The sequence below is a fragment of the Platichthys flesus genome, chromosome 1 (assembly GCF_949316205.1).
Source record: "Platichthys flesus chromosome 1, fPlaFle2.1, whole genome shotgun sequence".
Classification (NCBI taxonomy): domain Eukaryota; kingdom Metazoa; phylum Chordata; class Actinopteri; order Pleuronectiformes; family Pleuronectidae; genus Platichthys; species Platichthys flesus.
The window spans coordinates 7,075,827-7,192,951 of NC_084945.1; the positions used below are offsets into that span (position 1 = coordinate 7,075,827).

At 43.1% G+C, this 117,125-nt stretch overlaps 6 protein-coding genes across 11 annotated transcripts; 4 read left to right on the forward strand and 2 right to left on the reverse strand.

The window, feature by feature from the left end:
• Positions 1-10,985: 10,985 nt before the first annotated feature.
• Positions 10,986-45,843, forward strand: dmxl2 (Dmx-like 2). Of its 4 annotated transcripts, XM_062408912.1 has the most exons (56): positions 10,986-11,416; positions 17,324-17,449; positions 17,700-17,771; positions 17,893-17,971; positions 18,182-18,326; positions 19,239-19,305; positions 19,409-19,581; positions 20,050-20,230; positions 20,326-20,506; positions 20,717-20,935; positions 21,022-21,293; positions 21,965-22,234; positions 22,346-22,575; positions 22,691-22,896; positions 22,990-23,111; positions 23,407-23,496; positions 23,578-23,686; positions 23,794-23,913; positions 24,088-24,315; positions 24,437-24,723; positions 25,258-25,430; positions 25,522-26,173; positions 26,376-26,705; positions 26,790-26,909; positions 27,249-27,384; positions 28,456-28,566; positions 28,684-28,853; positions 29,238-29,335; positions 29,429-29,594; positions 30,092-30,356; positions 30,508-30,704; positions 30,834-31,241; positions 31,401-31,583; positions 31,676-31,972; positions 32,077-32,268; positions 32,370-32,446; positions 32,768-32,898; positions 33,415-33,660; positions 33,983-34,168; positions 34,472-34,555; positions 36,443-36,633; positions 36,766-36,899; positions 36,988-37,073; positions 37,578-37,779; positions 37,971-38,088; positions 39,073-39,138; positions 39,914-40,000; positions 40,280-40,401; positions 40,515-40,653; positions 41,408-41,468; positions 41,664-41,791; positions 42,140-42,217; positions 42,374-42,465; positions 42,560-42,612; positions 42,714-42,931; positions 43,817-45,843. In XM_062408912.1, the coding sequence occupies exons 1-56, from the start codon at positions 11,330-11,332 to the stop codon at positions 44,024-44,026; spliced, it is 9,471 nt and encodes a 3,156-aa protein (XP_062264896.1). In that variant the 5' UTR covers positions 10,986-11,329; the 3' UTR covers positions 44,027-45,843. The 4 variants fall into 4 exon arrangements, with proteins under 4 accessions (XP_062264896.1, XP_062264813.1, XP_062264655.1 ...); XM_062408829.1 differs by lacking the exon at positions 34,472-34,555; XM_062408671.1 differs by lacking the exons at positions 33,983-34,168; positions 34,472-34,555 and having other exon boundaries at positions 22,694-22,896.
• On the reverse strand, positions 45,836-50,871 carry gldn (gliomedin). The gene is made up of 10 exons (XM_062409030.1): positions 50,050-50,871; positions 49,281-49,332; positions 49,168-49,185; positions 48,944-49,042; positions 48,338-48,439; positions 48,112-48,246; positions 47,373-47,456; positions 47,150-47,275; positions 46,895-47,045; positions 45,836-46,796 (listed from the first exon to the last, which is right to left on the reverse strand). The coding sequence occupies exons 1-10, from the start codon at positions 50,614-50,616 to the stop codon at positions 46,331-46,333; spliced, it is 1,800 nt and encodes a 599-aa protein (XP_062265014.1). The 5' UTR covers positions 50,617-50,871; the 3' UTR covers positions 45,836-46,330.
• A 4,593-nt stretch (positions 50,872-55,464) lies between these two features.
• On the forward strand, positions 55,465-58,188 carry LOC133971682 (aromatase). Its single transcript, XM_062409085.1, has 9 exons — positions 55,465-55,660; positions 55,754-55,904; positions 55,997-56,151; positions 56,242-56,406; positions 56,531-56,645; positions 56,753-56,864; positions 56,976-57,138; positions 57,350-57,591; positions 57,916-58,188. The coding sequence occupies exons 1-9, from the start codon at positions 55,465-55,467 to the stop codon at positions 58,186-58,188; spliced, it is 1,572 nt and encodes a 523-aa protein (XP_062265069.1).
• A 7,935-nt stretch (positions 58,189-66,123) lies between these two features.
• Positions 66,124-83,493, forward strand: tnfaip8l3 (tumor necrosis factor, alpha-induced protein 8-like 3). The gene is made up of 2 exons (XM_062409097.1): positions 66,124-66,485; positions 82,347-83,493. The coding sequence occupies exons 1-2, from the start codon at positions 66,440-66,442 to the stop codon at positions 82,907-82,909; spliced, it is 609 nt and encodes a 202-aa protein (XP_062265081.1). The 5' UTR covers positions 66,124-66,439; the 3' UTR covers positions 82,910-83,493.
• Positions 83,494-90,399: 6,906 nt separating this feature from the next.
• On the forward strand, positions 90,400-103,873 carry scg3 (secretogranin III). 3 transcript variants are annotated; one of them, XM_062409170.1, is made up of 12 exons: positions 90,400-90,728; positions 91,418-91,470; positions 91,642-91,684; positions 91,869-92,096; positions 93,313-93,455; positions 93,795-93,953; positions 94,031-94,265; positions 94,597-94,713; positions 98,074-98,154; positions 98,658-98,768; positions 99,690-99,779; positions 103,012-103,873. In XM_062409170.1, the coding sequence occupies exons 1-12, from the start codon at positions 90,626-90,628 to the stop codon at positions 103,128-103,130; spliced, it is 1,482 nt and encodes a 493-aa protein (XP_062265154.1). In that variant the 5' UTR covers positions 90,400-90,625; the 3' UTR covers positions 103,131-103,873. The 3 variants fall into 3 exon arrangements, with proteins under 3 accessions (XP_062265154.1, XP_062265315.1, XP_062265232.1); XM_062409331.1 differs by having other exon boundaries at positions 91,869-92,084; positions 93,316-93,455; XM_062409248.1 differs by having other exon boundaries at positions 90,401-90,728; positions 91,869-92,084.
• An 88-nt stretch (positions 103,874-103,961) lies between these two features.
• Positions 103,962-109,750, reverse strand: lysmd2 (LysM, putative peptidoglycan-binding, domain containing 2). The gene is made up of 3 exons (XM_062409457.1): positions 109,266-109,750; positions 107,609-107,946; positions 103,962-104,703 (listed from the first exon to the last, which is right to left on the reverse strand). Exons 1-3 carry the CDS (start codon positions 109,512-109,514, stop codon positions 104,652-104,654), a joined length of 639 nt encoding a protein of 212 aa, XP_062265441.1. The 5' UTR covers positions 109,515-109,750; the 3' UTR covers positions 103,962-104,651.
• Positions 109,751-117,125: the final 7,375 nt, after the last annotated feature.

A 117,125-nucleotide genomic window follows, 5' to 3' on the forward strand; every position in this document is an offset into this window, starting at 1 on the left:
TGTTTTATTTTCTCCATCTTTCGCTGATTAACTCACCACTTTGAAATTAGTTTGTCTCACTGAGTAGGAAAAAGTCCCAAAATGAAATGAATGGCTATGAACTCTCTTATTATGTTTACTGGTACCATAAATGTTTTAGGGAAATTTCAAATATAAGAATTAGTCAACCCTAAAATAGCACTGCCACTGCCAGGCTTCTTTTCTTTTCCTAGACTCTACTGCCCCCTAATGCGGGTAGAGGGACATGTTTTGATCACAATGTATGGAGGGTCAATGTAGAATTGAAAGTTTTATTAATAAAAGCAACAATTTAAAAACAATAACACTTCTATCATGAGTAATTTAAAAATACTAAATACTTTTATCTAAAAAAAAAATCCTTTCCCCAAAAACTTTTCAAATTAAGAGCTAGATAAGTTAGGCAAAATGTCATAATACAACTGTTTCTAAACGGGTACACAAAAAACAACAATCTGAGAACGACAGGATCTCAGCACCGCTCGCTGAGTGAGCTCACTTCATACCGACCACAGCCAGGGGACATAGCGTGACTCTGCCTGGTGTTTGCCACGCAGCAGTCCCACGGATTACAAAGTGTCACGGTCAATGAATACAGAGATAATGAGGGATGAGTGACACACAACTGGTGTGTTTTTTTTGAAAGAAATATTGATCGCCTTGTTGCATTGGGATTCAATTTAGTTCAGCGCTTAATTACACTTCAAAAATCATAGAACCCATAAACAAGACGTGAAAGACATGAAAACGTTCTTCAAGTCTAAAATCTTGTTATTGAATTTTGAAAACTTTATGCTCTAAGGTTTACCTGGATTTGCTTGTTCCCCATCCTTTAAATAATTTTAGTTTATAAGGTTTAATTTAGGTGCACCACATTTGGACAGACTGTGTCGGGAAGTAAAAGGAAGTAAATATGTCATATGTTTTGATCTTTTTTCTATTTGTGTTTTTTCTATTTTGGTTTCTGTATTTGTTATCCTCTCTGCCAAGGAGATCATGTTTCTATCTGCATTTGTGCGTTTGTTTGTAAACAGTATAACTGGAAACTGGATTACTACGAAACTGGAAGGATGTGGTTTTTGTTCGGGGAAGAACCCGTGAATTGTTGGGGGCTGATCCAGGAGATTTTGTTTTTTCACTTTCTTTAATATTGCGAGCATTGTTCAACATTCTTGTAGATTTCTCAAAGAATAATTCATGTATATTGATGGAAATAAAATTAGCCTGTTTAGAGGTTTGATGTGTTCGTTCATAGCCTGCCTTAGACAAACACACTGACTAACTAAGGAATAAATACATGAAATAAGCATTTAACATTTAACATCAAGATTGATCAGAAAATGAGGTGCAGAGTAAAAAAAGAAAAGAATCAAAGCGATCTCTGCACACGTGACTGAATCTCATCCTCGCCCGTGTTAAATGGCTCCTGTTTGAACAGGTAACAAATAGCCTTCACCATTTCTCCACCTCATAGACCTGCTGCCTTTTATTGTCTCCCCAGCTCAGATAAGGAGTCTATTATGAGCTTCCCTTTAACTTTACAAGAATGCCGTATGACCATCATCAAACTCAAGGTCTTTCAAAGTGCTATGGCTTTACACACTCTCCCTTTCTCTCTCTCTTACACACACACACACTCATCAGTCAGGGAGCGATCCTATAGTCCCTTCTCTCTTTAGAGACATCTTATCAGGCCTGATGGTTCAGATTAATGATCAGCCAGAGCAGAAAGACACACACAGACAGAGCCATTTACAACTGGGCACTTTTAAATCAGGCGCCATTCAAACACACCATCTATTATTGCGATCCCCTTTCTCTCACATCGAATCTCCATTAGAAAAAAAAAAGCCCCTTTCAATTCTGAATACGTTCTCTAACACTAAAGATCTTTCTGCCTTTCACTCATTGTATCACTTTGGGATCAAAAAGAATAAATCTGAGTATTATCCTTCTGTTAAATCTGAGACAAAAGTATTAAATCTGAAAATGTTCCTCTTCTTCTTCTCCATTCACAGCTTTTCTTGTTTTCACAAGTGAGCAAACACTTTTATCTCGGGGGCTGCATTCCTGATCTCACAGTTTGTTGTCTTTTATTTGTCCATATCATGATTTAATTCTGATTATCGCACTGTGGGTTGTTGAACCGGCAGATCTGTGTAAACTGGGGCATGGGGGGGGCAGAGCTCGGCAGCAGCAATGGCACCGTGTGGTATAATCATTTCCTCCTGCTCTATAGGCTCCTGCATTCCTGGGGTTTACCCGTCTGCCCAGGCAGGCCAGACACACACATGAGCAAGCACATGCACACACTCAGCTACAGTAAACACACTCAGATATTCATGCACTTTATCTAGACAACTTTACTCATGTCAACAAGAATACATTTCACAGACGTAGACACACACACAGAGATATATTCCGAAAACACAGTACAAGTATTGCTCCTGATATTAGTCAGTTTTGAAGATACTCACATCCCATATGTTTGTTCAAACACCACAACAACACAAAGAAGGCACCTGATCAACTAGATCTGCGTCTTATACACTTCATATCACACCAGTGCTGAAACAGGCCCTTCTGTGAAATGTCCCTGGTCAACAGTGCCCTCTTCTGGCAAACGTTGGTACCGGGTTTCTCCTCTAGCATCACACACTGAGAATGACATCACACACACCAGAACACTATGGAATATCAAGTACTACATCTATTTGCATTGCAATGTAAAACTCTTGAATCTCATTTGTCATCATAGATTGAGTTGCTGATGATGCACCCAACACATTCAGGTTGATACTGTATTTTCACGAGGTGTTTTCAATTTCTATCATGTGTAGATTTATTTATACAAAGACTAAATCTTCTGTTTGTCTAAATCTAAGGATCAAATGCAGCACAGTTAGTATGACATTCCACTGCCTGACAATGGTGCATCGTCAGGGGGTTGTCGGACTCATAGTATTTAAAATCGTATAAATAATTCTGTTGCACAAACTATAGTGATGCAATTTCTTTTGAATCAAATAAAATCATGTTAGAATGAGCTAAAACAGGTTTAATTTATACCAAGTTGTGTTTATTAAAGAGTTAAAGTAGAAAGAGTTACAGCAAACAACTGGACAAAGGTAACTAACCTAAACCAAGAGAGTGCAGATGAACCCTCCTCATTTATGTACATGTGATTATAACTGATCATTACCTCCAAAGCCAAAATAATGAAGTTGGTCTCTCTGTTGGCCTCTAGTGGTTGACTGCAGAAAAACCCTCATGCTATAAGTGCTGAAACTCAAATATGATCAAATAAAGGTTTCAACATTTGCTTTATTAAGACGCAAGACAAAGTTTTGTTTTCTAAATGTTGTTCTTTAAAACTTAGTTTTGTCAGCTGAAATTGTCAGGATTTTAAGTACACACTTAACAACAAATTTAATAAATATAACATAAATGTGGTTCAGCAGTAGAGTTTCTGTTTGAGAATCCTTGCTCCACCTTCTCCAGCCTTTGACCCTGTGGTGCAAACTCAGTTTAAATGACTGATCTCACAGTCGCTTGTTCTGTTATTGTCAACACTACTTAACGAGTGTCCGTCACTAATTTCCAGCTCAAGTCCAGTCAAGTCAATGTTTGTTCATGTGGCTTATTTTATAGCCATAACACTGTTGACAAAAGTGCTGAAGAGACTCAAAATATACTAAACAGAAAATATATTTAATTTAAACATGTTCCTCAATGTTTTACCTGAACTACATTCCTGATAGATTAATGTGAAGTGTATTCCTCATTGGAGAAAGTAGGCCACGATAACACAGTGAGTACCTGCTGGAGTTCGGTGAAGCATAAATTAATGAAACAGATGTTTGAAAAAAAGGAGAAAAAACATGCAAATTTAATAGATCTGTGTGCACCAGTGAATGACGTAACATGGGTGCTTTGCTTTCTGTAACATGCTCTCTCCTCTTGCTCCTTCAGAGGCTTATCACTGTGTGCTGCTGTGGCTCAGGTGGGAGAGCGGGTTTGATTCGAGTCCCAGCTTGTCTAGTTTGCATACCGAGGTGTCCTTGGGCAAGACACTGAACCCCAAGTGGCTCATGCGCCTGCAGTTTGTAAACACTGTGAAGAGCTGTGTATATGTTTGTGTGAATTGTAAAGCACTTTGAGTGGTTGTTAAGACTAGAAAAGATAAACAACAGTTCATGGATTGCTTGTTATTACCTTGCCTAAAACAGGATGACAAGACACCGTTATTCAGGAAAAGAATAAGTATAAAAAAGAAAGAAAGAGTTGCAGCTTCATTAACAAAACTAAACAAATAAACCATTCTGAAGCTTTCTCCAAGATTTAGAAATAAAGGTAGTCAGCCTATTAGCATTTAAACTACACAATCAATCCCTTCTGTCATCATCAGTGCACCAAAGCATTTCTTGTAAGATAGATATTCCTAACTCATTGTAATAAGAGCAACACAGTAGAAAATGTGTCATTCTCAACCTGTTGTATTCAGGGATGTTTTACATCAACCAACTTCATGGGCCAGAGGAGGAATTCATATTCTCAGCTGTACGACTGAAAACCTTTGACTTCTTAAATCTGCTGGAACTCAAGATTCGGTGCCGTGAGTGGGCTTGATTTGAATACAGGTTCATCATTTTGGTTTTTCTTATCCTGTTCTGAGGAACTTCCTAATAATTGTGTTTAAGCTGCATGATAGATAATATCTATTCATATGTGGTTATGAATTTTTCAACAAAAACAGCTTGACGCTCTGAAGTCCAGGGAGAGTTGTGTGATTTCCTCCAAATAAAAACCTTCTTATTGAGCCTGTTTTTAGATTTATCAACCAAACAATTCCACAGTCTCATCATCTCACATTTAATCTTATTGATCCAACTCATATCACCCTGAAGAGGCCAAAGTAGGAGCAAACGTATAAAGGCCTCAAACAGCATGCAGCTCTGCTCTGTGTCGACTCTATTGAATATAAATATGTATGTATAATTCAGTCTGTTTACCATTTACCTTCTGTGACAATGATTAAGTAACCTGTTGCAACTCGTAACATTCTCTCTCTCTCTCTCTCTCTCTCTCTCTCTCTCTCTCTCTCTCTCTCTCTCTCTATCTCTCTCCCACTCTTTCTGTGTTTTTGTGTGATTTCAGTGCCACCTTAGAAATCTGCTCACACTCACCATCTGGTCCTCTCCTCGTTTCTCCATCTTGCACATTGCCTAAAATAACTCATATTCACGTCTGATTGTGTTTTCACGACAGTGTGTCACACATATGCACAGCTACACACGTTGTGAGCACAGGCGCTAGGTAGAAATAGAACGGGTTTGCAGGCAGTCGAAAAATGAAGGAGCTGGAGAAACACAATAACGCTCACTGAGGTGGAGATGGAAAAACTGTAATCCTGTAATGGTACCAAAGGGATAGAGCAGACTAACACTACACAAACACAAATGCACCCATGTGATCACCCACACACACATTCACACAAAATTAAATTGTATTATTGAGCACAGGGACTGAACTGGAAGGGATTCTGAACCAAACACACTCACACACTCACACATACATCAGCAGTGACAGGGAATCATCCCTGAAACAACTGCAGGTGTAAGAGATTCATCATTTAGCCCAAGGCTGGACCGGACAGGAAAGAAGGCGAGACAGATGGAGGAGTTTAACCACAGTGAGAGAGGCTGACCTTCTTCAGAGAGGGGAGAAGAGGGGAAGGCGACAAGAGTGCAGAGAGAGGAGGGGAAGAAGGGACAGTGTCAAAGACGGAGACGACGCTCTGGAATAGCTGTCATCAATCTTCTGTATCTCTGCAGACGCAGAAATCTCGGCGAGTGTGAGCGGCACTGCAGCGTGTGCGAGCCAGAGATAGAGGAGGGAGGGGAAATAGAAAGAGAGAACAGATTAGACTTATTGTACTGCATAATAGTGAGGCAGGTGCGCGAGGTTTAAAAAAAGAATCACACCGAAATCAAATAATGCAGAGGGAGAAATGACTGAGGCGGAAAGGGAGAGAAGCTGTAATCATGTTCAATCACTGCGATAAAGCACTGATAAATGAAAATACAAATAAACCTTTCAAACTGCAGGTGGGTGTCATCTTTTCTGCAGGAAAGTTAAAACATTTGTATTTGTCCATAAAAAGGCCCTAAAGCAGACAGGCTGTTGCGTATTTTAATTAACTATTAATGAATTAATCAACCAAGCTTCTATATGAAAGCTAATCACATAAACCTGTTGTATTATTATTATTATCAAGAAATCACAAATAATTTCATAAATGTGATAATGAAACTTTCAAGGTGCAATTGATAGCAGAGATTAAAATACTACAAATGATGGATTAAAACCAAAACAAAGATGTTATTACAGGTATTGTTACACTACTGAGTAGCTTAACAAATGTGTTAATTTAACTGCAGACACACATTGACATTATTAAACCTTGTATTGTGCCAGCACTCTTGAAACCACTCACAGTATGTATAAGGAATCGTAGGTTAAGGGTTCTCTACAATTTCCCAGTCAGGGTAGCGATACACAAGGAACACAAAGTGCTATATCACACAACAACAGCAAACATATCTAATAATAGGATGCTTTGGAAGTGCCTGAACAAATGTGACTTCTTTTTTTTTTTCAGCGAGAAAACGCTAACACCTGCAGTGCTTTAGAGTTCCAGAAAAGATTGTTTGAACCCTATTCTGCTCTCAAGGGGTATAAGCCATAGACAGTCCATGCCGGTATAAGCAATGAGGGGCGGCAAGCACTGGAGCAACGTGAGTCATATAGTTTCATAAGAGATTCTCTCTGCAACAGAGCGAAAGGAAGGTAAGTGATATAAACATGACATTTAGGGGTTCCTGTTACAGACTGTAATCATCATGTAGATAGATAGATAGATAGATAGATAGATAGATAGATAGATAGATAGATAGATAGATAGATAGATAGATAGATAGATAGATAGATAGATAGATACATAGATACATAGATAGATAGATAGATAGATAGATAGATAGATAGATAGATAGATAGATAGATAGATAGATAGATAGATAGATAGATAGATAGATAGATAGATAGATAGATAGATAGATAGAAAGATAGATAGATAGACCAACTACTCTCCAACTAGTGTCCTTCCAGCGTTTAAAGCAACACTGGGTCACTTTTACTGAGCAGCAGTGCCCTCTGCAGCCACACTTGGAGACTGTTTCTGTTTCTTCTAATTAACTGTTTGTTGTGTAAAGCAAAATAAAAGCCAGTCAATGTGTTAACCTGAGTTCTGGCTGTGTCGTCTTGATAACTCAACTGTCAACACCAATCGACAGTGGATGTTACCCATGATCCCCGTCTTCCTGAACCAGAAGAGCTACTGCTCTAACAAAAAAGCCAAACTCTGTTTAGAATTCTTCATATTTTAATATCAGAGATAAAACGCTGGTTTTTAATGTCCATTTGTTCAAAGTGAGGATTTGGATTATAAACCAGTGAGCTGCTGTTTAAAGGTAAAACAGTTGCATAGTGTTTCTTTTTCAAAGGGCTTTAACCCTACACCAGAGTGTAAGGGTGATCTCTGTTGCTCAGAAGATTTATTGTGGTTGTGTTTTCTAACCGTGCTGTTTAGCTGAATCTGAATTGGACTTATGGACTGAAAAGACAGGCTTGTAAGAATTTTGTGTTACATGCAGCTGCTTAGAATAAACTGAGCCTTTTATTGATGTAAACAAACTTATACCACCATCACTAAGCTTTACTCTAGTAACTTAGTGGTTGTAAGGTCAGTCCCCGTAATAGATGTCTAATAAGATGTTAAATTTCAATTCTGTGCTGATGGTCTTGGGGACTATTTAATATTATATTGTGAATTGTAAAGTAAATTTTTTACTTATTCATACATCTTAGTTATTAGTGCGATCAATTCACCAAGCAAGGAGCCATCAGTAGTTTGATTTGTTACTGAATACAACCAGGCCGATGAAGCTAGAGACACGGAGGGGTACTTGCAGAATGAGACCAGAGGCATGTGCCACACATCTGTTCGTGAATAGGCTTGAATGGCTGAACACTTGTCTGGCCGTTTTCTGAGCCTGCTTCCAAATCCCCCCCCCCCCCCCTCTTGTTCTGTGTCCTTCAGGGTCTTTAGAAATCTCCTCACTAGCGCCTGGATAAGTGTTCACAGCCGATCACACACATATCTTGTTTTCCTTTGGAATCTAGGCTGCATGTACTTCTTAATTACTTGCATCAGATTGTGTTGAGGTTTGGTTTAATCTACTAGACTGAAATAGCTGGTGTTGTTTTGAAGAACAAAAAGGAACCGGTGAATTTTATTTATTCTGAAAAATACCAAACATTTTGATTACATTGGCCATGTCTCCCAGGAATTATAAAAGAACTTCGCCCTTGGATGAAGATGGGTTAGAAACCCAGTTGTCAGTGTTGTTGTGTAGAAAGAAGAAAATCTTCTGGCTTGTAACACCTCAATATATATCTATGAATATGGAATTGAAATACATTTTTAAAAAATTGAGATTCCCTTTCTTCATTTAATATGAGGACACAAAATACCACCATGCTCAACCTTTATGTTTCTCTGTATATCCGCTTTGCTTTGACACCTAAAGAAGGCATTCGTACTGTAAATATCGCTGTGTCACGATTCAGTGTATTTCAACCCTATGCATTGATTTATTTAATTCGGACTGTAGAAAAAGTCCCATTACATTTTGGTCCTGGGGAGCAGACTGCCGCGTACCTCAGGGCCACACTGGAGCTCCCTCCAGCCAGCAGCCATCCATGAAATGAGAAAATCTATAATGCATTTAATTCTGTTCACTGTAGATCAAGGCTATGTCTCCCAATGGCAGCGCAGGGACTGGTACAACACTAGATCAACCTCATTCCAACCCTACTGCAATATCCAAAGGTACAGTCACTGTTATCCACATGGTGTTGTGCACCATCTCTGCCTCTCTCTCACACTTGTGAGAGCATTTGCACTGTTGTCTTCACAGGTTATGCTGTATCAGTTGCATCCCTATGTACATCTTTGTATACTCTGTTCTCTTTGCAATTACTTCCCCCCATTTGGCCCATTGCACCTCCGATAGAGACATATACGTCTTAATCAAAAGTGGATCTCATCCATCGCCTCAAGAATATTCAGCATGAACAGGAACAAATGCATAAACATGCTCAGACTCAAGCACAAAACCTTTCCTTCTATTTCCCCTCAGGCTGATAAAAAGGGTCAGCGCATTATAGCTCGATCATCTTTATTTCTTATAGCCAGAGTGAGGTGCTTCAAGGTAGCTTCAGCTGGGAGGGATGCACTCACAGTCTTACTCAGATGCCCTCACAGCGGACTGCCCTTTGAAATTAGCCACAGACAAAGAAACAGAAACAGGCAGATTTTCTGGCAGAAAATTCACTAGCCCTCACTTTACCTGGTTATCTGTATCCCAACTTGGTTCATACTCATCTGGGAGGTTGCATGTGTGTTTGTGTGTGTGCTTGTAAGAGATAGATACATTTTCTGACCATTTTGCTATATACAGTACTCATTGTGGCCGGATTTAGTTGTAACAGCTGTATAGTCTGACACATAATAATAGTATTCAGTAAATGCTAAATGGACAGACTCGATGTTACACATGCTACACGATGACTGTGCCAGGCCATTGACACTGTTTATGTGTATGTGTCACATTCTCTCTGGGCGACTGCCTCCCAGTATTCTGCTGTGCCGTCCTGTGTGTCACGTTGGCTTGAAGGCAGGTCGAGCCTGATGATGTCAGTGGGCCTTGAATAACTAGGCTAACGCAACGTTGGTTGGGTTGCGTATCCCTACCATGGATCCCTATCAGTCCGCTCATCAATTATCTAGAACAACAAAGGAGAGTGTGACAATGGCTATATCTAAGAATGGGTACGAGAGAGAAACATTGGTATGGTGATGGGCTTCATTAAATCTCATCAGGAACAGTAAATAAGTAGATGAGGGACAATGGCAAATACAATGAACCACAGGTTTAGTTCTCACTCACTGTACTAAGTAGTAAAATATAGAGGACATGTCCCAGTAAATTGCATCTTATGGTGTCATATGGTGTCTCCTGATACTATGACAGATGAGCATTGAGATGGCAGGACACTTGCCCATGACATTTGAAAGAATATAATTGCAATTGTTAATTTTTAATGTTGAATATTGCACATTAAAACCATAAAAATATTAAACACAAGGCATGGTTATTTCTCAGGCAGTATTTTGTGCATGGATAAAATGTATATATATATATATTCGGGAAGTTGAAACTTAAAAAGGAGGCCAATGCAAAACCCCACATATTAAAATAAATGACTTTTTTTATTTCTTTACTTTAATATAGTTCAATTTATTTCACACATCATAAATACAAAAAAACATGAGTGGGGGGAAGTAGTGACTTATATGAAAACTACACCAGAATATACTGAAAAATAAGCACAACACAAAACTACAAAATCTTCAATACAGGTTATATATTAGTATAAAAGAGGAAATGGTGAGTGGCAGCTTTTCAGTGTCGTTTTAGGTTTATAGTTTTACTTATTGGTGAAATGATGAGAACACCAGTTAATGTTTTCACTCAGACCAACATTGAATGAACTGTAGAACTGGCACACTGTAAACGTAGACAACACACTACTAGAGCGGGTGTGCCGTGTCCCAGAAAGAAGTCAGGTGACTCTCTGATTTATGTTTTCACTCGTTCTTACTAAAAAAACAAAACCAAGTGCAATATTTGTTTGCTTTTATTCCCACAAACGAGGCACCGAGTGGAATCCATAGGGGGGCCGCTTCCCGATCTATGTGACGCCGATCTACATCTATTCTGTCGTGCCTGGGAGAAACCGTCGTGAACGCGCATGTCAGGCTCGCTGCAGAGATCCTCCGCGGATCCCACGACTGGTCGCGGGCATGATGTTGACAGCGTGCGGCTCGCTTTCACGCGACTAAATCGATGTCAGTTCCGGGACGAGATCACATGAATCAGGGGGTTTGAGCACCGAGTCCCCGTCCCCCTGCTTGACCCTCTTATCCGCCCGTGGAGGAGCAGGACGACTCCGCCAGGGCCGAGGACGACGTTGAACGCAACCGATGGAATCCCCAGCCGCTGCCAGACGGAGAAACCGAAAGGGTGGACTCGTTATCAATAATTAAAAGAAGAAGAAGGAAGAAGGAGAGAGGAGAAGAAGGAGAAGAAGAAGAGGCACCGTCCTGCTGCTGAACTACTCGGGGAAGATGCATCTGCACCAGGTGCTGACGGGAGCCGTGAACCCGGGAGACTGCTGCTACTCGGTGGGCAGCGTGAACGACGTCCCCTTCACGGTGAGGCTTTATATTCCCCTGTCAACCCGCTCGGGAGGAGTCCCAGCCCGGCAGAGCTAGCCGGGCAGCTAGCCGCGTTAGCTCGTCTTGTATATATCGGCTGGCTTAGCGAGCTGTAAGCTAGCCGGGTGGTGTGCTAGCCCCCAAAAAAACTGCCGCAAACGACGGGTCGAGCCCACTCGGGAGGCGTCCACACCCCCCCCACAAGCAAACCCCTCCAAGCGGGTGTAACCGCAATGAGCTAATTCCCTGTAACGCCGTATTATGATGAACAGTGAGCGCTAGCCACTCAAATGACCTTTAGCTGCATCTCGTAACGTAAGAATTACCGCAAGGGAATCCCTTTGCGCAGCGATAACGCCGATGATCGCGACGTGTATGCACGCGCTAATGCACTTGCACACTACAGGTGATCGTGCACGGGGGTGTGTGTGTGTGTGGGGGGGGGGGGGGGGGGTTGGCATGGATGTGACAGTTGCACGACTGCATGCGGTTTCACTGTGGATGCGGGACTAGCTAAGCGTGCTAACATTTGGCGTTAAATCCCCCTCACGGATCATTAGCTCGCTGTCAGTCCAGCATCAGCTGCGCCAGCCGTGACGTAGAGAGCCATATATGGACACACGGGCTGGAGGGCTGAGTGGCAGTGTTGTGGTGCTGAAGGTACTAAACGTGCACATGCGTCCCGCCATCTGTCGGTGCAGCATAATAAACTTTACAGTTTGCTTCACCCAGTCTGTTTGTGCTGGAGAGATACATCAGTAGCGCAGCATTCATGTATTTGCACGCATCACACATTGTACGCCAAACCAAAGTGTCTGTCTGTTATTTGTGGACATCTTTGGCTTGTTTGTGCGTAGTCTTTGTCTGTGTGAGCTCTGGCTTCTTCCCAACTTCTCTCTTTGTGCCTCAAGATGACAGCGTCCTGATATGCAGTCAATCTCTTGGGATGGCACGTAGGGAAAAGGTGCACAAGAGTTTTTATTCCTATAGGTTGGCGATTATAGTTCACTGACAAATTCAAATTTAACCATTATCTACCCACCACTACGCCGATGGAGGGTTGAGTGAAGTGTTTGAGTCCACAAAGCAGCGTCGCAGCAAAATCCAATCCAATTGAAGGAAATGGTGACTCCTTCTTCAAACGTACAAAAACAACGTACAAAAACATAAAATGCCCCGACCCCCAACTATCCCTTTTAAAGTAGAGAGTGTAGTGGTTATTCAGCTCTTGTACTGAGAGCAGATGATTAATGATAATGACTGTATTGAGAGCTGGATGATCTTTCATATCACCCCACAGGGACCAGCCCCCCTCACAAGCCATCACTATGTTGTCTTCTACCTGAGTGGTTTAATATTGTGTTGTCATCTTGACAAGTCCTTTAGGGGGGGATCGCAGATTATTAACCACAGTGTTTAATATGACAGAGCAATATTTTCTAGTATTCACCTGAAGCTTAGGGGTTTCTCGTTTCTTGAAGGTGCAAAATATGGTGCTTCAAGTCTTAACTTGTAAAATCAGAAGAGATAAGTCTTTAAGTTCAACACCCAGATGTGGAGCAGAAACAACGCGACTGCATCAGTCAAACTGAGCAGCTATGGTACAGGCTACCATTCACACATGGTAAGAACATTCAGTCTTATGGCTGCCTAATCTGGGCCTGGTCTGTTCCGACTGCTTATCAGTGAGTTGTCTGTCTTATTTTTAAACATTTATTTTCATTTTGATCAGAATCCGACACCCCCCACACACCTCCTTACTTCCAGAATCCCTCAGTCCTTTAAAATGTATAGAGGTCGACTAACAGTGGATTTTAAAGGCTGATATGATCGTTTGGAGGATAAATCATCAGAGAAGTGAATTTCCTCTTTCTCAGTTTGTGTTATCATGCATGACGTGTTTACCTTTAGCAGTAGGCTGGCCCAAGTTCTTTGGCATATTACCTTTTTATTAATTGCATTGTTGGAATATATTGAATTTACGATTAATTGTTTATAAAACATTTGTAATTAGCCAAATTGATTAATTGGTCAACCTGTAGAATATAGAGCATTCATTTCTTGTCCTGTTCGTTTCTGTCAAAACTACAGAGTGGGGATGTCACCCACTGTCCTGTCACTGACCCCAGATCCAGGCAGTTTGAATGTAACCAGGCGGGCTCTGTACCTGAGGTTATAACTGCTCAGCAGCACAGGACAGAGCTGGTGGTGGAGCTGAAGCCTTGCACGTTACCAGAGGGCCCCGGTTTCTGTGCCTGGTGTTTTCTATCTGTGTCTGAGAGGGTATTTGAAGAACAGTAGACATCACGTCCAATGCAGTTACACTCACACTGACCCCTAGGGCTCTTAGGCCAGACCCTGACACACACACACAGCTAATCTACGGCATCTCCATGCTATTTGCTTGTGTGTTACGTGGCTTCTGCAACATGTAGTATGGATGATGAACTGTGAAATACTGCCCTTTTGTTGCCAGTCCAATTGGGTGGGGGGGGTATAGTTTTGTGTTGTTGAATAATAGAATAATAGACAAAACTGAGTAGGATGTGAAGGGACATTATGGCACGAAGTAGGAAGAGATCTGTTCATTATTTAGGCAAAAGAAAATGTTCTTCTTTTTCATAATTGCTTATTTCTATTTCAGATTTTTGATTGTTGAAGATGGCACGTGTTTTGTCAATTAAATGACAAAAATGACCGAAACGATACTGTCCACATTGTGTTTTCATGGTTAGAAAGACAGTTGTTCTGCTTATCTACCTTTTGACATGTTCAGGTTCCTACAAACAGCCTGTGGGGCTGATATGCAGAGTTGCAGATGTGCGATCTGCTAAGAATAGCACAGAGGGAGAATACATACTTCCACTAAGTCTGCAAGGGTGTGTTCTCTAAATTGAATTATTCTAATACATTTGGATCTTGATCTACATTAGAATACAGATATTGTCAGATAATACAGAAAAGTGATGCCAATTAGCTGGAGATGGATTTGCAGTGTACTCAAATATTGTCTAGGAATATTGTTTCTGTATATTGTGCCAGTATGAATTTTGTCCTTCGCATTAAACGTGTTATCATTGTCCTGCAACAAGTGGACATTTGCATGTGCAGTGGTTACATTTGCAAATGCAATCAGTAATGGCTGTTTATACTTTAATACTTACGTATTTGTCCACCAATTTCCAAATATGGCATCAGGTCACCAGTGAATATGCTTTTTATAGATTATCAATTATGCACCAAATTTCAAAATGAGAGGAAATCTGGAGGAAATTCATGAAACAACTGCTATCTCTCGCAGTGCCAGACCCTACTCCAGTAGCTTTATTCCTTTATTTGTGATATGTAAAGATACACATTGTTTGAAGCTCTACAAAGAGACTGGATGCAGCCTGTCTATCGGTCTACATTGTTTTAAGTTGGATATGTTATGACCATCAGACAGAACAGAGAAACATGGAAGCCGGGCCTGGTGTGGCTGTTCATGTCTGCTGCTTCACTGCAGTCATGCTGCAGAGAATAACAGAGCCCATATATTCTGGTTATAGAGACAGTGAGATCAAAGTACAAGTCTGTGCTATGGGTTTTTCAGCAATAATAAATAAAGGTTATTACAGGTCAGAACTAACCAATATTTGCAGCTAAGGGTTTTTACAACAGCTCAAAACAAGCACAATCATGGAAATGGTACATATGGCAGCAGCTGTGACTGTTATTTGACCACATGATTGCGTTAGGCAAGTGGCGTTTGATGGAGTCAATGCAGAAGTGAGCTCTCTCACTTCCTCTCATCTGCTTTCATTCCCACTGCACCAGACTGCATTGGCTGCTTTCTATCAAAATGTATTTACCATGAAAAACTGCCACACCCCAGCGTCATGGCGTTTACCATAATGCAAATAGTATTTCAGATTAACAAGCAAGATGTGAACTGATTTCTGTAGCTGTCATCAGTATTATAGTTGTGTCACGTAGAAAAGGAGTCTTTCTACGTTGGCTTTTGAAAGAAAGACAAAGGGGCTTCCCAGAGATAGTCACTCGTATTATTCATATCATCTGTCTATACTGTATTTCATGATAAATTCAATGAAAATATAAAATATATCTCAGATAATGATAAAAAACATTATTTAAATAGATATTGTCAAAAATTTTACAAAATAACACCATTACATTACATTGTTTTTCTGCTCTTCGTGGGTGCAGTGGCTGTGTTGTGGGGGTGATGTGTTGCAGAGAGGTTTGTCCAAAGGGAGCAACATTCTTGTTGTAAGCAGCTTGTATGACTGCTTTGAGGTTACACTCCTTTATCTTAGCTACAGATACTTGGGTATAGATCTAAGTGCACTCATTGAAAGAAGAAGAAGATCCTTGTGTCGGCCATTTGCTGAGTCGAATAAATACCCTGACAGCGAGCTGAACATTACATTAATTAGAAGAGGTGTCCAGCAGCCGGCAGTTTCTTCATTTTGTTTATTTGAAGTGCTGCTTTTGATTGGATTAAGTTTCTAGTTGACTAATAGCATACGTTTTTTATCTTTCAGCATATGAATATATCATGATTAAGAAGTGTTGTTTTGTGTACATTATGGAGATGAGGAAAACAAAATAAAAAACAATGATGTAGACTGAAAGAAAAATACTTTGCTGATGAAACCTTAATGACATTTTATACCTCACGGTTTGTGCATGCAAGTCTTCCATATAGATTAGGTTGTGTCCATGTTTTAACATGATGCTGTGTATCCTTATTCTGCTGGTACTACTAATAATTAATTGTATTGTCATCCCTTAGTACCTTGTGTGTGTTTGTGTGTTGATCTGTGGATAAAGAAAGAAATACAGGACACACACAATCTCAATCCTTAAGAACCGGGCAATTATGTTGGATCATTCACTTTGAGGCAGATACACTCTAGCTTATCAGCTGGCTCAAGATCTGACCAGGTCCAAATTACAAAGAGAGAAGTATGGACCCACACATTCTCTTACATATGTGTATGTGAGAGAGAGGGAGAGAGATATAGAGAGGGAGAGAGGGAGAGAGGTGCAGAGCAGTCCGAGACTCTGCGTGACGGTGACCAGTTTTAATTCCAGCTGTAATGTGCACATTGTGCAGAAGCAAATGCTGTAATAAAGAAGCACAGACCACATCTCCCTCAAGCCCCTCCCACTTGTATCTCTCAAATTCAACATCATTGCATGTGAAGCCTAATCCTATGACAGCCCTCACCATAACTTAAGCCCCACCTGTCACTTCATATTATAATACTGGCCGTAATGCTGTCCTGTTGTGTGTGACCCAGTGGTTACCGGCCTCTCCTCCTGTTCTCGTGAATAATGAAAGATGCCTGGCGTCACACTGAATGTACTGTTGCTTCCAGGCCAGCTTGCCTGTCTCCCAGGTGCTGCTGTCATTGCTGCTGTTCTGCACATGGTTGGCTGCTAGAAGCCGGCCGCCCTCGTATCACTTTACCTTCCCGCCCAGAATCCAAATCTTAAAGCAAGTCTGCCTATTGAGTGTGGAGAATAAACACGTCCTGCATGTTATTTCTTAATTGCACAAGAGCATATTTATTTTTTTCAAGTACTGGGTTTGTAAGCTTTTTATTCTATGATATATTCTTTGGTGTTCATGCTACCACCACAACCTGCCAACTCTGTAGTGGCTTGTCCTCCAGGAATATCTTGCTCTGCTAATGCAATATTCATACTGTGCAATTAAGTGCTATTATGCTCTGCTTTCAGTTATTTATATTCCATTATATTGTACAACCAATTTATAAGCATTCACAATAGTATTTTGCAGTGATATTTAACATGCATGAGTTTCAGCTGTTTGATGTAATTTGTCTTTTGTGGCTCAATCTGATTCAGTTTTTGCTCATGTGTCATTTCTTTCAGGCCTATGGCTCCGGTTGCGATGTAGTGATCTTGGCCAGTGACTTTGAGTGTGTGCAGATTATCCCTGGAGCTCAGAATGGAAACATACAGGTGGGCTGCGTGGAGTGCTCCCACCAGCTTGGCAGGGTAAGTGTTGACTGCACCCTCCCACTCTTAGATTTCATGTTTCCATGTGGCCAGGAAGCGTGATCAGTTATGCTTTTCATAACGAAGGGCATTTAGGCCCACGTTCACTCCTGTCTTGTATGGCCATGCTCTCCTCTCTCTGCTGTCCTGATTTCCTGCACCACTCACCCCTCTCCTATGGGAATGACTGTGCAGAAGCACTGATGGGGTGAGTAATGTTGTGATGATGAACACATCTATTTATTTTTAGATCGCTGCGTCCTATGGAAACACAGTCTGCATCTTTGAACCTCTTTCCACCAACCAAAACAAACGGCATAAGGTGAGCATGAGTGTCAGTATTCTAGACATGCTGTATGTGGAGGTTTAAATCAATACCCAGTGAGTGTAATCACACTGCCAGTAACATTGCATGGGTTGTGTTGCTCTTCTGTCGCTAACAGCAGCTTAACTATCAGTGGCAAAAGACAGGACAGTTCTTCCTCGATGCCATCACCTACAACCTGGCCTGGGACCCACAAGGTACGCTCGTGCTTTCTATGTTCACTGACTGTCCGACTAAATCAATCCCGGCTACGCACAGCTCCTACTCACAGCTCCCACTCACAGGCCTCTTCGGTTTGTCTGGGATGACGTGTGTTATGTAAGAGTCCCGGTGTGCATGTGGCTCTCTGTACTGTAGTATTCGGTGTGGGACATGAGGTGTGTAAGGTAATGCTTTTGTGTCCTCAGGGAACCGTATCCTAGCAGCAACCGAGCGGCTCCAACTGTGGGCTCCTCCGCTGGCAGATGTCCTGATAGAGGAGGAAGATGGGCAGTTGAATGAGGACAAGCCCCACCCTGTCCTTAATGACTGGAACTGTGTCTGGCAGTGCAAGTACGTTTTTGCTTTTGTGCATACTGGAAAAGCATCCGACACAGTTGCCATGTAAATAAAGCCCTTGCGGCTTCACAGTTATGTACATCAGATCAGAATCGAATCCTAAGAGCCCAGTCCTGTTACACAGAGGAAGCTTTAGAGAAGATGGTCACTTTGTGATGTCTGTCAAGCATTGATATCCTGACAACTAGCTAACCAGGAAATAGATTAGACCTGTGTGTCTTCATTGTTTTCATTCCTTCCTCTCTCAACTCTCGCTCTTTGTCTTGTAAATAAGAAGTTAGAAAAAGCTTTCTGTCACCAGGTGTGTCAGAGGATTTTAGAATTTTTTTTGAAAAATTGCTCATCCTTGAAAATATTTATTATATATATATTTATTTTTTTATTTAAATTTTGAATTTTTGAGGAAACAATACGTTCTGTTCACTGCTTTTTCACTTTGGCTTGTTGAAAGTGAAAGAGGAACAGAAAGTTTCTGTCTTTCTCTGAAAGCTAACTTCACCTTTTGTCCTTATGCTATACAGAGTTAATCTCTTTCCTGTGCACACAAATGTCATCTTAAATTTTTCTTCTTGAAGCTTGTAGAATTGCTAAATTTGACTAATAACAACCTATAGATTGTAACTGATTATCCAAACACATCTGCACACAGCCTGACAAGCAAGGTGTGTATGTATTATTGTGAGCCATTCTTTTGAGTCTGTGTCCTGTGCTTTAACCTGTGTAAACAGACATGTGATACCTGACTGATAATTGCCAACTGATGACACATGTTCATGCTCAGGAAAGCACCTAGAATGGGGAAATGCTCTCTTGGAAATTTACAAGCTGTCACGCACAAAGTAACAGAGTTTCTTTTGGAGAAGTGAATATAGCTGCTATATTGGTTAATGCTTTTGTTTCTCTCAGAACTGCTGCATCTGTTCACATTGCAAAGTGGTCTCCTGATGGCGAGTATATTGCAACAGTTGGGAAGGTATGATTCACGTTACAAGCTTTCTGAACATTTATTTTAGGGTAACGCCTTTGTTGATGTTTGCATATAATGTATGCTCACTCATATCTGTTTGCACATGCAGGATGACTGTTTACTTAAGGTCTGGTATCCCACCACGGGCTGGCGATCTGCTGTTGTGGTCCACGACCCCTTCGATAAAAAGCCTCCTCCTGTCAACTTCTCCTTTGTTTACCTGGCGCATCCTCGCTCGGTCACTGGTATGTCCTGGAGGAAGACCAGCAAGTTCATGCCCAAGTAAGAAAAGAGGCGGCCAGCAACTCCCTTTAGTACGAGCTTGTTGTAATCTTAAACATGACATTGTTTTTGACTGAGTCATGTGTTAATGAAGTGTTAGTGAGGCCTGTTTCTAATAAGAAGACATACATTTGTATTCAGCGCAGCCATAAAGACAATTAAATCAGTTAGTCCACCCTGGTTATGTACTCTCATGAGAATCTGGAGCTGTTAAATTTCATTCCTCCCACCTGCACTCCCACTTTACACTTGTTTTTCTTTCTAGTGTATAATTAATAATGTCCACAGTGAGGATTTATGTATTCATTGTTTTTTGATGGTGTAGATACCAGTGATATATATATGTTTAGAATTACAATGACTTACATTTTTTCTATAATATAAATGGTTTATTTCCATAATATGCAGTAATGTATTTTAGGGTACGTCGTTACTGATCGTTAAATTGTTTGTTTTCTCCTGCTCTAGGGGATCAGTGTGCAATGTGCTGCTGACGTCCTGCGAGGATGGTGTGTGTAGAATGTGGTCAGAGACCCTGCTTCCAGAAGACACCCTGCTCGGGGGACAGATCTCCGAGAACTCGCACTCCTTCAGCTCCAGCCTACCAGGCTTGGCAGGCAATAAAGACAAGATCCAGCATGCTTTAGAGGTGCACTTACTTTGATCATGGAAGGAAATATAGTAAATATACTAAATCTGATCAGAAATACTAAAAACCTGTGTTCATGTGCTTTGCTTGATTAGTCAATCCACCATCTGAAGCACCTGCGCCGCGGTCGACGACGGTCCTCTGCCCTGGTGGCACATAGTGAGCTGCTGCCCTCTCAGCTCGGCACGCAGGACACTCACACTCACCGCCACATCGCTCATCACGCCAATGCCCTGTGTCACTTTCACATCTCAGCCAGTATTAACCCCAACACAGGTACGACGTCTTGGTTGGAACTTACTCCAAAGCATGTGTGTGTTTCTTCACCATACATCCATACATATTGATCATCTATGGTTGCTCTATAAGGTCTTTAATAATATTGTTTTGTAGTAATGATTATCAATGTCCAAATTAATGATGCAGCAGAAATAGCTTCTTATCCATAAATCTTTTCCTCCTCCTACCTCCCTCTTCCTCCATCAGATATCCCAGCAGTGCTGGCCGACTCGGCAGTGTTCAACCCAGACGATGGCTCCGGTGGCGGCGGCTTCGTGGTTCACTGGCTCAACAATAAGGACCTTAGCTTCACCACTTCCATGGACCTCTTTATGCTGCAGCTCCGTAAGCTCTCTGAACAGCAGATGGACCAAACTACTGAGGATCCCCTGGACCCTGAGGGATCCCATTTGAAGTTTGACTTTGGTAGGTCCCTCAACCAGGCCAACACTCATTTATTAAACACATTTCTACAATACAATAATAATAATATGATTTTTTTTTTATTCTAGACCTAGACGACATGTCTGATAAAGCCTCCTCAGAACAAGGCGAAGATGTTGAGCCAGGTGAGCAGGGAAGCACCAAGGCGTCCTCCCCGGGATCCAGCTCCAGTATGCCTTTACCCTCCATGTTGCTAGAGAGGAAGATGGAGACTTTGATCACAGAGTGGAACAAGAGCCCAGACATGCTGTTCACCATACACCCTACCGATGGATCTTTCCTGGTTTGGCATGTAAAGTACTTGGACGAATTCAATCAGGGCATCTTCAGACAGGTTCAGGTGAGCGCAAAAATCTGAAAACTTCTTTACACCCTGCGTAAAGATTCTCTACGTTCATACACACAGTGGCAGTACTGTAGCCAAATATAAGGTGAGGTAGCACTTCTCAAGCCATATGTAAGACTTATAGATAAAGGTTTAACTGGCAGAATGTGACTCCTGTGATACAGTCACTCCACCTACAGTTGTAAGTTGTGTTACAGAATTAAGCATCTTCACTCACAGCCAACCGACCTATGGCTGAGGACAGGCAATGGCTGCGGAGCTCACTTTAACGAGACAAAAGACCATTTTAAATTTAGCCTGTAATAAAGTTGTTCACAGAATTACCATCAATTAACGACAGGCGATATTAGCTACCGCAGTCGATGTAAGTCATCATCTTTGGAAAGCGACAACTGGCAAAATCTAGCTTCTACTAGAATGTTTTGTACATGTTGTGATCCTCACTGATGAAAAAGCAGGAGGAGAGATAACGACTTCATTTATTTTGCCAACCTCAGGCTGAACTCACAAGTCGCTCACTAGGGCGTCCTAATCATTTTCCAGACCGTAGATCCGGGCTCTGAAAAGGACTCTATAGGTCTATACAGGTCTCTTTAGGTCTGACAGGCTGCAGAGAACATCTGTCTGTTCCTTATGGTTTTCATTTCCTCCAACTCTCCCACCAGGTGTCCTTCTCTTCCCGTATTCCAGTGGCATTTCCTACAGGCGATGCCAACTCGCTGAGTAAAAACATCCTGATGTACGCGTGCACTTGGACTGAGGGTGACAGTGCCGGGGCAGCGGACCAGGGGAGGATGGTTCAACGTGTCGCCCACTCTGCATCAGTGTCGGCCGGCCTGGGTTCACAGTCCCTGGCTAACACTCTCAACCCTCGCCCTGGCATCAGCCCCGCTGTCATGATGGTCTCCAAGCATGTTGATGGATCTCTCAACCAGGTAAAGGATTGTTAGAAACAAAGTTTGACTTTTCGTAATGTAATGTTTTTATAACAAGTTGTTCAAAAAACCTTGTATTTCTGTAACGTTCTTGGCGCCTTCTCTCTGCAGTGGGCAGTGACATTTGCAGAGTGCTCTGCCTTCTCAAACGTATTGACTGTATCTCATAAATTCCGGTACTGTGGCCACCGCTTTCATCTGAACGACCAAGCCTGCCACACAGTGCTGCCACTGCTGCTGACCTCCTCCCATCATAACGCCCTGCTCACGCCTCCCTCAGCACCTGGCAGCCTGGAGGGAGAGCAGCCTCCTACCTTTCCCATACCAAAGGGACTTCCCAGGTAAAGAATAGAGAGGAAGAAACGGCAGATAAACTTCTAGCTTGTGTCTGTTTGTGTTATGAGTACATAGCTGAAATGCCACAGATGAGTTCTGATTGTTTTTCTTGTGCATCAGTAGGAAGCAGCTTCGTAATGCAGCTACAAGGACCTTCCATGACCCTAACGCTATCTACAGTGAGCTGATCCTGTGGAGGGTGGATCATATTGGACCCCTGTCCTGCACTGGAGGTGTCTCCGAACTGGCCCGAATCAACTCCCTTCACACCTCTGCTTTCAGCAATGTTGCTTGGCTACCCACACTCGTACCCAGCTCTGTGCTCGGTAAACACATTTATTTTTAATATACCAAACTGTAATAAATACATTCATTTGCACTGCTGGACTTTCCAACAAACTTTGTGTTGTGTCGCTCAGGAACTTACTGTAACAGTGCCAGCGCCTGCTTTGTGGCATCAGATGGCAAAAATCTACGTCTCTATCAAGCGGTGGTGGATGCCAGAAAATTACTGGATGAGCTGTCAGATCCTGAAACGTCTGTGAGTGCACACACAAAAATCATGCTTTGCTCATTTGGATGTGGAATCTCTGTTCTTTGATTTTAATGCACCTGGGTGTTTAAGTCTCACACTCTAAGCCTTGAAATTAAATATCACAGGCGACCATGAATGGAGTCCAAATTGTGTTCATGGCAACCTTCAAATTATAATGTAACCGCATCATTCACAGATACTAAGTTGTTGAGGCTGGCGTTCCAATATCTAAGAGCTTTTAATACATTTATTACACTGTCTTTATTTATTTATGCTATGAATATTATATCCCCATATTTAGAAACTGGTGGGCGAAGTGTTCAACATTGTCAGCCAGCAGTCCACTGCCAGACCTGGGTGTATCATAGAGTTGGAGGTCATCACAAACCAGGTAAGGAGCTGCTTTGTTTTTAAATCCTGAAACCCTCTGATCAGCTGAGATAGTAACCTGTTGATGTCCATGTGAAACCAGTGTGGCGCCAGCACCCAGCTGCTGCATGTCTTCCAAGAGGACTTCATTCTAGGTTACAAGCCGCAGAAAGAGCCAGAAGCATTTGCACCGACCTTTCCATCTGGCGACGGTATAGAACACTATTAAATTTAAACTCTTTGTACATTTGTTTCGTGATGTGATTTCAAACCTGATTGTCCTCATAAGTAGCTAATATTGTGATTTAACTATATCCAGATTATCAACCTCCCCCATTCTCTGAGAAGTTCTTTCTGGTGATGATAGAGAAGGATCTCAACAGGAACTCTGTCCTGCAGATGTGGCACCTGCACCTGAAATCTGTGCAGGCCTGTATGGGTGAGTGGAGGTTAAACATATCTGAGCAGTTATTACCACTCTTACATTTTCAGAATGCTCCTAAATGTGAAAACTGCCTTTCAAATGAGAAAATAAACTTTTTTTTTAAATCTATATCCATCTGCTTCCAATGGGTGTAGATACACTATAATGATCCTGTCTCTCTGTGTCCAGATGAACCAAGCCCAGATTATAGCTCCCACAGTCAACTAATGGTTCCCAATCAATCCCTGAATGCCGACTCGTCTCCTGAGACCTCTCCTATCAGACCCCTGCCACGGTCATCCTCCACTGCCAACCTGCAGTCAGCCAGCAAACTCATCCTCAGCTCCAAGCTGGTGTACAGCAAGCGACTCGACCTGCCCCACGGCGTGGAGGTTACCAGGGCTACCCCCTCTGCAGGTCGGGATAGGCACACATACTATTAGAGGCATAAGTCGCCAATTTAAACAAATGGTCAAAAATATTTCCACATTTATTTTAAACGTGTTTCTGTTTTTGTTCTGCCTCCTCTTTCTGCCAGGTCACCTCAGCTCCTCCTCTATCTACCCTGTGTGTCTGGCTCCGTACCTGATTGTTACAGCCTGCTCAGATTCTCGCGTGCGGTTCTGGCACTGTGCTGTGGAGGGCGATGACGGCTATAGTGAGAATGAGCATGACAACAGGGCGTACCGCTGGGAGCCCTGGGCCCTGATGAATGAGGAGGATGATAACAACAGTGCTGTGTGTGTGTCGGGGCGGCCTGTAGCTGTGTCCTGCTCCTACATCGGCCGGGTGGCAGTGGCCTTTAAACAGCCAAGACAAGGACAGGTAGGAAATTACAGTTTATTTCTTTAATGGTGTTTTCTTTGATTTGTATGGCAATCACCATGAGGTGTAAAATTTTGCAATAAAAATGTAAATTCTGTGAATTAATACCATTTGGCTCTGTAGTCTTTACCCTGCACAAATGGATAAAAATGCCATACATCAGCATACAAATGTATATTTATGTAAAGCAGAGTGTTGAGGGGAAGTACTTGATTACATAAACACATGCATTATGCATATGATACATTGCAGCTTGTTGAGAATCTGTATAAACAGTCATTGGACTTAAGTGAAACAGAAGTGATAAAACCGGACTATCTGATCATCTAATTCCATTGCATTACGTATTTGAATCATGGAGCTGGATTGGAATGAGCTGAGTCGAGGTTTATGCAGAGCACCCTGGCTTGTGTCTGGGTTTACCACAGGGCGCTAATGATTTATTTTTATGAGCTGGTGTTTCGTGGTTGACTACTGGTTGTGACCTTTTCTAAGAGATGACATGTGTGAAGTAAACACTCCTCTTGTCCTCAGCTTCAGGGCTCCGCAAAAGACTTCTCTATGCATGTCTCCATTTACGAGTGCGAGTCCACCGGTGGATCTGAGTGGGTTTTAGAGCAAACTCTTCACCTGGATGAGTTCACAAGGAGCTCGTCAACCCTGGATCCCAGAGTCAGTGTGGACTCCAACCTGTTTGTCTACAGCAGGTCAGGATGACTAGTGTTTATATTATATATTGATTATGTATAAATATTTTTAAATATTTTATAATGGTAATAATGATGTTTTCCACACCAGGTCCGACCTGTACATGACCAGAGACCATAGCTCCCCCAACATAAAGCACTATGTTCATCTGGACTGGCTGTCGAAGGAGGATGGATCTCACATCCTCACGGTGGGGGTTGGATCCAACATTCTCATGTATGGCCGTATTTCTGGCATGGTTAACGAGCAGACTTACAGCAAGGAGGGAGTGGCTGTCATTACCCTGCCTCTAGGGGGCAGTATCAAACAGGGAATCCGCTCACGCTGGATCCTGCTTCGGTCTGTGGACCTCCTGTCCTCAGTGGATGGCACACCATCTCTGCCCGTCTCCCTGTCCTGGGTAAGGGACGGCATCCTAGTTGTGGGCATGGATTGTGAGATGCATGTGTATGCCCAGTGGCATCAGGACAAGAAGCCTGGTGAGGGAGACGAGGGCAACCTCTCATCGGCCGACATTGCTGGAGGTCAAACCACCGGTTCCTCCTCAGTCTTTGAAGGGAGAACCAGGTCCAAGAGTGTGTTTGAAGGAAACACTGCAGTGGACGAGGCTCTTCGTGCACCGGCTGGACTTCAGGAGGGGGGACTGTTTGAGGCTGCCCACTCCTTATCTCCAACTCTACCCCAGTACCATCCAACACAGCTGCTAGAACTCATGGATCTGGGCAAGGTTCGCCGTGCCAAGGTGAGTTTTCCTGTGACTACCAATCAGTAATATGCCAAGTGTAGAGGGTAATAGTAAAGTGAAGTCTAATCTGAAGTAGAATAACCAAAAGAGACAGATGCCGACAAAAACTCTTGTGTTTGATGTTGGACATGTGGTGATCTAGCTCATCTAATCTACATTGTTGTATACACTGTATAACCAATTGCTGCTCTATATATAGGCCATCCTTGCTCACCTGGTTAAGTGCATTGCCGGGGAAGTTGCTGTGGTGAGGGATGTGGAGGCCGGTGAGGGCGGGGCCAGGAGACATCTGTCACGAACCATCAGTGTGACCGGCAGCACAGCGAAAGACACCATTGTTGCAGGCCGTGACGGAGGCAGGGACTACACCGAGATTAACTCCATCCCTCCACTGCCCCTTTACGCCCTCATGCTGGCTGATCTAGACACCTCCTATAAGGGAGCGGAAGAGGCTGCTAAGGGAGCCAAAGTGGGGGATGGCGATGGAGGGCAGACGTCCACAGAGGACCAGTATGCTGACCTCTTCGGGGTTGGTAGTTGAGCCAACTTGGTTTTTGTTTGTCAATGGTCTAGTTCACTGCTACTTATAACTAATGTTCTATTGTGTTATCAGGTGCAAGCGGTCACCACAGATGACTTTGTAAACTTTGCCTCAGAAAAACCAGATAAGAAGTCCAGAGTTATTAACCTCTCTCAATATGGACCCACCTACTTTGGACCAGAACACGCCCAGGTATCACTTTACAGTTTCACTCTTCTGGCCTATCATTGATAAGACCCTAAAATATACATTGATTTTCGTTTTATAAATATATAAAAGTAAATAAATAGAATGGAAGAAAGAGAATAATGATGGTGTTATACAAAATAATAACCATATAACAAGTTGTTAACAATGCTGTGGTATTCTTGAGTTTTTAATTTCTGAAAGGACAGTAATCGGGAGGAAACAGTAAAAGTAATGATCATGTAGTGATTAAAGATACATGTAATGGCTCACATTGTAAAATCCATCAGTCTCTATCATTGTGTAACTTTAGGCCTTACTTACAATTGTCCTTTGTGTGTCCAGGTATTGTCCAGTCACCTCATGCACTCCAGCCTACCGGGGCTGACCAGACTCGAGCAGATGTTCCTGGTGGCCTTGGCTGACACTGTTGCAACCACCAGTGCTGAGGTCACGAGTTCCACTGATCAGCAGTACACAGGTCAGTGTAGATGGTTGCGTGTTAGAATCAGGTCAAACCACAGTGAATACACTCTTCCCTATATTGTCTCAAGGCATTGAAATAAGTTTTAATGATCAGCATTTTCTTTATCTTTTGTTATGTCTGACGCTAGATCCTCTTTTCGGTTCTCTCTGAATTACACATCAAAGTATGAAGTTAGCTGATCACGTTCCCTGATTCCCACAGTGTGTTCTTAAAAAAAACAAAACATGGGTGACAGTCACCTATGGCAATTTAAGTTTGTACATTTTGTTGTGACATCAATTTATTCAAGTTTTTTTATGTAAATAGCTAGATAGGTTTATTTTCATAATCCATTGAAATGTCTGATCTGAGAGAGCCAGTGGGTGGAGGAGGGTGGAGTAGGGTCTGTTATATATGTCGGTGCTTTCATGTATGAGAATCCTCCTCAGCGAAGTCTCCTCCAGTGAGACACTGACCTGTGTCTCTCATCTGCCAGGGCTTTTACTTTTGTGGATGAATTAGGTGTCACCTTGTTTTGTATGTACAGAAAGATACAAGATGCAACCATACCTGCTGAATAGGCTGTAATTGGGCGAGTTTACATGCTCTAATGTCCACCAGTCTGTTTCCCTTTGTTTGAGATAATATTGTATTAAAGTTGACGAGAGGTTATAGACAAAAAGAAAAACTCAGCATAATTTTTCTTGATTGTGTGTTCCTGGACATGGTTCATCTCCAGCCATCAAACCTTCATTAACATAAACAGCAGTGCTTAGGCGGTTCCTCTTTAACTGCATATAAACAAGACTCTGCACGTTTTCCCATTATCCTTGTCTTTTTTTTTTTCTTCAAATTTTCCATCTTATTTTATTTAGTCTTTTGAGAGGTAGACATTAGCAGGTTGTTCCAGGGCTAAGTAAGCACAGGGGGGGTAAGAAGGTTCAGGGACAAGAGACACAGGATTCAATGAACTCAAGTGATACTTGGGTTGTACAGGTCTGTGCTTTCTGGCTGACATTTAATTGTGTTCTCTGTGGACCACCATTGACAAAGCTGACAGTTCCCCCTGGTTGTGTGTTTGTATAGGTGGTGAGGCTCTGGACGAGTGTGGGCTGAGGTTCATGCTGGCCATGCGTCTCCATACCTGCCTGCTCACCTCTCTGCCCCCTTTGTACCGCATGCAGCTGCTCCACCAGGGTAAAGCTCGCTGCTCACTGTACTGCTGGTTTGACACATAAATGAAAAATATGAAATATAGATTTCTGAACTTCAGATATCTCAATTTCCCTTCACCTGTGTCTGTCATCATGCCAGGTCTATCAACGTGTCACTTTGCATGGGCCTTCCACTCCGAAGCGGAAGAGGAGCTGCTCAACATGATCCCGGCCATGCAGAGAGGAGACCCACAGTGGTCTGAGCTCAGAGCTGTTGGAGTGGGTTGGTGGATACGCAACATCAACACCCTGCGGAAAATGGTGGAAAAGGTATCGAAACAAATTCACATTTATTCATACAAGGTTCACGCAAAAACACGCACCAAATTAGCATGTCTTGACAAATAAATTAAAGCAGAGGATTCAGATCAGTTGTTCCTGTCATTTGAACTGCTCTTGCTGTTCTACCTGCACTGTCTGCAAAATTCAAAGTCAGTGATACATTTATTGTATCCGCAGACATTTGCTATTCTCTCTTTTAAGTTCATCATATTCATTTCCAAAAGTGAACATTTAGAATTAGTGGGAAGCAGCTGAGAAGCTGATATCGGAAGATCTCTACTCGATTCTTATTTTGTCTTTGAAGTGCAATTAAATTTATTTGATCCAATAACGGAAATGACTGATTCAGTTACGCTGTTTGTGTGTAATCAGATCGGTAAAGCTGCCTTCCAGAGACACAATGACCCTTTAGATGCTGCTCTGTTCTACTTGGCCACGAAGAAGAAAGCTGTCCTGTGGGGGCTCTTCAGGTGCGACTTTGAATGAGTAATAGCGTTAAATCCCAACGAAGGCTCTAACAGAAAAATGATGGGATTCTGAACTGTGTGGTTTTCTTCTCTCAGGTCTCAGCACGACGAGAAGATGACTCAGTTCTTCAAAAACAACTTCACTGAAGATCGCTGGCGAAAGGCCGCCCTGAAAAATGCTTTCTCATTGCTGGGAAAGCAGCGCTTTGAACAGGCTGCTGCTTTCTTTCTACTGGCTGGATCCCTCAAAGACGCCATAGAGGTGGGAACAACAAACACTCACACACTTTAATAACACACAAGATACACAAACATAAATGATTTCTCTGTGCTCCAACACTAAATTTTCAGTTCACTTAGAGCGTAAACAACATGAAATAGAATATCGATTGATGGTCAGGTTCGTCTGAGTGAGAGTGAGATGACTACATCAATAACAGCAGTTATCCGTTGTTTAGAGAGCTGAATATTCCGCAGCCTTTATATCAAATGAGAGAAGTCTGAATCACACTGATAAGATGCATGAAAAGCCTTCACAGATTTCCTTGGCCTATGGTTTCTATACCACCGAGTCAAAATAGGTAGATAACCTTAAAACAATAGAAGTATGAATCTTGTTTGCTTCAATTCCATGTATTGTGTTGGTTAAAGTAAAAAATACTATGTTAAAATATGTTAGATTCTTAAACAAGAACCCTAATTACATTTCTTTTACAATCTGCAGTTTTAATCCAGTCTCACTTCTCTTCTGTTGTGCAGGTGCTGATGGAGAAAATGGACGATCTCCAGTTAGCCATGATAGTAGCCAGGTTGTATGAGGCCGACTTTGAGAACTCACCCACTTGCCAGGGCCTCCTGTATGAGAAAGTCATGGGCTGTAACAAAGATGGAAGTGGTTACCACTGCTCCAGGCTGCACCCGGACCCATTCCTCCGCAGCATAGCCTACTGGATTATGAAGGATTACACTCGAGCCCTGGACACACTGCTGGAGCGAATCCCCAAAGAGGATGATGAGAACCCTGGTCAGTTGCTTGTAGGCATTTGAGTTGGTATTACATGATGAGAGGATTAGGACCAGATCCACTGAAACCTGGCTGCTGTGTTTATTATTGTTTTGCAATTCTTAAAGACTTTTCCTCCTTGGTCTCCCTCTTCTTCACTTCTCTGTGTTAGATGAGACGGTGAAATCTTGCAACCCTGTGGTGTTTAGTTTCTATAACTACCTGAGGACACACCCACTGATAATCCGTCGCCACCTTGCCGAGGCCACAGCGACAACTGTGGGCGTCACCACAGAGAAGAGCAGCGCGGATGAGATCAACCTCATAGAGCGCAAACTGTTCTTCACTACAGCCAATGCACACTTCAAGGTGGGCTCATCAGTGATATTACAATTGGTTTCAATCAAATTCATCTGATAAAGTCAAGACCATTTTATCTACCTCTCTGCACTTGTTCCTGCCTGATTGAGGCTTTAATCATATCTAAATCTTCTGTAGGTGGGCTGCCCAGTTCTGGCTCTGGAAGTGCTATCCAAGATCCCCAAAGTTACCAAGAGATCGGGCTCCTCGCCTCTCAGCAAAGCTTCATCCAAGGGCAACTTATACTCAACCCAACCCCTGGAAAATGGCACCCAGGGCAGTTTGGACTGGAGCACACCAGGATTCCCTGCCCCTGCCTGGGGAGGAAATGATAGTGGGGGAGGATTGGACTGGAGCCAGCCTCTGGTCAAGGTGGATGACAACGACCTGAAGCTGGACTGGGAAGATGACAAGAGAGATGATGATGAAGATGATGATGATGATGATGATGGTGGCGGTCTGACAATGAAGAAACCAGAGTCTGAGTCCAAAGCAGACAGGGGTTCAGAGAGTGGAAGGCCCAAACTGAAGAGAGCAGACTCACAGGTAGGAACATTGCAAATATCTATATTTTAAATCTGCCCTGAAATGAAAGAATCTATTGCAAAGTCCATTCTACCCAAAGTACGTCTCCCTTCGACCCCTTATGGACTTGAATTGAAGCCATTTAAATGCTTAACTGTAACACCCTCTCTCATACTTCAGGGTGAGTCGGAGGTGGATGTCATTGCAGAGCAGCTGAAGTTCCGTGCCTGTCTGAAAATCCTCATGACAGAGCTGCGTACACTGGCCACAGGTTTCGAGGTGGACGGGGGAAAGCTACGTTTCCAACTCTACAATTGGCTGGAGAAGGAAATAGCAGGCATGCATATGATCTGCAACTACAAGGTAGACTTTGACAATATTGCATGTAATCTGTAGTTATTAAAAGTGAGTGACTCGTCCTGGTTGACCATCTTCCACAAATATCTTTAACAAAGGTGGAGGGACAGGAGGACGATGCAGAGGTGGAGCGGTGGGGAGAGCGCACGGCGTCAGTGGACATATCAGAAGAAGCCATGGAGCAGACGGAGGCCGGGGCCTACGAGCGCCACCAGATGGAGCGACGTCGTCTTCAGGCCAAGCAGCAGCACTCTGAGAGGCGTAAGGCGTGGCTGAGGAAGAACCAGGCCCTGCTGAGGGTGTTTCTGTCCTACTGCAGCCTCCATGGGGCCAAGGGAGGAGGAGTCACTTCTGTTCGTATGGAGCTTCTGTTCCTTCTGCAGGAGAGCCAGCAGGTACACATGCAATCAAAGATATAGATGTACACACACATCTAGTTCATGCAAAAGTATTTCTAGTCTGCAAAATCCAATCTCCCCTCTCCTGTCTCACTCTGTAGGAGACCACAGTGAAACAGCTCCAGTCTCCTCTGCCCCTGCCGACTACACTGCCTCTTCTGTCAGCTTCCATCGCTCCCACCAAGACGGTCATAGCGAATCCCGTTCTCCACCTCAGCAACCACATCCACGACATTCTCCACACCGTCAGCCTGTTGGACGGCCCGCCACATCCTGACATAATGGATGATCGGGTCAGAACTCTCATTTATATTTAGAGACACGAGATTTCTGCAGTCATGTGATGTCATTCCTTCAGAATAATAATAATAAAACGTCTGTTTCTCACCCTCAGATCAGCGCTCTACACACACTAGCAGCTTCTCTGTCTGCTTGCATCTACCAAGCATTGTGTGACAGCCACAGCTACAGGTAACTGTGTCTCAGCAGAAAGATTTGATTCACATGCCTTAAAACTAAAATGTTTTACTGCACTGTAGATGCTTTTTTGGTAGCTCAAGGGACATCCTCGTGGCGTTTTTTTCTGCGAGACGGCATTTTGTTAATTAAAGTTTTTGTTTGCTGAGCTTATCTAAAAAACAGCCTGACTCCAGCACTGAAAAGAGAAATGTATTTGTCTTCTTATTTCATTCTAGTAAAGAAAACTATCTAACTCATCACATTTCCCAAAATGTTCAATTAGTTCTGTGTGTTTGAGACTCTTGACTGACAGTACTCTTGTTGTCTTTGCAGCACTCAGACAGAGGCCAGCCAGTTTACAGGGATGGTGTACCAGGGCCTGTTGCTCAGTGAGAGGAAAAGGCTTCGCACAGAAAGCATCGAGGAACATGTAACGCCCAACTCCGCTCCTGCACAATGGCCAGGTAACAAGGCCTCTGCTTTACCAACCACGGGAATTCTTCTGGTCAAATCGAGTTATATTCTATAGTTATGGCAGAAAGTATAACAAAAGAGAAACAACTCTGCTGCTTGCTTTCGGTGCAATTCTCTCAAGAAATAGTTTTAAAGAGGTTGAAACTAAGTTCAGCACAAGTTCATATTCCCGAGTCCTCACAGGGAGCAAAGATGTACGGGTGAGCATCGGAGACATGATTGAGAGGATAAAAGGCAGAGTCTGAGGAAGAGTAGAGCAAAGCAGGCAGTCTGTGTTTATACAGAGAGGCAGATGGTGTTCTATAATAGGAGCTTCATGGCCTCTGGGAAGGAAACGGAAAGGCAGAGACAGATCACGCCATCCTGCAAATGTTGTATAAATGAATTTTGTATTGTGCAGAGATAGTGTTTTTGTTTTTCTAAATTTCATGTATTCTGCAAATTTCTGATCAATCTATGGTACAAATTCCCTTTTGTGTGTCTGTATGCGTGTCCTCTCTCTGCAGGTGTGTCGTCCCTGATTTCTCTGTTGACGTCTGCCAGGGAGGAGGGCCAGCCAAGGCTCAACGTGCTGCTGTGTGAAGCAGTCGTGGCTGTTTATCTCGCGCTGCTCATTCATGGCCTGGGTACTCACAGCAGCAATGAACTCTTCCGCCTGGCGGCACATCCCCTCAACAACCGCATGTGGGCCGCTGTCTTTGGAGGAGGGGCCAAACTCATTATTAAGCCAAAGAGGATTGAGGCCCCACCAGGTAAAACGCTGACTATATTTAGTTGTTGATTATTTATATCTTTCTTACCATCACGTCATTGTCTTTAGTCTTCTCCACGATCTACATTATCTGTCCTTATCCCTTTTATTCTGCTCTCCCTGTTGTTTTCTACTACCCCATTTTGATGGCTTTCTACCGCCTGACTTATCTCTGATCACACACATCTGAGGCAATGCTTCCATCCCTCTGGGTCTCTCTACATACTAACCCAGTTTCCACCCAGTCCTGTCCTGATGATGCTCCTAAGATGCTGCTGCTGTGTAGTTTCCTGTGTTAGTTTGCCCTCTGCCCTATGTCTCAGTGCCAGCTGATTTTGAGGCAGCCAGGCCAGAGGAGTCTCAAGACGAGACAGGAAGACCTGGGCAGAGCAGCCTCACCCCAAACCCCACTCCCATCCCCACAGAAACCAAGCGCCCCATGCGACCCCCTCCTGCCCTTTCGAGGGTGGAGGGGTTGGGCACTGTGGCACCAGCAACTAAGGCCAGCTGTGAGTAACTGGGCTGGTGGATTGCAGTGCTGGTTTGCAGGATTGCCGTGCATGGTAATTGTACAGGTTTGCATTGTTGCAAATGCTTGACCGAGACCTCTCTCCTTTGTGCAGCTGCTACTGAATGCCCATTACAAACAACAAAGCCCACTAGTGCTATGAAGACAGTCACCTGTGTTCAGTGTTAAAAGGCAACAGCTGTGTTTGCGCGCGCGTGCGTTTGTGTGCGTGTACTGCATTGCATGTCTTTGTTGTAATGTCCCCTTCTGCGCATCTCATTGTCATTTCTGCTGACCACCGAAGCAACTGCTGGGCCTAGCCAGGATTGTTCAGAGGCGAAGGCTGAGCCACCGTCTCAGACTAAGTGTGAATCTGAGACTAAAGCAGGTACCCCTTGAGAAGTTGTTACATTAGATCTGTTTTCTCCAGGTTGTAGGTTCCATTTAATATATATATATATATATATATATATATAGGATGTGAATCAGAAGTTTGCGGTAGAGGTGATAGTAGAGATGTTCTGATATCAATCCTTTAAAGTTTATGAGTTTCAGCCAGATAAAACTGCAATTTCCTTTTGGCAGGAATCATATTTTCTTCCCTGCTCCAAAACAACAGTTTCGCTGTAGCCGTCACTGTAAAGTATTGTTTTTTAGAGCAGCAATGAAAAAGTGATTTCCGGCAGTGCAACATTAACCAGAGCTAGTGTCATCAATTCGGAAATATTTTACGCTGCAAAGTTTAACCAGCAAAACGGGGAGGTGCACCGTATGCAAGTAGTGCTGCACTTAAACAGCTATTTAAAGCAAGTAACTGTTGTATATTTCTTTATTCATTTATTTAGGTTATTTTTCAGTTACGACTTTCAAACTAGATAATAAAAGATAGAAGACAGAAAGCTTCATTGTCATTGTTCAGGATACAATGAGATTAAAACTTGAAGAGGTTCTATGTTGTTCATTTTTTTAAGTAAGTATTTGTTTTAACCTGAGTCAGGCCATACAATGATGAGCAATCGTCACTTTATACAGTGATAGTATCGTGCAGCTGTTAAAATGTGATATATAAGTTGTTATTTTTCCAATTGGCCTCATATCAGATCAGTATTTGGTATCAACAGATACGTCAAATCCAGGTATTGGACTCAGTCTAGTAAAAGGAGAATGGTATCGGAACATCTCTAGTAGTAACCATATTATAGACTGATGGTAGCTTGTGTGTCTCTTGGTTCTGCTGTTTGTCAGATTTGTAGATTTGTAGAAGGTTTCCTGAGAAGCTCTGCTGTTTATTGAACTTGACACTGTTCATCCATATTCATTAGGCCCAAGCTATCTGCGCTCATATTGTATCTCGTGTGGGAGGGAGATATGAGTTGGCATTTAGGCTCTATATCACTGTAGAGACAGAGATAGTTCTTAGCCAAGCCAAGAGCCTTTTGAAGAGCTGGATGAGAGGAGGAGGGTTGAGGTCTTAAATGCCAGCCTGTTGATAGGAGTCCCTTTGCCAGATGTTAAGACTCTGCCCTTTTAAGCACTGCTGAGAACGTACATGCATGTAACAAAAAAGAAAGCCCTACACAAATGTTAACACACTGCCTCCCTGTCACGTTCAAATTGAAACAACCATTTTTAAACACAATAAATGTGTTACATTTACCCGTCTCATCATGTTTGCCTCCTTCCAGGGCTGTGGATACAAAAAAAAAATGCTTAGCACTCAACTGCTTAACAAATTCACCATTGTCTGATGTGTTCGCTGTGTGTATTTTGTGCAAGGCACTACATCAAATAGGTACTGATTCAATAATGTAATGGTCTTGTACGTGTGTGTCTAACTGCACTGTCCACTCTGGTTTGTGTCTTGTTTTGTCTGGTGCGATGCCAGAGATAGTCACCCAGGATAATGGTTCAGGTTTGTGCACAGCCTAGTGTGTCTTGCCCTGTGCCTCCATCCAAAGTGTTTGCACATTCGTTTATCTGCTTTTTTCCAAATGTGTTGATTTTCTTTCATGTGCTACGATTAATTAAAGTCAGATAACTCAAAGTTAAAGGCACCACATTTAAGGTGGGAAGATATTTGTATTTACACTTAATCTACAGTGTACTGTGCTCTGGGTGTGGATGCACCTCACTTCCTGCTGATCTGTTTCCTGACCTTCCTAAAGTGACGCAGAGTCTCTGCTCATCCTCAGCATTCGTGTTCTGCAGACTGACCTTATCAGAGTTAACTGGGTTTGAAAGGGCCTCCTCTTCATTCTTCTCCTCCTCCATCCAGCGGCTCTCCCTCAGCCCCAAGCAGAGGACTCGGACCGGTACAGGCGCAGGTTCAACATGAGGATGCTCGTTCCTGGTCGCCCCGTAAAGGAGACGCCGGTCAACCCACCCCCAGTGCCCGTAGAGAGACCCGCCTACAGGGAGAAGTTCATCCCCCCCGAGCTGAGCATGTGGGACTACTTTGTGGCCAAAGTAAAGAACTGAATGCATCCTACACTCTGTGGAATCAATTGATGATAACTGTTCATGGTCTTCAGGCTTCCTCTCTCACTCCCTGCCTTTTTAATTAGATTTTCTCCTCCATCATTACTTTCTCCCTCTCAGCCTTTCCTGCCGCTGTCAGACAGCAACGCTCTGTGTGACTCAGATGAAAGCGGCGCAGAGGAGGACGAAGATGATGATGACTGCTTCCTTTCTGACACACAGATAACGGAGCACTCCGACCCCAACTCCTACAGGTACAACCGTTGTTATTTTCATGAATATCCAGCTTTGGAACCTGTGCTTCAGAGTTTAACTTTAAGCCTGTCTGTGTGCGGTGCATAGCTGGTCCCTGATCCGCCTGGTCATGGTGAAGCTGGCTCATCACAATGTCAAGAACTTCCTCCCTCTCACCGGCCTCGACTTCACAGGTACCACTCAGCTCAGCTTTGATACTGAGCAGCTCCTTGAATTCGATAGAAAATAAAATTTAGTCTTTGTAATATATATTGTTGATAAGAACAATTGAGCCAATTTATTGGCTTGTTATTAAAAATCAGCAAATATGAGCCATTGACAGACATATCGGTATTGTTTTTTTTCAACCATTATTTTTTTAGAATAACCATTGTTGGAAAAAAATCCTTTCTGGTTCCATGTATGTTAAATAATTGGTTAGTTTTCTGGATTTAAGTTTTATGTATTTGGTAGTATAAATATATGTAAATATTAAGCCTCAATTACATTTCTTTGTCATAACAGCATCTGATGAAACTTAATTTTTACGATTTTTACTCCCTGTTATCGTATCGGCATCAGCCCCCAATAGAATCTATAGCCTATGAGCTGTAATACATATACATAAATGAACTATTAATTGGTGTTGCTGTTGACTGTATACAGTATATCTATATGAATATGTTCTTATGTCACAGACCTGCCAGTCACTTCCCCTCTAAGCAACGCTGTGCTGAAGACTTTAGAGCACTGGGAGCAGCTTCTGCAGGAGCGAATGAACAAGTTTGACGGCCCGCCTCCCAACTACATCAACACTTACCCTACTGACCTCAGCGCAGGAGGTGGCCCTGCCATTCTCCGACACAAGGCCATGCTGGAGCCAGACAACACACCATTCAAGTGAGACATGCTCGTAGATTCATATTGAGAGAACCATATACCTAATTCTAAAATACACACATCAGGCACTAGGGCTGGACGATTAAAAACATTAATAACACAACATCTTAATTTCATTTGACGTTATTACTCTTACTCCAGTACTTCTCATCATGTGATCAACATATTTCCGTCTGTATCTTTTCTGTCAGGACGAAGAACCACCAGTCGTTTCCAGCGCGACGTCTTTGGCACTTCCTGGTCAAACAGGAAGTTCTTCAGGATACTTTGATCCGTTACATCTTTACTAAAAAAAGGAAGCAGTGTGAGGTCAGTGGCCCACATTCATACAAATATATCTGCCGGTTTTCTTTCCCCAACGTCAGTGTTCATCAGCTTAGATGAGTAAACCATTGGGTTATTTAACAGTCATATTTACACCTGAGTTATTATTCATACATTTGTTTATTTTTGATCACTTCCACTAACACAGTTACTGTATTGGTCCAAGTAAAAGACTATATTCTGTTGAAAATAACATTTTACAAAGCAAGTCTGTCTCCTATAAAAACAAGAAGCTTTTGCTGGCAAACATTATTCCCACTGATTGTGATTAATGAGAAACATAAAGTCTTCAAATGAAGAAATATAATATCAGAATGTCGTGTTAGGAGATCAGGCAAGGATAATCTTTCCACTAAAGACATTTGTGTACGTCTTTGTATAAATTGAATAATTTGTATGAAATGTGTGTTTAAAAAGGAGACAATTACATTTTAATAATATCTTTGGGCCTATACAGTATATGATTTCAGTTTAATTTCCCTCCTTGTTGCACAGCATGTCTATAGTAGGTGACCCAGAGGAATGGAGAGCAGAAACCTCTATTATTCACATCTGTGTTGTTGATATTTGTATTATTGTCATAATCATTGCTTTGACTCCTGAGACATATTTATTCAAGAACAGGACTCCTCTCTGCCATCTCTGATGTCTGGAGCTATTTATTACTATGTAATTGCTTTAGTGACAGACTGATGCTGTGTCTGTCCGTCCAATATTAGAATAAACCTCGTCAGACAACTTTGGATTTAACTGTAGCTGTTGTCTCTCCATTCATCCAGCTCCATGCTGATGAGATCAATCCAGATCATTTATTTACATTTTATCACCAAGTTTACATCAGAGATCTTGTCAATGTTTTTCATTTTTTGTTTCCCTCCATGTTTTATTTTTCTGTGTTTGTGCATGTGTTGTGTGTCGTGCTGTGTTGGTGTGGTGTGTGTCTATATTGCCTCTGTGTGTGTTGTGTAGTCTGTAGAGAACCATACGGACCATATAAGCCCAAACTGCATAGCAGGAGCTAGCCGTCCCTATAAGGTAGTATCATTCACTGTACCAGCCCTGGCCCTGTCTGTCTGTCTGGAAGAGTCACTGTAAAGACAAGCTTGAAGGAGCAAGAGCATCAAACTTAAAGAAATAATAAGTGTGCACCAGCCGGACGCGGCTCAGGCTTTCAGGTTATAATTAGAGGCAGCACCGCACTGGGTGAAGCTCTTGATGTCTCCTCTCCAGCTTGGACTGAAAGTGATTGTATCTGGCATAAAGTCTATTCAAGGCGCTGACGCTTAGATCTAACGTCTGATCTTTCCCTGTCACTGGGACACTTTTAGCATCCACTCACACAACCTCCCATTCGATTCCCTCCAAAGTAACACACATCTCCCAGTGTTTCTCACTCCTTTCTCCTTTCTAGCTGGACTGTTTCTGGTGGACTGAAAAATACAAAATGAGAGAGAGTACATACAATAAACCTACTAACCTGCATGCACACTGTCGGGGCTGTGTGAGTCTTGTTAATCACTGTAGGAAACAAAAATCAATTGTCAAGTTTGATTATACTTCTCTATATGTGACTATCTCTGATCGCTCCTCTCCCCTTTCAATGTGCCTGTACTTTACACTTCTTTCATTTCAAGGGGGAGACTTGATGGCCAAAAGCAAGTGACGTATCTTGCGGCCCTGCTCCTAATAGAAGGACATGATTTAACATGAGCAGTACTAATGAGGAAAGGGCTTCTGGGCATTGATTATTCAAAGCAGATAAGATGTTTTTTCTTAAACCTGGATGTTTCTTTTTTCTTTGCTTCTCCAGGTGGAGGCAGATCTGGGGTACCCAGGAGGCAAAGCTAAAATCATTCACAAGGAGTCTGATATCATCATGGCCTTTGCCATCAACAAGGTGAGTTGTGTTTGACTTGAAAATAATGGGAAACTCTTTATTCTTAAATCCTTTTTAAAAATGTATTTCCTGGGACATTTCCTGGAAACACCTCTGTAAATTGGTACAAAGTAAAGGTTAAAGAGAAAGTACCAAATTACATAATCTATTCCAGGAACTTCCATCTGAATATACAAATGCATATCAGTTCTTTTGTAGGAACTCAAATGATAAATGATGACACTAAAGTCCACCTCTAATCTCTCTTATCTGTCCCCCCCCCTCACCGTCCTCTCCCAGGCTAACTCCAATGAGATTGTGTTGGCCTCCACTCATGATGTGCAGGAGGTGGACGTGTCCACTCTTGTTGCTGTCCAGCCTTTCACCTGGATAGGAGAGGACTTTGATAAGGAGTCCCGCAGGTCAGACTCTGGACATTTATCTTTTCAACTAATAATCATAAGAAAGGAAACTCTCTTCACCTCTGTATAAATGACCTCTACCTGACAGGCTATGATTGTGTTTTCTGCTGCAGCTCTGACGACGGTGACCATCGTTCCTCTCACACCAACATTTCCCAGGCCAGCTCGGTCCCTTTTGCCCCCCCACAGATGCAGGTCTCTGCATCTATGCCGTGGCTCGGCAGTGGACAGACCAGCATGGGAGCCAGTGTGGTACGAGCTCACTCACTGCAAATTGATAGATACAGTAGATAAGCACAAAATCCCAGATATTGAACCTGGATGTAATGGGGATGCAGTTGTTAGTAACTGCCACCAGGGGGAAACTCAGCTCTGTATGCAGCAGAGTACCTGTGGTATGACTTCAGCATTTAACTTCCTTACATTGTGGTCCACTATAGGGGCATTAGTTTTAAATAAACACCCAATAGTTCTGAATGTAAACTCTAAAGGGAGCCTCTGATTCAGGTTAAGAATGATTTCTCTCTGCGCTCTGGAACATTTCTCAAAGAAGTGTTTATTTTTAATTCTTATCATTGTTGAGCCAAACTGAAACACGACGACTAAACAGCTGTACTGCTGAGTCTATGGTGGCTGATACAGGGAGGAGGCGGGTTTTCCCCCCGGCAGAGATGGATGCACATGAACACAGATAGCAGCAGCTCTCACAGGCGACTACCCAAGGTACAGATTTGCGTCACACGTTGATGCAGCCAGGGTTCTTCATGTCCCAGCCGTGTTGATAAATGCTGAGTGTGATACACGATGGGAGTCATTCAGTTCACTATGAAGGGAGGATTCTTGGACGAGCACTGAAAGATCTCAGACGTTTGATGCCAAGATTGAAAGTCGGGGGAATCATCACTCTACCTATAGTGTTTTTGCAGTCTAGTGTAACTTTGAATGCAGCTTTTGAGAATATTGAAATAAAATGTGTTTTATGTGAATTTTTTATTGTGTTTTTCAGATTATGAAGAGGAATTTAAACAATGTAAAGAGGATGACGTCTCACCCCATATATCAGTATTGTAAGTGCCTTCATTGAACTCTGAATCACCGATATAGAACTGAGCTTTTATATGAAGTTTCTTTATACATTTCTACTTATCTTCCTCTCATCTATGTTGTTATGTTGTTCTTTTGTCTCCCTCCCTCTTGTAAACCCTGTATCTGTGTGTATCTGTATCTGTGTGTCTCTGTGTGTGTGTGTTTTTGTGTGTCAGACATGACGGGTGCTCAGGATGGCAGTGTCAGAATGTTTGAATGGAACCGACCTCAGCAGCTTATCTGCTTCAGACAAGCAGGCAACGCCAGAGTCACCCGGCTCTATTTCAACTCCCAGGGCAATAAGGTAGATGCCCACTCACACACAACACACACACACTTTATCTTGGTGTGAACATTTATTGACATGTTGTATTCCCATCCCTTTAACCTAACAGAAGCCCTCACAACGAAATGCGTAACCCAAACATAATTCTACCCCTAACCGTAAACCCAAGTCTTAACCCTCAAGCAGCACTTTGAAATCCCAGGACCAGCCAAAATGTCCCCACTTTCCCAAAGTGTCCTCACTCCATTAGGTCTAATTATCAGACTGGTCTTCACAAGGAGAGAACTACAAGCACACACACACTGTAATGTCTATGTTTAGTCTATTTGGCGTGATAGCTCTGATTGTTCTGTGTTATTCCTGCAGTGTGGAGTCGCGGATGGAGAGGGCTTCCTCAGTCTCTGGCAGGTCAACCAGACATCGTCCAACCCCAAACCCTACCTGGTGAGTTCACCTCCCAACTCCCAGCCCCGTCACCTCTGTGTCACCAGCACACACACACACACACACAAGCACACACACACGCACACACACTTTCTCCTCTTCATTCTTGTAAGTGAATGTGCCCTCTCTTTTCCCTCATCCCGTTCCTACCCATAGAGTTGGCAGTGCCACACTAAGACCTGCGGTGATTTTGCCTTCATCACGTCCTCCAGCCTCATCGCCACAGCCGGCCAGTCCAACGATAACAGGTCTGTACTGGAGCACACCACTGTTAGTCCAGCACCACTCCTCTTTCTGTTAGTGTACACTGACACAATCTATCCTTGGTTTATTTGCCCACAGAAATGTTTGCCTGTGGGATACTCTGATTTCACCTAGCAATACCATGGTCCACGGTAAGACATCCCAAGTCCTTCAGTCAGTCCTGCTTCAATGATTTTCCCTCTGCAGTTGTTTGGTGATTCACTTTCACATTTCTCCCCACCCACCTCTTCAGCGTTCCCCTGCCATGAGAACGGGGCCACTGTGCTGCAGTACGCTCCGAAGCAGCAGCTGCTGATCACTGGAGGCAGAAAGGGCTTTGTGTGCGTGTTCGACATCCGCCAGAGGCAGCTGCTCCACACTTTCCAGGCCCATGACTCAGCCATCAAGGCCCTCGCACTGGATGCCTTCGAGGACTTCTTCGTCACGGGCTCCGCAGAGGGCAACATGAAGGTGACGCCGGCTCTGTCACTGACCTGACAGCCATACATTCACTTTAACCTAGATGGTGTACTGAGGATCAATGTCTTATTGGAGACAATGAACTACTTGATAAGATCAGAATAACACCTTTTGTATCCACATGTTTCTTTAGTATCAGCTTCAATGAAATGTACAGATTAGGGCTTCAAATTTATGTGGGTCATATTTTTTAGGAACAAAATGTGAGTTACCAAGGTGAAATGGAAGTGGATCTATTATAGTGAATACAAATTGCAAATAATAATCATCAATAAGTATTTTATTTATAGTTGATTGGTTGATAACATATCAGTAGACTGTGAAAAATACCCACCAAAAAACTTCTTTGAGCTTGAAACTCTTTTATACAGATTAAATTAGTGTTGTGTAACATTTTATATTGGATTAACATGTTGCGCAAGTTAAATAAATAGAGCTCCTTAAGTCCCAAATGGTTATATTTATTCATCTTGTGTGTAAAAGCTATTAACTTGTTCATCATGATGAATATTTTGGGTGAACAAGTTTATTTACTAATATTCATAAGCTTCGTCAACAACCACTGTGATGGAGAGAGTTCAGCAAATCAAGTTTTAATTTCTCTTTGGAATCTCATAGATTGAAATTCTTGCTGCATAATAAAAAACCTACCCCTGTGGTTTTAGTGCATAAGCAATTTATGTTTTTACTTTGCAGATATAATGTTGTTCCAAATGCAGATAATTATCTTGTTTGTATAAGATAAAAAAAAAATTATTATACCACAGCATTCAAAATGAATTAGGGACTTGACAATTGTAATGAGGCTCCACAAAGAGATAAAGCAAAAACATTTTTAACATCAGTTCTGTCTGTTCTTGTGCTCTCTGCCTCCAGGTGTGGAAAATAGCCGGCCACGGGCTCATGCACTCTTTCAGCAGCGAGCACGCCAAGCAGTCCATCTTCCGCAACATCGGCGCCGGCGTGATGCAGGTGGAGACGCGGCCCGGCAATCGCATCTTCACCTGTGGAGCGGACGGAACCCTGAAGATGAGGGTCCTCCCCGACCGCTACAACATCCCCAGCAGCCTGGTCGACGTCCTGTAACGCCCACTTCCACTTTCCAGGGTCCAAAGACAAAAAGGGACAGAAAGACAAAACACCAAAAGCTTATGTAACACTCACTAGGCATTAGTAGTATAACGGATGGGGGACAACTTAGTCAGAAGACCGCCACGCTTTTGGCTTCTTCCCGAGTGTGCAGTGTTCACGGGTTTCCCGCCGATGTAAATCAAACCCAGAGTGAGAAACGGAGCTGCAAATATTCATCCCCCCCCTCCAAAGGCTGAAAGCAAAGTTACAAGCAGAAGTTATCATACTTGATTTTAAAGCTAGATTTATTGTAATTTTATTGAAGAATCTCTACTCTTAGAGTGTGTCCATAGGGAAGCTATGCATGTCCTGTTCTCGTGACGCGGTGCAATCACAGGTCTATTGATAGTGCTCTGTAAAAGTGCTCAAGCAAAACTTTTAAAAGTGTGTAACTGTTGTCATTTTGTGCCCACAGCTGAAATCTCTTAGCATCTACTGTAACCAGCACTGTGGTTTGTTATTAAGTCGGTGGTTTCCAGTGTGAATCGAGTTGTTGGAATCTGCATTTTGTTTCAATGGTTTTTACCCCCCCGCCCTTTGCCCCAGCCTTTTTACCCGGCTTCTCTCGGCCCTTATGGAAGAGTTGATGGTTCATTGCTCCTGTAGTGACACCCCACCCCTACCCCCCCCCCTGCTGGCTGCCCATCACTCCCTCTGGCCTCTCCCGGCGTGGGCTCGAACCCGGCCCGGTCCCGGAGCGTGTGTTTCACTCTGCTGTGTCCGCCATCGTCACGCCTGCCCGCTCACCTGCCCTCAAATGCCTGTTTGTGTGGCGAACGTCACTGCTAGAACATTCCTGTTTGGAAGATGATGTGTTTTACTCCTGTGACTGTGATTTTCAATGTTTCCATCTGTCTGGTCCAAACCTGAACCCCCCCACCCCCCCCCCCCCCCCCCCCCTACAGAGCTGAAACACAAAGGTTCACTTCTAGTTTGCACAAGATGATTCTTTTTATTTTTTATCATTTTAATTTATTTATATGTTTGTGTTTGTTTGTTTTTGTTTGTTTGTTTGGCCATTCCTTCGTCAAACTATTTAACTTATTGCCTTTTATTTTAGGAATGTAAGGGGTTTACCGTATCGGACTGGGAGAAGTGCAACACAGTCGACTGTGTGTAAGTGTGTGTGTTACCTCGCTAGTTGTTTTTACTGTTTCGTCCATAAGAACTAGATATTTGCACTCGAAATTCCGGACACACTAAAAGTTTATTTCCAATAAATAGGTTAATGAAGAAGAACCTGTTATATACAAATGAATGTCTTGCTTCATTTGGCCTAGTGGTAAAATGTTTGAAATAGTTTTAATATATAAACAATATAAATAAATATATATATATAAATGATCTTAAACATATATATATATATATATAAATATAATCACGACGGCTTGTACAAACATTAAAGCATTTCTTTATTTTTGTTTCCGTTCGTATCATACCAGCTGGATTAGTTGTAACTTTTGTTAAGTGTATGTATGGTATTTATTAAAGAGATTTGTGTTTCTCTCCCTCTCTCTGCCCACTATGTGTACTGTATGTATCGTTTGTGTTTTACCAATGGTCCTACTGGTGTCCGATGCATGTGTGTATGTATGTTTGTACGTATGTTTGTATGTATGTGTGCGTGTGTGTGTACATGTAATGATGCAAAACAAGCCAGTATCATGGGTAGATACTTACTAGGGCACTTGAGCCTGAAGGTTTGAGAGAGAACAGGTCATGGTCAGAGTTTTACCTTTGTAAAGTGAATAAATTCTTTTTATTTCATCAGGGTGATTTGACACTTGTTTCCTTTTTAATTTTCTGCCGAGTGGAAGAAGTCCCGGGGGGGGGGGGGGAGGGGGGTGCAACATGTTCATCTGTATAAAAATACATAAAAGATCACTGCCATGCTAATACACTAAATAGAGTAACAGCTAACTACACGGACGAGCACAAGTTAATTATAAGTTAAATTTGTATGAACAGTTTGAAACAAAACGATAAAAAAAAGTTTCACACTGTTATTTACTCCAAAATCCCACATGTACATTACAAATAGGATATAAATACAGTAAACAGTATTTATTTGTTGACGGTGCCATAATGATTATCGATCAAACTGATTTCATTGAGTGAAACAGATTTTGAACATGTGACAGGAGGACAGAGATGAGACTGATGTGGTTGCTTCTCTTACAAAAAACCTAAATATGAGCGGCTTCTAAAGACGGAGTGAACACTTGGTTGTCGACAGGCTGACGTGCACGTTGCAGTTTTTCACTCATCCGAGATGAAGTGCACCACGTAGAGCCTGACGTAGCCCTGGTCCCACACGTACAGGTGTCTGTCCTTCGGGCTGTACGAGAGCATCGCCAGCACTCCGCCCGGAGGCCTCAGGTCAAAGGTCATGTTGACCGGCTTCCCCTTCAGCAGGTCAAAAGCAAACGAGACCCTGGCGTCCTTGGTGTCGGTGACGTACAGGACCCCGCAGGCGATGAAGGCGTTGCCGGCCTTGGTGCGAGGGTAGGTGGTGTTGATGTAGGTGGTGACGGAGAAGGTCTTCTCGTCCAGCTGGCCCACCATGATGCTCTCGTCCGTGCTGGAGGCGAAGATCAGCCACAGGCCGTTCTCGTCCGCCGCCAGTTTGAAGTAGGTCTTGGAGTTGAGCAGCAGGTAGGCCAGGTTGTGGTGCAAGGCGTTGTCTATGGCGAGCGTGTGAAGCCTCTTGGTGTGAAGGTCAAATCTGTGAACCAGAAGGCTAATTGTAAACCAGGGAAAGAGGGAAAGACTAGACACAATAGCAGAGCGTCTAACTCAGCACCACACCGTGTCTCAGTTTACCTGCCGATGCTGGAAGTGCCAGCAATGTGATAATAGAAGGATCCGTTGTGAACTGTGTGGCCGCAGCCCTGGTAGAACTTCCTGACATCAACAGGCTCACTGGTGTCGCTCTGGAAGGAGGCGATGCTCTCGTACTCCTTCACCACGCGCCCTGGGCAAGAACACGCACCAGGTTAAACACTATGACAGGTTATACTCTTGTTTCCCTGTTTGCTTGAGCAGCCTCTGTTTCAATGCTCTTGGTCATCAACCTACCTGAAAAGTGCTCTGCCACCCATATTCGCTCATCGTTCTCCTGAGCCGTGTCTTTCATCCAGGTGCCGAAGGTGGTCTCCATCTTTGTCACGTTCCTGGGGTTGATCAGAGACTTGATCAGACACTCTGAGGAGAAACAAAACAACCGGCTCAGATGTTTATATCTCCACCACACAGTAGTTATCCATGTTGTACATGTAGCCAGATTTCTCTGAACACACACCATTCCTCTTCGGGGGTTCCTCCTGTCGTTTCCCAGCCTCCTTCGCTGCAGAAGCTCCATCGTTTGGAATTGCGTGTAACAGCCCTGTTGGAAGCAGTTTGTTATTATTGTGTTACTAAGTATTTACACATTTACTTTTGGTGTTGATCAAGGACCATTTTTCACTTTTCTTTAACACTGTGAGGCATTTTTGTTGAATTAAGTTACATTACATTATTACATTACATGTCATTTAGCTGACGCTTTTGTCCAAAGCGACTTACAATTAGTACACTCAACATTCATGAGGGGCCATTTAGGGGTTCAGTATCTTGCCAAGGACACTTAGGCATGCAGATGGGAGAGAGTGGGGTTTGAACCAGCAACCTTCTTGCTGGAGAACCATCACTCTAACCACTAGGCCACACCACCCCAAGTTCTCGGTAAAGTTCTCGGTAAAGTTCTCGGATAATAACTCAGGGATCTTGATCAACGGAAAGTATAAAGAGGACAAATACTTATGAGTGTGTACAATTTGGAGCAGATCCAAATTTATATCCTGACCTAGTCAGCTAACATGTGGGTTCATGAGGGGACGGTTTGGACTTGGCAATCCACTGTCGTTCTGGCTCTAGGATTGTTCAGCCTTGGCAGAGATACTGAGTTTCATAGAAATGATCATAGGGAAATTCCATCTTATGTCTAAGATAGGGGTTTAAAAGCCCAAGGTTTCATTATCTTTTTTTCACTGGCCTCTCACCCAGGGTGTGAGCTGCCTGCAGGTGGGCTCTGTGATGCCTTATCCTGGATGGCCCTTGAGGTCCAGGAGGTCCAGCAGGGCCCACTGGCCCAGGAGACCCTGGAGGACCAGGAGGACCAGGAGGACCAGGAGGACCTGAACAGAGGGAAGTGGACAACGTCTCAACCATCTGACTACAAGCATAGATTCATCATGAAGATATCACAGTCGACAGAAGTCTACTCACCCTCAATAATTACGTCATTGGACGGTTGTCCCTGCTCTCCAGGCGGACCAGACTCTCCTCGCTCTCCTTTCTCACCTGGCTCTCCTGTCTCACCTGGTGGGCCTGTGGAGGACATGTTGTAAAACAGCTCAGAGAGAGAGAGACAGTGCATTCACAACCTCATCTCACTGTTCCCCATCGCTATCAACATGAATGAGTCCATTGACTTGCTGGGGTGAATCACTGTCGGCTGAGGAGGAGAACAGAGCGAGGTGGGAGAGTACAGGGAGATCCAGTTCATTCAGCTGAGGCCCAAAACCACAAAGATGCATAATATTAGAGGAGAATGTGAGAGAACAGCAGTTTGGAGCTTTTCATTCATTCAGAAAGTTTCCTCTCAGCAAAAGTATGATCAACAGATAGATCAGGAAACTGTGTGGATGTCTGAGTATGATTTGTTATACTCAGTTATTATTTTATATTTGAACCCATGGCTTCTCTCAAGCCTTTTACTGGTACTACCACATTGTACCAGTCGCTCTTCACTTTAAGTGGCCAACATTGCCTTAGGCATTTCAAAAAAAGGATGTCGAGTTAGAGCAGAATAGAGCTTCACTTTTTGTTTACCTTTTTTCCCTCTTTTCCCATCAGCCCCGGGCTGTCCATTCAGTCCTGGCATGCCATCAGTGCCATTGTGGCCTGGCAAACCGTCTGTACCAGGCAAACCTACAGAAACACAGAAAAGATCCTCACCAGGGGATGAATGGAAAAACATATTCGGCAGAGATATGGGTCACTAAACCACAAAGGAGACAAACTGCCTTTATTAGATGTGGATCCAGTTCACTCACCAGGGGGTCCTGGGGGTCCTGCAACGAGAAGTAATGACGATGTCAGGAGAATGAGAAGGGATATTTTGGACGTGAGTAAAGTTTGAAATTTTTCAAATATAAGTGAAACATACCGGCTATACAGACGCCTTTGGTGCTGTTGCATATGTCGATCAACAATTTGATCTTAAGAGAAAGAGAAAACATTAAAACACAATTAAAACACTGTGACGCACAGAATGTTTAACAAACCATGAGAACCTGCAGCAAACATGAACTCTTCTAGGTTATGTAGTAGTGCATCACGATAAAAAGTGTACTTTCCTTGCTGACTTTTTAATCTGTAACAATGAATCCCGTTTAATTAACTTCACCTACAAAGTTACTTATAATTGTGGTTGTCAAATACATCCTGTGAAGTGGAACTTATGATATTTTGTCTCTGAAATGCAGTGGAACTGAAGTACAAACAAATACTACTTGCTCTTCACAATACAGGAGTAAAATTACTTATTCATTTTAAAAGTATAATTCTTAAAATAGTCTAATTATTAACTACATTGAATTATAGCAGTTATTAAGGAATATGCACCATGTGATCAAAGTGAAAACTGAAACAATTGAGGCCCTAAAACTAACTCGGGCCCCTCTACAACCCAGAGCCTTGAGATGATGTGCCCCCCTAATGTCCCTCACTTCAGTTTGTATTGTCTAATAGTGCAAACCAAGAAAACACATTCACGTGGAACCTTCAGTCTTGATGATGGTCCTGGGACCACTACCCATTTTAACCAGTAGGTGATTCTGCATCAGTCATCACTGTACACAGTTGTACCTACAGTATTGAAATGTATCTGCCTCCTCTCCCTCATTAACAATGTACCAGCAGGTGCCTCATCTCACCGGCACCATGGAGTAAGTCATCATCATCATCATGTCGTCCTGCACATGGGCCTTGTGGTAACTCTGGCTGTGTCGGTGCTTGTGCTTCAGCTCATCCTTCATCTTCTTCTCTGCCTCCTCTCCCACCTCCTGGCTGACCTCCTGGCTGACCTCCTGCGTATCGAGCACCTGTTCCTCCTCCTGCCGAACCTCCTGCTGATGCTCCTTCTCCAGCTCCTTCTCCAGCTCCTTCTCCAGCTCCTCGCTCCTCTTGTTCCTGGAGTACTGGTACTGTGGATGTTGCCCCGGGTTCGCCCTCAGCCCGGCCGCTCCCCTGGGTACCTCCTGGAGGAACTCCACCACCGAGCTCTGCTCCACCTCCACCAGCCTCGCCTCCGTCTGCTCCAGCCTGGCATCCTGCTGATTCTGCCGCACCAGCAGCACCAGCAGGCCCACAGAGTTCATCAGCGCCACAATGCACGTCCCATACAGCACCAGCCGCTGAAGCAGGGTCATGCTCGGTGTCGGGATCCACATGGTCACCTCTTCACCTCCTCTTTTCTGGGGGTCACCTGGAAGCCTCAGCATTCACAGGGGAACACAAGTCCAGTACAGCAGTGAATGTAAAAAGCACAGATCTCAAACTGCAGAGATGAAGCTTTTTCACCTCGTGCCAACAAAACTCAAACCAAAACTCAAACTCAAACTCAAACTCAAACCAAACCAATTAAAGATGCACTAATCCGACAGGAAGGAGTTCAGATGAAAGTCCAGGTCCCGTCCAAATCATTTGAAAGCTCCAAATCGGGTCCAGTCAGCTGCGTTGTGTGAGCTCCACCCGGGTGGTCGATCTGAAGGCAGACTGGAACATACACTGCTTGTTGTGTTGTTCACCAAGTGGACGAGGGGTTTTGTGTACGTGTGTGTGTGTGTGTGTGTGTGTGCGTGCATTCAGACCAGTAATGTAGGAGTGGGCATTACACAATCTTCTGAGCTTGTCTGGGAAGAAACCCCCGCCTGTTCAGTCACCTGATTTATATTCATCCCAACCCATTCTACTGCACCGCCGTGGGCAGACGGCACGCACACACACACACACACACACATATACACACACACACACACACACACATTTACAGACAAAACACTCAAACGCACGCATTGCTCCTGACAGACTGTCTGGCAGAAGATGTATATTTATATTCTAGGAGTATAGTACTTATATTTTCCATGAATATTCTTACTACAAACCCAAATTTTGACTGAAAAGAAAACCCATGCCATCAGAGTCCATCACCGTCATTTCTTCGTTCCACATCTTCATGTCGTCTCTTCTCCACCTCCTCCCTCCATGTCCCCCTGATGCGCTGCTTTCTCCCTGTGTCACATCTTCACAGCTTCCATTCACCAAATGTAACAACGACCCATTTCCATTGCTTTGAATCTGATTTCAATCTGTGGTTAAACTGACAAAATGTCAGTTTAACCACAGATTGGCAAAATGTCAGTTTAGCATGAAACATGATGGCAGCATTTGAAGCAGTCTTCACTGTGAAAGGCTGTAATTTACTTTTTGGACTTGTATGCGTAGCTGAGTGTTTTTTCTGTAACTACCCAAGACAGTAAATTGGCCTGTCTGTTGACAGTGCTGGACTCATGTAGCTGACCCACATGCCATTGTAGCAAGGCCATGCCCCATATAACAAACACACACACACACGCACACACACACAAACACACACACACTAAGAGATTTGTGCTGCTAGCCTTTTAAAACTTTGCATTGACTCCATTCATGGTGGACAGCCGAGCCAAAACCTTAACCTCAAAGGGATAGTTCACCCAAAAATGAAAACTTCACTCATTATGTTCTCACCTCCATGCTGATGGAGGGGTGGGTGAAGTGCTGGAGTCCACAAAACACTTTTAGAGTTTCAGGGGTAAAGAGTGATCGTAACCCCTCGACACTTCACCCACTCCTCCATCGGTATAGTGGTGTGTAGGTAATGAGTAAACTTTCATGTTTAAGTGAACTATCCCTTTAAAGTAGAGCAGTGCAGTGGTTCATCAGCTCTTTTACTGAGAGATGATGATGAAGGATAATTACTTAATTGAGAACTGAATGATCTTTCATATCATCCCACAGGGGAAACCCCTCACAAGCCATCACTATGCTTCTCTTCTACTTAAGTGGTTTAATTTTGCGTTGGAGGCATATTGTGTTTGTTTCCTGTTGTTTTTTTTACGTTTGAAGAAGTGGTCGCCAGTTAATTTAATTATATTGGATTTGGCTACAAAGCAGTTTACCCCTGAAACTCCAGAAGTGTTTTGTGGTCTCAAACATTTCACCCACTCCTCCATCAGCATGATGGTGAGTAGATAATCATTGAAGTTTCCTTTTGGGGTGAAGTATCCTTTTAACCCAATCACAACTCACATCATATCAACCATACCAACCTAACTTTAACCAGGACCTTAAAAATAAAGTTTTACCCCATTAAAACCAGTCCATGGTCCTCATGAGTTCTACTGGTCCTTACAGGTTCAGTGTTGTGTTGGAAAAAGATGTAACAAAAATGATTACACACATAAACACAGACATTCCAGCTCTGGTCAAAAGAGCTCCCGACCTGAATCTCTAGCAGTAATATTGTCATGTCTGGTTTCCTTCACCACTCTTACCTCTTCCTGCCTCTGCATGTGTGTGTGTCAGTGTGTGTGTGTGTGTGTGTGTGTGTGCTCCTGCCTGAGGCTGTAGGTCACTGAGGGCTCTGACAGCTTGAATTGCTCCAGCAGATGTGTGCATGTGTACTTACACACAGTCCTATAGAGCTTGAGGTCGTTCCTTTGTTGCCTCTCACTCACAGAGCTGCGAGCGAGTGAGAAGCAGGGAATTGACCCACAATGACGTTAAAAGCTGATTTCATATCTGGACACTTGAATGTTTGGAAAGCTGCGATCGTTCCGACCCAATAAAATGAATCATGCTGTGGGAATATGTCAACACGTGCACATTTTCTTCGCCCCCTCTCCTGCAGACCTCTCTCTGGATGTGTTTCCTCCTCCCTGGGGCGCAGCTGCTTTGAAAGAGGCCTTATCTCTCTGGGGCTGAGGGGTCCGAGTCCGTCCTGCTGCTCCGGGCCAAGGACAGAAAGATGACCTGGTGTCCTACAGACCTAATCCTCCCATCCACCTCCTCTTCCTGTGAGACAAAGTTCAGCTCGGCTTCTCATTGCACTGTTAGAATAAAGAATAAAAAAATCACTAAAGCCCTAAACTGGCCACGTTAAAGAAAACAGCAGAAAGCAAATAAATTCACTAATTGTAGAAATATATATATTTAACGTCACAAAATAATCTGAATTGAATTCAATACAATAAGAAATAGATACTCCTGATCAAAGGCACAGATCTCTCCAGTTAAACTATGAAGGATGAGTTCAAAAGAGCAGTGAACAAAGAGTGGAGCTGCACTGTCGTCTGAAGTCACAATATCTGTCGTGATCATATGTATTTGCCAATTGTGAATTCACATCCACTCTCTTTATGCACGTCATCCCTCCGTGTCTCCATCCTGTGTCAACTGTTCATTTCCCGACTCACACTCACACACCCTGAAGATGCTTGAGGATTGTTCCCTGTTGTATAAACATGATGAAGTAAAAAAACGGAAAAGTAACAGAGGAGTCATAGATTGTCCTCAGACTTCATACATGTCCTGACATTTATTGGCTTTCTGTCGCTCTTGTTTGTTCACTTTCTGAACAAATCCCTACACATGTGGTGGAGACAAAGATGTGGTTGACCACAACACAGAGGCCAGACACAAGGTTACATTAACTGCAGAACATGGAGGGGGGGTTCTGCGCTATCATGCAGAACAATCTGGGTCTAATAAGCCATCGCACAGGGCATCGTTCTCCAGGCAGCGCCTCGGCACACAGTCGGCTGTTTGAACCGTCTCACATTCCTGCACTGGGGTGTGGGCGGTGAGTGGATTCACAGAGTTCTTTAGTCAGAGCGAGCAAATGGAACAAAGGCCTGAACGAAGCCAGAGAGCGTGGCGCTTGTCAGAAACGGGAAATAAATAAAGCAATAAAAATGTATTTATTTAATTTAATTTAAATTAAATTAAATACTCCAGTATGGACTTAAACATTATGCAGAAATAAAAGACAAGGGGCACACACTTCATTAAATGCTAAAACAACAATAGATAGTTACTCAAAAGTTATATAATATTGACTAAATGTAAACACAAATACAATAAACATTGTCATTGTTATATATTTGAGACACAATATATAGTTGTTTCATTTATTCATATATATATATATACATCACATTACAAGTAAATATATGTTAAAAATTCACATAACAATGTTTGTTACTCACAGGTTTCATAGTAGATACAAATGTAAACAAAGAGAGCAGAAAAACACAACAAAGGAACAAAAGAGCAAAACAATACTATATCAAGTGAAAGGACACAATTGGAACATGGTGGTGTTAGAGATTATAAGTCTGGACAGAAAACCAGAATAGAATCTGTAAAATACCACGTTTTATTTTGATGTGGTATCTGCCAGTAAAATCTCAAATGAAATGACATATGTATAACTTTAAATCAAGGAAAATCAACCCCCCCAAAAAGAAAATCTAACGATATAACCACCTGGCTTTAGTATAGAACTCAAGAGTCATTATTGAGAAAGTATACGGTTTTACACACACAGCTTATGTCGCAGTGAACATCTTTAATATGGATCACAGCTCTGCTTCTCCATCTACTGGCAGTCTAACGGAGGAATCTGAGGGTAATTATAAATACTATCAATACTATGAGAATTCAAAAGCCGAGGAAAAAGTATTAAAGTATAGTTAAAGTATTAAATTATAAAAAAAACTTTATTAAACATTTAAAAAATGCAGCTTTCTTGGCTCTTTCTCCCCTTTGTAGAAAAAAACTGAGAGAAACCTCGTCTTAACCTGCGGACAGAAATTGATTGAAAGTGTAATTTTGCCAGACTGATAACTGAACAATAACACAAACAATAACCCAGATTCCATCTCAGAGCCCAGGTGGCCGTCCTCAGCGTTTCATACCAGATCCTTTTGATGTTCAGAGGAGTGACGCTTGCTTCTCATCATCGAAACGTCAAATACACAACATCGTGGAAACTCGTTCCAGCGGCGCATCACAACTTACCCACGGAACAAAGTCCTGTTCGCTCAAGGGCGCTGGCACCGCTCCAGGCCCTCAAGGTCACAAGTGTAATGTTTACCATTTCCCTGCAGTGTTGTGGCGTTTGCATTACCCTGACCTGGCCTGCAACCAGCTCCCACTGCTTATAAAGAGGAAGGGACTGGTGGGGCAGCTTTCATCACGTTTGTGCAGTCGTGTGCGGGTTGTTTTTTAAAATTTCAAGTCTTCCTATGGACCGGATGCCTGCTTGTGACCTGGCGATGAGTCCGGTAGGTCTGGGGGCCATACTGGGGGCCCTGTTCTCCAAGTCCCCAAACGCCACCGCGGTGGGAACCCCGGGCGTCTCGGTGGCCACCAGGACCCTGATCCTGCTGGTGTGTGTGTTGCTGGTCGCCTGGAGCCACACGGACAGGAGAACCGTGCCAGGTGGGTCCTCTACTCGCGTCTGAGCCTCGACACTTCACAGTCTCTTTACTTGTGCCCGTGCTGAAGTGTATTTACTGTCAATCGCTACGACAGGTCCAGCTTTCTGTCTGGGTCTGGGGCCACTTCTCTCATACGTGAGGTTCATGTGGACGGGGATAGGCACAGCCAGCAACTACTACAACAAGAAGTATGGGGACATTGTCAGAGTTTGGATCGATGGAGAGGAGACACTCGTCCTCAGCAGGTTTGTCCTTAATGCTTAAGTATATTCTAGGTTTATTTCTCATGCTAATTCACAATCTGTGGGTGATTCATTCTTGTTATTTTCACTACAAGGGCATCAGCCATTCACCACGTGCTGAAGAACGGACATTACACGTCACGCTTTGGGAGCAAGCAGGGACTGAGCTGCCTCGGCATGTATGAGAGAGGCATCATCTTCAACAACAACGTGTCCCTGTGGAAAGAGATACGCACCCATTTCAGCAGAGGTAACGTTCTACCACCTTCAGACACATCCACAGGTCCCGAGGTATTCAGGATCTGAGTATTAAAGTCCAGGAACTGTGTTTCTGTCTCAGCTCTGACAGGTCCAGGTTTGCAGAAGACGGTGGAGGTCTGCGTCTCCTCCACACAGACTCACCTGGACGACCTGGACAGTTTGTCCCATGTGGACGTCCTCAGCTTGCTGCGCTGCACCGTGGTGGACATCTCCAACAGACTCTTCCTGGATGTGCCCGTCAATGGTGAGCAGGCAGGGATGGTTCATTCTGAAGATGCTGCAAACACACGGGGACTGAGGCAGTTTTAGTTCATCTGCTTGGTTCATCTGTGTTGTGTATTTGATGCATCTGTGAACTCTGTGTGCAGAGAAAGAGCTGCTGGTGAAGATTCTGAAGTATTTTGACACGTGGCAAACCGTGTTGATCAAACCAGACGTGTACTTCAAGCTGGACTGGATCCACCAGAGGCACAAGGCGGCAGTGTGAGTCCACGTTCTCACTTAATTTATTCATTATTATTCATTATTCTCCAGCTGTTTGTAAGTTATTTTTCTCTCCAGCTAAATATAATATGTCTGTTATCTCACAGCAAGGAGCTGCATGATGCCATTGGGGACCTGGTGGAGCAGAAGAGGAGAGACGTGGAGCAGGCAGAGAAACTGGACAACATCAACTTCACCACAGGCCTCATATTTGCACAGGTCAGTCCGAGAATCTTGTCTCTGCCATTTCTTTGGTCAAACCGATGAAGTCCCTGATTCCTTCTTTGAGCCCTTCCACCCCGACTTCTGCTCACATCCACGTGTCCTCAGAACCACGGCGAGCTGTCTGCGGAGAACGTGGTGCAGTGCGTGCTGGAGATGGTGATCGCGGCGCCCGACACTCTGTCGGTCAGCCTCTTCTTCATGCTGCTGCTGCTCAAGCAGAATCCAGATGTGGAGCTGCAGCTGCTGCGAGAGATCGACACTGTAGTGGGTGAGGAGCTTAAAGACACAGAAACTACATACATGCAGATTTAAGAATTGTGGAGCCACAAAAAAATCCCATATCCTTGTTTGTTTGGTAGTTTTTCCTCTTGTTGAGGGTTGAGAACAGAGGGTGACCTTGTACAGACCTAAACCCTATGACGCAAATTCTGATCTGTGAATATGGGATAGATTGATATCTTCTCCCCGTCTGGTTCCAGGTGAGAGGCAGCTGCAGAACGGCGACCTGCAGAAGCTGCAGGTGCTGGAGAGCTTCATCAACGAGTGTCTGCGATTCCACCCGGTGGTGGACTTCACCATGCGGCAGGCCCTGTGCGATGACGTCATCGAGGGCTACAGGGTACCGAAGGGCACGAACATCATCCTCAACACGGGACACATGCACCGCACCGAGTTCTTCTGCAAACCGGATGAGTTCCGCCTGAGCAACTTTGAGAAAAATGTAAGTAGAGGTTTATTTTTTAAATAAATTGAAGGTGAATAAACTTACTTTTATAATAAGAGTCTATTTTCCTAGCTGGTGTGAGGTGGGCGTGGTCTGGTGAAGAAAATCTATGTTATCTTTCAATGGGGCTACTGTCAATAAAATCTAATGAAATGACACCTACACAGTCGTAATGAGGCAGATAAGCTGAGACGTTCAGCCTTGTAATAGTTAATACATAAATCGAGTCATAAGAACTTGTGTTACAGACTAAAAACTGTTTTCAGGGTGTCTCATCTGTCCTCTGTCTCCCCCACTTCCTCCCCCCCCGTCCTCCTCCAGGCTCCTCGGCGTTACTTCCAGCCGTTCGGTTCAGGCCCTCGCTCCTGCGTTGGCAAACACATCGCCATGGTGATGATCAAATCCATGCTGGTGACATTGCTCTCCCAGTACTCTGTGTGCCCCCACAAGGGCCTGACCCTGGACTGCCTCCCACAGACCAACAACCTGTCCCAGCAGCCTGTGGAGCAGGAGCCTGAGGCCCCACAGCTCAGCATGAGCTTCTTACCCAGACAGAGAGGAAGCTGGCGAACGCTCCCCGACTCCGACCTCTAGCTCCTCCTGCACATTCACACATACACTGTACATATATATATATATGATCTACAAGGCTTCATCTAGGTTATTGACTGTAAAAAGCTAACTTTTATAATTGTATATGTGTTAAACTTGTATTGTTACTGGAACTAATATGCCTTATGTGAAAAGTTTAGATTAATACTGGATTAAATGTAAATTACTTTGCCAATATTAGGTATCGTTTTCTCATTTTTTTATACATACAGTACTTCATCACGTGAAAATAATTGGGGAATTTTCCAAGTAGGATATTGACATGTTTATAAATCACCAACAGACCTCCTCAACCCAACTGTTTTGATTGTTTTATGTCTGGACTGTTTGTCATTTTTAATTCCTTCTTCATTTTAGACACATTCATATTGTAAGTGCTTTGTGGAGTTTTAGCTAGAATGCTTTAGAGTTTTTTGTTTGAAAGTTTCTATATGAATAAAGTGTCTTTTCATCATTGGAGGACAGTAGTTTATTAAGTGATGTAGAAAGCAGAACAAACACCGACATGAAAAACAACAGACAAATATAAACAATAACAAAAATACACATTATATTTGATGGAGAGAGTGAAAAATAAGCATCAAAGAATTGGCCAGGGGAGGGCGCTACAACCCATAACATAAGAGGTCTCATCATCAGCATCACCTTACAATAAACCCACTGATCTGTTCAGTACAGATTCAATTGCTCTGCCTGAGGGCAAACCGGATTTTCATCTCACTCACAGACACTTTGTTTTGCTTCCACTCAACCACTGGGGCCCCTCAGAGGTTGACGGTTAAAAACCACAGACGCTCCGTGCAAACATGTTAGTTTGAGAAACAGAGACAGAGGTTCCCGGGAAGAGGACGAACATATTGAGTCCGAAAAAGGTTTTCAGTTGTGCGGTGCAGTTTCTCCAGAAATGTCAGACGTCAGCTTTCAATCAGTGATGCAAGAAAGAGAAATGTCCAGAATAAACAGTCTCCATTTCCCCGACTAAGTGCTGGGTGGGCGAATCAACGAGGGCAAATCAATGAGCATTTCACCGGCTCAGCAACAAGTCTACCCAGTGTGTGTGTGTTTGTGTGCGTGTGTATGTGTGTGCTTGTGTGTGTGTGTGTGCTGGTCTTTCTATAGTTATGAGAGCCAATCTTGGTGCAATACCATCAATCTGAGGACATTATGTACCTCATAGATTCAAAGGCTTGTTTGAGGATTAGGATTTAGTTGTGATGGTTAAGGTTAAGGGACCTGGGAATATATTATGTCAAAAGTGTCCTCACAACTATAGCAAGAGAAGTGTGTTTGTTTGTGTAAACAATATTCAAATTTTATCAGGTAAGTAGCATTTTGTTTTGTGTTTGTGTGTTTACAAGTACAGATGCCTTTATGAGGACCATTTAGAACCTACAACCTACTTAGTGAGAACATTTTGGGACATTTTGTCCGGTTCTCACTTTATTTATTTTAATGGGCTGTTTCAGGGTTATGACTTTGTTTTAGGGTTAGGGTGAGGCATTTAGTTTGGATGGTTAAGGTTAGGGTAGGAGGTAGAAGTACAAACATTTGTGTGTGTGTTTGCTGTGAGTGTGTGTCTCAGGCTGTTCTGTCTTTACGGGTGTCCCTGGATAAGGCTGATGAATCATCATATTCTCATTAACCTCGTTCCTCAGTCGTCCATCCAGACGGAGATCTTCTCATGTACACCACAGACTGAAGGGGCCACTGGAAGCACTTTGTCAGAGGGATCCAGTGAATTTACCAGGGAAGCATTCTTCTTCTTCTTCTTCCCATAAATCTCATGTGTGTAAAGCTTCAAGCCACAAATGAGTTAAGAGACATGAAGTTATTTAGAATGGATGAAAATAGAGCAAAAACAGAACATGTCCAGTAAATAACTCCTTGTTGCTCTTTTCTCAATTTGTTTCTTCCACGACCACAAGCTTCTGTGTTTTCCAGCTCATAAAGTTGAGTCAGTCCTGAGCGGAGGTCAACAAAAGGCTGAACTGCCGGTTGTTGTCAGGTCACATGTTTTAACAGTGTGTATTATAACACTTGATATGAACCACAGTAGCTTCAGGGTGAAGGAGGCTTTAATTATCCCTTCCTTACATAAGGGGCCCTATACTGTCAATCACCATCAATATCTATCTGTGTCACACTGGGATCCATCCACCCATCCATCCATGACAGGTCCCCAACAGGCTGCAGTATAGGTGCCCTCCTCCATGTTAACAGACAGGACACGGACCAATCACAGGACTTTGGCTGGTGACGTTTGTTCAAATGGGATATTTTAGCTTCATCAGAATCAGGTTTAATTGGCCAAGTAAGTTGTACAAACTAGGAATTTGACATGGTGAAGTGGCTCTCTATGTTCTTACATAGAATACACATAACAACACAAAACAAAACAAACAAGTCGATTGTCTAAGAAAAAGAAAGAAATGAAGTGCAGGGATTAGTATAGTATAGTGGGATGCAATGGAGACTTGACCATCTTCTAACAGTCTATGGTTTCATCTGTTTGGTCTGCACCAAAGTTTCATGGCAAACTAACTATTAGTTGGAGATGTTGACGATGTGATAATTTGCTTCTGGACCAGGTTAGTGGAGCGATCGACCAACAGACTGACGCTGCCATCATCCCTGCAGCCTCGAGGAGGATGAGGGGGAAATAAAAAGTGCTTACAAAGCTCAAAAGTTTTCCTGTGTGTCTTCACAGTTTATAAAAGCATCAGAAAGTTATGGAGAGCTCCAGTGGACAGAAGACATACCGAGCCAATGTGATTCCTCTGGCTCCAAACTGTGGGACATCAGGCATCTGTGAAATAGATCTGTGGTAATGTTCGCTTCAAGTCTACTGGTCGACTGGTGGTGGTGGCATGTGCGTGTGTGTTTGTGTGTGTATGTGTGTGTGTGTGTGTCAGTCAAGGAAATATTTCTAACGGGGAATTGAATAGTACTTGTGGTTTCAAGCTGTGTCGGCCTCCCCTGCCTTTGAGACAGAGATTGCCCACATGTCAGTTGTATCATGCCCAGGGCCGTTAAACAGGTTTTAAGGTTTTAAGGTGTTGGCATATTTCAAATCCACATGACAGAGAAATTCATTTTCCTCCGACCAGTCAAGCAGCTTATGTCAGGTATTAAATCGTGAACAGCGCGCCTTGCAGAATCTGTCGGTCTGCCCTCGCTGCTCCTTCATATGTGGGTTCTGTCGCTCACATGATGTATACTTTCCGTCTCATTCCATTTGTTTCCATCGCTCCGTGACAGATTCACGGAGGCAGGACGCCAGACGGCTTTTAAAATAACTCCCACGTAAGAAAAGAGCCTCGCGGCCAAAACTTTGGACCGTCCTGCCTGGTGCTCTGATTGACTGATTGATTACACACACACACACACACACACACACACACACACACGTTCAAATGCCAGTGGCCATATTGTCTCTCTGTTTCACTCCCCTGCTGGATTATTGCTTTATTAAAAGAGATCCTTGGTTGCCATGGATACCTACCAGAAAGGAGAAACTGACGATGTCCTCATTTTCTACTTGAACTGAGATGACACTTATTTTCCCACAATGCAGTGAGACATTTGCGTCTTGGAATGTTTCTCTAAAACAGGGTCTTTGTATGAAGACAGTAGAATAGATTTGTCCCGTCTCCTCAGGACAGGAGTGGATCTCTGTCCTCAGGCCGGTGCGTCTGAAGAGTCAGTCACTAGAAGATCTGTGTCAGGACACAGGCCCTGGATCAAAGACCGTCCCTCACCTCATGTTGTGTTCATCTGATCCACTTTGCAGAGTCAGCTAATTTGTTTTCCATTGAACATCAGATTCTTCTTCTTCTTCTTCTTCTTCCTCTTCTTCATCTGCTTTGTCTTCTTCGTCTTTGTCCAATTTGTCATCATCCTCTCCCGCGTCATCTTTGTCTTTGTCTTTGTCTACATCTTTGTCTTCTTCTTTATTGTCTTCTTTTCGTTATTTTCTTTTCGCTGTCTTTTTTCTCATCTTCTCCTTCGTCTTCTTCTGTGTCTTCTATTTCATTGTCTTTTTCTTCTTCCTCTTCTTTTTCGTTCTCATCTTTTTCATTTTCTTTGACATCATCCTCTCCGCCTTCGTCTTTGTCTTCTTTTTTGTCTTCTCTATTGTTGTCTTCTTCGTCTTCTTCCACTTTCTTTTGCTTTAACATTCTTCTTCATTTCTCAGACGATAATTAATGGATCTGGCAGACATATTCTCACAGCAGGTCCCCATATGACCCAGATCTGATTGTTTACTGACAGTGTTAGACTCACATAGAATCTGAAATTTTCAAATCCGATTTGGGCCACTTTCATATGTGGTTCTGAATCAGATACAGATCTAATTTATTTGAATTGTGCAGTCTGAAAAGTCACGCATTCTCTATCGGAATTCAATGTGACTTGTCATTGTAAATCAATACTGTTCCTAATTTTGCAGATCAAACATGGAGGTCAGCTGCGACGGAGGCAGTCAGTGGAGGGAGAGGGAGGTTTAAGATCCTCACTCAGAGTGAGACGTCTGTTTCATAACCGGTCTGTGTTATCAAGAAAAAACTTTAACTGCAAACTCTCACATCTGTGACCTCATTGTTTATTACCGACTTCTTCTCCTTGTTTACTTCTGTACACAACGTGCTGCGTGGGACGTCTCGTTGTGGATGCGGGTCAATCAGGGCCATGACCAGTTCACAGTGGAGTCTGACAGTAGCCACAGTTTAAAAGATAAAGTGAACAGCTACGTAAAAAAACGGATCAAGTAATAAATATGAAACTACTAATTACAAACTACCCAACAGTATAAAATCTGAGGAACTTTTACTTTTTAAAAGCTTTCAACTTTTAAAAAGTTTGATTGCCTTGATTGGAGGTTGTTGGTTTGGATTTTCTTTCTTTTCTTAGGTTTTAGTTTTTATGAAAATAATACATAATGTATATCATGAATATAATGATGCATATTATTATTACATTATTATTACATGTCATTTAGCTGACGCTTTTATCCAAAGCGACTTACATTTTTAGAACACTCATCATTTTAAGAGGGGCCATCTAGGGGTTCAGTATCTTGCCAAGGACACTTAGGCATGCAGATGGGATAGAGTGGGATTCGAACCGGCAACCTTCTTGTTGCAGAGAACCCGCTCTATCCCCCAGGCCACGCTCTCCCCGCACATAATTGAATTTTGTAAAAAATGAAAATACAACAAATTAACTCAACAAAATTTTAGCCTGAAACCAGTAATGGTTCATTATTACAATATATGATAAATATGTATGTTCATTATTATTAAACATGTTTTTTAAAGTTGACTACATATGAAGATACTGAAGATGAGTGATGACATCTTTTATGTGCTGTTTATTTTATTTTTTCAGTTTTAAGTTAGTTGGGTGTGTTTTGTTTGATCCTTTTGTTTTGTTTGTGGGGTTTTGTTTTGATGATGTCGTATCTGAGAAATTATGATAACATATTTTTATAAAATTAAAGACCAAAAAAAGATATTCTCAGAAAAATACCACCGATTATAAAATAACTTTGTCGTTCCGCACTCCTGCTTTTCATGTTAAGTACATCTTATTGGTAATAACAGTCCTGCATTTTAAAGTAATAAATACTTTAAAATGCAGGAGGTTCACTTGGGATGGAGTATTTTTGGACATCGTGTGGTGGATATGATTCCCTGTTCACCACAGGTCATTATCTCCTGTTGGTGTAGTGTGGTTAGTTTGTCCTATCCAGCAGAGGCAAAGTGGTGTTGACAGTAAATGTCGTTACACAACAAAAACAACTCACCAACCAAACGGCCCCTGTAGCTGAGGGCGAGTCCATGGAGACCCCGATGACGCTGATTATATCAGAAACTGGATTAGTGAGGCTTATCCAAAACTTGTAAGCTCGAATGCCGGGGGGGACTGCACTTTGCTGCAGAATAATGCTCTGTCAAATTTATATTCCTTAATTCTCATACCTATTCTGCCAACAAGACACTGTAGACTCAGTGTTATGGTCGACTGTCTCAGTGCAAGTCTGTTGTTATACGTGTTCTTCTGCCTTCATACACTTCCCTTCCTGTCAGGTCACTGATTTACAGCATATTTTGATTCCTCCCTACAATCCTGCAGAACAAGTACACATGCACGCACAGTGTCAAAGATACGAGCGCCCCGGGCAGCGGGCAGTCAGGCTTCAGCCATCTGGTGCCCGGCGTTCATGCTGAGCGACAGTCAGCTCCACACCTGGGGGACGGTTTAGCCTGCAACTGTTGTCGGACCCCCGACTGACCACCCACCTGCTCCTCACGTCTGAATCTGAGTTCATGTCATCTCATAAGCCGTGAGACTGTACGTAAGCAGGAGAGGAACCAACCCAGAGATGGTTAGACTGTGTATAAAGAGGGTTTCACGTGTTTTATACACAACCCCAGTCTGTCCTCGTTTGTCCTGAAAATTGATTTAGCTTTTCTCACATGAGGAACACAGCAGGAGATTTGCCAGGTCACACTTTACCATCAATTACTTTCAATTAGAGTTCCCACCATAGACCGTTAATAGACATGGACGACATGATAACCAACAAAAGTAACGCAAAACCATCTTGATCACCCCCTGGTGGCTGGATGCAGGCACTAACTTTTTCTGCTGTTTGGTGGATGTAGTTTGACCAAGCTGCTGTCATACGAACACTGCATTTTTCTGAAGTTTTCTGAAGTGGCTGTAAGTGAAAAATGCAAATAAACAAAACAAACAAAGAATGCAAATATCACAGGATGAAAAAGACGTCTCAACTTGGAAAGAATTGAGGTTTGAAGAGAAGTCAAACCCCCGTGTGTACGTGCTGTAAATAAAGAACAAACCCTTGGCTGTACATTTTGGACATTTTCCAGTTGTTGTGAACGCGTCTGACCAACATCCTGCTGCATTCTTCATATGTTAAAGCACAAAGTAAAGCACGGCTTTTTGTTTTAATACAGCTGCCTGAGAGCAGTGAGAGAGACCAGAGAAAACCAAAAAGCTGAAGATTCGTATTATTGTTTTAAAGCTAAAACAATAATACAAACTGCACATATCTGCACTGTGAAGCAGAGGCAACACCTTCAAGAACGCTTACATGTCCTTTTTTTTCCTCATCTGAAATTCTATAAGTTACAGTATCTGCTGTGGTGCATTCAAGGACACACTGGCATTGTGACTGTGTGTCACTCGTTAGATGAGGGAACATGAAATCAAACCCCAGATGACAGATGGGGAAACTTTGAATCTGTACTTTTTTTTTACTATTTGCAGACATGTTGGATGCTGGAGTGTCCTTGGACATATATAAATAACAAGTGTCTTCATGACATAGTAGCCTCGGAAAGGATTGGGAGAAGAGAACGGTAAAAAGAAAGGGAAGTAAAGGATGAAGAAGAGAGGAAAGAAAAGACTGGAAACATGGGCAACATGCTTTTAAAGGTCTGTGAAAAATGGTGGTTAACTCAAAAACTCCTGTTACACTTAAATGAACTAAACACATCAGACCTATTAAAAGATTAGTGCAGATCAGTAACCTGTGACCACCGCTGTGTACTTATTATAAGTGACTGATTTTATAACAGCCAGGAAACAAGTGCTCATGGGATTTTTACTGCTGGAGATGCATTTCAAGTTGCCGTGAATGACTCTCTGCTCAAACACAGGCAGCACTCTTACCCAGAGACAGAGGGAGGGAGGGAGGACGAGAGAGAGAGAGAGAGGGAGGAAGCGACAGCCCTTACAGCATACAGAGAGAGGTAGAGAAAGAGTTTGAGTGGGGAGAGAGCGTGAAGAGGCTGAGTGTGACAGGACCGAATGAGAGGAAGAGGAGGAGGAGGAGGAGGAGGGAGAGTCAGAGTCAGAGAGGGGACGGACCAAGAGAGAGAGCCGAGGGGAGGGAGCGTCAGCAATGGGGGAAAGTAGACGAGAGAGAAAGTGAGGGAGTCAGGAGAAGAGAGGAGGTAGAGCACAGGGAAAAGAGGAAGAGAGCTCAGCAACTAAGCTCAGTGTCATTCCTCTCTCCCAGCAGCAGTGGCCCAGGCTGAGAGAGGGAAGTTCAGCTTCACCAGGGGAAGAAGAAGAAGAAGAAGCAGAAACAGCAATTTTTTATTTTCTATTTCTGTGCTGTAAAGAGAGCTGAGGACTCCCTGGAGAGGAGAGGGAACACGAAGAAGAGCTTCTGCAGCCTCCGAGTGTCCTGCAGGGGAAGATGGATTCAGACTCCGGAGAGCAGAGTGACGGGGACCTGTGTCCAGGTGAGTGTCCACTGAGCCTCAGGAGCAACACCACATCTGGAGCAGTGTCTGACGACCTGTGGTCACATGGCTTTAGGCTCATATGTTCTACGATGAAGTGTGTCAGTCATCCAGAGGGTCAGTCAGTTCTCTCCTCCTGTTTCCCAGCACATTTTCAGCCTTTTCCAGCCTTTTTCATCAGGTTGTGTTCTGCACCTTCATCCTCTTTTACATTCTGCTCACCGTGCAGACTCACAGATCTGATAATGACACTTTAATGCTCCCAAAAACCAAGAACCACACAACTTTAAAAATGTTCACACTTTGTCCAGTGTCAGTATCTCTGCTGCTGTGGCTCACACTGACGCTGGTGACTGGCAGAGCCTTGTGGAGTTGTGCGGATGAGAGTGGGTTCAGTCGCCACCAGGAACAGACGAGCTCCAACACGTGTGCGTCCAGTTTGTTCGTCAACGCATCCCGCTACAGAGAGAGAGAGAGAGAGAGAGAGAGAGCGAGAGAGAGAGAGAGAGAGAGAGAGAGAGAGAGAGCACGTCCTGAATGATGACAAATTATTTCCTGCACCCGGGGTAGGGTGAAAACGTTTAGATTCTGTAGTTCACTGGGTTTGTTTCACGAGGGACACATAAAACAAAGCACATGTTAAAGTTTAGTGTCCGTCGGTTCCCGGCGTTCCGAGCATGCAGACAATGTGTTGAGCTGGGAGCCTGTGGAAATAATCCCGGCCGGGAGGTGAAACAGCCACGAGATAAGTTTGAGTTCAAAGGTCACGAGGGAACTGTGTCTCCGGGAGGTTTTCATTACTTCCTCTTTGCCTTTTTCCCTGTAAATAATTACACTGATTCACTGAGGGAGTTTATATTAGAAAAAATGTGGATTCCTCTGAAACTGCATCCGGTCGGGCTCGTGTCTGGAACGTCCTGGGACACTATGAGCAGATCTGCTAATAATGGACGCTGTTCTGTTGATTGATCAGTAAACTTGAGGATGTTATGGCTGTTTGCCCGTTTGTTTGGCGGCGTAGAGCGTTGATGATGCTCTGTTGCACTCTCACCATCTGTCTGTCCATCTGCTCCAGGGTCTGTCTGACTTTCGGTCCATGTTGGACGAAGGGAGAGGAGCCCATATAAGAGTTTAGGAGAAATCCTTGGTGGGATTTAACGCATCATCTGCTGATTTCAGGCGGAAGGATCAAGGTTAAAACATCACCCGGCGCTCCAGTAGCATGAAGCCCCGGTAGGTGCGTCACAGCCGATCTGTTCAGGCAGATGCTTTATCGATTCTGCTTCCTGTGTGTGATGTTCGCTGTTTTCCAGACACAGGGCCAGAGGAAAATCATGGAAATGTCTTTATTTATTTTTCAACATGTATACAATGTGATCTGCTTAAGCCATGAAAAGCGACCAGGTCTTTGTAGTTTAAGAGCAATCAACTCCTGTGCGCTTGTCTTTCTGGTCTGGAAGCAATGTTGCACATGTTGAGAAGGAAGGGTGACAGCAGAAGAGAAAGCAGAATGACGTTTCTCCCGGTGGAGAGTGAACGCTTGAGCCTGACTCATTCGCTAAATGCACGGTGCTTTGTGGTGGAGCTTTTCAGTCTACTGTCAGGGGCTGGGGGGGGGGGGGGGGGGGGGCGGGGGGACTTGAAGGGCTAATTTTCTAAGGTCAAACGTCCGGATGGAACCTGAGCAGACGTATTTTCAAAACAGGCGTATTTTGAAAGGGCTGCTGAACACAAACATGACCCTGATCCCCGAGTGTGTGCATGAGGGACCTGGGATGGATCTCAGCTCTTCATAGGTTTTCTGGCACAAAACGTCAGGAGGGTAAACACTGAGGTGTTCTGTTTCAGGAGGGTGTGAACGTCCCACCGCCTCTTCTGCCCTTTGGCTGTTTAGATAGAGGGGTAGAGGGGTAGAGGGGTAGAGGGGTAGAGGGGTAAAGCGATAGAGGGGTAGATATATACAGTAGATAGATAGATAGATAGATAGAGAGAGAGAGAGAGAGAGACAGACAGACAGACAGACAGACAGACAGACAGACAGACAGACAGACAGACAGACAGACAGACAGACAGACAGACAGACAGACAGAGAGAGAGAGAGACAGACAGACAGACAGAGAGAAAGACAGACAGACAGACAGACAGACAGACAGACAGACAGATAGACAGACAGACAGACAGATAGATAGATAGATAGATAGATAGATAGACAGATAGATAGATAGACAGATAGATAGATAGATAGATAGATAGATAGACAGATAGATAGATAGACAGATAGATAGATAGATAGATAGATAGATAGATAGATAGATAGATAGATAGATAGATAGATAGACAGATAGATAGATAGATAGATAGATAGATAGATAGATAGATAGATAGATAGATAGATAGATAGATAGATAGACAGATAGATAGATAGATAGATAGATAGATAGATAGATAGATAGATAGATAGATAGATAGATAGATAGATAGATAGATAGATAGGTTAAGACCTTCTACAATTGCTCACGTTTACCCATAACAATCCAGTCATGCAGCACAAACTGATTCATGCAGCTCTCGTCTTCCTGTGATGGAGACGAGTCCACGTCTATGAGTCAAAGTCAACACACCTGCTCCTCCCAACTATGACTGAAATGCACCTAACAGAGACATTTGCTTTCTAACCAACGGTGAAACTTCAGGAAGTTTTTACTTCCACATACTCACAGAGTTCTTTTAAGTTGTTTTTTATTAGTTTGACATTATGTTGGTGGACAGAGAATGAGCAGCCCACACTTCAGTTTTGGCTGATTCATCGTGGCGATGCCTCCCACTATCTCACCACAACCAGATCCGCCATCTGCAGAGCTATTTCCAGCCCTTCATGTTTACTGCGCGTTCTCAATAGATAGCCGAGCTGTTGAATAGAGGAGCGTTTCTGCCTGTTGTAATAACACACGTGACATTCATGAGGGCCGCTGCTGTGCTTTTATTATAAACATAATAAAAACTGCTTGTGCTGTTTGATGACACAACGGAAATTTAATATTCAGCCGGGGGACATAAGAGGATATCAGACTCTGAACTATGGAAAATCGGGTGTGGACATTTTTCAGGATCGTCTTTCACATATGAAGAACGCAGCAGTAAATTATCATCAGACATTTCCTGTTCACTCCTGATGAGCGTCTTAGTTTGGTTTTATTGATGGTTTTAGGAGCTCTCGGTTTTCTGTTGTCATTTGATCTCTTCATGTATTCACAGTTTTTCTTTCTTGTGAGTTTGTTTTTTATTGCTTGGCTGCAAAACGAATTTCCCCTGAGGGACGATGAAGTCTTAGTTCTCAATTCACAGGTATGATGTGGCAATTCTGCTGTGGTGAGGAACATTTATTTTTTTTGTTGAGAGCACAATGACACTTTTCAAAAAATCTCGTTGTAGATCAATCTTGACATTTACTTCTACGTGATGGTTCCTCTTTCTCATCCTGAAATAAATGTTTTCCTCCAGTTTTGCCTCCGTCGTCTGTCCGTGAATTTGCATTACATTTGACTTTCAAAATGTTGTGAAAAATATCCAGAGAATATGACGCAGACATTTGCCTTTTCACATAAAGAGCCTCTTTTCATTTCATGTAAACACATACAAACTCCACGGGCCTTTTGTCCTTGTCATTTTGATCCTAATCAACAATTCCAAAAACACTTCAAATATCCCTGCTGCACTAGAGCCGGCACGGAGCACCCAGCAATCAGGGGAGAGCTTCTGCCTCATGATTGCCATGTTGGCAGAGTGGCCACATGCTTCACACATGAGAGACAGGCAGAGCCGGGGCCAGGCAGAGCCGGGGCCAGGCCTGCAAATACTGTAACACTCCCAAACAGCGACAAACGCACACAGGCTGAAGAAATGCCCACACTCCTCTGGCTCATTCCCTCGCTCTTCTCAACACATGCATCTTTCCGTCTTTTTTTATTTGTTCCTCCTCCTTTAATCTGGCCCACAGATGGAGGGCTATCATTGCACTGCCCCAGTCTGCTACACACACACACACACACACACACACACACACACACACACACACACACACACACACACACACACACACACACACTCGAGACATCAGGAGCTGTTTCTGGAAAATTGTAACATGAACTGAGAAAAGAAGGAAAAAAAGGAGAGAAGCTGTAAATGGAAAAGACGACTCAGGAGAAAAGAGGTTTTTCAGCTGTAGTGAAAGACAAACCCCAAAAACTCCAGATCCACTTCCCTCAGCGTGAGTGCGTTTCCCCTCGTCTGCAGATGCACGCGCCGGCACAACCAAGCTGTGGCGTTTCATGGTGTTTGTGGGACGTTTACACAGGGAATTGTTCCCCCCCCCCACCACCACCCCCCCATCCCAGGGCTGAGCCATGACTGAAACATGGAGTTAGACCGCAGAGGCATTTTGACAAGGCCTCATAGAGCCACAGTCAGGGGGAGGATACGGCTGTGGTTTCACTGGAGGGCCGGCAGGAGCAAAGCAAACAGTCACCAGTGGCGTCTGCTGTGGGAGGCAAACCGTGTGGATTGGCGTCAGTGGACTGGTGAGCGTGTGCAGGTATCAGGGCCTGTGAGAGCTGCACAGTGGAGCTGTGACGTGAATTCACAGGAATCGCTGGACATTTTTCTAAAGGAAGTTGAATTCTTTTTTTAGCTCTGGGTTTCTGGTTTCAATTTGGACTCTGCGGCTCATGCAAGTGTTTTCACCATTAGAGCCCGATGCGCTTGTGGAAATCACTGACGTCTGGGTTCGTCTTACCCAACGTCCCCCAGCAGGACTTCACCACGCAGATTGTTTCCAGTTAAAAGGAGACTCTCCCACTTACATTTGATGGCAGTGAAAAGCGGGCAAATAAAAACCAGTATGAGTGGGAGGCAATTATACAGAACGATTTTCACAACTCTCGCACAACTCAAATAACTGTGTTGAATATAGCAGAGTTAGAAAATCTGCATATTATATCACAGCAGTTAAACTGTTTCTGGGAGGTAAAGGTAGAAATTACATTTATTACACAATTCATACAATTATATTTGTAGAAACTCAAATTCAACAGACTGGGATGTGAATTAACTCAGGGGAAGGATTAGGTTGTGGCTGGTGGTGGAGAGGCTGAAGCTGGAAGAAGGAATGCAGTCACTAAAAGTCAGAAACAACAACAAATGTGTGTGTGAGTATTTATGTGAGTGTGTGTGAACCACAGTTATTTCCTGGTCATTAGTTAGTGGTGGGTTGGCAGCCGAGGGAGCAGCAGCACTCTGGCTCTACACCAAAGGGTGTCATGCACAGGCAGGGCCTCCGAGGCCAAAGCTCAAAGTACGTCCAACTTTATCACTACAGTCAGAGCAAGAGCAAAGTTTTAATGGAGGCGGAATTTACAGCGGAAACACTGTCGCTCCTTCCTGGATAATCTTCGTCCCGGTTTAGAATCTACATGTTAGAGGTCTCTTCTAGGCTTGGGTGATTCACTCAGACCATTTTGAATTAAATTGGACAAAACCAAGAAGCCGAAGGATCCAAATAATGAAATGTGTCGTCTTTTCAAAGTTGGAGTGCAGCGAAAAACAACATTACCACTAACTTTATTCATTTCAATTACGTTTGAAATGTCCAAGTAACTTCATTACATAAGTTCAATGTAAAGGCTCAGAGTTAATGAAGTGCTTCCTACCTCAATGAGTCAGTGCAGATAAATCCATCAACTTGAGAGTGATGTAATTAAATAGATTTATTACTATTCACATAAAACACAATTTGTTCAATGAAATGATCCATGATCTTTTCCTCATTTTCAACTATACATCCATTCATCCTTCAGCTATATCTGTTGATTCCTAAAACATAAAAATGTGTGATTATATATAAATATTAAGGGGATGTTTGTTGTCGTAGCTGAAAGAAAACATGCTGCAGGACTTTAACCGACATAAATAGACAATGAAATCCAGTCAAAATTATTCTCTCCCGTACATTACATTGAATATCAATGTAACATAGATTGTGCAAAGAGAACACTACTAACATGTGTTTTTCATGGCGGATACACGCTTGCGGAGGCCAGTGGTATAGAGGGCGATCAGGGCGGGGGGGGGGGGGGGGGGGGGGGATTCAGCAGAGGTCACTGACAGACTGAGCTCCTCTGTGAGGGACTCGAAGTTTCCCCAGCGCCTCACGTTCATGTAAACTCAGTGAGAGAGGGTGAACTAGTAAACAAACCAGGAGGCCAGAGTTATAGGGAAAGCTGGCAGAGCTGGGATGAGTGTGAGTGTGTGTGTTTGTGAGTGTGTGTGAGTGTGTGTGTGTGTGTGTGTGTGTGTCTCATTGTAAACGATGCCACGGCATGCTGAGACTTGGCCAAGGTCTGTGAGAGGAGCAACTCACCCAGGGGCCGGAAAACATTTACTTCCTCTCCACTCACGGTCGGCTGAGCGCTGTAGATCTTGTGGAGCTCTAGAGGAAAAGACAGAGAGGGCGAGACGGATGAAAAGAGACACGAGCTTCACAAGAGTAATTCAGAGACAGAGTTTTGTAACAGTGCTGCAGGTGGGAAGGGAACGAAGCTGAGGAGATGTGGTCTGACGTAAAAGAGCAAGAGAAATAGAGATACATGATGTCACCTCCTTTCACCACCAGCACCCCCAACATCCTCCATCCTTCTTCCCATCCCTCCTTTTAAATGTTTCGACAAATCTGCAGAGGTGTTTCCTCCGTCCCAATTCAAAGCATTTTTCGTATTCCACATTTTCCTTCTTATTCCAGTTCAATTCTATTAATCTGGTCTGAACGGCGTGAAATGAAAACGTGCATCTTGCCAACTCGGTCCAACCGCTCCCTCCTTCTCTCTCTCCCTCTCTGTAAATAGCTAAGTTTCTTTATTTCAGCTGGAAAAAGTTAATGTCTGTCTGTCTGCCTGTCTGTCTGTCTGCCTGTCTGTCTGTCCCTCTGTCTGTCTGCCTGTCTGTCTTCCAGGCCAGTTAAACTGAGGAAAAGCCCCAATATTTTATCCCCCAATGTTTTTATTAGAAGGCCTCAGTCTCTCAGTCTGTCATTACAGTTCACACACACACACACGCCCGCCCACACATTTGCACCAACTTTCTATAAAAAGAGAACGAGGGTTTTATAATTCAAATCATTCCCTGAGATGGTTAGACTTTGTATTTTATTCTATTTTGCACAGCTGCATTTCCAAGAGATCACACGTCAATCAAACATCTGCCCTGAATTTAGCTGCAGCACTTTGTGACCTTGTAAGTGCTACAGAGATAAAGTTCTTATTACTTATTTAGCTGCCCTCCTTCACCATATTCCTAACAAACTTCTGTTTTTGCAAAAGTGTGCAAAGATGATTCTAGAGACACCCCTGACTCTGGATATCTTGTAGACATAAATAATAAAAGTTTACAGTTTAAACATTATCAGTCAGAGGAAAATATATCCATTATTTTTATGAAAATAGATTCAGTATTTTTCCCCCTATAAACCAACATCCAGCGAAACAGGATTTGGGAGAGTATTTTTCCAGAGAGGCTCCCCAGAGCACAGAGGCAGAGAGGGAAGACAGCCTGCAGCCAGTTCCCATGCATGCCATGCAGATAACCAGCTAACTGTGGCGAGGCTCTTTATCTAAACAATGGCAGACATCAGCCAAGCCACAGCTGCCGGAGACATTAGCTGTACACCCACGGAGAGGTCGAAGGTCAGGGATCTCACAGGGCCCTGCCGTCATCCCAACAGGATGTACTGTGTGCCACTTCTCACCCTCTGCGGACCGGCCGTCTCCGTCCTCCTCACGATGAGGACCCACCATGATCAGAGCCAAGGGCAGAGCTATAGGTGGGGGTCAAGCTCTCCCTTCGTCTTCTTTCTGTCCCTCCTGTTCATGGGGACAGGCAATCAAACCGGCAGCACATGAATCCACCGGACGTCTCTCTGCCCTCTTGCTCAGCTCCGAGGGGGCGTGGCCGTTACAACCAAGAGACAGAGGCAGAGATGAGGGACGGTTCATTGAATACGGCTAAAGGTAATCTATTCTGGTGTCTCTCCTGAGGCCCCTAAGTGCCTCTCCCTGGACTGTGAGTCACAGCAGAAACCCGCAGACGAGTCGGTTAATCACACTCACAGCCGCTCTATATCAGACCACTTCATTACAGCTGCTTTAAAAGACTTCTGTTTGTTTGTGGGATTTACATTCGCTTTGCATTTCCAGGAAATGCTGGAGTCAAACCTTGTTTTGCTTCCCGTCGGACCGATACAGAAGTTTTACATAAGTGAAGAGGCACATTTATACAAATTCAATCAGACCTTCATTTGGATTTATTCCTAAATGCACCAGTCGAGACAATGTAAGAGAAAGATTTATCTTAGTCACTGCTGAGACCATCTTTTGGGGGGGGGGACAGTTTTTGTGACATAGCATCAGACCAGTGTATTAATGTCCATTATCTTTCTTACTCTCATGTCCGTTTTGTCACTAACTTCATATAGTTTCTGCCTTTTTGGACCAAAAAACAGATTCAAGCTGAGAAGGTCAACACCTGCACAAACTACTAATGGCACAAAGAAAAATAAATCCTAACATCCTTTTGTCTTGTCCTGTGTTCTCGGATCAGCGGGCTTTTACAAGCCTTGTGGATCTGAGGAGGATAGATCTTTGTTTCCTGCTGTTGCTCTTTCTTCCAGTAAAGCTTGAGTCAGTCATAACCTGCACATTCCAGTTCCAGCCAGAGACACATCTACAAAAGGAATTGAACTTTAAACTCCGCAGCCCAACTTCACACAAATGAAAGTCATTAAAGTATTAAAGGAGAGTTATTTATTAACCCCGAAGGTCAGAATGCTGCTCTACATCCTGAGCAGCTGTTAATGGGACGGTGACTGACCTCTCTCGGCTGCATGGTGCCCTTTGGAAAACTGGCTCAGAATCAGATTTTACATGTCATGAATAATGAACATCAGTTCTCCAGACTTTACTGACTTTCACTCTCGGTCTCTCAGTAGAAACTGAGTCTTTCCCAGTCATCTCCATCACCAGCTACTTTCCTCCCAATACAAACGCACACACAACGCATCACATCAGAGACAGTGTGAGTGTGTAGGGGCAGTGTCTTTGTGTCAGTCATCTTCTGCTTCCAGAGCGGGAGGAGGAGAGACACCAACTGATAAGAGGAACTCAGTTAACTCCACCGTTTGGATACTTCCGCAGAATTTCCCCTACGTAAGAAGACCCATCTCTAGACACTGTCTGTACTCGACTAACTGAACTAATGCAGTGGCCGTTCTAAAAGCAGCCCACTATCCCCCCCCCCCCCCCCCCCCCCCCCCAGCCCACTGGCCTCTCAGGCTTGCATAGCACAAACCCTGCAGCCCATTAAAGCCCCCTTTACTATTCCTGAATGACCCACCCCATTGTTTTCCTCGAGCCTTGTAAATTCAGCCAGAGAGGGTCGACAGCGACTCCTAAGTGGAAACCATAGCAGACGATAAAGGCCACTGAACAAAAACCTGTCACATTTCTTCTCCTGTGCAAAGAGCATTCCCTCTGACATTCTCTCAGTATTGATACATGACTGTGTGTTTACACTGCAGTGCTGATGGATGACTGAATGTATGACTGGAGGCTTTACAGTGGGCTTGCTGCCACAGCGTGTGCACAGAGCTGGAGGACTGTTTGTGCACATCAGCTGTCTCCCGTACAAAAATAACAAATCTGAGGAGAAAAGCTGAAAGAAGATTGGTTGCAAACGGGAAGTAAACGTACAGCAGGGAGTTTTGGTGACAGGCACAAGAAAGAGCTTTGTAGAGCTTTGTGTTTGTCGGTCACTAAAGACACTCGTAACCTTTGTGCATCTTCGAGTTTGGTTGTGGGTCAGCACGCTACACTGTTTGTACTGATAATGTTTAGAGGAAGAAGGTGCTGAGCAGTTTTCTTTTCCCCTCTCATTCTTCTTTTAATGCCCAACCCCACTTGGACGCTTGAGTATGATCACGTTCTCTTTTGTTGGGAGCACATGGAAGCACATGAGTGGTGAACACATGTGTGTACTCGTGTCTATGTGGCACAAAACAACATCCCATGCACCTGTGCAGATAATGACCTGGATTTGTCCAATACCAAACACGAGCATGTTGTCATTGGAAACCACCAAACAGATAGGCCCTGATAAAGTATTGTGTTTCCTCCTGTGTGTGTGTGTGTGTGTGTGTGTTTGTGTGTGTCTGTGTGTGTCTGTCTGTCTCTCTGTGTGTGTGTGTGTGTGTGATACCTGATCAGTCAGGATCTTAAGCCCTGCAAAAGGTGAACCGGAGCAAAAACCTCATGTTCTTAATGGCTGCAGACGTTAACGACTCTCTGCTCTTCCGCCGAGGTTTATTTTAGTTCATCATTAATCTCATGATAACTCAGCTCTGTTGTTTCCTTACTCTTTATACAGCTGAGTTTTATCTGATTAGTCTTTTGTTTGGTTTAATTTAACATTTTCGACCAATATAGCTGAGAAAGTTCTTGTAAATCACCATATATTGCTAGGGACAACAGGTTATATCTTATTATTCTAACTTTTGATTATTACTACAATAGACTTCTACAAACAAATGCTGACATATTTACTGGTTACATTTACTCTGAATTAAATTAAATTAACCTAAATTCAGATTATTTCCAAGTTATTCAAAATAACTAATCTGACAAATCAGAAGTGGCAGCCGTCAAACACACAAGCCCAGCCCCTGAGTGACACCCACAGAGTCGCACACACACAGACACACACCAGCCTCAGTCAGACATTTATGTTCTGCGAGGTGTCCAGCTGATAACTGCCTCCAGCGTTTATTATTCAAGGCCGGCCGGCCCTCGTCGAAGTTAATAATGTTTCATTTCTCTGGTTACTCTGGAACGAGACCAACACAAGCCTCAGGACGCTGCCTCTCAGCCCGGCCAATCAGCAGCACTGCAGGACATGTCCCGAGTAGCAGGTCGTCTCATTTAGTGTTGAGTTGTGGACTTTATCAGTCCTGCTAATGGGCTGAGGTCACGTTTCACACTCTTCTCTGCTGAAAATGGATTTCTGTCCTGTGCACAGAGGTTTCACCAGATGTGGAATGGTTTAAAATGACTGGCAGCAAAACAACAGTAAGTGATTGGTCATATCCAAGAAATGGCTAAGTTGTCCCCAAATTACCAGCCGTTGGGCTAAGCTTAGCTAAACAGTTTGTTAGCCAATTTTTGGAATTGGACGGACTCAGCTTGTATCAAGTCTTTACTTTGCATACTTACCAAACTATCAACCTCTTCTCTCAAGGTGGATCAATTCTCTAATACAGTTCTTCTCTCTCTTCCATGTTTGGTCTCTTTTTGTAACGTACGTCCGGTTCGGCCACTCCCTTCATTTAAGAGTCTGCGACTGAAAGGAAAAATGAATCGGGGCCAGATGGACATTTTTTGCAGCGCACCACCTCTAGCAGAGGAGGGTTTGGCCGGCCTCCATGTTCCACACTGGATGTATGTTCTGATGCAGCGCAGCAGAAATCTGTTGACTCAGCGCTCCGAAAACATCAGGCGGAACAAAGAGAGACTGTCTGGTCAACAGCCGCGGCCAGAGAGCAGCAAGCACCTTACTAATCCTGATGTTGGAGGCAAACACCACCAACTCCCAAAACACTCTTATGTGACGCTCTTTGATGGGGCTGGTGGAGAACTGGTGGAGAACTGGTTTGTTGTCGGTGGACAGAGTTCCCACTTTATTTTCGGGGGGGAAAACTTCACACTCTCAGACGAGCGATGAAGAAGAAGAAATGAGGAGACAGGGGGAGGAGGTGTGAGAGGAGGAGAGGGATAAGTAACAGCTTCGGCTCCTGTCAAACTTCCTGACACCCTGGCTCATGCTTGTCATCTCATCTCATGGTCACTAGTTGACATGCTGTGTGTGTGTGTGTGTGTGTGTGTGTGTGTGTGTGTGTGTGTGTGTTAGAGCTTGGACTTGTCAGTGTCTTATAATCATCTACCCTTGCTTACTGTGTGTTTTAAAATCTCCCCCACCGCTCTGACTCACACCTCATGAAGCCCCTGTGCCCATTTTTCACATAGTTCAAAAATGGACACTTTATTTCTTTGGGTTAACTATCTTCATTTTTCCTTCACCCCTCAGGGAGACTTGAGACGGGGGTCAAGCGGGTGAGTCCATGGCCACCTGCTGGTTTTCAGAAAAATAATTAGTCTTGTTTTTAGCTCTGCAGTAAAAACAAGAAAAAAGATCAGACCAGTTCCTTTCAAGCTTGACTCTCCTCAGTTGCTGTGAGAATCCCCTCACGTTGCATAATTTAGAGGAATCAGTTTTTTAAAAGTGTCTGCTCACACACATATAGTGGAGTTGGATCCTGCACCGTCATTGGTCTGACAAGGCCGGCTTTATATGGAGCACTCTCTGTCACCTTCATCCGTGTGCCAGGGTTTCAGAAATCCATCCAGTTGGGTTTGTGAATATCAGAGAGTCACGGGAACAAAGAGCTGCTTCAGAGAAACAGGAAGTGACAGTGACAAAGAGAGCCTGTTGATGAGAGGCGCAGATCTGCCTAATGAAAACCACTCTCATGTATCCCCATGCTGCTGTTGCTCAACATCAGGGAGCCTGTTGCTGTTGTGAAGTTTGTGAATGTTTCTCGTCTATCGATCCCCTCGGGCCTCATCGTTAACATTGGTGTATTCAGCAGCGTGCAGACTGCGGCCTGCAGGGATGAGTCACTGACTCGTCTCTCCCACGCAGTTTGAACGTAGAGGAGCTACGAGTTGCTGAAACTCTGTGAGCTTCCATATGTCGGAGCTGGTAACAGTATGTCATGGGATCGTTACACACAACATAGTACACAGAGAAGTATTTATATTCTGCACCATCCACCATTGGACTTGTTTTTCAATATGTTGTGCATTTATTTATCTTATGGTTCGTCCATGTAAAGCTGCAAAAATCTATATTTTTCAAGTTTAAAGAATGATTTTCAATCCTGGGTGAAGGTTGTGGTTTTAAACTCTTCTTCATGGGCCTAGAACATTAAAGCCAATTATGTATCACACCTCCTCACCGTGCTTGTAGAATAAGCAATGCCGATATATATATATATATTTAGGCTTATGTTTATTTAGCACAGGAAAATAATTACATAGAATAAAATATATATATATATTCCGTGCAGGGGAAGGCAGCCAACCCAGTGGGCTTATTTAAAAAGCCTCCACCTAAATATAGCTAAGATATAATTAACATTAAACAATGCAGAAAATCTAAATAAATACCAATGAGAGTCAATAAATTAACAATAGCATAAATGATCAATACAAACGTTTACATGATGTGTGCAGATGCATTCAAATACACAAACTAAAGTCTGTTAAATGAGTTTTAAGGCAACTTATTAAACATGGACATTCACTCTTTGCACGTCTGCCTGTGTTTAAACTGCAGCTGTTGATTTAAACACACTTGAAATGTTGATTTTAGTGTTAAACAATCCCGGTAAGGACTCTGCAGGTTTGACATCTCCTCGCTCATCAGCCCCCTCACGCCACTTGTGTCTAATATAGCTGCCGCCTCACTCCCATGTTGCTGTCCGGCGAAGTCGTCAAAAACAAGACCAATAAAACTGATCATTTCTGTTGTTGGGAAATGACTGTGGACAAAGACATTTGCCTTATTAGTTGTTAAATGTCATGTTGGGCTAATTATACGTGCACGAAATGTCATGAAGCTTCAGAACAACGCATGAAATGTCACTTCTGTACGTTCACATGAAATGCCACCGATTGGGCTTTTGCCAAATCGTTGTGTAACGTTCAGGACACACACACACACACACACTCACACACACACACAAACACTCACACAGATGATGATGTTCTGACAATCGTCTGAATTCTGCATAGCTGTCTGTTTCAATCAAATTATAATGACAACAAAGCAGGTGTTCCTTTTAGGATTTGGACTCATCTGTGTTTATGAGCCAAGCCCACTGGGCAATAGCGCCCCCATATACTCTCTCTCTCCCTCCCTCTCTCTTTCTGTCTCTTTCTCTTTATCTATCCACCCCTCTCTCTCTCTCTCTCTCTCTCTCTCTCTCTCTCTGTCACCCTTTTCTCTCCTGACATACATGTGGAGGAGGATGACAATGTTCCCAGGGAACAGGAGGAATATGTGACACCGCTCTCCTTTAGTCATATGTGGTGTGTAATCTGTAGCTGGGAGGCACCTAAATAAAACCCCTCTCTGTCCTCCCACTACTCCCATTAACTCAGACACATGTCGGGCTGCACGAGGACGCAGACGGCCTGATGTTCTCCTCCGAGACAGATGGAGGCCGCGGTGGAACATGGCACAACAGCTCTGATCAATCCGCACGTGGGGAGAAAGTGTGTGCAACAGGGGGATTCTTATCTGGGCACAGATGGTTGATGTTATCCCGAGCAGATAGTCATTCCTCCCACAGTCAGCCCGCCGCACCACTGCCAGCTCCAGGGAGGACGCCGCCCAGCCGTAGAATGTGGCTGCACCGCGTTTCATCTCCTCCCTTCACTCGCTCAGTCGGTATTAAGTTACACTTCCAACTATAAACGCCCTCAAATTATAATATTGTTTTAGTCAAATGGACGTTTAGTCGGTAGCAGCTCCATGTATAAAAGCTTGGATTAGATTATATATATTGGTTCAATCCCAAAGGAGTTGGCCTCGATGCTGTGCCCTCAAATTTACTGAGATGACACCAAATACAGACACCAGACTCGCTGCAAAATAAAACCATTTAAGTATAAATAAGAAATCTATACAGACTTGTTTTTAGCACACCGAGTTTATGTGAAGACAAAGTGGGCTCAAGGCAGGAAAGACTTCATATTATTATTACAATGGGTTAGGAATGTTTCAAAAGGCTATCTGTCCAGCTGCCGCATGTAAACACACACAGATCTAAGCTCAGTGCACTTCAAGACTAAAATAATAACGTGTATGGAGAAGTTCTCTGTGTTTTCTAAAAACTTTTGTTCTGGTTCCCAGTCAAACTTTTAACTTACAGATATGAATGATGTGCTTTCAGGAGGCAGATATTTCTAGCTAAGAAGAAAAAGAAAACAGTGTTCACTTTGTGCTCGGCTCCAGACAACAGACTGACACAGTGGAGCATATAGAGCCAAGTACAGCATTCCCCTCAGGAGCTGGTGCAATGAATGTTGGATTTATATTTATCATGTAAACACATTCAAAGCTCGAAATTAGGCTCAAGTTGTTTTGTTTCTGCTGGACGTGTAAATAAGCTGTTTTTTTATCATGTTCTCACCACATCACCTTTATTAGGGGATAGTAAATCAGTCTCTTCAGGTTGCTCTGCTGCCCCCAAGTGGCCAAAGCAATTTATTAATATTTAAATGTGCAATCTGCTACTTCAACAAGATCCCTATATCTTTGTTTTGTTTGTTTGCTTCTCTGCTGCTTTATTTGCAAAGATATGGAGATTTCATAGGCACATAGTGGATTTCATAGCCACATAGTGGTGCGTCTGCTAGTTGGTAGCATTACTCAAAAACTGCTGGGCGGATCAACAAGAAACCTGCTGGAAGGATTATGAGTCACATTAAGTTTTGGTGGAGATCCAGGGATTTTTTTTACTTTCTTTATTTTTCTGCCAGATACCTCTTTCACGTCTTTACCAATTTCCCATGGAATAATATATATATATACACTATGAAGGATAAAATCAGAAGTATTTGCTCTGATGACTGTTCCTCTCGGTATTGTGATGATCAGGATAACAGACTAACCTCCAACCTCTCGTTTCTCTCCCCTCAGGACAGGAGAGCTTCAACTCTCGCTCCCTGGCCCTGCAGGCCCAGAAGAAGATCCTGAGCAAGATGGCGACCATGGTGGTGGCCAACATGCTGACGGATGACACGAGCAGCGAGATCCTGGACGAGCTCTACAAGGCCAGCCGGGAGTTCACCAAGAGCAAGAAGGAGGCCCACAAGATCATCAAGGATGTCATCAAGATCGCCCTGAAGATCGGCATCTTGTACCGCAACCACCAGTTCAGCCCCGACGAGCTGGACACGGTGGAGCGCTTCAAGAAGAAGATGAACCAGGCGGCCATGACGGCGGTGTCCTTCTACGAGGTGGAGTACACCTTTGACAGGAATATTCTGTCCGAGCTGCTGCTGGAGTGCAGGGACCTGCTTCACGGCCTGGTCGAGCAGCACCTGACGGCGCGCTCGCACGCACGCATCGATCACGTTTTCAACCATTTTGCTGCCGGCGACTTCCTGGCCGAGCTGTACGGGGACGGAGAGGAGTACAGACTCTCTCTGAGGAAGATCTGCAACGGCGTCAACAAACTGCTGGACGAAGGAACGCTTTAACCTCGCCACGGCTGACCTGCTTCACCTCTAGCTCTTTTCCCTCTTGCTCATTTTCTCGCTGGTCCCCCCCACCTCCCTGCTGCCTCCTCCCATTTTCTTTTCACTTGCTCTCCGGTGACGGCTCACATCCTTCTGTTTGCTCTGGTGTTCCTGCTTCTCCTGCAGCCATTTCCACGGAGCTGTACGTAACATCCCGATGCTGTGGGGCGATGAAGGGATTTTTGTAAGACCGTCTCTGCGCCCAGTGGATCACTGCTTCACACTGGGACACCCTGTTTCACCTTGTATGCATTTTAAAGTCCCTCTCTTTGTTTGCAAATGTGTACTGTACCAATGGCCAAAAAACATACATTAGGTATACTGCATATGGAAGATAAGTAGTAGTAGTGATCTGTCTGTCTGTGTGTGTGTGTGTGAATGTGTGCGTGTGTGTGTGTGCGTGTTTGTATGAGATTCTCTTGAATAATGTTTGTACATAAGTACGACTATGACCTGGTGTGTGTAGTGTGTATCAATCTTGTGTGTCAATCTTCTCTGCAAGGGTATAACACTTGAGTTTTATTAAAAATTTCTTGTAAACATCATTTTGTCGTTCTTCTGACAGCCACACCTCCACGTGAGGTTCTGTGAATCTTTATTCCTTCTCGTCATAATGACCATTTTCTCTCATGACACACGCAAAGATAAACAATTTTTTATTTTAAGAATCCATTTTGCAGCCTCTATTTACAGGACAACACCCTCAAAGACAGTAGATGAACAGATGGATCAGTTTTTGGAAAACAGTGGATTAAGGCACTTCCATTCCACCCACATCGGTGCCAGGTATAAATAAGTCAACTCATGTTTTGAGAAGAGCAGGAGAATCATGTGATTTGTCCTTTCTGGTTCGTTTGATGCCCTCTGGTCGACTCCACTCCACGGTCCAGGAAAACTTCACTTCACTGGTGGCTTGGTTTGACTCCAGCTCAACGATTCGGTCCAGTTTTAAGTCTCCTCACAGAAACACAAAACAGACGGACCACCCACCCACCCACTCAGCAGCCATTTGCTCTCAGTAACTGGTTATTAGGCACTCAGATGATTCCAGCCAAGGTTCAGAGGTCCAAGTTAACCAATCACGAGTCAGTCTCAGCTGTCAGAAGTTTTTATAGCATCAAATAAGTAATAAGTAAGTAACCAAACCTATCAAAGACACGAACACATTCCAGTTTTGCCACCAGGGGGCAATCAAGATGATTTGGCTTCACTCTGGGGAGCTGTCATTCATCTCCTTGTCCAGATCAAATGTATAAAACACATCATTTATAATGGAGATATGTTCTGACCCCAGAACTTGTACTGGAGGAACTGACGGTACGTGTTATTGTTAGTTTGGTTGTGATTGGATTTCAGATGTTGATACAGTCTCACGATCTGACCTCCGCTTCAACCCTGTCTGATCGGATTCAACTCTCATACTGGTAAAATGAAGCGGGAGCCACTGCAGCCAGAGGGCTTATCCTGGCAAGAGGATGGGAAACAAGGGGGAACAGCTAAACTGGCTCTGATTGAAGATAAAAACAAATCCTCCTACGACCAGCATCGACAAAACTCGTTAACTAATGTCTTGTTTGCTGTGGTCTCCTGCCTGTAGTTTCATATTATACCAGAGACATGAAAGTTTCTCCTTAAGCCACAATTTAAACCTAATCTGAAACCATTAAAGAGCGAGTTCATCTCTTTTGATTGCAGTCAATTTTGGATTATTGCTAGAGACAAACAGTATTAAACTTCTAAAGTGTGGGCCAATCTTTAAAAAAGCTGGATACTACAGGCTGTGTGTTCATAACACAAGTTCCCCCTCAGCCAGAGAAACATTATACAACTGTTTTCACATGCTCAGTAATACACATGGTTAATAAAAATGACTTATAAGGCGGCAAATACATGTCATCTTCCTTTGAACAGGAACCAAAACAAATAAATAATGACTAGGTTGAATGTAATTATATAGAATACATGTATCCCACCACATCAAGGTGGGTTAAAGAGCTCAAACAGCCTAAAAGGAATCAGATGACGAGAACATCACCACATGGTTAAAGAAAGGACTGTTGATAGCACCACAGGGAGGTAACATGTTTGACCCCCAGCGCAGGACATGTGACCCCTCACACTGTCTCTAAGGAAGAGGGAAAATGGCTGGTAAATATTCAAATTAGCACAGATCGTAATACTAAAAGAATGTAGCTGTAAAGCAAAGACTTGGCAGTGTGACAGATGTGCACTGTGGACGTTGCTGCACAATTTAATGTCATTAATCCAATTTGACTTCACACATATGAAATAATAAAAGAGCTTTAGCATTTTGACCATTTTGCAGCCTCTTTCCTCTTTTTCCTATATACCCATTTTTCTGCACTGTTTAAAGGGGAAAGCATCGCCCTCTAGTGGTGAAGTAACTGCTAACACACTGAGGATAAATTATTTGCAGCTGTCACAAAAACATTGGCAATGCAAAGAAGTATTATCGTTTATCAAATTGATTTCATTTTCTTTTCCTGGCTCAAAGCTGCTGTGATAATGGAACAAAGAAAGCTCTCCACACATTAACCCGCTGGTCCCAGTAAACCAAAGGGTTTCCTGCAAATACTGAACAGATGAAAGCACTGTTTGGAAACTTATGTAAATACATATATGACTTAGCTATTTATCAAAAGCTTCCCTTCCTTTGAATTCCCTCCGACAGAAACATTTCAGTCTTTGAAATCATAAAAACACTTTCCCTTATTCATTATCTCCCATCTCGGCCTTATTCTCCTGGGGCAGCCTCTGTACAGTCCGTCCTGATGGAGAGACCGAGGGCATCAACATCAGAGAAAGACAAATAAATACCATGTCGTTAGTTTGCAGCAACACCACTCCAATCAAACACACACTCACTCATTGTACACACAAACACTGACCCTAATTTAAACCAGCTATTTTTGCAGGCCAGGTCAATTGCATGTTGCAGAATGCTGAGAAACTTTTCAGCAAAGTTTTAAATGCCATGTAGAATGTACTCGAGAGGAAACTCGAAAGAAAGAAAGAAAGAAAGAGAGTTTACAATACTTGTACTCAAGTATATCAAGAGCTGTGATTCTGAACATGTTTAAAAAACATATTTTCTTAACACATTATGACAAAATACGTGGTTGTTGAACATGTTATCCAAAACAAGCTTTAGAGCCTGACTGCAGGAATTTATCCCATTCAAGTATCATCCCGCTTGACCACAGATGTTTTGTGACGAGGTTTGACTTGCAGTCGATATTTTAGCTCAACCCAACGTTGTGGGATGATGTTGAGATCAGAGGTCAGTGCAGAGCAGAGCCAGTAACGTGCTTCAACACAACATGAGAAGAAAACACTCTTCATGGACCCGGCTTTGTGCAAAGCAGCAGGATGAAACGGGAAAATGCCACAAAGTTGTAACCCGTGTCTATGGCACAGATATGAATACAGCATCTAGAGCTTCATTGTTTTCTGTTTTATTGAAATTCGGTTGATCACTATGAACCAATGGGTCCAGCTCGTTCACTATAACTGTGAAAAAAGTGTGTGGACGCGGTGATGCATGAGAAAACGCGTTAGTGATGATGTTTGTTATTCACTCTAGTGTCTATTTCGTATGTTATTCACAAAGAAACAATTCCATGTATTAATTTTTATTTGAACTCTATGTGGCATTTAATTAATAAAATGTTACCAACTATATGTGCCACATCATGTAAATTCAGCTAATTTTACAACTTCTTGTCAATTCTTCAAAACCTGATCGACTATAAAACCATGCACAATCATAACAAAGACAAAGGATTAAATCGAATCTTAGGATTGTTGTCTTGACTTACATCAACATGTATTAACTTTTCAAATTTCACATGATTCATTCAAAATCCAAAGGAACGTAGCCAACAGATAGTTGTCATGTTTTGTATCCATTTGACCTGTAATGCTGATTATTTAAGAATCAATGTCACAAAACGATTTTGGCTGCTTGCTCAGACGTGTACAAACGTGCAAAATAACAAGTCTTCCCATTTTCTGAGATGCTTTGGATTTGTAGGAATTAGTGCTTTATCTAAAGATTATTTGTATTGATTAATTTCCTGATTGAAAAATGACATGACAAGATGCTTCTTGGGGAAAAAGAAACACAACAGACGAGTGAGTGTAACTACAGCTACATAACACAAGATGTCAGCAGTGGAGCACAACTTTCAGCTGGTCTGGCAGAAAAGATCAGAGGGAAAAAATGTATCTGGGGAACTAGAGGTAAAATCTCTGCAGAGCATCCTCCTGACTCTGTTTAGTGATAATCACCGTTTTGGGTGATTGTGATTTTCCCTGGCCAGACCCACTGGTTTTCTCCCAACAGATACAGGAGAGTATCTGAAAGGGAGTCAGGCCATTGGCAGTGCTGCTGTTCTTAGACTGCAGAGGCAGCCAGAGGCCAGGAAGTGCAGTCATCACACAGAAGGTGGAAAACATCCCATCCTGCTCTGCACGCGGCTCATTGCACAGAAACAATCTGAATTTCTGTACCATCTGAAAATGATGCATTTTAAGGCAGCAACAATCAAAACTGAGCATTTGCTGAGTCTTTTATTGTGTGTCTTGTGTACAGTGAATGTAAATGCACAATGCTTTCCATCATGCTTATAATTTAAACCTTCATATAATTTAGTTGGTTGGAGATTGTAAGCAAACCCTGTGGTGGAAAGCATAAAACCAAACAAAGAAATACATTTTATAAAACTGAGGTTTTGCTTGATAGATGCTCATATATGTTTTGTTTCCTTCCCTTCACTCTCTGAGCCCTTCTGCATAAAACTCACACATGACACTCTCTCATGACACATGATACTTTAAAGCCTTTACACACCCACACCAGGGTTTTCTCTCCAGACTCTGTGGGTGAGCACTGAATTGATTTCCTCCCATTATCTGTGCTCCACAGCGTGAATGTTACTGAAGTCTAATTAGCGTTGTAATCCAGTGTGGGTGTGGGGGTGGGCAGCGTTGTGAAAAATGAAATTAAAGGGTAATCAACTCAATTAAGCTGCTTTGGCTTCACAATGTGGACACGTGCACGATGCTGAAATGACACCACTGGTTAGGTTACCTGTGTTTTTCCTGCCATGAAGAGCTAATGTCTGCTGAGAAAAATAAATATTGCATCAAATCACATAAAGGGAGCTTGGTGTCAAACGCTGATGTGTCTTTATGTTGTTGTACTAATGTTGAGCTTTCTGTGGGCTGTGGGCCTTTGTCCATATTTTCATGAGTCATGTTTTGATGCAGAGGATCATGTTTCTATTCCATCAGGCCGTTCTACAGACCTAAGTCAAGGCAACCTCACTGTGCAACTCAAAACCGAGCTTTCTCATCTGGTACATTCGACCATGAAGGGGAAACCAGCCCCTGCAGTGCACATACGAGCAGTCTGTGCTCAGGCAGCCTCAGAGGATAACGACTGACCCATCACACCCTCCACACACAATATCAGCTCTTGCCTTCTGGCAGACGATATTGAGTCAGCCACTGTAATTTGTCAAAGCAATACAGTGGTACATGCAGTAGTCTCCTGGTGTGTTTTGCTATTTTTGTTAGGTGCAATGTTGTGATCTGGTCGATCTGATGTGGTCCTTGTTTGGATTGTTGTTTTTAATGTAATTGTGTGATTGTTGTTGTCACTGTAACTGTGGAGGCATGTATCCGTGCAGCACAGAGTCCAAGATAAATGTATCTACAGGGACAATGAAGTATATCGTCTTGTGTCGTATCGTTAATTTATTAATAATTTATGATAACGGCCTGTGTCTTTTTATGCATGTGTGTATATGTTATTGTATGTTTGGTTTTTTAACATGTGGCTCTGTGTTGGTACTGAAATAGGTTCTGAATAGGTAATAAAAAAGGACACACACACACAACCAGCCAACGCTGATACTAAATCTTAACAGGGTGAAAGCTGAAAAACATTCACTCCTACATACTGTGTGTGTGTGTGGAATCATATTCACTCTGCAGCCAAAGGGAAATGTATTGAAGTGCATATTTAATCTGTAAAGTTGTGTTGTGGTCGTCGTGATGACAAACTAATGTGTGATGTGAAGCGAAACGACTTCTCGGACGGAAGACGAGTCCAGGCAGTGAGCGCGCAGGCTGCACGTTAATCTCAGACATAGGGCAGAGGATTAACAGTGATGTGCCACATCATCCAAATCATATGTCCTCTCATCCAGACAGCCTGCTGGGAATAGATGCTCTATAGGAAAGTGACCAATGAGAAGTGATGAGCTACAGCCTTCACATCCTATTCAACATGTTTATCTTATAAGAACATTTATTTAAAGACCTTTAAGAAATTTAGTCAAATGAAGTATTCTCTTGCATCTCAAATGAAACAAGTGGACCCCCCCCCCCCCCCCCTTCCTTTACTAAGTTTATGGAAACTCTGGAGCCTATACTCCCCCATCTAGTTAACACAATGCACTGAGCTTGCATGTGAGCAACGTGGCCATAAAACATGGCCCCTAATTAATCTGCCCTTCTTCTGTTTGTGGGTCTAATTGTTTGCTGGTTCAATACCGGTTGCTGTTTGCTGGCCAGTGGAAGATCTACAGCCGTGACGCAGGTTGTGTGTGACGCACAGAATGGGCGGGGCGTCTACGCTGCAACGCTGCAAGAAATACGTCACTCAGCAGTTTTTCCCAATCTACATCTACAATCTTGAAATAGTAGATTGACATAATGAGTAAATTAGGAGTTTATGTGGTGGTTGAGGATGTTCACCTGGGACAACAGGAAACTGATAATGTGATATCTGTGTTTTCAAAGTTGGTCTTATCACGCCTGCAAAAATCTGAGATGTTCCATGTCACAAAAAGGACTTCATGAAAATATGATTAGGCAAAATTAACACTGGGAGAACTTTACATGAGATATGGGAACATTTATGTCTCTATGTCAAGCTGAGACCATATTAAATTAAATTTATATACGATAATTCTTGTCCTTACAACCTTAGCTCCACTTTAAGTTAATGGGGGACTATCCTTTACTGTGGAAATGATCTGTACTGTATCTGTTATATGCTGCACAAAAAGATACAAATGTGAATTATAAAAGAGAAAATCGTTTTATTTGACATTAGATAGAAGATAGAAATTAACTTTAATCATCCTAAAGGAAAGTTATTTTTGTTATTCTATAATTATTGTCACAATGTAAAAAATAAAAGATTTTTAAATTTATAAAAAAAAACTATGACATTCTGTGTGTTATCTTAGACGGACATTTCTTGCAGTGCCCTTCTCTTATCCTCTCCTCTCGTCTTTCTTCTCCTCCTCCTTTCTTCCTCCTATCTCCCTCCTCCTCTTCCTCCTCCTCCTCCCTCGGTAAAGAACCAGGGGGCGTGTCTTGCAGCTCGGGGCTCTATTACAGCCTGGGCAGGTGATGCTGAATCTCACACGGGGCTCCGACAGCCTCCCTGCTCCTCTGGTTGTAACCACACTGAGCTGACCCGGTTTCCACGGAGCACCAGCGGAGCTTCGAGCACCTCTCCTCCCCGCCCGGTGCACGTCACAGAGCGGCTGCAGCCCGGGATTCAGCACCAGGGGCCGGACGGAGCGGAGCTGTCCACACGTTCAGGAGCGAGCAGGGACCCGGAGACAAGCCTCCAGGATGGCGTCGAGATGCGTCGGCCTCCTCTTGCTTTTCCAGCTCCTCGCACTGAATGCAGTGAGCCACATTTCTGCCTTCCCCACTCCGACTGCTCCATCGGATGGTGAGTTCACCAGTAACGTGATTGTTACTGTAGCCCTGTGCATTTCCACTGTGGAGGATTTATGTGCAAGTCACGTTAGAGAGAATGCAATGTTAGAAAAGTGATTAAACAGGATATTTAACCAGCGTCACCAAGTGCAATGAGGTCAGTAGAACTCAGCACGTGCTCCCGTCAGAAACAGTCCCGCTACAAGGGTCCGATCACTGAATAACACGAGAATAACCTGCAAGCATTTTAACTCAATTTGACCATTCATCTTTTTCTGAGCGGTTAAATGCACATTATTGCTATTTCTTTCCCTCTATGCTCAGGTTAAATTTGTGTCCTCCTTACACAGTCCGAGTAGCTCCACTTTTTTAATGAAGTTATTGAACCTAGACTGACGGAATCAAACGGAGGAAACCAGCGGGTCCTGTGAAGGGTCTTTGAACGCAGCCCGGTCGCCTGTTAGGCCGCTCGAGGTCTATTTTCGCCGCAGTTTAATCTTTTGTTTGATAATCCGTTTAAGCTCTGCCTTTGCTGTGGTGAGGGAGGAGAGCAGGAGCGAGCACATGAGTCTGACAGCTGCAAGTGTGTGAAACGAGAATGAGATGGAAAAAAAAACTATAAAAGCAACCATTTTTCATATGTGCTCCCACAAAAACATATTATTAATATCACATATCTGCAATATTCTCATTGTTTTGTAGATAAAACTCTGTACAACAGGCAGCTGACAGAAGAAAAGCCACTACAGGAGCAGGTAAGCCCTCTGTCTCCGTGTCAACATAACTCACTCTCACTTCCAATATCCGGCCCAATGGGCTTTATGGCCACTTGTCAAACAACCTGGGTATTAGCCCAGCAAACGATATTAATCTGAGCCGATGTCCTGAGCGGAAATTCTTTGTTAAATGTTTGTCTTCTCCATCAGATGGTGGAGGCGGACAGCGTGAAGGCTGCAGTCCAGTCGGCTGGTAAGTGGAAACCTTTATTTCAGATCAATTAATGACTTTATTTCCGCCTGCTGAGTGGATTCATGTTGCCGCACTTCCAGTAAAACAAGCTTCGTCTGCACCGAGAAGTAACGATTGTGTCCGAGCCACATTCAGGAGCTGCTTGTGTGTATCTGAGGTTTCAACGTGTGGTTTCTGCTTTCAGAGAGCCGGCGTCCCACCGCAGCCAAGGACACAGAGTCTCAGCAGGATAGTGATGACTTGACCGTGCTCAAGTCCCTGGCCGACAGCCAGAAATCTCAGGACTCCGCCATGGCACCGGTCAAGAAGGACGATCAGTACATTCCCGATGAGTCAGATTCCACCAAGAGCCGGCGGCTGGCTGAGGACTACGACTCCACAAAGACCGGAATGGACGATGGCAAGTACCAGGGTACACACACCTGTCACATTGCACAGTCCACTTACTGGTTCAGTATAGGCTGCTAAACACTGGGCCTGAGTCCTGACCTTTGCCCCCATCGCCAAGAGCAGGCCGCTGGCTGCTTGCCGCATGCTTCTGTCTGTGGTTGGCAGGCCACCAGGCAGACATTTTAAGAAAGAGTAGGCGGTGGAAACATGTGCGTGTGATGGGGATAAGCAGAGGCAGATAGAAGGAGTCAAAGACAGGACACGTGCATGACGAGAAGAGAAAGATTAGCTTCTTCCTCTCACTGTGGTATTGACCATTACATGGTCACTGTGCTTGTTTACAAAATAGACAAACATCACTGTGTCCAAGTCATTTGGAGAAATGTGTGAAAATACAAGAGGCCGTCTGTTCTCGTCTCCAAATATCCAACATTTATAGCTAATCTTTTATCTTCAGATGCATTTCAACATTACAAGAAAACCAGCAAAGCCCTGCCGTCTTTTGACCTTTCAAATATTGGACTTTAAAGTTGACTTAAACCCACAAAAGATTTCATCAGCACCGATCATGCATGTAATCCGATCTCCACTCCGGCGATCAGCATAAAGCAGAGTCTCGGAGATGAGGTGACTCAGACACAAGACGCTGAGTGCTCTGCCTCATCGATTCGTGCGGTCAGTCCTGCAATGACAAGCAGCTTGTCAGGTTACACTACATCTACATTTGGCAAGAGCAGTGTGGATTTCATTTTTTATTTCCCCGAGCAAGATAGGAATAGGCCCAGTGTTTAAAGGTAAAGTACATAACTGATGATTCAGCCATTCTATCAAGGCAAAAGTATCCTGGCACTGTTTATCCTCATTGTGTGTGTGTGTGTGTGTGTGTGTGTGTGTGTGTGTGTGTGTGTGTGTGTATGTGTGTGTGTGTGCGTGTGCGTGTGTTTGTGTGGACCACAGCGGGGGCTGTTATGCAAGAGACAGGCTGCAAGGATCTTCATTTTTCCTTAGTAATGCAGATATAAATATGCTGAAGAGGAGATAATGATGATTAAAGATGTATGAGACAGAGAATTAGAAAAGACAGATAAAGTAAATTTCCCTATAAAGGGAAAATCATTAGAGATTATTGTAGCTATTGATTCAACTCAACTAGGTCAGAGACACATGCTCTGTACATCCACACTGCTAAAGAGCGCGTTTAAGGTTCAGACGATAATGTGCATGCTGTCTCCTCTCAGAAGACCCAGAGAGCTTCCGTCAGGTGGACGGCACCATGCTGACAGCTGAGGACATCGTCCAGAAGATCGCAAACAAGATCTACGAGGAGGACGACCGAGGGGTGTTCGACAGGATCGTCTCCAAACTCCTTAAACTGGGGCTGGTAGGTTCTGAGTTCTCTCTCTCCAGGCAGCTCGATCCACACAGCAGGGAGCATGACATTTTCTCAACATGAACACTCTCTCTCTGTCTCTCTCTGTCTCTCTGTCTCTCTCTCTCTCTCTCTCTCTCTCTCTCTCTCTCCTCCACAGAAGGAAAGGCACAGACGTGTGAATTATGTTTTGTTCCACGGTTTCGGTTGTGAATTGCTTTTGCGACAGCCAATGATTAGTTGGGCTGTGTTCAATTTGCACCCTGAGGGGATCTATAGATGATAGTGTTACATTGTGGTTTCCTGCCAGTGCGTGTTCTAACGCACAAGTGACTCTTTGTGTTTCTGCAGATCACAGACGGTCAGGCAGACACGCTGGAGTACCAGGTGGCCGAGGCGCTCCAGGACCTCATCACCAAAAACGCCAAGAAAAACGAGATTGATGATGTGGAGAGCAACGACCAGGAAATCAGGGGAGAGCAGGACGACCAGGGTTCAGACGTAAACCTGGTAAAGCTGAACGTATGATAGTGTGAACAATGGCAATCATGCATAAGGCCAAAAATAACAGAACAAATTCTTTCCAGGACACGTGGGAGCCACCCAGGCGCCGCTACAACGATGACGAGGAGGACGAGGCGGAGGATGAAGATGAGATTGAGGACGAGGTGGACAGAGACGTGGAGGAAGACGGAGCGGACGCAGCAGATGGCGCCCTGGACAAAGACGCTGCAGGAGGCAACGAGGTGAGCCCCGAGGACGGGCTCCAGGACCTGCAGTACTTCCCCAACTTCTACCGTCTGCTCAGGAGCCTCAACTCAGGTACACATCACACAACCACTCCCCGGGGACCATGTGCTGGTTTAAAACCAGTGATTCAGACAAATCCTCTGTCCGGAGATAGAAGTTCTTCAGATGCAGACCAGTGGACCAGATGACCGCCGTTGTCATGGCAATATTATTTTCAAGGATGAGTCACTGCTTGTTTAAGGCACCCCCCCCCCCCACAATACTAATTATTTATACTCCGGTTATGAACCCCACAGCCACACACTGTGGTGCAACATTAAAACCATGGTAACCAACATACCATCAATAAGCCTCACTGGGAGGGGGCTGGTTTCAAATGGTTCCTCTGGTTTGCTGTTTGCAGAGAAAGACAGTCAGGAGAGGGAGACACTGATCACCATCATGAAGACGCTGATCGACTTCGTGAAGATGATGGTGAAGTACGGCACCATCACGCCGGAGGAGGGCGTGTCCTATCTGGGTAAGACGCAACACCAGCACTTATTATTTGTTGTGGGGGGGGGGGGGGGATTTGTTTGTGGTTAATTAAGTAATGTGAAAAATGCTGATTATATTGCACATCTTTAAGTCAACACCTCATTCTTGTAGTTTTAACTAAAGCTCCGCCTTTTTCCAACCTTCCCATCACAACCTCGATGTAAATCTTGATTTAAGTTTTTTCTTAAATGGTCTTGTCCAAAGTAATGAGCTTTTTGAATTTGAACTAAATTAACTAAATGGTTATGAACTTATTCTTTTGCTAGTTTGATCCATTACAGTGGGAGAAACTTCAATTTTGAAGTTTATATCTTAATTTATGTGGTTTGCTTATATTTTCTTATGTAACATTATATGTCGACATAATATGAAGTTTCAGGGTTTTAAATTTAACTTTGCCTCTCCATTGCTTAAGTGCACATGCATTTCTCTCTATGTGCTTTTTCATTATATCCGTTCAGCCGAGCTAATGTTTCCTTCACTCAGTGCAGTGGAGTGTGAAGCCTGCACAGACAGATTAGTGTCAGGGGCACGCTGCAAAACCAGACTGTATTTTTTTTTATGGTCGTCCATGACAAATCAGTAACTGGTGGAAAGGTCAGGGACCTTTAAGCGACAGCTGTCATCACTAACATCTCTCTCTCTCTCTCTCTCTCTCTCTCTCTCTCTCTTTAGTCCTAGACAGAGCAAATATAAATTATACCCTCTTTCATAAATGGAAGGATTAAGTTGTTCTATTTATACCATTTAAGATCATTTATCAAATTTTTCCATCATGATCCATGAATTATTCTTTGAGGGTTAATAATAGGATATTAGACGTTTATAATAACAATTGATTAATGTGTTAAGAAATGTTTTCCATTGCTAAAGAGGATGCCTTCAAACTGCTCCTTTTTTAGCCCAAAATCCAAAATGGAATTGTTTCACTTTATGGGGAAATTAAACCGAGCAGGACGATGATCCTCACATTTGAGGAACTTAAAAGAAAATTGTTACAGATTGATTTCTATCCAATAACCAATTAATAGCTCTGTCAGAGCGAATATAAGATGTATTTTTAGACATGAGTGTAATGTATCAGCCCAGTATAAGAGAGAGGAATCAAACCCTGTAACTGAAGCGGACCTAAGAAGGCTGATAATTAAGATAATCCGCTCCTTCAGATGACCCCGAGCAGCAGCAGCAGAGTATTGTTCTTTCCATTACCGCCGAGCAAATGACCAGTGCTGACGTTGTACATCAGAACAAAAACAGGTGTATACCATTACAGAGGACGTGGGTCTCCTAGGCAACCCCTGCCCTTACGGTTGTATAGGTTGAGAGGAGAGATAATAGGACGGACAGAGCACCATTGCCTAGCAACATGTATAATGCCCACCTTCTTGCCTCTACCCCCGACTGGCTGTGATGCTCCAGTGAGTCATCCAGATACAAAGCTGAATACACACAACTGTCAATCACGGCTAATCTGCCCGAGGGTGATGACGGCCTCCAGATAGATTGATAGAGAGGAGGGGATGTGTGTGTCTGTGTGTGTCTGTGTGTAGAGGACCAGGATTGAAATAATGGGCTTTGTGCCACAGGTGGGAGGAGGCGGTTTGAGTCCTCAGAGAAAACACGAAGAAACTGAGACAGTTAGAGAAAAAGAAATAAAAGAATGCTGGAGCATATGAAGATGAGATAAACTGTGCTGCTCAGTTACAGTGCTGCATTCAGCCTCTGTGTATCTGTGATGTCTTTGGTATCCCTGTTTCCTAATATCCACATATTCAATACTGCTATTATTAGAATTAGAGACATTACAGCCTAATAAAGAAATATTGAAAACAAACAATCAATAATGCTTATTATAAAACTCATGTCATGGAAAAATCGATAACCAGCCGTCTCTACGTCATAGGCATGTTTTCTCTTCTTGACAGTTTAACTTGTTCCATGTTAAATGTGAAAGCATTATTTAATAAAATTTTGCACTTTATTTTATACTACATAACAAGCGGTAATTTATATCAAATAACACAAAACTAGAAATAAAATGTCATCAGTGAGACAGGAAACAAGTTCAGCTGTAGTATAATATTAGAAAAAACATAATAGCAAGATTAACACAAATTAATTTAAGTTAGTAATCACACACACAAACAAAGCTACAGCCTAAATTTCCTTATAGGTTTCTCTCACTGGGCAAAACACTCCAAATACAAATGTGGAGCAGCCATGTTAACCTCAGGTTGTTCTGCGTAAGATACTGATGGAGGAGTATAAGCTAGTTAACTCTTTGACTATTAACTAATTACAAACTACTGCTTTAAAACGATTCGTTAACAAAACATGAATAAAACATCTCAGCGAACATATTCAAACGTTCACCGATAATGAGGCATTGGTGTAGAGAGCTCCCCCTTAAGGTCTCTGCGGGCATAACTAATCAATCACGAGGCTGAGCAGGTAGATCACAGATTACAGCAGATTCTAGAGAACAGTTGTTGGAGTTTTTTAAGTTTTTTAATCATGTAAATCAGTTTCTAACATTTTAACCCCCTGACAGAAATGAGGTATCGTAACCTCTTTAATAAAACTTCATTAAGACATATTTTACTCCTACAATTACTTGAATTTATCACATGTTTACATTGAATTACATGTTTTCTCCCCAGTGATTGTTTTTCAAACCTTGTTTTACAGATCCTCAATAAAGTCAATCCGTCCAAATAGTGCCTCTAAATGCAAAATAAGGGAATTTACAGCAAAAGCTTTTCACTTGAACTAGAGGATGACATTTCAGCCAACCTCTGGTGTGTGTGTGATCTTCACAACATCTGCGTCAACTTGTTTACTTGACGCTAATCCTGAGAGATCCTGACCTTTAACTCCCTTTGAGCCACATGATCTGTTTTGGGGTCTTTATTATCCTTCATCCCTTGGAAAACGCTTAGACCCCTACAGGTGATATGTGGCAGCACACCCTGAGGCCTTCAAAAATGAATCTGGTTTATTTTTACTTTATATTTATTAATAATAAGTGCTACCATAAAACTTTAGACTTGAAACATTAGGATTACCGGAGCACAAATACAAGCTTGCTATTCTCATCATTAATTTAAAATGTTCAGTTGATAAAGCATTAATGAAATATCAAAATGTATTCTACGTCACACACCTGAAACCCTACCTATATTTAATAAGTGGAAACTCTTTTCTAATGATAATTGCCCTCGGACTCACACAGGAACAACATGGGGCTTTCAAACGCTAATGTGCTTTTCCTTCATCATCTGTAGAGGGAAATGACGCTGATTAAATGCTAAGTAAATATTTGTCCTGTTTTATCAACCTGCAGAGAACCTGGACGCCATGATCGCCATGCAGACCAAGAACAAGCTGGGAAAGTCCCTCCTGCCTGACTTCATCGGGCCCAACGGTAAACAGCCTGTACACACTATCGTTTGTTATTGATTTATTTTATTTAACGTGATCAGAGCGGATTACGTACATTTGCCAGTGGAGATGTACGTTTTTGGTTGAAGTTATTAAACTGAGCAAGAAAGATGGTAGTATTATAATTTGATATAATATATAGTTGGAAGTTTTGGGAAAATATTTTTCCTTGCTTGCTTTCCAGCAGAGTTGGATGAAAAGGGCCTTGTACCACTTTCAGATCTGTCCATTAAGGCGACAACTTAGCTTAGCATAATAACTGAAAACAGGGGAAACACCTAGCCTGTATAACAGAATCCATCCACTAGCACCTTTAAATTTCACGAAGAAACACAAGATCTCTCATTCAGTGATTAACGGGGATGTAACATTAAATTTATTCTTAAACAAACAGCCTGTTTTTAAAACTTCTGCGCCATTTATCTCCAACAATGCCAGAGCGACAGGTTTTTTATGTTTTAATGTTCGTGCCCTTTTTGTCTGTAGGTAAACTCTTGGATGAGGATGACAACACCAAGGCCGAGGCCGCCAAGATGCAGAAGGAATACGAGAACCTGAAAGACTCAACCAAGGAGGAGCAGCCATCATCTGAGACCAGTCAGTGAAGAATTGATCTATGAGTTTCCTTGTTATTTGCACCACTCAATTGTTGTTTGTGTTTTTGCTCCAAATAAATTCAGGGTTATCAAATGTAGCAAATTCCCACCACACCAGTTCAGTTAGAACATCTTCTTCTCTGCACCTCAGTGACTGGTCCCAGTTCAGACGTTTTGTTTTTCGCTCAGCAGGGCCGACAGGAAGTAAACAACACGGCGTAGCGCGAGTGAATCCTGGTTAAGTCCCTGAACTAGGCCTGCCCCAGTAACAGGAAAAAACTCATCACAGCGGCCATTATTCTCTGTCCCCATTCACTAAACTGTTCCCAATCATTACTTTAATCCACACATACACACACACACACACACACACACACGCATAAAAGGTAAAATCAAGCAGGATTAATTTGTTTCAGCAGGAAATGAAGTAAATCCTGAGTAGAATCTAAACAGTGTTTTTGGTGTTTGAACAGATTTCCTCCAGTTGCATAACATATTATTTATAGAAAAATGGAGCATGTGTTATGATCCAAATGGAATCTGTGGTCTCATCTCGATAGATGGTTAATGTCAATTCAACCCACCTCTGGCCATGAATATACATCCAGCGTTCACCCACGTTGTGTCTTTTTGTGGTGCTGGATTAAAATGGAAACACATATCTGGCTGCCAACATTTTCCCATTGCAACTGAAATGTAAAACAATAAGTTCCTGCTGTAGGAAAATCCTTTCTTTTAAATAATTGATAAGTCTCAGAAACCACTGCCTTACTGTAAAGTAGAAACTGAGCTCATCAGGGAGTTAACACAAAACAGAAGAAGTGAAAGGAAATTCATTGCTTTTTCTTTTCTCGAATACTTTTAAAAAGAATATGATTCTGTGTGACTCATTTTCTTTATTGCTTCCTTCTCTTCTCCTCAGATACACCCGGCAAGTCGGAGGCTTATCTGGAGGCCATCAGGAAGAACATCGAGTGGCTGAAGAAGCACAACAAAGAGGAAGGCAAAGATGGTGAGACGGGTTCTCTTTACTTCACAGAATAGATGAGAAGAGACCAAACGCAGACGTGACTCAGCTCGACAGTCGTTGTTTTCAAATGAGCAGTGAGGTTCTGGATGAGAGAGCGACAATATCTAAACTGCTTTACCCCTCCATTAATCCCTGAGCCTCGAGAGCCTGAACAAGGAAACGTCCTCATCTGCAAACCCTCAAGTCCTCAGTGAACAGTGGGGGGTCACAGACAGGTCTGAGGCGATGCACTGAAGAACAGAAGATTTGAAGCCTCTTTTGTGCCCCCCCCTCCTCCATTTGCAATTGAAATGAGCGTGGGGCACCACACGGAGAGCCACTTCGCCCCACGGCTCATGAATATGCAGCGTTCTTGATGAGTCTGTCCCAATTACTTGAGATATGAGGAATAATGCTCCGTTGGTTTATTCCCTCCTACCTGTTCCTCTACATGTACACGTTCATGAGCACTTGTGAGCGTGACAGGGACGTGGAATCACACCTTGTCCCGACTCAGCCACAGTAAGACCACTACGTCTTTATGGTGGTTTTATAGTATTTGTGTCTTTATTCATATTAACTCACATTCATACTGTAAATATCAGCACATGACCCATGAGCTATGATCTGTGGTGGTCTGACGTCAAACTGGAGAAGCCCCCTGTCGGCCTCTCCCCAGTAAGAAAATCAATGCCCAGTGGTGCGTAATTAAGCAGAGGAAAATGAAATGTTAATGAATCCTCACTATTCAGGCCAATCCGTCCACTGGCAGGCAACACAGTGGGACATCCGGGACAAATAAATAACAAAGTTCCAGCTCAGTGAGATTTATATTCAGGGCTGCTGTCCACTGGTCCGATGGAATCTGAGTCGATCAATTGGTGAATCGGCCTCAAGTGAGTCGAAAAAAAATGATTCAACGGCCGAAGAACTAAAGATGAAAAACAAGGTTTGACCCAGATTCATGGGATCGAAAGAAAGAGAGACCCGAAAAAGAAAGAAAGCGCTCAGGCCGAGTTCATAGCACGGCAGGACGGGGGGGGGGGGGGGCGGAACAGCAGGGAAGTTTTTGTCTGGTGCTCATCTCCAACAAGGCGTTATTATGGGACGTCTCATTAGCATTCCACTGTGCTGAGGGGTTGTCTGGGACAACATGGTGCCTCCCTGCCCGCCTGCCTGTCAGGGACCTGGGCAGGGGAGACGGACAGATAATGGTGTCAGAACAAGAGGAACAGGGGACACACACACTCACACACACACACACATAGGCGCAAAATCTGATCCCAAAATTGCCCAGTTTCCCCAGTGCAGGACTCGAAGTAACTATAATGATTCACCACCAGGACTCATTCAGTAACTCACAGAGGACCCTATTAAAACTGCTCTCCTCCTTCTCTCTTTACACAGAATCACCTCTCAAATTTTTTAACAAAAGACTTTTATTAATTTGTATCTGTGTCTTATTTGTATTTTTAGTCAATTGTCTGTATTTTATTGAGTCCCTTTGTTTTTTTATCCTTTTACAAACTAGTTTTTTCGATGCGTATACAACCACTTGCATTTCAAGTTATTGAAAGGAATTAATTGTGTATTCAAAGATTTATTTGTTTGAGTTTTTTTTTTCAGTTATGACTTTCAAACTAGATACAAAATAAGTTCTATTCATTCTCTCTCTTTGTTATACAAAGGGTTTAACCTGAGCCGGGCCTGGTATCGGACAATATGCAAAGTCCAGCCGTCAGAATCGGTATCGGGAAGTGACAAATAGTTTCAGAACAATTACAGTTCATGGTAATAACTAATAGCAATAATTTCATTGAAATCACGTTTCTGTTCTGATAAAGTACAGCTGGAGGAAAACAAAAGCCTTTTCTATCAAAACAGAACAGTGTCATAGTAACAGAGTAGGCGACGGGCCATTTGTTGTGTTTACTCGAGCAGAAGCCGCCATTAGGACAGTGCGAGGGGACTCGGTGTGTTTGTGTACGCCTACACACCAAACAGATTAGCCAGAGGACCAGATGGACGGGGAGGCCACATCCTGTTTTTGGCTCTCAGCCTCCTCACAGACAAGATGGAGAGGAGCGGTGCGGCCTCTAATCACATCACGCTAATCCCCCCCCACACACACACACACACACACACACACACACCCACGTCATGTTAGTCATAGGGCAAAGGCAAATCTTGAACCATTGCAATAAATCTGCAGTGGCTGTAAAATGCGATGGTAGGACGGTGCAGAGGTTGTTAAGAGACGTCTCAGTCGTCCTCCATCCGTCTGTTCCTCGTCAGTTGCTGCAGGGAGTCGTGCAGCGGCTGTTTGGCTGCGTCCTGAGACTCGTCTGTTACCTTGATGGATTGAACAGAGTCAGGTTGGGTTCATCTCTAAATTTAGCCACATCCTCCTTTAGCCTGTTGACAGGGACTGGTCTGGAGCAAGGTGAAAACGTACTGGGGCTTAATTAAAAGATTCATATTCTTTGAAAAGGGGATTCAAGCTCCTTTAATATTCATGACATAATAATAATAAAAATGTTTTTGGAAATGACTTCCTGAAAAGAATTACTAAATAATTAGTTTGGCTTTTATGCAGTGATTTATTATTTTAGTTTTATCATTTTATTCATCATTTTAATTCTGTTTTTCTAACATGTTATTGATTATGTATATTATTTGATATAAACTTCTGTTATTGTTGTTTTTTTGTAATTATTGATTGTTTTGATCACTATTCTATCTCTGTGCTTTTAATTCCTTATGAATTCATTTTTAACGTCCAGCTTTTTGTTTGAAATTTGCGTTATAAATACAGTTTGATCAATTGATTGATTTTAAGACAGGATTAGATAAAACTTTATCGATCCACACAACGAGGAACTTCAGTAGCCGGAGCTGCTGTAACTAGCTGCCACCCGTACGGTGCCATCTTGGAAAAATATCAAATATATTATTAGATGTAACTCAACATTTGTCTGTGATACTCTGTGATGTTTTGATGTTTTGGTGTTTGGTCTCATTTGATCCTTAACTCTCTGTAACCCGAGACAAACATGCTTAGTCTGACCTTAATCCTGTGATAAAGAATGGCTGTAGCAGATTAGAGCTTGTTTGGGTGTGCTGTCTTAAGAAGACGCTGCCGTTCTGAAGTCTGATCGATCCTGCAAATCGCCTCAAGATGCTGCCATGGGAGCCTTTTTGATTAAAAACTGTTCCTTGTGTCTGTTTTTTCCAGATTACGATCTGTCCAAGCTGAAGGACTTCATGGACCAGCAGGTCGACTCCTACATCGACAAGGGCATCATCGCCAGGGACGAGGGAGACACGATCAAGAGGATCTATGGCAGCTTGTAAACACCATCCTCCATCCTCCAGCCCTCCTCTGCCCTAAAACACAGAATCTGACACCGAGATCTACGACAGAACCCTGAGGACTCAAAACCACCTGCTGAGTTGTTTCCCCTCTCAGACGTTCCCGATATGTATGAAGGGATTTAACGTTCCTATGAAAGAAAAACAGATAATTCCCCTCAGCTCCCACAGCTGATCATATTTGCACGCTGAGGTCAGAGTAATAATCTGTAGAATAGACGATTACTGAGACAAATCCAAATATTTTACATAAATAAACTCACACGTCCGACTAAAGGAAAGCATTTACTCTAAACCTAATTCCTGTGAGAAATGAATGTTGTGAGAGAATCATGCAGTAGATTTCACATTAATCCATTTCCAAAACCTTTTGCTTTTGCAACAACACACATATATCAAATTGTGCTCATTATGTGTAACCTGTCTTAGCCTATTACCTTTATTATTTCCAGCGTAAATGTAAGATCTTAATGTGTTCTGGCTTTTTATTTGACCAAAAATATATTTGTTGTGTCTCATGCCAGTGCCCTGCGTGTACTCCTTCTGTTCTGTTCTGCTGTACCCCCACTAGGGGGCGATGTCTGTACCATCTGCTCTCTGCATGTCTCTGTGAGTTCAACATTTAAACATCTCTTTAGAGACACAAGATGAAGTATTTTTAAATGTAAATATTTGTGATTTTTTCCTAAAAATGTAAAAGCAATTAAAACATTGCCTTTTCTCTACCCGTGTGCTCCATGATGTGATACTGAGCTGAAACACGAGTGAATGTCATGCACCTGTGCTGCCATGGAAACACCCGAGAGCCTCACGTCTGGTTTAAATACATGTTTAATCTCTCCAAACAAAACAAAACAGAATTTAAAAGCACAATTAAACAGCTGTTACACACATAAATAATACATTCACACTTCAAAAAAAAAAAGAAAGAAAAAGAGCAGTCCCTTCTGTTCCTAAAGCAAAAAAACAAAAAGCTTTCGATGGAGGCAGATGGAACAAAGGCCGGAGTCCGTCCACCGTCCCAGAGAGCGGTGCGCTCACTCTGGGTAAACACTGAAGCTGAAGGCCTGAAGATGCTTCTCAATGTCACTATGATAAGAGGAGGATTGAGAACAGCGGTAGCAGTTAGCAAGTCTAACAAGCTAATCCGTCTGGAGTTGCTTAGCATTCAGAGTGTGCGTGCGTTTGTGTGTTTGTGTGTGTATGTGTGCAGCAGGTGCGTTCTGTACAGCAGCTTCAGAAGCATAAGATGAGTGGAAGGGAACATGTGCTCTGATTCCCTCTCCCTGTAAGACTGTACACAAAACAAAACAATCATGTACATCATAATAACTGCAAAACAATAAATAAAAAGGCAAACATGACACTTTTGTTCAACGTGGTTCGGCAAAAGAAAACACGTAAAGAAAGAAAAGTAAGGAGATTGAGATTGTGGTTGTGTGTGTTTGTTTGTGTATGTCTGTGCTTCCGGAACGGGGCCCCGCAGGTAAACAGACTAGTCTCTCATATCTCCTGGTACGACGTCGTTGGGGCCAAGTAGTCGTCTTCGTTGCTCCTGCAAATGAGAAAAAGATTTACAACCATTTATTTTCATTTCCAGTGGGAACACACGTTTTAATATAGCTGCCCACACAGACGTGCTCCCCCCTTCCTGTCCTCGTCACCACCGTCTCTAAGGTGAGCGTGTGAATAATGGATGAGTCTGATCGAACGGCCACGTGGAGTCTGACGGCTCATCTGGACAGAGCAGAGCCTTTTGGTGCAAAGCAAACAAATCTCTTGGACTAACATCATTAATTTAAATGATTTTTGCAAAACTAGTTTCACAAATAAAAGCTGTCAAAGGGGCTGCTACACTCAAAACCGACAGAGGAGCGTGGCTGCAGAGAAATATTACTAATTAGGGGAAGAATTGGGGAAATCAATTTAGGACGGACTAGAAAGGCTTTACACCGTAGCTTTGAAGAGAGGACAGAGAACAGTAAAAGTAGGATGCTCAAAGAAAGTTTCTACAGAGCGGGGGATTTTCTCAGACTGGAAAACATCCCGAAGGAGCAACGTGATCAATCCTCGAAACTTTCCAAGAAACTCAGAAAGGCTAATTGGCCAAATTCAGTCCAGAGTTATTGATTTCCTCCGGTGATGCAGTGGAAGGCAGAAGTGAGATCTGTCCAACTCTGTGATAGTCAGCTGTTTAAAAATCACCTTTAAGCAAATTCTACGTTAGTCTCTCTGTCAGCAACAAGACTGTTAATGTTCTTTAGACTTTCAATACTAAACAAGATCCGATTAATGACGTTTCTTTGAAACAAATTATTCCACTTCCTGGGCCTTTGTTTACAGCATTAATATATTTATGCTTAGCAACAGTTATTTGTTTGACATCTGTGTTTCTCTAATCATCCGTTTATCCTCTTAATCTTCTCTTTTAAATATCCTACATCTTATATTCGTACCATAAATAATGTTTCAAATGATTATTATAAATGTGAAGTTATAGGACAGATATGTTTGGACCTAACAGCAAATTGCAGGATTGCAGAACGTTCATCGAGTTTGTGGAATTTAAAAAAGTTTCTTAATGTCAAACCATAGTTATTGATCAAATGTAAAAGGTAATGTGTCAACCAGATGGTTCCACATTACATTCCTGTCGGTGACTCATGTGGTTCGTCTCCTCCTCAGGAGAAAGCCAGGCGGGCATGCGGCTCTGTGTTTGCTCTGGGACTGATACAACAAAGTGGTCCTCTGTTTGTCTAAAGGCCGACCTGACATGTGGCCGGAGTCAGACACTAAGCTGATCCTGAAGCTGGGCTCGCTCCTCGTGCTCGCAGGTAAACAAAACCTGCTTCTCCATGTTTGCTCGAGGCTCGTGGCTTCGTCAAACACGACACTGGTTTACAGTTACTGGCACGTCCTGGCTAAACTGAAGGAAATATGATTCCAGTCAGTGGCTCTGGAATAATGAAATACTTTGCTTACATATGGTATCACGTGGACCAATGACGTGGATCACATGTTGCTAATTATGATAGTCCTTTAAATGAGTTTCAATTGAATTAGTGATATAATGCAGTCATGGGATGTTTTACTATATATTCATTGAGGGATTTCTCGCTCTTAGGCTGAAAAAAAAGAAAAGAATTCCAATATATCATATTAACCTATTTAGAAAAACTAAATTATATGAAGCCTACATTTTATTATTCAGTAATTTAAAGGGATATGATGAGGAATAAGCTGATCAGACGATTTAATCCAGAAATAAAGTCCCTCCCTTATGTTCTTTACAAAGAATTGTAGTGTGATTTATAGTTTCAACCACCAGATAATAGGAACTATGTATAATGGACAGTTGATACTGGTGCAGTGACCAGAAGGGTCAGTTAATGTCACTCTGAGGTGAACAGGATGAGCTGCGACAGGAATTCATACTGAAAACACTCCAGAATGAGAGAAATATGTTAAAACTGTGAAGTGGAAAATCTGTGTGCGTGTGTGTGTGTTTGTGTGTCAGCAGAGGGGTGTGACTCAGTCCTGACTAAACTGATAAGAGCAAACAAGACTGTGTCTCTATGAATGGGTATCTGCCAAGCATCCATTACTACCTCGCGACCAGGCAGATGTGAAACGGTCCCTGTCTCAACACGCCGTGTCAGGAGGACGAAGATGGACCTGATTGGACATCTGCTGCTTGCATAAAGGGCCATCTGACTAGTACATCAGATCTGGAGAGCCCAGATTGCGATCTTGGATCTGCAAATACATTTTGCCTGCTTTGTCTGCATTTCCTGTTGACCGGGACCTCTGAGTCTGGGCCTCATTTCCTACAAGGATCTGAAGCCTGAAGCTGTGTTTCAAGGAGCCTTTGCAGGAACTCTGAGCTTTTCCACCGCAAGGCCAGGTGTCTAAATCATAGTTCGGGGAAATCCTTTGACCCCCAAAAAAGACCCTGCTCCAGGGGGAGTACAGGAAGCTTTGGGTTGGGGCTTTTATCGCTGGTTGGTTGAGTACTCCACCGTTTGATTTCAGGTGTTCAACCTTCGTAATACATTATACAAACGTGTCTTAAAGCTTTTTCTGGTGATTTGATCTGTTCTTCTCTTTTCTGATCAACATCTGAGGATTGTGGTTCCATGGTGAATGGCAATTGCTTTTGGGGAAAGGGCTGTGACCAACACCTTCCTACAGAGGCTGAAATACATCATACTAATGTTGTTACTAAACCCTGTAAACACTCACAGTTTGGAAGGGTGAAAATGAATCTGTGTTCATGATCATTCAGCTGATAAGCATCAAACCAGGAAAGAGCTGCAAACAGGTTAACGTATTGATACGAGGCTAAAGTCAACCATCACACCAGTTTACCCATACTTTAAAAACTTAACTTTTGCTCACATCCACACACAGACCAGATGGAGCAGATAGTAGCAGGAGTCTGGGGTTTTTCATGGCCTCACCTTACTTCCTCTTCTTTCAGCCTGCGCGCCGCCTGCTTTGACTGTTTTATTTGCAAGTCCAGTCTGTGTAAGAAGTCTTTGGCTGACAGCTCCTCTGGCTGGGTGGGTTTGGAAACCTCTAATGGCGGGGACTGAGGCGGCGAGGGTCCCTCAATATCCGGCGTGATGCAGGGCGAGTCCGCCTCCTGGCACGCCGTCTCACCGTCCCCGTCGGGCGACTCTAGAGAGAGTCCATTAAACGTGTAGCGCTTCTCGGACGCCACGGGGATGTTGAGGCTGTTCCTCAAGAAGATGCAGTCATTGCTGAACAGCTTGTTGGATCTCTTGACCTGCTCCATCTGGCGTATGGGGGTGACATTGAAAAAGATTGTGTTAACGATGGCTTCTGTGGCTCCAACACCACGATCAGTATCGTTTCCTGTTTTTGTCCTGTGCCTCATCAAGTGAAAACATTAATATGAAACCACTCTCACCGGCTTTATACACACAGCTTATGCTGCTAATAGTGTCAGTCAGTTGTTGACCCATTTAGAACTGACGTGTGTGTGCGGTTTATGTGATGCATCGGTTCAAAGACATCTTTTAAATAAATGGTGACTCACTGAGACACATGCAGAGAAGACAGGGAAGATGAAATGCATTACTAGAACTGTTGTTTGTTTTTAAAGGAGCATCTTCAGTGCCTGTAAAGCCCTTTGTTTTGAAAGCTGTGATACAAAATCAATGGAAAAATTCCTCCGATACTGGTTTATTCCGGGTTGGTCAATAGCGAACATGCAAATCTATCTTCCAATCAGATACCAGGTCTTCACAGTGTATTAAGTGTTTCACCCAGATAAAATGCCATTTACTTTTCCCATAATGCGCTTTCTACTTCACTGCTACAAAACAGCAGTTGGACTGTGCTGCCCCTAGGTACTGATTTGAGAGCATAACAACAACATGAGGCCATGCATCATTGACATCATCACTTCCATACAGGGTTGGTATTCAAAAAGAGGGGTCAATGTTTTATAAGTTGTTTTCTTAAATGCACTGGTATCAGCTTGGTTCAATCCAGACATGGGAATGGATCTGGGACAAATGGAATTGGAACATCTCTGGTTAGAATGCATTCAGTTGACATATGACTGAGTGAACCAATGAATCTGGGGCTACTGGACCAACTGGAGGTTTGACGAAGTTGCAGTTTCTTTAGAAATGAAAGTAAAACCAAGAAGTAGAAACTGAGCACCTGCTTTCACACCAGAGGAAGTGGATTCTCGAAACACCGGAATAACCCTGAGGCCTAAGAGGGTTAAACCACGTACTTGTGGCCTCTGGTTCACTTTGGGACACTGTCTGAGTATGAGGAAGGGAATCAAACCCACTGATGTGATGGTACACCACTGTACACAGAGCTACCTAGTACTTGTACATCTCTTTTATTGAGTCTCTTGTATATAGGCTGTTCTATTGTATTAAGTGCTTTACTGTGCACTGTAGTACTTTCGTGTGGGTCATTTACTTGGAGTATGTATAGTTTTCTACCCATCTATCTATCGACAGTATCTGTCCCACAATAATAAAGTGATCTCAGTGAATACAGTATCTTGTCCAGGTGAGGTTTCCTATCGTCGCAGTACCTTTGTGCAGTACCTGTGTGTAGTACTCTTACCGTGACACCGTACTTCAGCGCGATGCCCTGCAAAGTATCGCTGTCTGAAACCCGATGCTCGATGTATTTCTCCCCCAGAGAGGACGTGACGCTCGCGGTGCTGCCGTAGGAGCGGATCTTGGTCCGGGCCAGGCTCTGGGACAGCTCGCTCTCCGACTCGGAGCCGGACCTGGAGCGAGGGAAGATGGGCTGACCGAACCGTCCTCCTCCTCCATCCCGCATCGGCAGGACGGGCGAGAACTCCGCCATCTTCTCTTGAGTCAATGATGCGGCCCCCGTCGCCTCCGGCTGGTTTCGAGGCTCCGGTCGCGTCGCTGCAGGGACGTGGGTCTCCGGGTTATGCGGCAGGGAGGCTCCAGGGCCCGGTCACGTTCCCCGTGTCGGCCCCGGGGAGCAGAGGCATGTTTCAGGGTAGAATCTCCTCACGAGCCGCTGTGGTCACAGATCCCTTGTGTTGACGTAATTACGTACGTAACGTCAGGAAGAGCAGGGATACAGCTTCCGGTTGCACTTTCAAAATAATTCCACAAAACCATACATCTTCATAACTTTAATAAGATCTATTTATCTATAATATATGCAGTGTTGTGCAAGTTCACACCTTTCAAAGTTCAGTTCCTACAAGTAAACATGAATAGTTCATGTTCATAGTTCACCATTTAAATTCTGAACTAGTTCATAGTTCAGTTCTTTTCATAGTTTTAAGGTGGAAACTGAGAATGAAAGACTTGTTAAAGAAAACCTTATCCATCACTACCCCTTGCCTTTACTGTCGGAATGTTTTTCAGACAGTGTGTAAAAACCCACGTCTCTTGCCCTCTGTGTATGAGACCGAGCTGTTGTGTTGCAGGTATGGCCTGCCCCTTTAAGGAAAGTTTGTAGTGTGTGACGTAGTGCACAAGGGTTTTGTGGGAAAATACACTAAAAGTGTGTTAGAAGTGAGGGACCACCTAGAGGGGATGCGAGTGTTGCTCCTGCTGTATATCCGAGAAATGAAGTGGCCGCATTCCAAGTAAACAAACATCTCCTCCTCCTTATTCACGGAGCGGTCCGGACGGCTGGTTACCGGCCAGACAGCGAGCCAAGATAACCAGTGACTGGTGACCGGCTCCTGGTGTAGGCGACAGAGGAGACTGATCTCTCATGACGTGACACATGCAATGAAAAACAATACATTAACGTCACACCATCATCCTCTAACCCCGGGGACGCACCGGAGGAAGAAGCGCTGTTAAATACTTGGGCTGTTCGCACCGGCAGCGTAGTGCCGGGAAGAACCAGGAAGCGCCGCGGGCACACACACAGGCACATTATCTCCTGTGTGGGGGTGGCGGCTACAGGCTTGTGTAGGTCAGTCACCTGTGAAGACCAGCATCATTTACCGCTGAACCAGCGCGGAGAAATAATGATGATGAAATGTAATATAACAATTTAAATAAAAAATTAAATATAAAAAATGTAATTAAATGAAATATATATATTTTAAATTAAATGAATTGGGGAAAAAAAAAAAAACTGCGCGCGCACATTCTGCGCAGAAGCCCATTGCGCACATTCTGCGCAGAAGCCTACTGCGCACATTCTGCGCAGAAGCCCATTGCGCACATTCTGCGCAGAAGCCTACTGCGCACATTCTGCGCAGAAGCCCATTGCGCACATTCTGCGCAGAAGCCCATTGCGCACATTCTGCGCAGAAGCCTACTGCGCACATTCTGCGCAGAAGCCCATTGCGCACATCCTGCGCAGAAGCCTACTGCGCAAATTCTGCGCAGAAGGTCACTGCGCATATTCTGCGCAGAAGCCCATTGCGCAGATCCTGCGCAGAAGCCTACTGCGCACTTTCTGCGCAGAAGCCCATTGCGCACGTTCTGCGCAGAAGCCCATTGCGCAGATCCTGCGCAGAAGCCCATTGCGCAGATCCTGCGCAGAAGCCTACTGCGCCCATTGCGCAGGAATTGCGCGCGCAGTTTTTTTTTTTTTTTTTTTTTTTTTTTAATTAAAATATTTCCCTGTTTTTATAATTAATTAATTTATATTAACTTAGTTTAAGATATTTTGCAATTAATAGAAGTCCTGCCAATTTTAAGAGAATAACATATTGCCAGGTTGAAAATGGGAAGGTCTGGGATTCGAACCAGGGTCTCTCAGTGGAGAGACGAACGCTTTACCAACTAGGCCATTTCAGCTGATGGTTTTCTTGCAGAACTAAGCGTCAAAACACTATGGACAAATTATCGTGTGTATGTGTGTTTGTTTTTTTTATCTGCTGCTTTTGAGAAACACTTCAGAGAAAATATTTTCTACTTTACTACATGTATTTGACAGCCTTACTTAAAAGTTACTTTTATATTTTTGGCTTTTAGATACTGGATGATTTAGACAGCGTCTCTCCTGAGGAGAAAGTGTTGAAATGTCCCGAGGGTCAGTGAACAGGTAGGGGTGGGGCACGTGACAGTTCTAGGCCAATGGCTGTAGGGTTTTGTGGGATGCCAGGCTCTCATTGGCTGATGAGTTGGCGTATCAAGGGTTAATGAGGAAGGGGAGTGAAGAATACAGTAGTGAATGATAGGAGTGACGGAGTTACGAACAAGAAGTGTGTCGTGTTCGCTGGACTTTAATAAAGTTACACAACAAGAGAGAAGTTCCCTGTCTTCTATACGTGAGGACGCTACAATATGAACGTGTTCACCGTTCAAATTCATTATTTGTCATTGAGTTGCGTTCAGTTCATCGTTCTCATAAAGGCCGACGCGTCCAATGAGCGCGTTCTTTTGCGTTCGTTCATGCACAACACTGAATATATGTTATTAATAATTATATAATAATATATAATTTACTAGCAGGTCCTTGGAGTAGGCCTCTATGATGATAATCACCGGTAAACACATTTTCCTTAAAGTAATTTTTGGATTAACTAATAGAAAATAATATATGTGTATGTATTAATAGTAATTGTTATTAATAGTAATTGTTATTATTATTAGTAGTAGGAAAAGTATAAATAATAATGCCAAAATTAGTTTGAGGTAAATGTATTCAGAATAAAGTGGAATAACTAAAACTTGCTTCAACCAAACTTCTCAAACAGGAAGTAGCCAACATATTTGCGTGATGAAAAAGGCCTTTATACAACAAAATGTGTAATTCTAGCAGGAAATAAGAAATCTATCTTGAAGAAGAGCTTTAAGTTACAGCCTCCCAGATAGACACATTGGTTTGGCCCAACAATGGCCCTTAAGCAGCTGACCAAAAAAAATAACTCAGCCCATTTTAACCCAATTTAAATGTCACCCCACAACCGTAATTAGGATTTATAGATTTAATAAAGGGTATTTTACTAAATGAATTGATATGATGATTGACTCAAATGTGAGGTTTTTAGACCAAAGATTGAGTTGTTATCAACTCACTTTTTTGTGTTACAGTTAATGAAGTGAGGCGTTTCACATCATGTGGAAACATTCAGCAGGTCCCTGTGACCACTGAGTGCTGCATGTGACATCTGGAGCCGATGCTGTTGGAAGCAGGAGGAACCTGCTCAACAGACCCATGACCGACCAGGCAGGAAAACAACACGCTTTGGAAAGCAATGAAAACAGACAGATTATTCCCAAGCTGGAATATCAGTGTCATAAAGTCTGGCAAACAATGAAGTGACTGGTTATTCCCTGGATAGAATTTTCCACATTCCTTAAAATGATCTTGACAATAGTGTTAATCACCTTTTAAGAACAGGAATAATCAAACAGAGGTGATGATGGTGTTTATATTCCTCACTTCAAAATGATCCTTTAGCCCACATGATAGGACCAAACACTGTTAAATACACTTAGTTGCTGCATGGTTTTGTTTGACTGTACCAATTGAATTTGAACTTTTCAATATATTCATAGTTTCAGTGTATAGTGTGACAGCCTAAGCGATGGCCCTGATGATATCAAACATATATAACTAGCTCTAATTCACGTGTATACAAAGTCTCCAGTATCTCCTGTTCCCTCTGCTGTGATGAAAACCTGTGTCTCTTCAGTCCTTATCAGATCTGGACATGGACATGGAGTCCAGTAAACTGAGGAGCCACAGGTCAGTTAATCATCAACAGACGGATAAATGAAAGACCGTTAATGAAAACCAAGATAACTCCCAGTTAAATAACCAAGCGACAGCGATGCGTGAACTCGCTGTGAGGGATCATGAATTCATTACTGGATGGTGGTCAGTGGAAATCTGTAATGCCTCCTGTCTCTGTCATCTGCGCTCTTGGTATCACTCATGATTATTGTGATTATTCAGAACCCAGAGTGGCGCTGAATTCACCAAAGTTTTATACATGAACTCTAATTTAATAGCATTGCTGGTGAAAAGCATTGACTAACTAATAGGAAGACAAAAGCTGCAGGTGCGAGTCGAGGACGCCCGGGTCCTACCTCCATGAAATCTAATATGCTGAGGGACAAACACTGGGGGAGCGACGAATGGATTCAGGATCTGTGAATGATTCATTTATTCAATTAGTCCCTGTTGGTTAGAGATGATGCTGCGGTAATCTCAGTGCCGGACATTTTGAGATGGAAATCCAGTCATTAAACGTATGAATCAGAACAAAGACCAGGAGGACAGAGCCGCTGCATTCATTATAAATGAGGTTCTCAATGTGAGATGACACCTTTTTTAGATTGAACTGCAAATCAGCTCGATGCTCGTGTTGCACCAGATCCTCGTCTTTGGGCAGGTCGGCTACAGTCAGGACAGGGAGGAGGGTCAAATCCCTTTCATGTTTAAAATTATGCAATTTTCCTCCATTGTTTCAAAATTCATATCAACAGTGGCGGACAGAACACAGTGGAAATCAGATTACTTCACTGACAACACCCCTATCTCCTCTTCTGCTGTAGGAAAAACACACAAAGGAAATCATGGCTATAGATGAAGAGAGGGAGGAGAAGCAACAACACCATGAGTCATGTGTCACAACATCCCCATGACAACACGCTGTGGAGCCGCCTCCTGATCTGAGGTTGAGCCTGAGAAGACTTCAGGTTCTTTAATATCGAGAAACTGATATTTATTAATCGTAAAGGGAAATAAATAACATCTAATCACTTAAAGTTGAGGTTTAAGGTTAAACCCTATGAGTCTGTGATTTGTGAATATGGGCTATACAAACACAATTTGATTGATTGATTGAGGTACTTTCAAAGTTTTACACTGCTGTTTATCGACCACAACTTTAGGGTCAGGAGGACGAGCGGGTCGCCCACTAACCGGAAGGTTGACAGTTTGATCCCAGTGCCGAAGTGTCCTGGGGCCAAATACTGAACACCAGATTGCCCCTGATGTGTGTGTGTCAGCAGTGTGTGAGTGATGAGTGATGAAGAGAGTGCACACAGATGCACTGTATGAATGTGTGTGTGAGTGGGATGTACAGTAAAGAGCTACAAGTTGTCATCACGACTAGAAATAAATACAGTACTAACACTACAGACGGTTTTACCTTTTATAATCAATGGGATTTATGCAGCTACATGTAGTTAATGGTTTGAGATGATGGGGACATCTACAGGATCATTTTGACTATTACCACCATAATATATCAGTGAGTTATGTCTGACCCCTGTTGGACATTTTAAATATTGCACATGTGCCATGGTATTGTGTTTAACCACCAGATGGCGCCAGTTGATAAACACAAACATTTAAAAGTCAAACGATATTGTTTTCATTAATTTAAGAAATGTTGAACATGTGTTCAGTGTTAATCCACAATGTTATTCACCTGTAAGTGTCAACATGACAAACTTTAGAAGAACAGGAGCTTCTTTGTTTCATTTGGTTTCATTTCGTTTGACAAAGACTTTATTCAGGAGGGCTGTTCATACACAAATATTTAACCACCACAGCCATTATGGAATTTATTAACAACTACTGTCCAAAGAACAACAGCAACAGAATCCTGAATCTTGATTTGTATAAAATATTTTGTTGAAGGGAACCATTTCTTTATGTCACGGAAAGTCACAGTAAAGATTCTCTCAAGTTAAACTTTTTATTAGAATCCAGAGCCAGGCACCACTTTACAGCGCTGCTCATAATCCTTTTTCCACTCGGACTGGGACGTTCCCTTGGCTCAATGTGTTTGACGTTATGAAGCCGAGGCAACTTGCTATTTTTAACCAAAATTGAGGGAAATTAATAAAACAGTGTCACTTTAGCTGCCTGGTAATGGAGATGGATGTCGTTCCTGTAAGAGCTGACATTTAGAACAAAATGTCCACAGCTTCTTAGTATATCATACAATTACTCATTTCTTAAAATTCACCCTCAACTCCTTTTTAACTTTAACATTCTTTTTGAAGGCTTCTCTTTTGAAATGTATTTTATGTAGCTTGTACAATTCATCAAGATGCCTTTCATGTGAAGCACTTTGAAATGTGTTATACCAATAAACGTGCCTTGCCTCCCTAATAATCACACACTTATTAAACAAACAGTTGCAGGGGTTCAGGGTTGCAGGGATCAGACGCTCCCCAAACAGATGTTGCACATGTCCTCTCAGGGTCCAGAGCTTGAAGTCAGGACACTTACATAACCCAGTCAGGTGTGAGTTAGTGTTTGAAGGACACATCACTGGTCCTGCCAACACGACAGCTCTCACCTTGAGGCCTTTCAGCAATGGGACGAACAAAAAAATCAATAAACATGTTTTAAAATCTGGTTTTATTTGTATCCTGCTGCTTGAATCATGAGTCCTGGTTCAGTTTGTGACCTACTACCCTCTCAAATACACACGGTGTGTAGTTCTTTGTTTTCTCTAGTGATTGACTCACACCCTTGGCTGCTTGTGAATAAAGAACAGAACTAGTGTCCTTCCTCCGTCTCTCCTCCACCTTATCTACACGCCTTTGTTTACCACATGCATGAGGTCATGACAGAGGCAGACTGCAGAGAGCTGTGTTCAGGGCTGAGTCACCGATCACCTGCAGGGCCGTGCAGAACAAAGCTTGTGTGTGTGGAAGGTGCCAGAAGTCAGAAGATGAGAATCAAGGGAGGGGCAGAATGTGTCAGCACTGACACAAGTTCATATCTGTGCAACATCTGCTTCTCTTTCCATCACTCTGCAGTTCACGTGCTGGAGGCCGGCCAGTGAAGTTTAATCCTCGTCAGCGTGACGGCCTGCTGGCTCGACCTCTTCACCCAGGACTAGATTCATATCATTAATAATCAGACTGACCAGTTAGTATGTATTTCATGTTATAAACACAAATTCACATTATATATATAGCACAGAGATAAGAAATCTCCTATAAGACTCAGTGATAAAATTAATGAAAAAACTGTGTGAATGTCAATTCATCTTCAATCCAAAGGAACAAGAAAGACAGAAAAACAAAAAGAAAGAAAAACAGAGCAATGTAAAATAATTGTAAAATGGGGCTTAAGGATACCATGATAACATGTTTTATTGTGAGATGACGTCAAATGTAAAAGTATAAAACTAGAATGACATGTTTAAAACCACATTCAAATTCACCAGAACCTCAACATCAAATTTCACACACAAATATCATTCCCCTAAATATGCCAGATCTTTTTTTAATCAGGATCCATGAATGAGAAATCTGAGATATCATTTTCTCATCCTGTTAACTTACAAACAGACAAAACCAGAACATAACCTCCTCAACACAATCAACTTTATTTATAAAGAACTTTTCAAAGCAAAGTTACAATATTAATATAATATAATATAGAAAAACAATCAAATAAAAAGGTAACTTCAGGGCAGCCTTTGGATAACAGTCTGTTATAAAGCGAGCTCAGACCATAAGCCCATTAAATGCACATTCTAAAAACTAGGAT

Bases quoted from the DNA above. Each gene is read 5' to 3' on its own strand.
- dmxl2 (XM_062408912.1), top strand. From the start codon at position 11,330: ATGCATCTGCACCAGGTGCTGACGGGAGCCGTGAACCCGGGAGACTGC. The intron at 20,507-20,716 runs GTACGACGTCTT...TTCCTCCATCAG, and splicing joins CAGTATTAACCCCAACACAG to ATATCCCAGCAGTGCTGGCC. The intron at 37,074-37,577 runs GTACCACTCAGC...CTTATGTCACAG, and splicing joins CACCGGCCTCGACTTCACAG to ACCTGCCAGTCACTTCCCCT.
- gldn (XM_062409030.1), bottom strand. From the start codon at position 50,616: ATGCTGAGGCTTCCAGGTGACCCCCAGAAAAGAGGAGGTGAAGAGGTG. The intron at 47,457-48,111 runs GTGAGAGGCCAG...TGCTTCCAACAG, and splicing joins GCAGGCAGCTCACACCCTGG to GGCTGTTACACGCAATTCCA. The intron at 47,046-47,149 runs GTAGGTTGATGA...GTTCTTGCCCAG, and splicing joins GGTGGCAGAGCACTTTTCAG to GGCGCGTGGTGAAGGAGTAC.
- LOC133971682 (XM_062409085.1), top strand. From the start codon at position 55,465: ATGGACCGGATGCCTGCTTGTGACCTGGCGATGAGTCCGGTAGGTCTG. The intron at 56,152-56,241 runs GTAACGTTCTAC...TTTCTGTCTCAG, and splicing joins ACGCACCCATTTCAGCAGAG to CTCTGACAGGTCCAGGTTTG. The intron at 56,646-56,752 runs GTGAGTCCACGT...GTTATCTCACAG, and splicing joins CAGAGGCACAAGGCGGCAGT to CAAGGAGCTGCATGATGCCA.
- tnfaip8l3 (XM_062409097.1), top strand. From the start codon at position 66,440: ATGGATTCAGACTCCGGAGAGCAGAGTGACGGGGACCTGTGTCCAG. The intron at 66,486-82,346 runs GTGAGTGTCCAC...CTCTCCCCTCAG, and splicing joins TGACGGGGACCTGTGTCCAG to GACAGGAGAGCTTCAACTCT.
- scg3 (XM_062409170.1), top strand. From the start codon at position 90,626: ATGGCGTCGAGATGCGTCGGCCTCCTCTTGCTTTTCCAGCTCCTCGCA. The intron at 91,685-91,868 runs GTAAGTGGAAAC...TTCTGCTTTCAG, and splicing joins GGCTGCAGTCCAGTCGGCTG to AGAGCCGGCGTCCCACCGCA. The intron at 99,780-103,011 runs GTGAGACGGGTT...TGTTTTTTCCAG, and splicing joins CAAAGAGGAAGGCAAAGATG to ATTACGATCTGTCCAAGCTG.
- lysmd2 (XM_062409457.1), bottom strand. From the start codon at position 109,514: ATGGCGGAGTTCTCGCCCGTCCTGCCGATGCGGGATGGAGGAGGAGGA. The intron at 107,947-109,265 runs GTAAGAGTACTA...CCCATACGCCAG, and splicing joins CGCTGAAGTACGGTGTCACG to ATGGAGCAGGTCAAGAGATC. The intron at 104,704-107,608 runs GTGAGGCCATGA...TCTCATTTGCAG, and splicing joins CTGAAAGAAGAGGAAGTAAG to GAGCAACGAAGACGACTACT.